A 144,179-nucleotide genomic window follows, 5' to 3' on the forward strand; every position below is an offset into this window, starting at 1 on the left:
AGGGAGAAAACTATAGTTTGGTGATTAAGAGAATGGCATAAGTGACTTAATGAACTTCCTAGTTTCAATTGAATTTAATTTTATTTACAAGACAATAGCAATAGCAATAGCAATTTTGGCTGACACACCTGAAGGCTGTGCTGCCATTCAGCAAGACCTGGACAGGCTGGAGAGCTGGGCAAAAAAAACCTGGATGAGGTTTAACAAAAGCAAGTGTAGAGTCTTGCATCTGGGGAGGAATAATTCCATGCACCTGTACAGGTTGGGGGATGACCTGCTGGAGGGGAGCTCGGCGGAGAGGGACCTGGGTGTCCTGGTGGACGACAGGTTGGCCATGAGCCAGCAGTGTGCCCTTGTGGCCAAGAGGGCCAATGGCATCCTGGGGTGCATTAAAAAGAGCGTGGCCAGCAGGTCGAGGGAGGTGATCCTCCCCCTCTACTCTGCCCTGGTAAGACCTCATCTGGAGCACTGCGTCCAGTTCTGGGCTCCCCAGTACGGAAAAGACAGGGATCTCTTGGAAAGAGTCCAGCGGAGGGCCACAAAGATGGTGAAGGGCCTGGAGCATCTCCCCTATGAGGAAAGGCTGAGTGAACTGGGTCTGTTCAGCCTTGAGAAAAGGAGACTGAGAGGGGACCTGATCCAGGTCTATAAATATCTAAGGTGTGGGGGGCAGAATGGCGAGGACGGACTCTTTTCAGTGGTGAATGGAGACAGGACAAGGGGAAACGGCCAGAAACTGGAGCATAGGAAGTTCCGCACAAACATGCGCAAGAACTTCTTTACAGTGAGGGTGACGGAGCACTGGAACAGGCTGCCCAGGGAGGTGGTGGAGTCTCCTTCTCTGGAGATGTTCAAGACCTGCCTGGATGCCTACCTGTGCGACCTGCTGTAGGGAACCTGCTTTGGCAGGGGGGTTGGACTTGATGATCTCAGGAGGTCCCTTCCAACCCCTACAATTCTGTGATTCTGTGATTCTGTAATACTTTTAGAAAAAGAAATATTTTAATGCATATACAAGGTAATATGCCACTAAGTGTTTGACATTGATGTAATGTCTAATACAAACATATTTGATTGACTCTGTAAGTCATTTGTGCTGTTTAGTAAGTTACAACATGACCCTCTTTGTAACAGCTAGGAAGAAACAAATGATGAGCACTATACAAAGGGATTAATAGGATAATATCAAGAAAATAAACAAAATAGAAGAAAATGCTTTATATAATTTCTTGGTATTTGGAAATAATGGTGGAACAACAGAAAAATTCCTAAGCAGATGGCAAGTTATCTTAATCAAGCAAATTAATGGAATATACATTAAAAAAAATACAGTGACGGCTTATTGGAGACACACTGTAATTACATTGGACATATTGCTTTCAATAAATGCTAAAGAACAAATTAACATTACAGTCATGCCAACTTTGCTTCAAAATCTGTTTTTCAAGTTTATAATTAAAATCATAAATTATTACTGTAGTGAATTAACTCTTTTAATGGGATTTAAATGTTGTGACCAGCTTTTTTTTTTAAATAATAAGACAAAAAAAAACTTTTTTAAAAATGCAAATCTAAATATTATTCTCCTGCAAATATGAAGTGACTAGATGCCATAGAGATGTTTTGTAAGCACACATATTCCAGAGCTGCAACCTTGGAAAAGTAATAAAACACTGTGGTGGAGCTGTTCTTTGTATTAGAGTGAAATAGGAAATTGTGGCCAAAGAAGTAATTTATTTTTGGAGTCTTCAAAAGATTTCTGAGCACAAACAAGGATTTTATCTCAAGATGATCTTGTGTATGCATGAGAGCCAAGTCTAAAAAAATGAAAATAAAGAAATGCTCTATCAAATTCCCGAAGAACTGAGTCAGATTATGTTCATTTATTATTTTCAAATCACTATGCCTTTCTTCATCACCTTTGACTCCTTCTCACATTCTCATTCATTCCTGTGATTGCTGATGTCTGATTCTTATTTTTACCTACATGGTTGAATCTTGAGTCTCCTGTTAACTTCTTTTTCTTTCTTTCTTTCTTTTTTTTTTTTTTTTTTCTTTTTCATGAAAATGAAAGGCTAAAGGAAATTGAAATTGTAGCAATAATAAAGATGCTCACTCAAAGAATAAAATATTTTCCAGAAGAGGCAATTTCAAACATTGTAGTGTCTGACAGTTTTCTCATCCAACTCAACACATTGAATAACTTAAACCAAGATTTAAGAATATTATGACAGAGATAGCTAAACTAAAACAAGTTATCTTTTTCTTTTTCTCATCTTCCTCCTTTCAAGGCAATGGGCAATGATGCAGTAATGTCTAATCTGAATTCTTCAATTCTGTGCTTTAAACACATATTGAGTTTTTGTAATATCTAAATGCTTTTGAGCAAAGCCTAATTTTAAAAACCTACTAAACACAATTTACATTGCAATGAAAAAGCTTTCTCAAATTTTTGTATATGTGCTATGCTAACATACATAATCCCAGAAGTTAGTAGAGATCAATTTAAAGGTACACTTTTGTTACTGCAGAATTATGATCTTACTCCATTCTTTCTAAAAAATCATGCTCTCTAAAAAGAGTAATACAAAATATATATTTTTACAATTGAAATTGATGTTGTCAACTATTTTTCACTATGAGTATCACTGTTCTCTTATTTATGAGGTGGGATAAATTTTTAGTCTTTCCCCAAATTTTTAGCAAGAATGTTATCACCTTTTGAACTTATTTTTCTATCTTCATTTCTAACACATATGTTTCCATTTCCATAGATCAAAATTTTGCATCATGTTGGAATTCTGCTATACTTAAATAGCGATCCTCTTCTATTGCAATAATTATACTCTATAAAAGCAAATACTTCAGAACTTTTACTATGTAGAGCCCATCTTATTTTCGCATACTATTATTGAGATTTTATGGCATTCTTAATGATATATCATAACAGATCATCATACTAAATTTACAGTAATAGTTTATGTCATGAATATTAATGTGACCGTTTTTAATTCTCTATAGTAGATCTTTGTTTTTATATATACGCATTCAACAATTCCAGTGATTGATACATATTTAATTTCTGTGAAAGTATCTCAAAACAACAAATGATTAAACATAAATGCTTAAAGTTTTTGCAATAAATATCAAGCTAGAACATTCTTGCATTCTTGCAGTGAAATCCTTACCCCTCTGTAGGCAAAAAAAAAGTTTTCAACAGATATAAATAAAAGGAAATTTCCATCAAATAAAAACTCTGATGAAATAAATTTGTAGTTCATTGACTTATTTCTTCTACATCAATCTTTACTTCTATTGTTCTTATACTAAGATAATTAACGAACATGCATTTAGCATTTGATATAAAATATAGCACTAGAAATTAAATAGATTTTTTACGTGTAAATATATATGTTTGTGTATCAATGTATGTGGATCATACATATTCATACTCCTTAAACAATATGGATATATTTGAAACCGTGTGTCCATTTTTTATCTCTCACTTTTTATCTCTTTTTTTTTTTTTTTTTTTTGTTGCTCTTGTTGATAAAGTAAAAGGATGAGTCATAATTAAGTTGCAAATCATGAAAAACCTCTTTATGGTGCAGTGTCATACATCTTCAACTAAATTTCAGTATGAAGAAATTAACTGCTTAAGTAACACTGACTTCAAGTTTACTTACAAGTTATTTGCAGGATTCATATACATTACCTGCAGTGTATATTTTCTAATAGGTAATCCAGTATAAACAATGCAAGAAACATTTATCTGATGAGTATCTACAATATTCAGTATCTATTTCAGATTTCTATTCAAACTCAATACTTCATACAGTATTTGCCATAATCAAATAACTTTCTTGATTGGGATTGTCCAATTTCTTCTTAAATATTACAGATACTTTAGCTTATGTCTTCATTGATTATACTGAGAAGTTCTCATCTGAATGCTTCCAGACACTTACAGCTTAAGCTTATGAAATCAGTTCAAAAAATCGCTATTTGAGTTTTTATTTTCTATAGTTTAGGAACTAAAATAATTCAAATTATTATATATGTGGGTTTTTTTGTTTTTAAAGAAGAAAAAAGAATTATTACATCTATGCAAGAATATAAAAATAATTATTTTGTCATAATGTTTTCTCTAATCTTAAAAAGAAATTTTAATATTCACTTCATTATATGTGTTTTATTGGATTTCACCTATTCTTGGAATGACTGTGAGATATAAAAAACAACTAAGGTTTAATTTCATCAGCTATAAATACTCTGCTGCTGTGTTGTGTAAAATGCAAGCAAAGATGCAAAGAAATCAAATTTCCTGCTAACTGCACTTTGATATTTTCAGAAATAAGCTGAATTTCTTCAAGCTTGTCTGAGCCACAGCTGAGTATAACAGAATTGTGTAATGCCTCATTGCTCCTGCAATTGTCATATCTGGAAACCTAACCTTAAAACAAATGTGCTCAATAATTTTCTATGTAAAAATCATTAGAGGAATGAAAACATCCTGTACTGACAAGCATTAACAGCAAATATCAAAGCTAAAAAGGGAAAGTGATTTCAGAAATGCAGCTGTCCAGAACACGCCTTGGTTCAATTTTATTGAACCAGGCTTTATATCAAATTAATTTGATTTTATTTTCTGTCCATATCAGCAGACTGACAAAGGTAGATATTTCACAAAGCTAGAATAAATAAATTTTCTCCAGAAAAAGGCCTATGAATAAAATCTATGTAATTTTCCTTAAGTTGATTGTCTTTTTTTGTGTTCTTATTTTTTGTGTTCTTATTTGTATTTTAGAAAGGGGTGATGCAAATTTAAAATTAATTAATTGACATATTCTGGAAAGATTAATAATGATAAATGCATAATGTAATATTATTTATAATATTGTTTACAATGACTTACTGGAACTATTCACTCTGGTTCACTCTGCTTTAAATAAGAAACAATTGAAAAAAAGCAATAACGCGAACCCCGTCTTCCACCCCTCTAATTGCCAAAAGTTTTAAGTCTTCTGTGGAAAATCTGTTATGTGTTACACTTTTAAAATATGATTGTCCATTTGCCCCAATATCTGCCTTTTAGGTTTGAGGCAGCGAAGTCTTTTTATATTCTTATTCATAAAAAGATATTTATTTGTACTTTCAAATATATTTCTATAATGGCTGCAACTATTTTCCCTGTGGTACCTTGAAAATTCATAACCTTTTACATTAAATCAAATAAGCTAACTTCTACCACATGGGACAGATGGAAAGATTTTGAGATAGGGGCTCAAAATTAATAAACTGTATTTTTGAGCTGTATTTTTCTATTTCCTACCAATATTTTATTAAGAAAAGATAAAGTTCAAATCTTTGCCCATAAAGTGTTAGTGGCACCTCATAGAAATACAGTGATATGAGGTTTTTTAGATATCTGCATAAGGCTATCATTCTTTTAAAAATTAAACATATATTTATTCATTTTTTTCCAGAATAAAAATTACACATGCAGGTAGTAGGTGTGTGTTGCACATATAAATATTGGTGGCACAATTTTAGATAGTGTGAAGGACAAAACATATTCAGGCAAATTGATTTTGAGGTAGTTTTTGTCAGCTATACTTTACAAGAAGAAATATTTCATATTAGACTTTTTTCTGTTTGTATTCTTCTTTGTGTCTAGTCTACAAAAGAACTGTCCAGTGAGACAAACATAATGTAATAAAGTCTGGCCATTAATATACTTTTTTTAACTGCAAATCCACAGTCATAAATTAAGAAAAATAAATAGGCAGTATATACTGAACTTACATAACATTTTGGTCCTTTTTACAAAATTTATTTTTCATCAAAACAACTTCATTTTACACAAATGGAAAGGGTAAATGGTCATTTGAAATATTTCAGGAAGTAATTCTGAATCTGAGAAAAGAGAACTACCTAAATGCTTATTCCCAAACACCTTTTGCATTTAAATATTTCTAGTGGAAGTCAGAAGTATCTAAACAGTACTGGGAAGAGTTCTGAATTACACATTTGGTCTCTATTCTGCACAGATAAGTCTGTATCATCTCTGAATATTGAGTTGTGTGCAGATTCCAGGCTGATCCCTGTAACACAACCAGCCAACCAAATAGCTTAACTAGAAATAATAACTGTAACTGCATATGAATGGACTGAAATAACAACCAGTGTCATTAAGCAGTAACTCACACGCTGCAATTATTTTACATTGAAATTGGTTATTTAAGATACAGCTATGTCTCCAACAAGAAAAGTTGGAGAATAATTCCTAAAACTCACAAAATAAAAATTCTGTATTATATTTCTTTGATTCTAAATGGCAAATATTTCTCCTTTTGCATTTCAAATTACAATAATATTCACCCTGATTCCTTAAAAGATCACTAACTTGGCACAGCTGTTTTCTGATTGTATCCTTAGAAGAGTTTTCTCCCACAACTCTTTTCACAATGTCCCGAACTTCACAAATTCATTGACTACATGAGTGAATTTGTATAGCAATTATGCACTTTCATGAGGTCTTTTATTTACAACATATTAAGGCAGCTAATGCAGACAGCTAATGGAGATGTTTTCTCTTACTTTCTGGAGAAAAGACATATCATTAGAAGGAAAAGATTAGACCACAAGTGGGCTGAGTCATCATCTGGACAAGTACCTCCTTTTCCTTTTCTTTGTTCTGTGGTGAGAAGAACATATCCAGATTTGGTAGGATGAAACTGAACATTCGTGCTACACAATCTTAACAGATCAACAAAACATAAATTTCATTGAAGCTATATTTTGCCATCCTTTTGGATAATCAGATTGATGTCAGTCTTTAGAAGTTCTCAAAGAACTTCAACGCAACAAATGAACTATTTATGTTTCTGAAAATTACTCATCTAAAGGATGGGAAAAGCTGATTTGAGAACTACCTCAGTGCTTCCTTTATTCATCCAGTGTTAGTAATTGTCAAGTACTGAAAGACTTCCCAGTGAAATCTTAAGATATTCTCTTTTTATAATATTCAAATCATTAAGAATTCTGAAGAAGGCTAAAGTGCATTGATGCATATTCTCCATGAAGCTTAGTAGCAAACAAATTGTATTTTGTATTTGTATTTCCTAGAATATATTTGAAATATATTTGAAAATCGTATGTTATGACCATTAAATTAAAAGAAGCAACAAAACGTTCTGAAAATTGTTCTTTCTTCCTTCTTTCCTACTGTCTTCAAATATATCTGTCTTTCTGTCTTCCTTTCTGTCTTTCTGTATTATTTGTTTTCAAATTCCATTCATTTAATGCTTATGAGTTCTATTTTTTTATTTGTTTCTATTTTTTTATTTGTTGTTGTTGCTCATTTGTTTTTTCTTAGTATGCTGTCAGAAAATGAGAGGAAAATCTAGTAGAACAACTTACCGTAGAATACAATGTCCTTCATTTTTCATACATATATTTATTATTTTCTACCCCTTAAAGTATAGTTTCAAGTTAGGAATGATCAGTGAAATCATTAAAACTGCTAATACATGCCGATCAATAGTAGGGAACAGTGGAAATGAAAACTCTATGACACTTGTGAGTACTTCAGGTCTTTAAGAAAAAGCTCAGCGAAAAGCAGAAGCAGATGGATCCTGAAGAACCTGCCTGCTTTCTTCATTGATAGAGATTGTACTGATGTAACAAAGATTAGGTCCGTAAAAGGTAAAAAAGAGTCTTTTTCCTATTGGGATGCCAGATAAATGTAAGCAGTTCAACTTACTATGAACAGAAACTAGGATAAACATTTTTAGATCTTTTTTAATACTGTGTATTCTGCAATAGTACCTGTTTCTCCTGCACATAGTCTACATCTGATAAAAAGTTACAAGAAATATTGAGAGAGACTAAAGAACTGGAAAAGAAAGAACTTTCTTCTAACATACATTCCCACTCCAGAGATCATATCTTGAAACAGTTTAGCTCAAAAATCAGTATTCTCAGGAAAGTTACTAGAGAAAATATTGGATCTAAGCCTCTTGTATGAATTAAAGTTTATAATATCTACATTGATTTACATTCATGCATATTTAACATCAATATTCCAGATAATACAATAGGAAAGATTGAGTGTTGATATTACAGTAAACTACTAATCTCCATGCATCTTGACAAGCTTTACTGAAAGAATCAGATACTTAGTTGCAAATGTTCAGCTGCAAGTCACCGCAGAAGTGTGAATATTAACTCAATTGACAGATCATACTAACTTGGCTGTCATTTGGTCCATTTTCCTCTGAAGACTCTGATCATTATTCAACCTGGAAGCTCTCAGGGTCTGCTGTTTTTCTTTGTATCTCAGTACAGTGGAGATTTCAGAAAGGATTATTCTAACTCAATAATATGAATAGTGATCTAACAGGGGACACTGTGGCATTTGAGTCCCAAGGCTAGTTATTGTCAATTAATATAAATCTGAAACATATTTTCTTCAATCTTGGCTTGACTTGTCCTTAAATAACAGACAACATTCTGCAGGTAGAGTGAGGAAATGAGTCTATGGCAGAGACCAGTTAAATGAACTTAAATTGAAAAATTATAAGGAACCTTCAAGATTAATTAGTGAAAGAGTGAGGATAATTAACCATTTTGATGTGAAGACACTTGATAATAAAAGTAACATTTGGTTATTTAAGGTGCCCTGAGGGAGATTACCGCACAAATGCAAACACACCATGCATTACAGTTTTAACCATAATTATTTCTCTATAATACACTCAAGGTTTTTATTTTCTTATTTATTTTAATAGAAACCATATGCTTCCAGACAGTAAAGACTTAAAAACCATCTGTGGGAAGGTCCGTTTCTTATCTCTTTGGAGGCAGAAGACAAAACAGTAATGAGATGAGAAATTCAATATCCGTTAGCACATTCACCACTTGGGTTATGCTGGTGTGAGAAAAATGGACAGCAACACCATAGTGGCAGTGCTTGTTCTGGAAAACTAACTGTGACTATATGGGAACACAGGGCAAAAGTGATATCTTTGATACACTACTGCAATAGCTAAATATTTTGTTGTTATATCTTGGAGAAAAAAAAAAAAAGTATTATTATGTTTAAATACTCTATGCAGTAATGTGATATTTTATGTATATATATATCAATATCTATATCAATATATATATATACATATATGTATCTATAGACATATATATCATTGCTCATATGGCTTTTTATGCACATTTATGCACATAAAATGCCATAAGAGCAACGATATCATGACATGGATTACATACATAGACTATCAATATATTGACAAATGCAAATAGAGACTGTTCACCTTGCTGTACACTGTTCGAAAGGACTGAAACATAGAAAAAAGAAAAAATTGAGGTTGGCCATATAACATGGAGTCAGAAAAGGCTTAAGTTATTAGTTTTCATTACTTATAAATTATTTATGGTAAAATAGACAACATTTCTTTATAATAAGATGCCTCTAAAGGCTACTTCTAATGGATACAAATTCACTTTTAAATATGCCGATATTTCCTGGGGACAATTACTGAGTATACAGTGTCCTGGAAATAAAATTGGAACTAGAATTGTTAAAAGACTAAGCATTAAGACATGTGAAATAAAAATACTGAGGGGAAAAAATATAATAAAAAATATTAAATCCTTTTTTTTTAAGTGTCCATTTTAGGCTTTTAAAAATAATAATAATAATAATAGAATTTAAAAAAAAAAATCAGTTAAAAAAACCTGATTTTGATCATATTTTATTTTTCACATTCTTGTAGGAATATATTTGAAAATTACTACACATTTCTGGTGTTTTTAGAACTCTAGTTATTTATATAAAAAGGTAGATATTTATATAAAAAGGTAGATATTTTGTTATTAATAAAAGAGTGAGCTGATGAAAGGAAAAGAAACCAGAGGATTTAACTTTTCTGAGAAATGAGGTTTTTTCCTACTTCTCCAGTGGATCCTCTCGTGTTCACCATGACCAGAGTCCTAGCATCCCAGAAACAGACTGGAAGAGTCTTCAGGTAATATCCAGCCCATCTGGAAGAGTTGGCTGTAAGAGATTATCCTTTTACATCATTGTCTCAAAGCTTGCTGGGGACACAGATGAACAAGCCCAAGCAAGTCCTGAGCAAGTGTTGAGAAATCCTTTGTCTGGAGAACATTGTTGGACAAGTTCTGGGCAAGGGTTGTGAAATCCTTTGTCTGAGGGACACAGATGGACAAGGACAGGGGCAACAAGAGAGAGATAAGCTGTAGTTTAATGGCCATGAAGTGGTCATTTGTGTGTGTTTATCTCCAGGAAGATGGCCATCTCAGGGGGCACTCACATGACTCTTACTCAAGCACCTAAGAATGCCACAATGGCAGAAGAAGAAGGATAAAAAAGGGACCTACAGTCATGAGGTTGAGGCTTTTCTGGCAACAGATTCCTCATGAAGAAGAAGAGGTTTCTGACACGAGAAGCCTCACGACCTGCCTCTCTCCCTCCTGGACTTGCTCTGCGCTCTACTAGCATGCTGAAGGTGTCTGCCATACAAAGGTGTCTGCCATCAGATTCCTTACTATGGAATTCCTACATGCTGACTGACTCTCTTGGGCCTGCTACTTGAGTCCTGCTGCTTCTTCCGGGATTGGCTCTGCGACTTTTTCCTGCTACCTGCTTCCTGCCCAAGGCTGATCACACTGCTGCTGCTCTCCCCCCATGCTGCTTTTGCCTCAGACCTTCGAAGCATCATGCAACGGGACTGCTGCTGGATCCTGGTGGTGACAATCCCTGCTTTACGTGATTCTTGCTTCTTTCCTATCTTTTACATTGCCCTCCTTCCCTTATCTGTCTCACTGATTAGGATTTATAATAAACTGGAAGGATCAACATTTGAACAATTGTTTCTTAATCTCACGCCGGGTATGTTATGTTAACCTTCTCTCCCTCCTATAAATTGGAGCAAGACATTGGCTCAACCCAGGATTGGAGGTTTTGAAAACCTCCAGTAGAGGAGGCGTGTTCGGTGCAACTTGTTTCATTGCTTGATTGTCTTCTTAAGGAAAAAATCCTCAAGTGTATACAGACTGACAACTCCTGTTTCAACTTAGACATATTTTCTCTTCCTTTTCACAGCACATTGCTACAAAAAACCCTGTTCCATCTTCTCAGTGACCATAGGCACTGAGGTGGCTATGAGGTGCCCTGAATACCCCTCTGCCCCAATCTCAACAAGATCCACTTCCATGAAGTATTCATAAATTAGTATATCCAATAAAATGTTCCAAGGAGCACTTAGATGTTACAACAGAATGATTACCACATTTGTTATTGCTTCAATTCAGAAGAAAGTGGCCACCAAGTGTCGAACCTGTACTTATGATCTTATAGACAGAACAGAATATTGGCAGAATTCCTTCCTCTGAACTATATAATGAACATCAATTGGTGACTAAGAAGATCTACGCATGTTTTTACAAACTACTTGTGCACATTAACTGTTCTTAAAAATGAAAACAAAGAAAGGCTGCTATGTCTTTTGCTTCTGTTAAATAGAAAGAACAGTATAATTGTTAAATATTTCTTTTAATTCCTTATGCTGTTAGAAGAAGTTACACACAAAAATTATCACTTTACTAAAGGTTCTGAAAACTTTCTGACATTGGATCACTAGGAAAGAATCCAAAAAAATCATCCTTTGAAACTACTGTGAAATGCCATTAGAATCAACTCCTTGAAGTAAAATAAAACTCATCTCTTTTTTTATTATTATTTTATTTTATTTTTCTCAGTATACACATCCATGGGAAATCTGCCAATGAACTACATGCAAGGATTGAGATATATTAAATTGAATTTACTAATCCTAAACTTGTTTCCTTTTCATTTAGATAGTTCTTTTCCTGGATATAGTATTTTTCCTAGCCTTTTAATTTCCATATACTAATTCTTTTTTAAGTCACACTCATGTTTATTCCTCCTCTCATGCTTAGATTTAATTCTTCTCCTTTATTCTATCTTAATCTCTCAGTTCTCAAACATTTGCTTTCCTGGTTTTCATGTCATGTTTCCATTCTCTTGCTTTTCATTTCCTTCTATGCTCTTCCTGCATCCTTTTGCCAGTGTGACTCCAAGCTTTTTTCTTCTTCGTGACTTTGATTCCTTCTTCTCTTTGTTATATTCATCTATCTAAGTTAAACAATCAGGTGATGCCATACACATCTATGACATCCTCACTAAGAAGGAAATGTCTGGATAATGTGAGTGAAGTTGCTTTCTAATCCACACAAATTTGGCTAGACAGGAGTTTGCTTCTAAAATTGAAATACAGGAGATTAACTATTTAAGCCTGATATCTTAATGAAAAACATGCTAAAGTAGGTGGTTAGTATAAAGCTTTGTAAAACTTCAAAGCTGTACAGAGTCCTGCATAACAACTGGAAGATTTCATTCCCACAGAGGTGCTTAATACTGAGTATACAATACATGAATTCATCCTCCAGTATTTTCATATATCAGTTGACATACAACATTTTTATTGTTTCTCCCCTTTTTAACATAAAGAATGTAAGGAACATGTTTCAGAGGGAGAGTTGGACTAAATATTATCCCTTCCAAACCCTGAGATTCTGTGATTCTGTCATAAAAGTATTTCATGACTTATTTTCTACTTTAAATCCAAGATTATTTTAAAATCTCCAAACTAATTTCTTAAATTAGTGAATGTCTTTGAAATGTTTATCATGAACATGACTTTAACTAAGGAATATAGAAAATAATATATAGTGTGTCACATAAAAATAGCATATAGGATATTGTATGTAATAATGTAGATAATAAAATGTCATTTGTAGAAGTGGATAAATGAGTAAAGCTGTAAGCAAGCTGTCACCCAAAATGTTTTAGGTTCTGAACCTGTTCACAAGTGTTAGAGTGAAGTTTCTGTTTTTTCTAACATTAGATAAATCTTATTCTTTTAAAAACTATACATCATGATTTCAGTTATCAGAATACTATTCATTTACATAGCACATAGACCAGGAAAAAAATATGTCAAAAGTTATGTCTAAGTGGTAATGTTAAAATCTGTTTTCACTCAAACTTCAAATAGACTTAAATATCTCATCTTGTATCCTTTCACTCAGTGCGAGAAATGTAATTGGTGCAGGTGCACAAAATTACATTACTTGTCCTTCTGCCTAACCACCATCTAAAACGTAACTGGAGATAAACACATCATTACAAAAATAGCTGGTTTTTTGTCATCTTTTTTCCTTAGTTGAAATTCATTTTCCAGTGCAAGATCTTCAGCTATCAAAAAAGTATTTGGAAAAAAAAAAAAAAGAAGAGAGAGACAATCACAGAATATCTCAAGTTGGAAGAAGTCCACAGCAGTCACTGATTCCCACTCCTAAAGAGAGTTGTGAACTTCCAAAAATCTGAGAGGTTATCAGATCATAAGGAGTGCATCTGCCCAAATGACAATAGAAAAGTATTTGGAAAGGATATGATAGAGGGATAGCAGTTAATATATCTCTTTCAGCACTTCTCATAACTGAAAAAATAAAGTGAGACCAGATAGCCCAGAAAATAGCTACGGTAGAATAGCAATATCCTTACTAATGAAATCATTTTGGCCTCATCTTTGTTTTCAGAAAGATTATGAAACCACTATAAAGGGATTACCTCACAGTCACACTGGACTGAAGTTTTCAAGCAAGGATGACTTTTGAGCTGACAGCAATACACCTTGCTTTGTTTCATATGCATATGTCTGATATCCATTAAATCGTGGCATAAAATACATCTTCTAATTTGGAAAGTAACAACACAATTTCATAGAATTTTTCACCTACTGAGTTTACAAAACATCTTTTATTCCACTTTTATCTTCTTACATGCCTACATCACACATATGGAAAGCATTAAAATACACAGCAATAACCCTGCAACATTTTTACCTCCATTTTATTTTATTAATTTTACTTTCTCTTCAAAATCATTCTCTTGCTGTAAGTTTTTCTCACACCTTATTTCTTTTTTTTTCAATTTTTAAAACAAGTGAACAAAGTTAGGAATTATTATAGTTTATGTATCCTCCATTTTCCTCCTCAATAATCTTTCCAGAGAAGTTTGCTATCTGTAGGAGACATGTGTTAGACATCAATAAGAGGCTACTAGGTCTGATGAAGCAGGATGAATACTGTCTGCTCATTCTCATTCAAGTAGAGTCTTAGGAAGTTGTGACAAGGACATTAGAAATGACTTTGTATCTCTTGGAAAGACACTGAAAGGATCAGCAGTGTTCTCTTCTGTCCTTTCAGTTGGTGTCTGGGAACTGGGAAGGAGGAGGAGAACAGGTCAACTGAATGTTTGGCTGCATGGATGCTCAGTGTTACGATCACTCTGAGCAGCAGCGACCACAGAATCATAGAATAGAATCATACAATCTCTCAGGTTGGAAAAGACTTTAAAGATCACCGAGTCCAATCACGACCTAATCATACTACCCTAACAACCCTCCACTAAATCATGTCCCTGAGCAGACCATGCCTTGGTAGCTTTTGCAATCTAGAGGAGGATGGGCTTTACAAAATGCAAGGGCAAGGACTCTGATCTTCAGGACAGTGAAATTCAGTGTATGTAAGGAATTAACAAATGAAATCTCCTGGGACAAAGGAGTGGAGCAGAGCTGGCAACTCTTTGAGGATGTCTTTCTGAGAGCACAAGAACTCACTGTCGCCCAGCACAGGAAAACAAGCAGAGGAGGCAAGAAATTGGCATGGCTTGGCAAGGACCTGCTGGTCAAAGTGTAGGATAAGAAGAATATGTACAGGCACTGGAAACAGGGACATGTCACCTGGGAAGAATACAGGGATGATGTCCAGACATGCAGGGGTGGAATCAGGAAAGCCAAGGCACAGTTGGAACTAAAATAGATGAAAAATACAAGAGAAAAGAAAGGTATTCTACAGGTACATTTTTCAAGAGGAACAGGCCAAAATGTGTACTCCCTCAGATAAACGAGAAGGAAGCCATAGCTACAACAGAAACCTTTGACATTCAGACTCAGAAAGTGAAAGTTCATCTGCTGGTTCCATACTGATCTTAGTGCACTTTACCTGTTTGTGAAATCAGAAGAATCCTGTAATGCATTAAATATTTTCTAAATTACCAACTCCATTTTATTATACTTCTTCATACTTAAAACATTCCTCAAAATTAGGATAATTAATTAGGACTTAGGATAACGAAAAAAAAGGAAAAGAAAATTCAAAATTTGTAGGCTTCACTGTACAGAAACCTAACCGAGTTATTCAAATATTCTTGCTTTCTGCTCTTAGTTTTTAGGTAATGCTGCTACTCTATTAGGAAACTCTAGAAATGTAATTTACTCTGATTCAATTCAAGTCTATCCACTTGATTTTTTTGTATTGATTAAAGAGGCATTTAATCTAAAATTCAGGAATTATCACATGACACTCAGATTAATTCTGTTATGCTACAATTACAGTGTTTGCTTTTTTTTGCATTGTTGCAAGTTTCCCTTTTATAACTACCTGCAAAGTGGTAGGAGCTAATTTTGGCTTGTCATTATAGTAGCTAAATGGCATTTAAGCCTCCAAACACATGCTTCCAGAGAGGTACTAGTCTCTTTTGCATTGCCATTTACTTACTACTGTGGCAACAAGTATATCTGGGAGAAAAACTGTGTCTGCTATTCCCTTTACTCTATCTGAAGGCATTTAGTTAGAACAGCTAGGAAAATTATACTTTTTTCTAACTCCCTAAGCCAAAATAATTTTACAAGTTACCTTTGGTAAAGACACAATCTTTTTCCAGTTTACTGTAAGAAAGAAGTAACACACAAAGGTGAAAGACCCATGAGTACATGTTGTTAATTTGGTATTTGAAAAAGCCAACAAAGAAACATTTTCTTTTATTCTTCCACCTAAAGAAGATCACAAGTGAGTAAATCATATATTACAGTTTTTAACCTACACTGAAACTGAGATTTCTAGACAAGCTTTCTTTTCAGAAGATGCCAAATAGCATCAGTCCGAATATGAATTTAAGAAAGTATTAATATCAAAGAAAATGCTGTTGATAAAAACATGCTTTCAGACTAGATGATCTAAAGTCAAAATTCTAGACTGTCTTGTCATTAGTTATGCAGAGTTCTGATATGTCCATAAAATAAAAATCTAGAAAAAGCCCTTATTTGATTCAAACAGCAGACTGTTACTTGCTTAGGTGTTACTGAGATGCACAATAACTGCAGTAAAAAATGTATATGAAACTGCCTGATCAGGAACAATAATATACGAACTACACTGAACTTACTATGAAACATTCAATAAAGTAGTGCCTGTACATGTATAGTTCTTGGCACTGTCTTTTTGAAACTTTCTGTCTTTGCAACATTGCGCTGAATATTTCAAAAAGATCCACAGGGGGATTTTGTGCACATGTGAAAAAATGGTTTTGAATTAGGAGCTCGAAATCATGCAACAGAACGCTCTTCTGCATTCTGCATAGACTTTTTCTACTTGTGATACTATTAAAAATTTGCAATACTTTTGCACTTCCTCAATAGCATAGGTATAGATATCATTTATAGAAAAAGTGAAAGTCATCTCAGCAATCAGTTTGCAGAGTATTACTGTAGATCTTAGTACTTTAGAGACTGAGAGTACTGTACAAAAGCAGATGAGAAAAAAAAAAACCACATTTTTCCACTTGAAAAAATGGGAGTATGTAGGTGATAGATAAAATTTTTGATCTTGGAAATTGCTTCAATTCTTGATTGTCTAAAATGTAGGTTTTGTACTACCAAAATTACTGAATTGAGAGCTGAGCAGAGATAATTTTTACGTTATTGAAAAAAATACAGAAAGTGTTCTGATGATATCCTGGTCTCCTGTAGTGAGGAGTCTTCTTGAGGAGTGACATGAGAACAATATTACATACAAGCACATTACTTTATGAAAACTGCATGCATCTGGATAACAACAACTAAACTACTTAAATGAAGCGTGCACAGCATTGTTCTTCAAGTGTACAGATTTTTGTTGGGACAGCACTAATTCTTTTTTTAAAATACATCAAGTAGGATTTCTCCAAAATATCTTTCTTGTGACATTTCTAGTTATTGTATCTTAATAATCCTAAATGCATTTCTTTATATCCTTACTGTGTGCATACATATCTACACACACACATATAGCATGTGGCATGCAGCATCTTATCGCCTAATCTGTGTTCTATCTTTTAACTCCATCTTGTTTTCTGAAATAGAGCTTGCACAGAGAAAGCAAGAGTAGGCCTTATGGATGTCATTAATTCTGAAATTAAGGGAAAAGCTTGGCTGCAAATGGAGAAAGGAATGTAATTCAGAATGCTGTTCTAACATGGTACATAAACTGGGCTGCACTAATTGTATCTGGAGGAAAAAAAATTAAAAATGATAGGGTGTACCTGGTGTCACGGCAAAACATACTATATTGTTTGTTGAATGCATTTATTGGATTTTTCTAACTCACTGAAAATAAGTATAAATGATGTTGCTTTCACAACGTTAATGAAGATTTGATATTTTTGGCAATATGGGAGCAAGCTTCTTTTTCTTCTTCATCTCATAAATCTTGCTGAGGAAGATGTAGTTACTTCAATACATTGTTGATTTTTATACCATCTTTTCAGCTAAGGATAATGAGTTACAAAAATGATATTGATCTCATACAAGCTAGATAAATTTTCCATGACCTTGTATTTTCATTGTTTTCCCCCCTCCCTTCCATAGCAATTCTGCAACTTTAAATTCCCTCCAAGACAGATGGAAATTATGCTATTTCTTTTGAGTAAGTATATTACTGAGGAAAATAATATGTATTATTGACATAGAAACTAAACATAAGTCTTGCTGCATGATTTCCATTGACAGATCTCTTCCTTTTTGTGTGGAGTTATAATAAGGGTTGCAGGCCACCACGGTCATAGAAATAATAATTTTATGAACCCAAATGCAAAAATGAAGCTGAGGTATCAAAATAGGAAATGGAAATAAGTAAAGCACTAAATTTGTACACATTATTATGAAAAACTTGAATTTCTCCTATGTTCATGCAGCTTCTTTCTCCTTTCATCAGCAATAGTTGCTTAAACTCAGTTTTTTAATTATCAGTTAATTAATTGACAATTACATTCATCACTGGATTTTATATATTCCTTATGAAATAGATTATTTCATGTACAGATTTGAGACAAGCAAAATTATAAATGTGAACATGGACATAAAAGACTATATTTTCCAAGTTTGCTTTACTGAACTTAATCAAATTCTTCACTTGTTTATATTGTATTGTTTCTTTCCATGACTCTCTAGTATGCCTAGGACCTTCTGACATTTTCATTCTTTTTTAAATTGCACTGGAAAATATTATATTTGCTCTTTCAGATCATGAGAATATATTCTGCTACCAACAAGTAAGATGAGGGCTCAGAATCCCAACATTTAATTCCAGTTAGCGGATGGTTCCCTGTGCTTATTTATTTAATTTGTTTGTTTGTCCTTCCAAAGGCAATGTCATACATAAAAGTATCGGGGGGAAAAAAAAGAATTATATTAAAATGTAATGTTTCCACGCAATCGCTCATCTTCATTTTTCTTTCTTAAAGCATATTATGAAGAACCTTGATAAAGAACAAGATCGATTTCTTCCAATAGCATTTACCAATTGATTGTTATATATAAGAGGCAGCAATGTGGAATTTAGATGGCTTTCCTTTGATGACATTTTCAATTCCTTCTTTGTAAGTCTTATTTTTTATTGTTCCTGAAAAGGCTTGAAAATAATAGATGTTCTCTGAAATTTCCTGCACTCATATTCTTTCTCTGGTAATAGATGTTTAAAACTTGAGTAATGACATGGGAGTAAAAATTCTTCTGATGTGCACTTAAACTCACCCAGAACAAACAAAGCTCTCAGAGCAATTGTTACTTGAAGAAACAAGGCCACAGGCAGTTTTAAGCAGCTTTATTGGAAACATTTTATTACATTTTAATATATAAACCATTAGAGATAATCAGTATTATTACCACTAAAAGGAAACTCTGTCTTCGAGAATGACAAATAATATTCAGTAAAAAGGCTTTGTTAAAACTAAAGAACAGACAAGCAATTTTAAAATTAATGTATGTGGGCAAAGAGACTTTCAAGCTAGAGTTATATAACATAGAGAAGAGGTAGACCTTGTTGCCGATTTTTCTTTTCTATTAAATAAAAATAGAAACACTGTCACCATCAACTATTGGGTAAATCTAAGTACTTAAAACAGCCACATAAATTTCTTCAATCTAGCAGATTGCAATGTTTTTCCCTAATGTTCCCACATATCTTATTAGTGGTTGGATTCATTCACTGACCGGAACTAAGAAAACTACACAACTTGAAACAGCTATTATATTATTATAGTTTATATTTTCCTTATGCTGACAAGATCAGCAGTATGAGCGACAGAAGGTGGAAAGGGCAAGAAGAGAGATATTTGAAGATAAAGTGCTTCATTGCCATGATATTCACTTAAATGCTTTTACTAATATGTGCTAAATAGTATCTGGATATATCTTTATAGTTTTTAATGACTTTTAAAGATCTTCACATAAACAAAGTGCTTTGCCCAACTCCATTTGAGGATCAGAAGTCAAACTTATCTAAACAGGTCAAACTTAAAAATTTTACTGCATACTTTACATGGAGTTTAACATGTTTTCCTTGTATTTATACCTGTATAATTGTTGTATCTTGATTGATATGCATGTTACAGTAACAAGTATGAAAATAAAAAAGACTTGCATTTTAAGTTCTTGACTTTTGAGGAGAGGTTTAATATATAGTTCAAGCATTTGTACAGATTCTTGGACTATAATGACAAGTCCCATTCACTGTTTGTGATCCATAGATCTTAAAATTGATCAATTCCTATAAATAATGCACAGTATAGATGTATGATGTCAGTTTCAATACAGGTGTCTTTTTTTTCTCTAGATTCTGAATATGTAAGATAGCAATCAATGTTTTCTACTGTATTTTCATAATTCTTGATAATTATTACAAGCTTAGGGCTTAGAGGAATAGAAGTAATAAAATCTATCAACTAGCGTATAGCAATTTTTCTACATTACAAAAAAAATATATTTATTCCAGTCCTTTATTTAAAAAGAATGGCTCAAGGGTAGAATATTTTCATTACTATATAAAAATACATAATGCTTTTTTTACAGACTCTTTAGTCCCTGAGGTAAACCAAAATCTAGTAAAGACATTGAGCCATGACTAAAAAAAAAAAAAAGAATCAATCTTCTCATATGTGACAATGTTGACTCTTGCTTTCAAGTTTAAAACTTATGTAAACCACCTCCTTTGATCTCATAGAGGTTTTTTAATGTACTGCATATAGTCACTTTGTGGGCAAATCAATCCTGCTACAGATACTGGATGTAATAAAGATACATAAAGTATTGCAATTTTAATTTTCTTTGGAAATTTAAATCTGCCTCTAAAAATGTGAAGATTTGTCAGTTAATGTGTTTAGGCTGATGAAAGTAGTTTGTATTCATGGTAAGTATAACAGGTCAGGCCACCCTACAGATTCTCCACTCTATAATAGATATAGAATCATACCTTACATATGAGTAATCTGTAGTTTTAAACACCTGTATCTTAAGTAAAAGATTTTTCTCATAGAAACTTAAGCTTTTCTGCAGTTCTGCTAACATGTAATTCAGTTGTTAGCATGTTCCAGAGATGGCCTAAAATTTGATCTGTCCTGGGATTTTAGTGAGGCTTTTTTGAAAGAAACGAAAAGCTAGAATAAGATGCAGGTAAAACTTCTTATTTTAAATCACATGAGCTGGCAAAAAGCCTTTTTCAGTAGCATTAGTGACAATACTCATCATGAATTTTATAATTGTTAGACTACAGAGAGTAACTAAATTAAGAGAACAATCACAGGACCATCAATATAATTTAAAGTAAATTAATTGGCAACGCTCCCTCTGAAATTGCGAGAGAGATGGAAAGAGAGAGAGAAAGGAATTTAGCCATAGAGAACAACATAGGAAGCAGAAAAACTGCTATTTTACTTCCTTCCCTTTTCTGGTAAAATACTTATATTCTAGGAATTTAATTACTACTGGTATAAAGTATTTTTACAAAGGGCAATTTTTAGGTGCAAAGTAGCATTTAGTAAGCATGCATCAAAACTGCTTCTATCTTAACCTTATGCAAGAGAATATCAGGAAAAATAGAATAAGCATTCTAATCGAAGAAGTCTTATATGTAATGGAAATGACATGCCTCTCATATTTTGAAATTACAGAGCGTCAAATCATTTTCTGGAGTGCATAATAAAACCTCTCCAGGATTACATTTATTAAACTCTTATGCCCGTATTCTAAATTTTGTACCCTGGGGCTGGTGACATTTATTTTGTTTATTTCTGAGGTTTTCCCAAGTCATTGTTTGCTTGTTTGTTCATGTTAAAGTTTCATTTCATTCAACAATAACACATCAGTTTTTTGTCCAAAGAAGGACATATAGGATACAATATAGAAATCAACTAATTAAATGATAGGGCATGAAGATGGTTTGAACACAAAACAGTTGTTAATTTTCAGTTAATATTGGAACAGCTGGTTTCATAACCCTTCTTCACTCAGTTCAGAATTCTTGAGACCTGAATCACAACCTTGAACATTCACAGACTTTCCCTAAGAGCTTATCCAATCCTCATCAAGCTGAATGCAATTTGGGCAGATTCAAAGATGTATTATTGGAGTTGTTTAGATTCAGGACCAACTGATCTTACTTAATATACTCAGACATATCTAATGAAATTCCTTGCCACAAAACACACTCAGAAAGAAAAGGAACTGTACTGGATATGAACTAACACATAATTTAATAATATCCTCCATTTTTTCTCCTATGTACCCAAATGCAAAGCCAGGTAGATTTCTAAAGATAGGATCACCTGCATCTCTGTTTGAAACAGTGACAGACTAGTGAAATACCGAAACTTAGAGATAATTTGAAAGTATATTTCTAGACTTTTAAATGAGATTTTAATTGTATCAACAGATGTTAAAAATAAATGTTGAACATCAATCTTTGATGTAAGTAGGAGACATAATTACATGTGAAATATACATCACTCCACTTAAACCACACGAGTCTTTAGAGGATCTTAAAGCACTGCACAAAGCAATTGATTAAATCTCATGTGATGTAGTAAATAAACATGATGTATTCTTAGAGAAGTTACTGGGTGTCTTCTTTCTCTTGTAACGCAAACAAAATTGTCACTCCAGTAGATAAAATACAGTAACGAGTGATTGATCTGAAGGGCTGGTTGATCTGACAAATTTTTTCAGCAATCTCTTGTGTTTTTTTTGTGTGGTTTTTTTTTGTTTTTTGTTGTTGTTGTTGTTGTTGTTGTTGTTTTTTGCTTTGTTTTTATTTATTTCTTTTTACCAGACTTTCTAGAATTTAAGTGGTAATAAGAAAGTGAAATTTCTCAGTCCAGGGAATTTTTCACTCAGAAAAGAAAGAGGAATCAATCCCATTATCTATGTTAGCAGACAGGTAATTAGAAAAAGTACTGTGAAATAAGAAATCAAACGAAGAGGTGACACAAACAAGATCTAGAATTCAAAAGAGCATATCCACAAAAGAACAAGCATAGCCCAAGATAAATTGCCAATAACTTAAAAGATCAGTAAGGTCAGATAGAATAAGGGGCTTAGGAAGTTGAAAACCAGAAATAAAAAAAAAAAAAAAAAAAAAAAAAAAACTGGAAGAAATGTTGCTTTTACTTTCATCTGACAACTGTCATAATGGGAGTTGTGTTTGGTTTGATGTTTCCAAAAGTAAATTATGGACAACTTTTAATCACGTTTCTGTATGAAGTCCTCTGCAAGTCTTCCCTTGCAGCCATACTACTCTTATTCAACTGTCTCTAGCAGTCTCCACATTAATTTTCATTCTGAAATAGCATTTTATAATTACTTTGCATTGTGTCCACTTTCATTGCACTTTTCAACATTTGGCAGCTTTCCTGAAACTATATTTGTCCACCTGTTACTTGTTCTACTGTTGAAATGTTTTACTTGTACATTTTTCTTGATCTCCTCAGACTCACCTCCTGATTTACATTTCCTGATTCATATTAAGTTATTTGATTTCTTGTCTGCTAAAATATGGTTTATTCTAGTGGGTTGTGAGTGATGTAAGTAAATTTTAAGCTCCCCATGGGATGAATTTTCCTTCAATTCATAGACTATAGTTTAGAAATTCAAAATAAAAACAAATATTTATAGATTGTGCCACCTGCAAAGTATAAAGCTTGTCCAGCAAAAAAAGGCAGCTTTAACATATAATTCTATCCTATGTGCATCCACTTCAGGTATCATTTGAGATCTTGGGCCTGTTTTTTCAAGCTACACCGTACAAAAAACTGGAAAGATTACCTAGTCTGTATTTCAATTCTTTTATTTCTAGTCTATATCTTCATACCTAGTAAATGAAAGTTCTGAGTTGCCATGCACTGTAGTTGCTACCAAACGTCCTCTCTCATAAGAGAGAAACATAAGGAAAATAAATGAAGGAAAACCCAAAACTCAACAAAAATTTCACTAGAGGATAGAATTCGCTGAAAAAAAAATGAAAAGAGAAAAAAAAAACCAAGCATTTTTCCTGTGACTCCTACTTTAACTTTTGTCAATAATGATCAAATATCATAAGAACCATAGATTTGTGTGAACAGTATACTGTGTTCTATTTGTGTAATCAGTTACCTTTTAAGCAGGCAAGCAATTTTAAAAGACAGTTCCAGGTTGATGAAAGAATAAGAATTACTTACCAAAATAAATAACCTGCTGGACTAAGTCCTTCCTTTTATGAATCTATTCTGATTGTGCTGTGTTTATGCATTTGCTTCCTTTTTTTTTTTTTTCTGAAGGGCTATCTTTGCTGGTTATTTCAGTGTCCTCTGTGTTTGACAAAGATCTAAGTAGCATACATGTACATGATCATGTGAAATTCATGCTCAGGCTTTCCTCTTGCACTCCAAGCCAACACTGCCATGCAAAAACAGCAGCTTGTCTTCCATGAGATACCTATACTTTATAACTTACAGTAAAAGAAAGTGGGTGGAGAGACTAGGAACTATCAATACTCAGCTGTGTAAATCTGCTCCAAAATGACCCAGAGCTAAGAGGGGTTTCCACTTCCTGCTTATTTCCAATGGATTACAAAGACAAATTTCTTTCTATTTAGGCAGGCCATCTAAGCCTTCTAGGAAGAAGTATAAAAACAGGAAGACTTCAGGATCTTGCCAGTAAGTAAGTTACAGGACCTGGATGAAAGAGGAAGGAGTCAAATGCAAACAAAGACATTTCCATCAGGACCAAAGGGCTGGAAAGGTGTAGGAGTTCAGGGAGTAAGTAAATCTTTTGAGAAGAGAGCTCCAACAGTTTTTTTGCCCGATTCATCTTCTTTCCCCAGTAGCCTAAAATTGTCCAGAGAAGTGATCCAGTAGAAAGTATTTTCACTATCACTAATTTCTGAAGGCAGGGCATCACTAAACATGTACTGCCATTAGCATAATTATATTCAAATTCTTGAGAGCCTGAGTGGCCCTACAAACCAGGAACTGAATGCTGCAGAAAAATAATATGATTATCAATTTTTGAACATTGTTTGAATGCCCTACTGACATAAACATTACAACTTGTTTCAAATTATGCAATTAATGCAGATACATCAGCCTTGGTGAGCTGGTGTGTCAGAATGTGTTAGACTTCAACTCCCAGTTCAGGTAAAAAAAATACCTTAGCAATTCTCATGCACACTTTGGCCAATATTTCATATTTAAATTTCCCATAGCTTGCTCAAATGCCTCTTTGTTGAAAATAAATAAATAAATAAATGTTTAGAAATCAAAAGTTTCTGTATTTTTAAAAACAGTTAATTAAATTCATTCCTGACTTCTCTGTTAGGATTAGGATTATGAAATCCATAGATTTTTTCTATTAAAATATTTATAGAACGCACTAGTAGCTTTCTTGGAGGAAGTTCCCTACCTACTCTGTTTTGGAATATTAACAAGTGGGCTCGAAGGAACACTTAACCTTTATAGCAAGGAAATTAAAATTCTTTACCACATGCTGCTAAATGCTAAAGCTGAAGTTTCCTGTATTAATTCACATAATAATAATATTGTGCAGAATATTTGTCACAAACCTCAAGGATGTTTTTCTACAATATATATTCACCCACCCTGAACAGACATCTTAAATGATGTCTGCTCAGTTTGCTAATTAAAAAAAAAAATCTAGTACAAAATATTGGAACACTATGAACTGCAGTTCAGACAAAAATTCCTTTTTCCAAAGGAGAAACATTTAGGTGATTTGTCATGCATTTTTACATATTTGTTTATCTCATCAGAATATAACTTCCTTAATGGTGTATATTTGTTTTATTTAGCTAATGTTTGTGCAGTACTTTGAACATATGAAGTACTACATAAGTGCTCAGTGCTATTCAATCTAACCCTCAGCTGATAATCAGATGGAACTCCCTGTAGACTCTGATTCCTGATGTAGTCTACTTTTATGCAAGACAAAAAGAAATAATTTCAAAATGATACTTAATATAATACTTTGATTTAGGTCTATTATTTTTTACCCTCAGTAGAGGTAAGTAGAATAACAGAATAATCTCTTCTTTATACATATATTTAAAAAAAAAAAAAAAAAAAAGGAAATGGAAAACTAGGAGGAGGATTTATTCTAAAGTGCTTTGCTATTATGATTAAGAATCCACAGTATACATATAAGTTGCAAGTTCAAATTCAGTCCAAGTCACTAATGGCTGAAAATCATTACCAGCTGAAAGTTATTTAGTTGTCTATACAAAAATATACTGACGTTTTGAGCTTATAGAAAAAAAGAGAGATCTGTACAGCTAAAACCAATGTCAATTTAGGAAGTATTTACCTTTTGGAAATGGCCTCAGAACCCTAATCTTTTGTACAAAGCACTCCAAACTGACATAAATTAAGGTCTGATTTACAGCTTTCTAGCTAATGTTGGTGTAGAGTTATTTAAAAAATAAACAGACTATAAGATAAGAATTATTAGATATCAAGGTAAAAGAAACATTTGTTCCTAAAAATATTATTCTCCTAACTGGTGAGGGAAATGGATACACTTCCATTCTTGTCATCTGTATGTCCAATATTTAAATCAGTGGTGAACATACCACAGTCAGAAGTGAAGGAACAGCTAAAGATGACTGCTCATGAATAAAAGGTGCAAATAATCAATGAGATTCTTTCAGAAAGTTGTCAGTGCTTCATTTGATCACATCTCATAAATGCTATCTTCTGCAGATCAGCTATTCGGGGTCTGTAGCAACAGTTCTCAGAACCTGTGTTCATTGTAGACAGAGTCTTGGAAGGCTTTTATGCTAGATCTGTGTGTAGAAATTAGTTTAGGAAATTGGGTTAGTGTTAGAGTTAAAGTTTGGGGAAATGGTCCAAGTGAAGAATGCATAAAACAGGTATTAGAACAAAGAAAAAATGACTATCAATAAATCAGCAGTATTATGTGATATTCAGAAATTTCAAATCTACTTTAGGAAACCATGAATATTTCCAGTATTTAGGTAATTTCCTACTTAAATTTAATGTAATTAACTACTGAAGTTTGCTGCCTTGTCAAAGAAAGGAAATATCGTTCAGAGGTTTGTATGGGGACTTTTAATGTTTTTGCAACTAAACCTAGTGAACAGAGTGAGGTGTCAAAATTTGTTGATATTATAGCTATAGAAAAGGTAAATTTATCTCAAAAGAGCTGCACAAGAATTACATAAAGCTAAGAAATTAGTTAATATAATGAAATTTAGTTCTGATTAATATGAAAAAACTCAGTGAAACAAATGCAACTACATAGATAAGAGCAAAGTCTAAAGTATTACAAAAGTTAAGGTGAACAGTTCCTTCAAAATATTATTTATATCAGTATTTAATGCTGATAGGAAAAGAAAACCAGATATACTGGGAAAGTAGAGTTAAAAAAAGAAACAGTGATCTTGGCTACTCTGTAAATCCCAGATTCACAGTATCATATTATGATTGAAGTTCGAAGGGATGTCTAGAGGCCATCTGATCCAACACCTGCTCAAGGAGGGCTACCCGGAGCAGGTTGACCAGGACCTTGTCCTGATGACTTTTGAAGATATCCAAGGAGGGATTTTCAAGAACCTTTCTAGATGACCTCTTGTACAGATAAAAACAGTATTTTGTACTTGAGTGTTTCATATTTTCTGATGGTTGGCAGAGTAGAATAGGGAAAGATACAATAAAAAGAACAAGGATAACGAAAGGTTTCATAAATCGTCCATACACGGACAAGGTCAGTTACACAGGAGTTTAAAATGTGACCTGTGGAAGATATAACATGTATTTATATGATAATTAAATTGATATAGGAAAAAAAATAGAAATACTTCATCATTCTCCCAAACGTTTTCCACCGTATATAAAATAAGGGTCATTAAATGAAATATTCAAGTAAACAGAAGGTAATATATTTTCATGTAATGTAGAATTAAATTGCAGAACTTTCAGCTCAGAATTTCCTGTATGTTAACAGTTGAGATGGGTTAGAAAAATAAGCAATTAAAAAAAAAAAGGAAAATTGTATCAAGAGCTATTAATAACACATGCAATTTTTAATCAGAAAGTCTGTGTTTCACAGTATGAATGACAGAATTTACACAAGAAAATGTGTAAGGAATTTATACATTTTCTTCCAGGCAGAAAATAAGCTTTGGTAATAATATGGTTTATAATATCTATGTATAATATTGTGGTAGCACAAAATGATAAAGAATGGATAAAAAAGAGCCTACTTTAATGCCAGAGGAAGATGATTTTTGTTTCAAGATTACCTAAAATAAGTATATTTTTGAAAATAATAAATATAAAAACCTTGCTGTTGTATTTCAAAATAAATTTTACATCAATCTTATCAACTAGTCTGTGTCTAGTTGATAAGCGATAAGCTTGAAACGGCTGATATTTGCTTATAATGTGCCAAAACACAAATGAAAATCAAATATATCTGGAGCGAGCTCAACGCACAGGTAAGAAGTTTAGCTCAGTGATTTCACAGCACCTGGAGAAGACTATCAGACATCAGTTCCAGGAGTGCGCATAAACACCTCTTGACTTCTCTTGAGATGTACTTTTACTCTATGACTCAAGCACATCAGCAGATATCAGAGAAGAAAAAATGAATTTTGAATAGCCCAACTTTCATTACTGGAAGGTGATGCTCAATCTCTTTTCTTTTCCCAATTTACATCATATACCAATCTAAATGTACTTCTCTCTTTCCCTCAGGCTATTTGTAGATGCCAGCTCTCAAATTGCACTTGGGGCTGTGGTTCAGTGGTTTTAAAAACTGTTACTTTCATCTATTGCCATTTCACATGGCAAGTCCTCAATGGGGGATTATTTTATACTCCATTACCTTCAAGCTGAACTTTGACTGAAGTATAGCTATTATGAAACCCTACTCAAAGTCACAAATTTTCTTATCACTTAAAAAACTGAATGCATTTTTCCCTCCTTGGTTCTCTCTCTGGCCCTGCCAGTTTATATGACCTTAGACTCTCACAGTCCATAATGACATTGCAGTTAAAATGAAAAAGTATTTTTTCTTAAATTGGATTCAATTGAACTACTTCTGCAGTCTCTTCAGATAACAGTATGACCTAACAATTTCAACCTGATTTTAAGAGTTATTTTAGAGTAAGTTTATCTGATTAAAATTGTTTAAAGTTACCTGGGTTTGAGCTCTTAGCCTGGCAATTTGACAAGTCGAAAACGTCCTACTCTCTGGTGGCATGCTGCAGAATTATGCTAACCTTTTTTACAAAGATTTTCTATTGAGTTTGAACTAAAAAACATAGGCAATAGGAAGAAAATGTTGTGTTTTAGAAAGTTCACATACTGACAGGCATTTTAAAGTCATTTACACTTCAAAACTTAAAAAATCTTAGTAAACTAGAATCCTAACAGCTTTAAAGATCAGAGTTAGGATATTTAAATGCTATTTCAGTATAACACTATCTCTTCATGATGACTCATATTAGAAACAGACAGAAAAGCAGCCAGAGAAGATTAGCACTTCTTTGCTTCCATTTCCAGATGGGACTTTTACATTGGGATTACAGTAGGATCATGTGTCTCTTATTCTTCCCAAAGTACAAGGAGGATAGAAGTTTCAGCATTTTTTAATTAAAAGGGGAGAGGCTTTCTCAGCATAAAAATAAAGTATCCATGAAAATCAATTTACAATATCACTAAAATTGCAGGATTCATCCTTTGAACAAATGTGGCAGCCAGTGAATACATTCCTCTTATTTGGGTTTCTTATTTATGTTCTTCTTTTCATTACTGGTGATACACTGGTTGGATGATGTCATTAATGTTTTTCCATATTCCATAATTGTTACAGTGCCAATATACAGATAAGCACCAAATCTAGAAACTCAGACTCTTACTGTGATCATTTTACTCAGTTTTCAAGTGTAGTGTTGTCAGCATTGGAAAAAAGTAGTGTCACTGATTGCTTTCAGAATGGCCTTCTGTCTTTTGAAACAAACGTCAATATTAATCAAATACTTTCTTTTACTTTTAAGAAAAATGAGGAGATTACAGATTTTTTTAATCTAAAAAAAGTGTTTTTGTGATTTTCTTCTGCTGGTTGCAGAATAAGAACCAAAACTAGATTTAAACAAAATATTCAGGCACTACTTAAGACCCACCATTCCCTGGAGCTGTATGAATAAGTGGCACTGTATCTTTGCCCACAGAACCACCATAAATAAATCCACTGGACAGCAGTACATGCGGTTATCACATATTCAGTGCTGTTTTCATTTTCATTTTTCAGTTAAAAATGCCTCAAAATCAACAACAACAACAACAAAAGTGACATTGTCCTTTTTAATCAGAAAATCTTACAGCATAGAATGCTGTTGTTATATGCTAAAAAAGCTGCCTTTTTTTAAAGTTCTTCATTTAAATTTCATACTAGATTTTTTATATTTCTTTAATAGATTTGTGCATAACTTTGGATATAGTCATTTCTACCATTTAATTGTTCTTTTATTCTCATTGTTTTTTCCTGCTTATCATGTTCATTGATCAAATTTCACAATTTCTGTTAAATAGATGTGGTTTCATCTGAATCAAACTGCAGTAGCATTGTATGATGCATCAAGTTATGAAGCATCCAGCATGAGTGGGACTCATTTGTGCATAGGTAAGACATTTTAGCCCCGGATTTGCCTGCACCTCACCCAAGCAGGGCCTCTGAAGGAACTGACAGTCTTTCTGTACATGACTGCAGGTATCTGGGCCTTGTGCTGCTGTACTAATAGCATTATATGCCTCTGGGTAGGCTTGAGGGTTCTGTATGCTCCAAAAAATTCATAAAGACTCTCTGGGATCATAGGTAAGATAACTGAGGTGAGCTCAAAATTACATTACTGTAGCTGTCAGTAGGCTCAAAATAGATTCGGAAGTAAAGAATGAAGAATATAACAGCTTCTTTCCTTTAACTAACATCAAATAACAATGTCTAAAAATAATATAGTAAGATTGCTGTGCATGTTATGAAAACCGAAGAAAACAAACAAACAAACAAAAATAAAACCATGAAAATCTTCAATAACACAGTGAAAATTTGATATTCCATAAGTGACAACTATAAAGATTCAAACAGTCAAGAGAGGTTAATGCAACTAGTGCAACATTTCCTGAAAAGATGAATGCGTGACTTACTGAAGTGGAAGATTAAGGTGCTACTCTTCCTGACACTATTGTTTCAAAAAAGAAAAAAAAAAAAAAAAAAAAAAGTGTTTAGTTACCTGCTGCATTAGAGCTTTTAGATACGTGACACTGAAACACTTAGGGCTAATACAATAACAGCATCCTATTTGCAAATCACATCACACACAGAGAACTTGACTTACATATCGACCTGGCAGCTGCCTTTTCCTCTGCTGTTTAATGAACCAAGCCTTGTTTGTAATTTTTCATCCTAATTTTATTATGTGAGCTTGCAGAGCCTACACAGGACACAATCTGGTTGTGAAATGGTAGATGAGGTATTTAAGAACTACACAGTTATTTTCAAAAGTTCAACTTTAGAGAATATTCAGAATTTTTGTTCATATGGTTCAATTCACCCCAAAGAAAATTGAGAAAGAGGCAGAAATTTTCATCCAGCAAATATTTAATTTGACAATATTCATTGCCCTTTTTAACCAGAAAATCTTACAGCATAGAACGCTGTTGTTATATGCTAAAAACAAAAGCCTATTTTAAAGTTATCCATTTAAATTTTATACTAGATTGTCCTATATTTCTTTAATACGTTTGTGTATAACTTTGGATATAGTCATTTCTACAATTAATTGTTCACTTGCAGGATTCAATATGGGATCAATTTCACACAAAAAAACTATTAAGATGCACAAATAAAAAAGAAATGACAAAAGGAACAACCAGAGACTTTAAAAAAAAAACAATATACGACTCAGTACTCCATAAAACTATCTTACTTTGGTTGCTATTTGATGAGAGGATTCTTGCCCCTAAAAGGAAGACCACCACCAGCAGACATACCATAAATTTTGCCACAATTAATGTTTTGACTTTCTCTACTGATAAACACTATCATGGACAAAACTTGTTGCTTAATTTATTTCACAGTCAATTAACATGTGTTTCTTTTCAATCACTTGAATATTATGAAGAAGAAAAAAAAAAAAAAAGAAGATAATTAAGCCCTTCAGTAAACACCTTTTCCCCCCTTTCTGGTCTTAATTTGTATAACATTCTAGTGTTTGACATGGACTACACAGAGTCAATAATAATTCCTTTGATGAAGCAATGGACAATACATAAGGTTAGGTTACTGTGTGTATTCTGCTATTCTGCTATTCTATATTCCTCATAGAATTCCTCATTCCTTCTAGTCCTCTCCTTTTGTTTTTTTTTCTCCTTTTCCTCTCCTCTGGTGTAATGGTGCCCATACATTGTACCAGTGTGGATTTCTCACAGCTGCAGTCCTTCAGATTTGTCCTTGTTCCAGAACTGATCTGTCATAGCTATTTTCCCCTGGAGATGTCCCTGCCCTTAGTGTGAGTCACATGATTCCAGGTGTGTATCTTCAATGATGTTCAATGATGCAATCAGCTGTCCCCTCATTAGCATCCCTCCTCACATGTATTTCCAAGAATAACTGCCACTAGATTTCTAACAGCATCTAGAACATCTCCAGACCTTCAGAGCTGCTTTTCCTTACATTAGTCAGAGAAGTTGCACTAGAGGATTCTCTGCCAGGCTGTAGTTTTGGAAGATGCTGAGCAGCTAAAACCAGGGACAAGCAGTATTGGGATTGGCTGAGGCCAGCATAGTGTATTTCACAGCCTCCATCACTAAATTCCCCCCTGCAAACCGACACTACCAGCATTCTGCCATTTATGCCCAGTACAGACATATTGACTTCTGAATATTGTTTTGGTTATTAGCAACATTAAAATTACATGTTATAGTACATATCAAGACAGTGCTAATATCCCTTCATCTTTAAAAGTTTACTGTTTTATTTTCAATCCTATAAAACAGAAAAGCAGTATTTTCAAATCTTCCAGTTATATTTTGGTACTTGCTACTCAAATTGTTACTGTACACTCAAATTGCAGCTGCATAAGTAACTAGGATATAAGTTTGGCTTTCCCTTATGCAGTTAGCTGCATCTGTCAGTCAATCAAAGCTAATCACATTAATGAAATTCATTAATAATGTTAAAGCAGAATGAAGAACAAACACGCTCAAAGAAAACCAATAAGTAATGTTTCAAAAGCTATTATAAAAGCACAATCTAAGAAAAATAAAGGTAAATTCCGTTTTTTAAAAATCAGGCTAAGACATGTGAGAAAAATTAATCAGAACTGTTGTCATTTAGTGTGAGATACTCTTGGAAAGCCAAAATGCTTGCAAGAGAAAATTTATGGAAGTGAACAGAAAGGCAAAATGTCCTGAATCAGAAACATAACAGTTGCTTCTGAACACTGACACAAGTTGGGCTCTGTGCTACAGAAAGAGATAGCTGAATTTGAAACCTAAACTGTAATAATACTTAAATATCCTGCAAGTCACAAGGAACACTGCAGAACTTATTGCACTTAGACCACTACAAGGGCTGATATAGACAAAAAGGAAAATGAAACTCTACAAAGTCATCCATGAAGAGAAGTTAGCATAAAATGTGGTGTGTGTGCTCATCTATCTGTTTATTTTAAAGGAAATTTGGGTTTGAGAAGTTCTTCAAAAAAAAAAAAAAAGGGGGGGGGAGGGGAAGAATTTTTTCACTGGATTATGCCTTTTAAAAATAGAATGGAGAAACATTACATTTACAATACAAACCCTTTCTGACAGGTAATTGATGATAGGTTGCTGCTCAAATGCCAAGATAAGTTTATTGTATCTAAATTTATTTGACTCTATTTTCCTATTTCTCTTTTCTACCATCTGAACTTCAAAAGTGGAACTCATACAGAAAGAATCCAAGAAATCAAGATGTTTTCATCACCTTACAGTGTTAATATAGCATGCCAGAATGCTTATGAAAAAAAAAAAACCGCAGTTAAACAATCAAACGAAGGAGCTCTTAAGTGTATGGATTTTTAAAATAAAAATATCCAAGTGAAATTTTAAGCAGGTAGAGGAATTATTATACTCTGTGGGCCAAACCTCAAGAGTTCTGTAGCACTGTATTAGCTGATCTTTGTGTGGTTGACTCAGCCTCCCTGACTGGAATTGCCTTAGAGCAGTAGAAGGGGTAGTGATGACAGCAAGGGAACATTGAAACAGAAGCAGCATGAAAAGTATCAGTCCTTCCTAGTTCAGCAAATATTAGCAATAAATCTTTAAGTGAAATGGACTTCTGCCAAGTGTCCATTTCAGTGTCAGCTGAAACCACTACTTGAATATGTAATTTTAATATTGCATTACTCTTAGGAACCTGAAATGGTGTGCTTGTTTCTCCTTTCAGTGTAACATTACTCTATGACTGCCACACTGTGGCATCTGCAGTAACGTGGTGCTTTTCTGTTCCAAGATGGAAGACTTCTAGAGTCTTCAGTATCAGTCTGGTTAACTGCAACTTTCTGTTAAGCACAAATTACTGCACACCATGCACAGGGTGGAAATGGTCACTGGCTCAATTCTAATCTCACATTTTACAGAGTTAATTAAAGAAAATGTAATAAAAAGAGAGGAAGATTGTACCTGGGTATTAGTGCACTTCTTGACTTCTCTGTGTGAGAAAGCCACTACTCGTTGGAGGTTTAAATGGACTTCAGACTTGGTGCTGTTAAAAGTCTCCTATGAAAAAAATGAAAAGAGCTGTTTTCCCTTGGCCAGTACTAGTTAATATATAGGTGATTAAAATTCTGAAACCATGGGAAAAAATAAGTTTGGATACTTTACTGAAATATGCAAGTTGCTAGTGTTGTGTCTCTGTCTTCACCCTACTTGCCAAGCTGTTGTGGTTTAACCTGACAGACAGCTGAACGCCACCTAGTTGTTCACTCACTCCTGTAGTGAGAAGGGGAGATGAGAAGATAATAGTAAAAAGGTAAAATTCCTGGGTTGAGATAAAGGCAGTTTAATAAGACCCTCCAACAAGTAAGAAAATCTTGATATAATAATAATAATGGAATGTACAAAACAAGTCATGTATAGAGCAATTGCTTACTACCTACTGATCAATGCACAACCAGTCTCCAAGCATTGCATTCCTCACCCTGTCCAATGATCCCATCTTTTATTGTTCAACATGGTAACAGCTCAAAGCTGAATCTTTTTGTGTTTTCTTTAAAAAATTAGTAATTAAGCATTATGTATGTTATGTATTCTATAGAGGAAAAAAAAAAGCACAGAAAAGAGCAAATTTCAAAAAAGTAAATTAATTTTTAGATGTAATCACTGGCTGTGGTTTCATCTACCCTAATGTCACGGTGTTAATTAGATCAACCTATGCCCATGACAGGGGGGCAGTAGGCCTCTGCCCACCCCCCTCCCCAGCCCCACGGAATGAGAAGGAAAAGGGAAAAGGGGAAAGGGACAGGGAGATGGGAGCTGGGCTCAAGGAAGGAAAAAAAGCAGCAGCAAACTTATTTTACTAACTATGATATCAGAATGCAACATAACACAAAACATTACAATCTAATTGAAATTGAGACTAATAAATCAAATAAAATAGAGAGAGTTCCTGAGACCAAGTCGAACCTGAAAAGCTTGATATGGCTAGGAAAGCACCCTCTAACACCCCCTTCAAGGCAGTAAGAGACCGCCCAAACCAGAAGGGCCAGATTCCATGACTTCTGTGATGTACAGGGACAAGTACCCGGAATTGGAGCATTAACACTTTAACTCCCAGTGCACTACGTGATGTTATGATGTAGAATACAGAAAACCAAAAATCACAAAACCATGACACCTAATCAGCCCTGAAGGGGACTGATGATAAATATGAATCAACTGACTGTTCTGTACTTTTTGTTCACCAGAAAGAAATGTGGTTTTAGGTGGGAGCCTTGAATATCAGTAAGATTTGGTAGTCTGTTTGCATATGTAAACTGAAAGTATTCTCTTCTCTGAGGATGAAATCAAAGTAATGCTAATTCCTGTACAAATAGCTTCAGTTAATCTTCAGCCCATGCAGATCTGAAAGACAGAGGATAAAATGAGGAACAGGGATCAAGGGATAGCGTCGCAAAAATGGTTAGGGGCTCGGGGTATCTCTTACGAGAAAAGGCTGAGAGATATGGTACTAGTCAGCCTGGAAAAGGCTGTGAGGGGATCATATCACTGTTTATAAATACAAGTGCAGCAGCCAAGTGAATGCAGCCACGCTCTTTTAGTGGTGCGCAGTGACAGAACAAGGGGCAATTGGAGCAACCTGGAATACATAAGAATACATAAGAATACAAGGAATATCTTCTTTATTGTGAGGGTAACAGGGCACTGGAACAGGTTGCTCAGAGAGGTTGTGGAGTCTCCTTCTCTGGAGACAGTCAAGACCCACCTGGATGATTTCATGTGTGATCTGCTGTGGGGAACCAGCGTTAGTAGGGAAGTTGGACTCAATGCTCTTCAGAGGTCCCTTCCAACCTCTGTAAAAAAAAAAAAAAGAAGAAGAAGAAAAAGGAAATAAACAAAATTTCCTTCCAACCTGCCTTCATTAAGAGTGAGGAAACTAAATTGGAGTCTTTCTGTCATGGAGATGCACAAAACAGCCAGAAGGTCCATGCCAGCACAGTGTTTGACTGAAGCCCAAAGGATGAGTTGCTCTTCACAGACAGCTCCTGATAATCGTTTGAACCTTAATAATTTGTTCTGTGTCACCTCAGTAGCTCCTGTGAGAATCTTGTGAAAATGATTCTGATACATAGACAGAATCAGGATTACTACTACTACTTTTTACTCTAGCCAGCCAAGGTCATCTAGATCATGCAGGACACCTCTTGAATTCTGATAGAGAACAGACAAAGAGCACAGGGGCTTATGAGGAAAGTGAGAAATTGCTGGTGAATGAGAGGAGATTATAGTCCTAGCTGTAAGAAGAGATCACTTGTAGGATAAGAGGAAAATCACAGTGAGGGAAAAGATTTTTGGGATTCAAATTTGTGCGAATGAGAGCAGGTAAGAAAAGAATGAAGTCTTCAGAATTAGAATCATTGAATCATAGAGTGGCCTGGGTTGAAAAGGGCCTTAAAGATCATCTAGTTTCAACCCCCTGCAGTGCACAGGGTTGCCAACCACTAGCTCAGGCTACCTAGAGCCACATCCAGCCAGGCCCTGAATGCCTCCAGGGATGGGCATCCACAACCTCCTTGGGCAACCTGTTCCAGTGTATCAACACCCTCTGAGTAAAAAAATTCCTCATAATATCTAACCTAAACCTCTCCTGTCTTAGTTTAAAACCATTCCCCCTTGTCCTATCACTATCCACTCTCTTAATCAGTAAACACACTGATTACTGCAGAGAAAAAAGTGGCTTCAGATACCACTTTGATTGCTATAAAACTCAGCATTTTCTGTTTTGTTTTTTATTTGTTTTTAAAGATGTGTTGATTTTTTTTTCCTTCAGTGCTACAAAACATGTATACACAATAACGATACTTAGTAATTTAAATTTAATTCAGTTTCAGAGCCGCTATAAATCTTAAGTCTTCTGACATAGTTCTACAGGTCAATCTTAAACAATCTAGAGATGCAATCTCAATAAAAGTGACTGCTGAGCCTATAGACAAGGAGACAGAGAGAAGGCATCCCTGGCAACAATGTTCCAGCAGGAAAAGATTATTAAATGTCTGGCCAGTGGCTTCTACATGCTTATTCTAGAGCATTCTAGGTCTTATGCACTGAAAGAGAAAATGCTGTCATCAGCAGTGACATCTGATTGCATTTTTCTTCTGGCAGCCTCTCCCATCGAAGATATAGTGTCAGAGCTACAAAAGTGACTTGAATTGCAAAACCATTTTTACATATTTTTTAGGAAGATATTGTGTTGCTTGTGTTCCTCGGATATGTCAGAGCCCTTGGAAGATAAAAAAAATTCTCTGTGAGTCCTTTCCAGCATTAAAGACACAGTCATAACACAATTTAAAAAATTAACTAATAAATAAATACATCTTCTTCTGTAACTGATAGTTACAATTGAAAAAAAGTATTTGTAGATAACAAATGTACCAGATAAGTTATTACTTGATGAACTAGTCAAAAAATCTGTGAGAACTGAGAAATTTAAAAATGAAGATACCATATCTATTGATTTAATGTTTTTTTTTTAATAAAGGAGTACATTTGTCTTTTGCCTGTTTTTTCAGTTGAAACACCAACCTGGTATAAGTTCTCGCAATTTCAAAGCTCATAAACAATATAGAAGAAGTTCCGTCTTCTCAGTTTGTCCACATTTCCCCATATTTATCATACATTTCCCCAGTGCTGAGCAGGGTGACTTAATAACTTTCCTTAGCCTGTTTACAATCCTCCTTCTCTTTCAAACCAGCAAGAATTCTGACTTACTCATAGTGACATAACATTGGTGTCTTGTATGTAAAAGCTGGGCATTTCTCAGCACACTGGTTACCCAGTCCAATGTTTACTGGCTGTACTGTATTGATTTGTATGTTCTGTTTTGTTTGTTCTCAGTTACAGAACTTCTTAATTCTCATTAACAAGCTTCTCAAGATTTCTTGTACAAGTAACTGTTTATCATGCTCCAACTGGATTGAATTTCTATCATTTGGCGTAACAATCCATTCTCCTAATTTAGTACCATCTGAAAATCTGTTGAGGTAACAATGCATTTCATTGTCCAGATCACTGATGAGAATTGAGTTATATCAGCCCAGCATTGACTTCTGGGCTATTTATTTAAAACTGGCTTCCAAACAAATATCAAGCCACCAATTGTTAGACTTGCTGGTCCAGTCAATACTTATCCAATAGTGTGCTAATTCAGCCCATATTTTATTAGTTTTCATAGAATCATAGAATCATAGAATCACAAGGTTGGAAATGACCTATAAGATCATCCAGTCCAACTGTCTCCTCATCACCATTGCTACCACAAGCACTAAACCATATCACGCAGCTCCTCATCCAGATGCTTCTTGAACACTGCCAGGGTCAGCGACTCCACCACCTCCCTGGGCAGCCATTCCAGTGCCTGACCACTCTCTGAGAGAAAAAGTTCTTCCCTATGTCCAACCTAAACCTTCTCCAATACAACTTGCGGCCATTACCCCATGTCCTGCTCATTGCCTGGGAGAAGAGGCCAAATCCCTCTTCACCACAACCTCCCTTCAGGAGGTTGTAGAGTGCAATGAGGTCTCCCCTGAGCCTCCTCTTCTCCAGATTGAACAATCCCAGCTCCCTCAGCCGCTCCTCATAAGACTTGTGCTCCAGACCCCTCACCAGTTTTGATGCCCTTCTCTAGACATGCTCCAGGACCTCAACATCTTTCCTGTAGTGAGGAGCCCAAAACTGAACACAGTACTCGAGGTGCGGCCTCACCAGTGCTGAGTAGAGGGGGATGATCACCTCCCTGCTCCTGCTGGCCACAATATTTCTAATGCAGGCCAGGAAGCCATTGGCCCTCTTGGCCACCTGAGCACAATGTCGGCTCACGTTCAGCCGAGCATCAACCAACACCCCCAGGTCCTTCTCTTCTTCACACTCATCCAGTCACTCATCCCCAAGCCTATAACGCTGCATGGGGTTGTTGTGGCCAAAGTGCAGAATCTGGCACTTGGCCTTGTTGAACTTCACACTATTCCCCTCAGCCCAGTGGTCCAGCCTGTCTAAATCCCTCTGAAGGGCCGCCCTACCCTCAGGCAGATCAACACCACCTCCCAGCTTCGTGTCATCTGCAAACTTGCTGTGGGTGCACTCAATCCCCTCATCTAGGTCATCAATAAAGATATTAAACAGGATGGGCCCCAGTACCGACCCCTGGGGGACACCACTTGAAACGGGTCGCCAGCTGGACTTCACTCCATTCACCACGACCCGCTGGACACGGCCCTGTAGCCAGTTCCTTACCCAAAGAAGTGTATATCTGTTCAGACCACGGGCAGCCAGTTTCCCGAGAAGAAGCCTGTGAGGGACCATGTCAAAGGCTTTGCTGAAGTCTAGGAAGACTACATCAACAGCCCTTCTCTCATCTACCAGACTAGTCACCCAGTCATAGAAGGAGATAAGGTTGGTCAAGCACGACCTGCCTTTCATGAACCCGTGCTGGCTGGGCACCATGGTACCCTGGACACTGTACATGCTGTGCAATCTCCTCCAAGATGATTTGCTCCATAACCTTCCCTGGTACTGAGGTCAGGCTGACAGGCCTTTTCAAATGAGAAGTAATGGTGATAGAAGTCTTACTGAAGTCAAAGCATGTTACAGCAAAAGTTTTTCCTTTATCCACATTACATTTCATCACAGAAAGCAACCAGGCTGATCAAGAATTATTTTCCCAAATTCACATTCTGTTTGTTATGTTTGACATTTTTAGAAATTAGTTAGAAGCAGATATTCATCATTACGTTTCCAGGACTAAAGTAAAGCTGACTAGCATTGGGTGTCTTTCTTGCCAGGAAGGACAAAAGAAGTGTTAAACTTTTTCCAGCAGTCAAGGAACTTCCACCAACATTGCAATTTGGTGCAAGTGGCCCAGACAGTTCTTTAAGCACCCTTCAGCATGAACTATCTGGAATCAGGAATTGAAATATATTCCTTTTCCTCAAGCAGTCCTCATCCTGTGTCTTTCATGCTGCTTACTGATGCTCTGCTTCTGACAATATACCTAGATGCATAAAGGTCAGGAAGCAAGTTTCATTGTGAAGGCTGACACTAAAATGATGGCATTCAGCCTCTTCTGTATAGTCTATCAAGGAGGCTGTCTGCCACTCAGTAGTAGACCATACTTTTTCTGAATCTTTTGCTATTGCATCATTCTGCAATCTCTTCTTCTTCTCTTTTACTTACTAGATGTAGTACCAAATAGCTCCTGATTTTGTTTAATGTTTTTTCTTTGTCCAATATGACCAAGAAATGATTATAATTTCAGCCCATGTAGACCTTACTTTTCAATAAAGAACTAAATGTGCTAAAGCACTAGAGTGCTAAGATATTCCAGCAGCCCAGTTCATCACTCCTTTGAATAAATCTTATATTGTTACCCCATGACTTTAAACTACACATATTTTATGCCATCTTCTACTAAGCACAAAAATATCAACATTTAGAATCTAAAATGGTCAAGTCAGTGATAAATCTTTATAAAGGATTGAATTAAAAAATCTAGATCCTAAAGTTGCATCAGAATATCTGTCTTTCAGTCATTCATCAAATTTGCTCCCACTCAATAAAGTATGCAGGACTCATTCTCAGTTTATTTTCTCTCCTTTAGTGGACTATGTTGTTTTATATATCTTTTCTTTGAAGTCTTAAAAAAAAAATAAAAAATCTAGACTAGCTTAATATTTATTTCCCCAAATTTATTTTACTTTCTCCTTAAGTAGGAAGCAGTCTCATCAACCTCTTATTAGGATAATGGTTCTTTCCTTCACATAGATAGTAAATCTGTAAATCTCCCTTTGTTGTAGTATTTGTTATCATTTAGAAATCAATGGAGTAATAAAGAACTCTTTGTTTCAATGAAGTGCTAAAACTCTCACATTCTGCTCTTTAAGTAATTATTTAGTAATTTTCAGGGGGGAGTGAGAAGTTCTCTGAATCACGCATTCTACACATTTTTCCTTTAAATTAAAAACATACATGATGCAAATTGCAGCAGATATACTATACAGCCTTTCATCAGATTTTTATTGAGACTAGACAAACAGAAGTCAAATTGTTTGGTTAAAAAAAACAACATTGGAATTGGTTGACCCCCCAGCATCTTCCTTTGGGACATGTAAAAATGTCTTATATCCTTTCTATAAATGAAAAATTGAGTAATCCAAAATGTGTTCGTAACCAGTCAAATGAGTTTGACCGATTAAATGAAACGTTACAGAATCATGTTGCAAACTGGCAAATCTCTGTTGTGATACAATATGAAAGCTTCAAACTGTCAGAAACAGTGCCAGCAAAAGAAGGGGAAGGTTCTTAGTAAACGGGGGGCTCCACAGTGAGGAGCACTAAGGCACCCATTAGCTGCCTGAATAATCCCTCTGAAGAAATTTGCTGCCTGTCAGGGGCTCATGTTCAGGACATCAGGGAGAGACTAGCATGTATGATAAAGCTGGAAGAATACTGTCCATTCCTGATCTTTCAATGTGGGTCATCAGAGGCTGCAACAAGGAAATTAGAAAATATTAAGAGACTTTACATCCCTTGGGAAGAATTTGAAGAGATCAGGATCACGGGTAGTATTCTCCTCAGTCCTCCCAGATGGAAACTGGGAACCAGTCAGAAGTAGAAAAAAAGCAGTTGAATGAGTATCTGCACAGGTGGTGTCACACTCAAGGATTTGGTTTCAATTATCTAGGATGTATCTTCAGTTGTCAAGGCATGTTGGGATGCAACTGACCAGGAAGGGCAAAAACATATCAGGCAGCAAGCTGGTTGGGCTTATCTCCAGAGCTCTAAACTAGATTTGATGAGGGAAGAGATGTATTACTGAGTGACAGAGAAGAGTCAGGGAGCACTGTCACTTTAGGAAGCAGCAAGGGAAAAACTCAGATTCATTCTGAAGGATGAATACAGCCAATAGCTTGGAGAAGAAAAGAATCCAAGGAGACCTCATTGTGACCTTCCAGAACTTGTAAGGAGCTTACAGGCAGGAGTTTTTACATTGTTTGCTTATAAGACAAGGGGGAATGGCTCTAAGGTGTAAGAGGAAAAAATTAGGTAAGGTGTTAGGAAGAAATTTTTTCTCAGTGAGTGGTAAGGCACTGGAAAATGTTGACCAGGAAAGCTGTGGATGAGCCATTCTTGAAGGCATTCAAGGCTAGGTTGCATGCAGCTCTGTGTAGCCTGATCAAGTGGTTGGAAACACAGTCCATGCCATGTAGACTGGAACTAGATGATCTTTGATGTCTCTTCCAACCCAAGACATTCTTTGATTTTGTGATTTTGTGACTCAAAAAACTTATTTCTGAGTTTGATTCAAATACAGCTTTGTTTTTGGTTAGATCTACTGTACAAGATAGATGTCAGGCATAAATATCAAAAAATACAAAAAATATTTTGGTACACAAAAATAAAGATAAATCAATGCACTTCTTTTTCTTACCATCTGAAACTAGTTACCATCTGAAACTAAAGTTAAAGTTATTATAAGAAATACAGATCTCAAATTAAAAATAGCAGGTCTATTTTTCTCAGAAAAAGAATTTACTATGAACAAAAGCTTCCCTTTTGTAAAACTGCACAGCAGCTTCCTTTCTGGTCCCAAGATCTAAGAATGACAAAACATTTCATAGCAATATATTTTAATAGTTCAGATTCATTAATGGGAATGAGAAAAGTGAAGAGAGAAGAGATGAATAGTCTGAAACTGAAAAAGCACACTTTAAATACTTGAGAAATAGCAAAAGATAAAATGAGTAGAGCTTAAGTAGACATCATAGAAATCATTATTCAACCAGAATGACAAGAAAGAAAATGGATATACAGACATATGATAGATAATACAGATTTTATAGGTAATGTAGATAATACAGACAAAATCCTAAGTGTTTTTTTGTTCCTCTGCTATGTTCAGTGACACAAGGTGGCAAAGTGGATTGAAGCAAAAAGTGCAAGCATAGACAGCATCATCACTGGTAAACATCTGTCTTTGTCTCAGGAAAGCATTCAGCATGAAAATAAACATTATCTGTAAGATCAGTGTAAGTAAAACAATAAAATATAAGTAATCCATGACCTTGCTGTATCTCCATTATTTAAGTCTTCTGTTTAAGAACACACTGTGCATATAGCCTATTCCATAATTTATTTAAGTAGCTGGGATATGGGATATAACTGTAATGAATATAATAAGTCTTTTGGATTATTCCAGAGGAATGCAAATACCGTTAGTTGCCAACAACATGGAGAATGATGAATTCTTATCTGAAAGATGAGAACAGCAGTGTTACTCATTATAGAGAACCATCTAGTAGCAAACTTTGGATCATCTAATTAGAATTAATTCTAAAACTAGACTAGAAGCCATCCTAAGTGGTTTGATCTTTTTTTCCAAAATTTTTTCCTTCATTCTCTGAATGAACAAAAGAGCATAATTGATTAAATTCCCTTAGACTAAAGAAACCTGACAATACTGGAAAAAGCAATGATAGAAAGCTAAATCAATAAAATAATATTTTGGAGAAAGGTGTCTCCACTCTGGGGGGGGGGGGGAAGAGAAAAAAAAGGAAGAAAAAAAACAAAGGAAAAAAAAAAGGAAACTAAGATGAATTGATTGCGACTAAGATGATCAGGGGGCTGGAGCACCTCCCCTATGAGGACAGGCTGAGGGAGTTGGGCTTGTTCAGCCTGGAGAAGAGAAGGCTGCGGGGTGACCTCATTGCAGCCTATGAATACCTGAAGGGAACCTACACCCATGAAGGGAGTGAACTCTTCAAAAGGGCTGACAACAGCAGGACTAGGGGATATGGTTTTAAGTTGAAGGAGGGAAGATTTAGGTTGGATGCTAGGGGGAAGTTCTTTACTAGGAGAGTGGTTAGGCCCTGGAACGGGCTGCCCAGGGAGGTTGTGGATGCCCCGTCCTTGGACGTGTTTAAGGCCAGGTTGGACGGGGTCCTGGGCAACCTGATCTGAATGTGTATGTTTGGTGGCCCTGCTAGGCAGGGGGGTTGGAACTACATGATCCTTGGGGTCCCTTCCAACCCGGGTGATTCTGTGATTCTGTGATTCTGTGAAAAAAGGAAAAAAACCACCCACAATGATATTTGACAAGTGAAAAAAATCTCAAGTAATATTGTCAAAGTGAAAATTAGGAAAATGCCTTCTTTTAAAGCACTTTAGAAAGATAAAGTGAAAAAACAGAAGTATCACAGCTGGAGAAAGGAAGGGTATTATGATAAAATTTGAGATTGGGAATTTAGCGCTTATATTTCTGGTACTGATAGAAAACGAAACGAAAAGATATTAAACAGGACAAGTCAAAGAGAAGACAAAGAAATCAGAGCAGAATCATGTTAGTATCTTAAATCATGAGGAAGTCAGAAGGAATATCACATTAAACGAATGGTACTACTTCTGTTCAGCACTCAATTAACACCCCAGGAAGTTTGTACTGTAAAACATTTCAGCTTCCTTTAACTTTCCTTTTGATTTGAAATTCAAGGTTAAAGAGAGACCAAGTGATCTCTTCTCATTCATAAGGAATGTAATTTACTTTCTATCTACAGCACTTTCCTTAAATGAAAGTAAAGTTCCTCATACAAAAAGGTGCTGAGGTTTTAAAAATGTGAAATATTATAGGACTATAGTAAAGATACGGAAGTTTGCAACTCTGATAAATTAACTCAAGTGTGCAACGCTTTTCTGACTAGGGACCCTGAGAGAGGAAAAATGAAGTTAAAAGTGTTGCAATGGTTTATAGTACAGGCACTGGAGAAGGACTGACCTTGGTAAGTATTTGGGATTAATTAGAATGAAAAGTAGTATACAAGGGGTTGGTCGTTAGCAAAATGTTTCTACTCACTCTCTTTAGGCCAAGATATCAAAGAACTACAACTTCATTAAAGCCATGATGCTGGTGAAACAGTCATGTAACGGCAGTTATTGTGCACATGTATGTACATCAACTTGGATACCATAAAAAATTTTGTCTGTTGCAACTTCAGAACAATTTTAGACAGCTAGATTTAGAAAATTCAGAGTAAATTCTTGGATGTTATTTATATAACTATTGTTCTGCAGAGTGATCATTCAAAAACCAGTTTGTTTTAATTCATTTTCTTTAACAAGATTCACTGAATTTAACATAATTAAACAATGTATTTCATGGACGGTTGTGAACATCAGCTGTTGTAAACAGAAAAAATAAGTTCTTCCTTGTACCAAGAAACACCTGAACAAATGCACATGAAATTAGTTTTCACTTTCACACAAATATGACAGAAAACCAAGCAAATAGAAAAAAAAAAAAAACCTCTATAATATATTACTATGTTTCTTTCCTACAGAACTGAAAGAACAGCTAAAATATTGTGTTATAAAATAAAATAAAATCAGGGTAAACCACTTCAAAAAAAGCCATTGTAGAACCTACATTGAGATGGGAGGGTAGTTTCTTAGCCATCAAAAACTCCTCACTCTGGGAGATTCGAACTTTGAAAATACTACATCAAATCTGCATTTTATTATAATTACTTAGTAGGCTTGTTGTTCATGATGACTGGATAATTTAAGAGATTAGCAGGTCATTTGTAACCATGGAAATCAGGTTGTCTGCATATCTAATAGACTAATTTCCACATGAAACAAGGTAGTATTTCTGTTTATTTACTTGCTTGTTAAATGTTATTCTGAACTACCTTGTTTTCCCCAGAGGAACTGTCACTCAATTTCCTAAAAGAAAAACAAAAAAACAAAAAACAAAAAACAAAAACAAAAAAATCAAGCTGTGTCTTTAGACAGTACAATGAATAGACACTTACTTTCCTGTATTTTCAGTAAACATATACACGACCATATTTCTATATTCACACCTTTGTATGATTATTATCTTTTACATTTTACACAGAGACCTTAACTACTGAAGAGTTACACTCTTTAAAGAAAATCCTTATAAAATCCAAAATTCTAGATATTCGTCTCATACTTAAGGATATAAATTAATGATTGAGTCAGGGCAACTTAATGGAAGTTCCAGTTCAGTAGCCAGCTGATCACATGTGTATGTTTCTTATTCTGTCTTCTGAGACAAAAATATTTAACTCATCTTCATTTCAACATAGTAACTTGCTAGTAAACTTATTATTCTTAGAAAACCATAAGAAAAGTTTGAGGAGATAATAGAGTTTCTGAATTATCTGTTTCTACCAACAGTGAATAGCCATGTGAAGTATTGCCTAACTTCTGCCTCAAAGTTTTCCTGTGAACTCCCTAACAGACTCCCAGCAGTTTAAACTCGTATTATATTTATCCTGTCTCTAATCTACCTAAAATCTGTAAGTTTTCTTTCTTTCTTTCTTTTTCTTTCTTTCCTTCTATACTATTTGCTTAATTTGAAGTTCATGTCACCACCAGTTGACAACTGTCTCCATCTTCACTTATCTCAAAGTTGTCTACACCCTATGATCAATCACTTGTTACAATAATCATACTTTTTCTCACAGAGGGTGGTGACACACTGGAACAGGTTGCCCATGGAGGTTGTGGATGCCCATCCTTGGAGGCATCCAAAGCTAGGCTGGATGTGGCTCTGGGCAGCCTGGTCTAGTGGTTAGCAACCCTGCACATAGCAGAGGGGTTGAATCTAGATAATCTTTGAGGTCGTTTTCAACCCAGGCCATTCTATGATTCTATGATTTCCTCACAGGGAAGACTGGAAATTAAGACATAGAAGATAGATTCATACATGCCTTTATATTTCATACATTCTAGACATATAAGACATAGATAGACCTGCCCAAGGGTCCAAAGGAGGCTCATATAAATGATCAAAATATTGCAACAGTTCTCCTGTGAAGAAAGACTGAGAGAGTTGGGGTTGTACAATTTAAAGAAGAGAAGGCTCTGAAGAGACTGTATAGCAGCCCTCCCATACTTTAAGAGGACCTATAATAAACATACAGAGAGACTATTTGTCGGGGAGCGTAATAACAGGGCAAGGAGCAATGTTTTTAAACTGAAAGATGAAAGATTTTGATTGGATACAAGGAAGAAATTCTATATTATGACAGTGGTGAGAACAGGTTGCCCAGAGAAATGATAGATGCACCATCCCTGAAAGTTTAAGGCTAGATAGGGTGGAGCTTTGAGCCACACAACCCTGTTAAAGTTATCTAGGATGGGAGGGCAAAAGCTAGATAATTTTTAAGATCCTTACCAACACAAATAATTCTATGATTCCAGAAGCCAAATAAACAAAAGCAGTTGTTTCCTCTCATGCTGTTTCACACACTTGATACCATTCTCTTGTTTTGTAAGGTCTTTCTCTTTTCACTATCTTTCTTCACATATGTAACATTGTATGTTATGCTAACATGCAGTGACAGCATTATACAACTTCAAAATTCCATTTTTGTTCTTAATCGTTTGTTAAAAGATATGTATGTTCCTATTAATATTTGGTTTTGATTGATCTAGAACACTAGTTATTAGCTTTCAGCATTTGTTTATATGAGCTATTTAAAACATTTATTTAATTAAAAAATATATAATTTAAATTCTAACATTTTACATATTTGAATTTTATTTTATTTTATTTTTATAATCATGAAATGTAGTTACCCTTCTACTAGGTCATAATTTCTGTAACCTATGCTTTTGTAACCTCTGTAACTTTCCTATGTGATTATCTCTATGATAGAGAAGAGACTGAATGTTATTTCATGTAGAATTCAACACGAAATGACATTTAGGATGGAAAAATAAGTTAACAAGCACAGAAGGGTGAAGAAATATTGGATATTTAAAGAAAAAAAAAAAAAAAAAAGCACTGTTACCTGAAGAATATCTAGGTCTACATTAAAGTTCAGAAGAACAGAAACTTACTAAGAGTCTTCATCATGCATTCTAAACATATATCTCTGAGATTTTACAGAGATAACAAAAATGTGTGTTCTATTACTACATATTATGGAATGTATAAAACTGAAGTCAAACTGATAGTTTGTGATGCCAGAGGAATTATAAAAGAGAATTATTAAGTTATAATGAATGGTTGTAAACTCCATTTAAAAAAAAATAAAAAGGAATATTCTTCTGTTCCTAATATCATAGTGACAAGTTGATCTATTAGTTGTAATGAGGGGTTTTTTAGTTGATTAATTTAATGGTTTTATGTGAACAATAGCAAGTGTTTTAAAGTTAATGGCAAATATAGTGTGCATTAAGCAATTCTACATTTATAACTATATCATGGTTTTCACTTAAGTAATGATTTGAAGGAGATAGAAATTGGCAGTTCATACTAGTTTATATGTTACATCAATTCTTTCTTTGTTATGTGCTCTGGAGTATGGATGAGTATTCTTCTGGGATATCAATATTTCTGAAATGACTTCATATACAGAAAAATTAGACTGAATTTGTGCTTAGTATACATTATTCAAGAAAAAACAACCTTCAAGTAATTGTATTCTGCTTCTTGGAATGAGTTCAAACTTGCTATCAAAGGTATAAAGAAACTACAAAATACAAAGAGGAAACAGGGAAGCTGAAAAAAGTTGAAACACAATGATAATTAGAGATTCCAATTAGTCAGATGTATGCTGGGTAGAGTTCAAATCCAGCTGTAATATGGGAGTGTTGTGGCTCATTCTGGCAGGTGCCTGAGAATCACAGTCATTCACTCATTCTCCTCCTTCCCAGTGGGATGAGGAAGGAAATAAAAAATTAAAAAAAAAGTGAAACTCAAGGGTTGAGATAAAAGTATTCACTAAGATATAGAAAAGGGAAAGGATAATTATGGCAAATATATATGTATATATAAATGTATGTAACAAGTGATGCATAAACAATTGCTTACCAATACCTGAACAATGCTCAGCTATTCTCTTGAGCAGCAGAAAAGGGAGAAATGAACTCTTATCCCCTTCAAAACTCCTTCCACTTGATGTTGTATGGATGGAATATCCCTTTGGCCAGTTTAAGTCAGCTGTCCTAATTCTATTCCCTCCCAATCCTTGGGTCCTTCATTATGAATGGCCTTGGCTCGGTGCAACACCGCTTAGCAGCAACTGTACAACTATAAACATTGATGTGGGAGTTACATTTTTAGAAATTATAAACTACCTGTTGACCAGTGATTACTCACAAAAAAAAAAAAAAAAAAAAAAAAGGTAACTCCTGACCTAATCCTATGTATAAGTACAGTTTTGATTCAAAATATAACTTTTGGTTTTCAAGAGATTTGTGATTCCTTTGAAAGTTGCAACTAGACATCTTAGAGCTAGGATTGCCTAGATGATTCTTCAAATTTTTACCCTGTGAATGCAATGATAATAACATATTCAAATCCAAAACTGTGTTGAAATAAATAGGTTAGCATTTTTAATTGAAAAGGGAGAACTGAAATAAAGTAAGTAAGCTGAATCTGATAAAATTGAAGACAATGTAATTCAAAATAGATTTCAATTTTCATGGAAAAATAACCCTCAAAAATTGACAAACAGAAATAGAATCCAAATACCAAAAAATAAAACACACTAAAGAAAATGAGACCAGCAATTCAAATTTAAAACTACTGTAAGTCAGGTAAAAAAAATTGTTGACAATTTTTGTGCTAAAAGTGTAAGTCTCATAAGAAAATCTTTGTCAAAGAATTCAAAAGCAGAAGGCTTCTAAAAGAATCACAGGGATTGGTGTATGATTAAAGTATATGAAGAGCACTCATACAAGGTAGTTGCATGACAAGATTATGGAAAATAAGTGAAATTCTGGAATAGTGCTCAATTCAAAGGCAATCCATAACATTCCCATATTAGATCTTTATTTTATACTATGAATTTGTGGAAATCTAAATAAATTCACTGCATAGCTCTAAATAATTTTCAACAAATACTTAAGAACTCTGATATGAAACTTGAGAATCTTCACTATCATGTGTAACAATTCTGAAATCAGTATTTGTAGCCAGAGGAATAGAAGACGGCAAATCTGACAAAGCATTTAAAATTGCTATTAATAAGGACTGAGAACCTGACTTGCATGTATCAGCCAAACTGGTAAATCTCATGTAAAAAAGTGAAAGTAATAAACACACAGATAGGTAAAGTATATTGATAATAACTTAGAATGAGTTTTGTAAAGGAAAACCATACTTTACACATCTATCTGGTTTTGCTTGCTGTTTATTTGACCGATTGTTTTAAAAAGTAGAATAAGCATACTCAGTATTTACTCAGAATGAACCTCAGGAAATATTTTCAACTAAAGTTTTCGTAAGTAGAATTTAAAAAATAAAATCTAAATAAATTTTTGAGTCTTCCCCTCTACTCAGCATTGGTGAAATCACATCACAATACCATGTCCAGTTCTGGCCCTCAGCTATACAAAAGAGACATGGACATAATGGAAAGGGTCCAAAGTGGGGACACAGTGTTGATTAAGTGATTGAATCATTTCTTCTAGGAGGAAAAGCTGAGAACTGGCACTTATTAGACCAGAGAAGAGAAAGCTCAGAGGAATCTCAGGAACATCTATAAACATTACCTAAAGAGAAGATGCAAAGAGGAAAGAACCAGTCTCTTTCCAGAGGTGCCCAGTGCCAGGACAAGAGACAGTACATGCAACGTGGCATATACAAGATTGCCTCTGAATGGCAGGGAATGCCTTTTTCAGTATGTTGGGAATGGAGCACTGGCACAGAGAGATTGTGGAGTTTCCTCCCTGTAGAACTCCAAAAGCTGCCCAGATATGGGCCCAGGCAATCTGCTCTGAGTGAGCCTGGCTGAGCAGGGAGTTGGACCAGGTGGGCTACTGATGTCCCTTCCAACTTCATACAGTTTTTAAGCAGATACATAAGTATGGTCTAATTATACTTCTGTTTTTAATAAGCTTTCACCAGGGTCTCACAAGAATTTCATAAGATTGCTCAATATATCTATAAATGTTTGGAAACTATAAGTAGTGAGGCAGTGATGTTTTTAAATAATTATTCTACATAATAAAATTCAAAGCTGTTTATAAAGATCTCAAAGGTGCTTATCCACAGTCAGTTACAAAAAGATAAGAAGAAAGAAATGCAAAACCAGTAAACACAGATCAGTTCATAAATACAGGAAAAACAAATGAAAGCTGCCTTATTTTCACTTACGTAAGCATATTATTTAAACTGCACAAATAGGAAAAAGTTCTGCAGTTATTTTGGACAGGTATATAGTTAAATATACTCAATATGCATATTTAGTAAAAAACAAACAAGACAACAAACAAAACATATTGGAAAATATCCAGCTGAAGCATAGACCAGAAATCTTGAATAAATAACTGTAATTCTGCAGTGTTAAATGCAAAATGCTATCAGTGATTTAAAATCTGAGTGCAGTAGAACTAGGGGAAAAAAAATGTTACAGAGAAGAATAGCATTGTTTATCAGATATATTCAATGGCTTCCATTTAAACTAGAACTGAGTTCAGGAAGAGGTGACAGGAAAAACAGACTCATGTTGTCTCTATTAGTTTAAGTGTGAGAATTACAAGCTGCTCAGAAGAAGTTATCAGAGATACAATAAACAAGCTTTTTTTTTTTTTTTTTTCTCATAGCACTTTATTACATTGTTGAATTCTTTCCATTTTAGAGGTTGAAGATGCAATCATACTCGAAAAAGAAATTCAACAAACCTGCACGACTTGTCAACTCTGACATTTGGATAATAATGTTACTACTTGCACTGGAATTACAAAATTTTACAGTTTGGAACCCCTAAAGATAAACTAGTCTAACATGACCAGTCAAAGTAGATCTGAAATAGAACAGATATACTATAATATGGTTGTGCGTTGGTCTAGGCAAGATTTGTTTACTTGTTAGCACATTTAAAAACAAAATTGTATTCTGAATTTATACTTGAAAACTAAGTATGAACAGGGTGTGGCTTCACAAGTGCAGCACTAGTCACAAATCATTCACACTTTCTTGGTTATCACGTTTCCTATGGTGAATTTGGCTTATTCCAAAAATGAAAGAGGAAAAAAAAAGATTTAAAAAAAAAAAAAGAGGAAAGTCTTTTAGACTTTAACCACAATTCTAGGCAATAAAAGACAATTCATGAGAACAACTACAAATACAACCACAGAAACACATTAAGTATAGGAGATAAAAGATATTAAAGATGAAACTGCTCTCTTTGGAACAGTGATAAAATTTGGCTCTATCGATTTAAATTGTAGTGAGTAATTTACTCTTGGAGCAAGGTAATTTCTTTCCCCTATTGCCAAACATAATATTCTCCTATTTTGTTAAAATACTTTGATGGCTTTTTCCTGACTTAGTGCATTTAGTATGCACTTTGAATAAGACTAGCAGCATTTTCTGTTGTACAAACTATTTTTTGTGTATGTGTATATCTTCAATGTCATTTCCTAAAGATCATGTTTTCCACTTTGTGCTAAAAAATGGTTGTGCTTGTTGATGCTGGTAGGGAAAGAACAAATTTATACCTAGCATTGCCAAGATTCACTGTTTCGTCCTGTAAGCTTTATCCAGACACAATTCTTAGAATAACAGTCACAAAGATATTTGCAATAAATACTAGAGAAACATGAGCCTATTCTATTCATATAATAAAGATTACCCTATTTTTCCAGTGCCAAGAAAAACTTCCCTTCTAGATGCATTCTGTCTATATCAGAATTACATCTACAAAATTGATAAAAATTTTCTTAAGTTATTAGTTGAGATTGTAAACATTCAGAATCAGAAATTAAAATAAACGCTTTACCTTATTTTACATTTGAGCCAGCAAAACTATCCCTAAGAACTTGTTAGATGGTCATGCTTTAGCAAATCAAAGAAAATCCTATTCCCACTAAAGAAAACTAGCAAATCATACTAGTTTCCTAATCCATCTCCCATTCTAAGTATTCTCCTATTTTTCAAATTGAAATACTGCCCATTTGTTAGAAATAAGATTCAGGAGTGATTATACAAGAAATGACTATAAAAATACCTGGATATCACCTGTCTCCAGCAAAAGAGATTTAAAACTAATGTTTAACTTGCTTTTCTGAACAGTAATACGTAAGTTGCTCTGAAAGTCATGCCTCCTACATATTTCCATGGAAACTAGAACAAACAAAAAGAGCACAATAACATTTTTTTAAGAAAGCCTCAGCTACAAAACATTATTTTTCAACACTATCACCATAGTTAGCTATGAGTTTTCACCAGTGATGAACAACAGCCTGCATGCCATGCTTGGAAAAATCTGCACCATTAGCAGTGACTCAGTGTCACTATCGCCACTGCTGATACACACTACCCACAACCTCACATCCACTCTTTGGTCTCCAAAAACGTTCAACAAGTGTCAGGGAATGTCAATGGATGCTATTTTATCTGTATGGAGGAATTCAATTCTACACTTCTCTTCATACTCACTTCCACGTCAGACGATGTTTGTCAGACTGCCTCTCTGCTGCCATCTCTGGCACGAAAACAAAATGTAATCAAACACTGTTGAGAATGTTCAGCCTCCACTGCTATAGCACCACCATCTTTTTCTGACACTGAAGACCAACAGAAGCAAATAGGAGATATTTCTTTTGGAGCAACCTTTTTACCTTCCCTCGTCAAACTCAGTAGGCAAAGTAAATATTCATTTAGACCAGATGTGCACACTGACTTGGGAAGAAAGAAAGATAAAATTTCACATTCATATAAAAATGTATTCTCAACATTAGCAGAATGAAATAAAGACATCAGATAAGTGAAAACAGATGTTAAAATGTCAAGTGCAACAGATTTGTGGATAAAAGACAAGCTTTGAAAAGGTTAATCTTAGATCCAGGTTAGGCTCTAAGAATTTGCATTAATTAAGAAGAAATCCTAATTTACATTGATCCAGTTTGTGTTACATTTACTGTAATATACTATTATGTATTGGTCTCAGTGGAACTACCTCTGAAACATTAACCAGTTGAACACAAGTGGTGGAAGTATCTCATGCTTTATTGTGCATTTTCATAACTCTACTCTCATAAACAGCTAGTGTTTAAATTCTTCCCTGTCAACATGCCTGCATTTTCATCTAGTGGAAAGAAGTAGTAACATAGGAGACAGCAGACAAGCATCTGGCAAGACAGTTTTGATATGGCTTTTCAGATCTTCCATTTAAAAAGCAAATGCTCCTCCCTTTCAGTCTATACAAAGCCTTCCTTGGGTAGAAAAGTATGTTTTCACTTCAAATTATGACCAGAGATTTCCACTTATCCTCATTGAGCTCTGTTTTGTCAAGTAATATTTTTGTGATTAGTGTGTGCTTTTAACCTACCAGGGCTGCATTGTGTCACAACCTTGTCACACTGTCACAACCATTTGTGCTACCAAATGACTGGTATATATCTGCAGCAACTGAAGAAAACACTGCACTTCAGAGACAGAGACAATCTATGGTGCTTTCTTTGCAAGAGAGCAAAAAAATCCAAACCTCTCAGGTGATTATATTGGTCCTAAATGCCTATGTATTTTGATTTATAGCTTTTTTATACAGAATTGAACAGTTAAAACTTTTACTGTGTCAGCAAGGTCATTTGAGCACTGATTTGAAGACTGATAACTAGGTAACTTTCTAATAAGTTGTCTTATAAATCTTATATTAATCTCTACTATGGTCATATGCTTTTTATTTTGTAATACAACAGAATTGCATCTAAATACTTGTCATTGATACCTTGGTGAATATGAGTTTCTTTTATACCTCTGCAAATTATCCAGTCACTGTAGCAATGAAGATAGTGGGAACATCTTTAATTTGAAGCCACTTATTTGAACTATTCGCTGATATTTGAATAAGTTTAAACTCTCTGTTCTACTCATCATAAGAAGTAAAATCACAACAAATTAGGTTCCAAACACTTCTTTCAGAGGCCTGGCTAGAGAAAAATTGCAATAATTATTACCAAACTATAAGTGAAAATATTTGCATAATTTATCAAATGCAAACAAGAAACTATAGTAGATGTTCAGCAAATCTATCTAGGTACTTTAGAAAACTATAGCAATCAAATAGAAAGAAATTTTGAGGGGGAGAGAGGGAAACTGTTCTTTACAGCTTTAAGCTCTTGAATGTTATGTATCTAATTTTTAGTCACTGGAACTCTTTCTACAGTCAGAAAAGGTAATTTCAACAGAGAAATTGAATGGGTTAGTAAAATATCCTTTCCAAGGTGATTTGCTCTCTATTTCCACAGAAGTAGCTGGATCACGAGTTTAGATAAGGCTGTTACTTTGCTGATAACTGAATGGCTCCAAAGCACACTTTTTTCAAAAGTTGATAGATCATCAGCCTTAACTACATGCAAATGATGACAAGTCCAACTGACAATTCAGTTTTAAATGTCAATGCATTTCACTAATTCTTATGTGTTCCTCTCAGTGATAATTTTCTCTAAAATAATGTCTAGGCCAGTGCCACAGAACAGCTATTTGTGACTACAGTTTAGCAAGGTAAAAGACTAATCCAAATATTTACAAGGTCATATAACTCATTAGTTGTACTGATGCAAACAAATTAAAAATAAACATCTACTAAGAAATTAAGTCCATATGAATATGATCTGATTACAAGCTATCAAAAATATATAGCTTTATCAAATATTATCCTTTAGTGTATAGGTTAGAAATCTGTATTATGATTTATTTGATGAAGCAAACTGTAAGTATGTTTTGGGAGCAGTTACCCATTTATCATAAACACAGCATATACAATGAGCATGTTGCCAATAGAAAGTGTACTGATCTGTAGACAAAGAAAAGAAGGCAAATATTTTCTTTTCCCTTTCTTGTGGACCATATCATCTTTACAATAGGATTCTAGGAGTTAAATAAGCAGCTAGTTAAGTCACCTCATTCTTTGCACATTTTTTTTTATTATTTCTGGTGTTATTGCATGTCATTAACAGAACAGCACTAATGCAATGTAATTGAACAATAGAATCATAGAATCCTTTGAGTTGGAAGGGACCTATAAAAATATTCTAGTCTAACTCCCCTGCTGGGACAGGAACATCCACAGGTAGGACAGATTTCTTAGACCCAGTCCAACCTGGCTTTGAATGCTACAAGGACAGGCTTCCACTACATCTCTGGGCAACTTGTTCCTGTGCCTCACCATCATCACTGTAAAAGACTTTTTCCTTATATCCATTCAAAATCTCCCCTCCTTAAGTTTCAAATCATTTCCACTTGTGCTATCACACACACAGACCTTGCTAAAGAGTCTGTCCCCTTCTTTGCTACAGCTCCATTTTAGTTACTGAAAGACCTCTATCAGGTTACCTCAGAGCCTTCTCTTCTTCAGGCTGAACAGCCCCAGCTCTTTTTGCCCGTACTTGAAGGAGAGGTGAGGTGTTCCATCCCTTGGATCATATTTGTGGCCTTCCTCTGAACACATTCCAATAGGTCCATGTCTTGCTCTCCTGTAATGAGAACTCCACACTCCACATCTGGCTGCAGTTCTTCAGGTGAAGCTGCACCAGCACAGAGTAGAGGAGCAGGATTACCTCAGTAGAGGCTCATTGTTCTGACTGACATTAGATGTCTGTTACCCACTACTGCTTTTGTTTTCAATTTATACAGTAGTACATTGTTTCTGTTTAAAACATTAGTGATGGAAGGAATATCATTGGATAGTTCATATTTTAATCTATGACCACACTGCTCAATGCAGTATGAAGCAAAGAAAAAAAAACAAACAAAAAAAAATAGATTTGAAAAAATTCTACATAGGTACCAGAATCTATAATGAAGTGAACACTCCACCCAAGCTAGGGTAATGTCACTCTGAAAAGCCTAGAGAAGTCCTTGTTATCACATGTGTAGATAGCTTAAGTCATAAAGAACTCAAATGGTGTTATAAGTGTTATACATGCATATATGTGGTACTCCAATTGTACAATAGCTTGACTTTCCTCTCCTCAAATGTCTCTTCATTAGGATGGGACTTGCCTAAAACATTGAATATGCTTCAGCTGAGAACAGAAACAGACATGAATGCTATCCAGTGTATCAAAGAAATTTAGCAAGGACAGTGATGGTAATATCTATTATTCCTCAGCACTAGCTTTCTATTAAACCTGTATATACTGTTAAAAGTATAGAATTAAGTTAAATTTTAAGTCACACTTAGAGATGTTAAAAGGATCATTTCTGACACAAGAGCTAATGACTACAAAGTGCGAAGTTGTTATGTTACTGCACAGATCATTTCAATGCATTAAAGTCTTTCTCTGAGTCTCAAGGAATATGTAAGACATCATCGTTCATTTTTTTTCTCTTGCTTCACTGTCATTCCTGTATTTTTAGGTCCTCAGGTTTTCAGAAACATTCAGGGAGGTGTTTACTGTAGCAATCTTCAACGTAAACAGGGAAGATTGGCAAAGCAGATGTAATAGACACAGCTTTGCACATCAAAGAGTATCAGGCAAGGCTAAAAATAGAGTGCTACTAGTTCTGCCTAGAATAACATGCCTGAGAGGAGAATATATATTTACACAGCTGGCTTTACATTAGTCTTATTATTACAATAAAATAAAAGGAAATTACCTCTTCTGTGGCTCTTTCTTTCTCTTTTCTTTTTTTTTTTTTTAATCAGGCACTGATTAACCAAGAATTGGTTCAAAGTGTAAATGTGCATCAAGAGTCACGTCTACATAGACATACTTATCCTTTTTGAAAGAGCAATTGTCTCCCTGAATCAATGTAGAATATCAGCAAGCTCTGCACTGTCTTAACAAGTTAAAGTTTAGTAGACCCAGTTTTGATGGTTGCATGCCCTTTTTTGCAGTGTTAAATCAATATAAGAATAATGGGTCCTTTCTGTCTGGAGTTGATCAGAAGCTAAATTTGATCAGAAGTTGTTAGATGAACTGTTAAGTTTTATTAGGTAAATGAAAAATTTGCCCTTGCTTTCATAGAAGGATGTCATTATTTCTAAAAGCTTTCTAACTCATTTTTATTCCCCCTCCTGTCCTAAAAAAGTCATGAATTAGTATACCTGTGGATGTCTCCTTGTTCCAAAACTTCTATGAACAGAAAGTATCCAGAGGAAGGCTCATAGTGTATTTCACTTAGGTCTTCTCTAGCTCTTCCTCAAAATGGAATTTAATTATGTTTCTCTTACCTATAACTTCTCTACTTCCTCAAGTAGTTTTCTCCTTCCCTCAAGAAATTAGAATAATCCCTACTATTCTGATGACGGCAATCTCATTTATAGTCCTCTTCTTTCTCAATTATTTTGTACCAGCAGAAAAAAAATGAGAGATCCTTGTGCCAAGAGAACTACACAAACATACATTTTTTAAAAACATCAGAGAAACAGCAGTCAATCAAACATTGTTTTCATGAGAATTCTTTCTTCATTTTTCTATAATCCTTTATAGCTTTATGAAAAATAAAAATAATACTATTTGTAAAGGCTGTAATTTAAAGAAATAATAAGAACCCACATGCAGTCTGAAACATCAGACTGCCTAATAATTATTTTTATATAGGAAATTCACATTTTCTTGGAGGATAACATGTAAAAAACTTATTACTATGGGAAATCATTAAACTGAAAAAAGTTTCTATGCATCTTTTTCTCTGACTTAAAAAGAACTGAAATAATGACAGTTCACTAGTGGCTTCAGATATGGTGGCTTATATGCTTTTTCTTGTCCAGCATATTTTTGTAGATTCATCTCCTCATTTACTTCATCTTAAACAATAAATTAAAAAGAAAACAAAAATCTGTATGTGTGAGATGTTTTCAGCCAGTGCGTCAGATTGGCAAAATATCCTCTTTGAAGGCATAGCAGAACTGACACAAATTGTTGCCCTCACTTTTGTTGCTACTGACACTACAGACTGAACCCTCCTCTGAGACTTAAAAACAATTTTGACGTGACAATCTGAGAAGCTAGCAATGGTATTTTTCAGAAACTGCAAGGCCAGAGATTTTGACCTATATAGAGACCAGTAAACCTCTGGAGGCTGTTATGTTTTACAGGAAAAAAATGTTTTAATTGATTTTCTAATTACAGATTTTACTGCAATATACCACAGCCATGAAAAAAAAAAATCAAATTACAGTAGGATGAAAACCTAAGGCATGTTTCTCTCATTCAAGTGTTTAACACACTATTTTTCAGAGTAACATCTGGAACAAAACAAAGATAAATAATTGAAAGGGACAAGAATTTATTATTTTTAATTATTTTATAAAAACATTAAAACTTATATATGCAGTTTCACATATTTATCTCTGAAAACAAATGAGAATATGTTTGTATACCATATTCCTAAGTAAATGTCTTTTATTACAGTTCAAAATATCTGATAGTTCTAACACTGGTACTTTAGAATAAATTCCATTTTAGACTTTAATATCAGAATTATGCATGTATTACTTCTTAATCTTTTATTTACTATCCTCTAACAGAAAACAATTATCTTACTCATGAAGAAAAAAATGTATGTATGTATTATATATATGTTTTCAAAATCTATTAATTCATTGCTGTAATTTGTTCCTTCAGGAAGAACCAAGGAACTAAAAGAATTCATACATTTTCAAGATTAACTATTAAAATATTAAGCCTAATGTATATGGGATAGTTTTACATAGTATCATGATGGCAGTTTTGCAGGTCAACAGCAAAAAGAAGGGAAGATACAATAATTTCTTCAAAGTATTTATAAAACAAGGGAAAGAGTTAAGGAACTTAGGAATCCTGGTCCATAGCCCACTGTAGGCCACAAAATAAGTACTGCACTTAATATACCCACTCTAATCAAAGTGTTTTAGTCTACACAACAAGGCTACTAACAACTGACAGGATATTAATTCTAAAATTGATCCCTATTAGTCTTTCAGACAGGGTTGTATTAATTCTCCTCCAAGTCATGATACACAATTTTCATCTTATATTATATTTATCACATTTTTTTTCCCCTTATAAATATATACATACAGTACTTTTTGATACAAAATTTCAAAATTCGGTGGAGTTCCTTAGTTTGGCATCACAGCAGGCAGCAAGGCTCCTTTAAATTATCAGTTTGCCTTAAGCTCTTCAAGCAAGGAGAAGGGGGAAAGTGCTGGGCAATGCTGAGAAGGCAGCAGGAAGCCAGAGGCTGCCCTTGCTACGAGTGGCTCACTCTCAGCACCCTCCATTCAGAAAGCAAAGCCAACATACTCCCAGGGCTCTGTCAGCTTCCTATGGCTGCTTACCAGCCCTTAGCTGAAAGGCCACCCTCACCATGGAAAATTGTTAATAATAAAATTGTGATGCTGAAATGAATTTGGCTCATTCATAACCCTTGATAATAAAATCAGAGGTATGCCTAGTGTTCTGCGTATTGCAAGACTATTGCTCATGTGTTTACTTTAAAAAAAAAAAGAAAAATATTGAAGTGAGAGGAGAAATGAAATCCAAATTAATTAAGCTTCACATAAGACTGGCATTGGTAGATACAGTTAATTTTCTTCTTCTACCAAAGAGATTAGAGCTCATATCTCAAAGGTAATTGAAAGCCTATATTTGAAGGAAATAATTCCCTTCAGTTCTGAAGTAGGATTTACTTAACCTACAGTGAATGAAGGAATAGCAGTGAGTTTAGCTAATATAACAGCTTTATGATTTTCATATATTTTTCCACTGAAATTTCCCTCCTGCTTCCTGTGTTTGACATTTTAAGGGGTACATTTAGTTGAGTTTTTCAAATCTCTATGGTAACAACATCACTACCCAATCAAAAGACTACCTCCTCTGCTTTTTCGCCTGTGCACTCAGCAGAAGCTGTACAGCAGAGAAGTGAGAAAAACTGACACTGATTCTTCTAAGTGTAATAGGAGTGTGTTAAAAAATAGGTAGACATTATCTGTAGATGTCAAAGCTAGTAATGATTACACTAGTTAGAGAAAGAATTAATCATTTGTTGAGGAACAGCTTTGGCATCAGATAATTAGCATTTCAAAATTCAATATTTTGTTTTATATTAAAATGAAGAATTGGCATTTCCTTTTATTAATTGGTCTTTCCTATTAAACTGAAGAATCATTCTTTCAGTTTTTCAGCCAACACTGATCCATACTGGAGTACAGCAGTAGGTATAATACGTTTATAAAATTATTTTATCATAAGCACTCCACTAAGTACAATTTTTCCAGTAATGTATTTGGTAATAAGCAGCAGCTCCATCTTCGCAGCTGCAAATTGAAGAAATTTGTTAATAAATTGCCTGAAGTCAATCAAGAATAGAGAAAGTCATGAAAGATACACAGGATTGAACACTATTTTTAGGAAACCATACTAGCCCAAAGGAGAAACTTCAGTGAACGTTTTTGTAACAGGACTAGCTTTTCTATATGTTAGTACATATTTCAGGTGATATCAGAGACTCAGCACAGATTCTCTAAAATGTATATGATTCAGAATATCAGCATTTCCCACTGAAACTATTTAGGTGTATAACATATTTTAGAAAGCTATTCAAAATGCCTTGGGATCCTCCATTGTCAGATTAAAGGAGCAAGACTGGAATCTGCCAGCCTGCCTACCAAGAAAACTCTCAAGCAGTGTGTCTTTTCTAGCCCATTATGGCACATTGAGAGCTGTGCCCACACTACAGGGTTTGGCATGACCATGTTTTATGCACCTGGTTACGTCATTTTGTTCCACACAGAGTCAGACACCAAAGAATCTGTTTTACTATTCTAATCAACTTAGTGCAAGCATGATGATGATTTTCATGGCTTAACCTTTTGAAGGTCATCCATCAGTAATGAAGAGTCGTATGTATAGGAAAAGACACTCATAATTAATAGTCTTGTCAGCAATGCAGAAACAAGCTGCAACTTTTTAGTATGATTAAGAAAAATTTCACTGGCTTTCAGTACTCAGTGGATAGCTTCTCAAAAACTTATCAGTTTGTTTTTAATTAACCTTGCCTATTATCTTTAAATCAGTTGAGAATATATGGCCAGAGATGACTGCAGCTTTTTGGAAGCTTTGTAGAAGTTAAGCAGATAAATGAGAAATTTCTTCAGGACAAGTAACAGATTCATAAATATTAACATAAATAACTGGAAAAAAAATTAACTTTATGAACCTTTTCCAAGTAATATATCAAAAGCTATTAACAAAATAAATCAGGATCAGAAAATTATTTATTTCTAAATTCCAGATAACTATACAAATGGTTTGAGCATAAGTGGTCAGACATTATTCTACTGAATTTTTGACAGAAAACATTGTTGCAAGCTCAGGATCTAAACAATGACTGGTAAATATAAATCAAGCCATAATGGAGTGTGAAGTAGTAATGAAGAAGATTATCAAAGCCATGGTTGTAATAAAGAAATACAAAGAAATCATGACTCTCTCATTAGCTTCCAGAAGTAAATTAACATACAAATCATTATTAATGATTTCCAGTGAAACAATGACTGTTTTCGTACTTTCTCACTTTATTTACCTCATGAAGGGCAGTATAACGAACTTTCAAATTCATTACAGTAACTTCATTATATAAACATTACATCATACCTTAGCTTTTCAGATACAGGAAAGGTCTTTACCCACCTATTTCCATTCTTCCAGTTTGCACTATTTCTGTATATCAACCCCAGCAGGCAGCTGAGACACACACAGCCAGTTGCTCTCTGCCCCACACAGTGGGATAGAAAAGAGGATCAAAAGGTGAAAGCTAAAGAACTCATGGGTTAAGATAAAGACAGGTTAATATGTAAAGCAAAATTTGAACAGATAAGTAAAATAAGATAAGGAATTTATTCACTGCTTCCCATCAGCACATAAGTGCTGCTTCCTTCGGTAAGGCTTCAGTTTCCTCTGGTAAGGCAACTTCCATCATGTGTAATGATTTCTTAGGAAGACAAATAACATCAGTCCAGACATCCAGTTTTATTGTTCATCTTGATGTCAAATGGTACAGAATATCCCTTTGGACAGGTGTTCTTGTTCCATCCCCTCCCATCTTTTTGTGCATCCATCCTTCTCACTAATAGGGTAGCATGAAAAAGAGAAAAGCCCTTGTCTCAATGTAAGGACTGCTCAGCAACAGCTAAAATGTCAGCATATTAGCAACACTATTTTCATTAAAAAAAAAAAAAAAAAGAAAAGCAGAACAAAACATAGCATAATATAAGCCCCTGTGAAGAGCAATCTCTATCCCTTATTCTATACCATTTTCATCATGTTCAGGTACCACACTATCCAAGGATAAAACTGTTCTATGTACCTGCTCATATTCTTCCATGGACCCTGCCAGTCATGACCACAGTGCTGCAGGGAATATCTCTTTAAGATATTCCTAAGTAGCTCATTAAGCTCAGAAAGTGTCTGAAACAGATATGAACATTCTGATGCAGGCATCCTGGCCTGCAATTAGAAATAGCGTGGCCAGCAGGAGCAGGGAGGTGGTCATCCCCCCTCTACTCAGCACTGGTGAGGCCGCACCTCGAGTACTGTGTTCACTTTTGGGCTCCTCACTACAGGAAAGATGTTGAGGTCCTGGAGCGTGTCGAGAGAAGGGCAACGAAACTGGTGAGGGGTCTGGAGCACAAGTCTTATGAGGAGCTGCTGAGGGAGCTGGGATTGTTTAGTCTGGAGAAGAGGAGGCTCAGGGGAGACCTCATTGCACTCTACAACCTCCTGAAGGGAGGTTGTGGTGAAGAGGGATTTGGCCTCTTCTCCCAGGCAATGAGCAGGACACGTGGTAATGGCCGCAAGTTGTATTGGAGAAGGTTTAGGTTGGACACAGGGAAGAAGTTTTTCTCTCAGAGAGTGGACAGGCACTGGAATGGCTGCCCAGGGAGGTGGTGGAGTCGCTGACCCTGGCAGTGTTCAAGAAGCGTCTGGATGAGGAGCTGCGTGATATGGTTTAGTGCTTGTGGTAGCAATGGTGATGAGGAGACAGTTGGACTGGATGATCTTATAGGTCGTTTCCAACCTTGTGATTCCATGATTCTATGATTACCTGAGATTGTTCAGGGTACTGGAATTATTGTAGCAGGGCAAAAAAAAAAAATCTGCCCCACAGGAAAAGATAAGAAAGCTGGCATTTTTTGTTCCTCCATAAAATTTGCTCTCTGAAGAGAAGGAGAATTATAATTATTAATTTTCTCCATTAGCTGGTTCCTGAAGTACTGAAGCAATACAGGGATCAAATACCAGGTATGATAAAGCACTTCTCATGAATGTTTTACAATGTTCTTCCCATCTAAACTAAGGAAATACACACAGCTATTAATGGCTACCTACTTTTAAACAACAAGAAAAAAAAGTCTAACCTTAAGCCCTCTACTCCTGAACATACTTCTGCAACTACTCTGTCTCATAACAGATGTTTCTTACTAAGATCAAGGCATCAGTCTGGTTTGTATAATACTTGTCTTAATACTTACAATACCTATCTGAGATTCAATGCCATATTATTTAAAATAATTCTTTAGCAGCACCCCAACAGTTATCTGTCAGATATGTAACATTCTTTAAGAACTTCCCTAAGAAACAGAATACATTTGCTGTTGAAAATGAAGATTAAAAGTAACCATCTCCTATATGACCAGGTTAGAAAATCAATGTTAGATATACTTTGCAGTACAAGGCAACTAGTCACCCTGTATTTCATATTGGTAGAATACTGCTCTGATTGTCCTAAAATAGGAAAAATTGTACACAGACTTACTTTGATTGTTTTTGATAAAAATACAGTATTGGAAAGTTCACTGTTTCATTGCTATTGCTTGTGTCAATGCTCACAGCCATCCCAGTTCAATCTGCCTCAAAAGTCCTCAGTTTGCAGCATAGGCAGAGTCAAATAGCGAGTAGAAGCATTTGTCATCTTCTAGATTAAACGACCACCTCTACAAGAGTTCCTGCTCCTTTAACAGCATGCAGTTAATGGATTACTGGAGCATTACTGACAAGCAAAGTCTAGGTGTCAACTCCAACAGCAGAATCATACGGAAATATCTGTTTCAGCAGTAAGCAGCATGGGTCACAAACCATGTAAGTAAATCCAAAAAATTCTTTCAAAGAAGGTGTTTCCTTCAGCACTTTCCTACAGATTCTGAAGCTGAGATTAGTGAAATGGTGCATTTTATTGAATCACTAGAGTCCCACCATTTAACAGTATTTCACAACTACAGTATATCATCACATTACATTATACTCTCATTGTCTCCATGCAAACTACAATACCATGAAGTGATAACATAATTTAATGAGTCATACCATCCAGTGTGATGTGATATACAAGAAAGTCAATGCAGCATATCCCAAATATTAACCTCTTCTAAAGGGAAACCAATTGGGTATTTCATATAAATGTACAGATCATTCATTTTCTCTGTGTGAGTTTTTTTGTTTGCTTGTTGTTGTTATCTGAAGAGACCTTAAATGTTATATTCAGAAACAATATATTTTTCTAAGAAATCATAAAATGAAAACCATTCCATATGCAACTTTCTGAAAAGCTTTTGAAGATCTTTTAAAAAAATGTTTTTACAAATAATTAATTAAAGAAATCATATAGGAGATTCACATCTTTTAGAGACTGTTTTTGTACCAATTAATTGTACTGTATCTATATAACTGAAAATCAGCTTGGTCAGTTTACTTTATTTGCTGTCCGACCCTAGCTTTGAGTTGTGTCCCCTCTACAATGATGATATAGAATGTATTTTGCAATCCAAGGAGCACAGGCAATGCAGTTCACTGCATTGTGATGCACAGCAACTATACTAAGTCACTGTCATCTATGAAGACATTTTAAATCAAGTTAAGACAGATTTAAACTGAAGAAATCTTCTTGTTTCCTCCACACACATGCACATATTAATATATTTTAGTTATCCCATGAATATAAAAATCAATCATAGAAACATAAAATGGCTTAGACTAGAAGAGACCTTCAAGATCATAGAAGTCCAGCATGCATGCCATGGACAGGGTTGCCAACCATTAGATCAGACTGACAGAGCCCCACTCAAACCAATATTGAACGGCTATAGGAATGAGGCATCCACAACTTCTCTGGAAAATGTATTATAATGCCTCACCACCCTCTAAGCAAATAAATCTACCCACTTGATTAAAGGCATTCTCCCTTGTCCTATCACTATTAGATCATGTAAGAATTAATCACAGAATCACAGAATCACAGAATTGTAGGGGTTGGAAGGGACCTCCAGAGATCATCGAGTCCAACCCCCCTGCCAAAGCAGGTTCCCTACAGCAGGTCGCACAGGTAGGCATCCAGGCAGGTCTTGAACATCTCCAGAGAAGGAGACTCCACCACCTCCCTGGGCAGCCTGTTCCAGTGCTCCGTCACCTCACTGTAAAGAAGTTCTTGCGCACATTTGTGCATAACTTCCTATGCTGCAGTTTCCGGCTGTTTCCCCTTGTCCTGTCTCCACTCACCACTGAAAAGAGTCCGGCCTCGCCATTCTGCCCCCTACACCTTAGATACTTATAGACCTGGATCAGGTCCCCTCTCAGTCTTCTTTTCTCAAGGCTGAACAGACCCAGTTTACTCAGCCTTTCTTCCTAGGAGAGATGCTCCAGGCCCTTCACCATCTTTGTGGCCCTCCGCTGGACTCTTTCCAAGAGATCCCTGTCTTTTCTGTACTGGGGAGCCCAGAACTGGACGCAGTACTCCAGATGAGGCCTTACCAGGGCAGAGTAGAGGGGGAGGATCACTTCCCTCGACCTGCTTGCCATGCTCTTTTTAATGCACCCCAGTAAGCCATTGGCCTTTTTGGCCACAAGGGCACACTGCTGGCTCATGGCCAACCTGTCGTCCACCAGGACACCCAGGTCCCTCTCCGCCGAGCTCCTCTCCAGCAGCTCATTCCCCAACCTGTACTGGTGCATGCAATTATTCCTCCCCAGATGCAAGACTCTACACTTGCTTTTGTTAAACCTCATCCAGTTTTTTTCTGCCCTGCTCCAGCCTGTCCAGATCTTGCTGAATGGCAGCACAGCCTTCAGGCATTTCAGCCAAATTCAATCCCCCCTCTTGAAAGTATGATGATATCTCCCCAAAGCCTTCATTTCTCCAAAACAAACAAGGCAAGCTTGCTAAGCCTTTCCTCATAAGACTGTTTCTCCAGACCTCTGAACATCTTCATGGTTCTTCTCTGGACCCACTCCAGCAATTGCATGTCCTTCTTGCTTTCAGGGCCCCAGATATGGATACAGTTCTCCAGATGAGGTTTCACGAGGGCAGAATAGAGGGGAACAGTCACCTCCCTCACTCTACTGGCCACCCCCCTTTTGATGCAGCACAGGAGACAGTTGGCTTTCCAGGCTGCAAGTGCATACTGCTGGTTTATGTCAAGCATGTCATCCAGTGGGACCCTTAAGTCCTTCACCACAGGTCTGCTCTCAATGAGTTCTTTTCCCAGTCTGTACTCTATCTCACATTGCCCCAACCCAAGTGCAACACCTTGTACTTAGCCTTGTTGAACCTCATTAGGTTGACAAGGGCCCTCTTCTCAAGCTTGTCAAGGTCATTCTAGATGCAACCCTTCCTTTTATTGTGTCAATTGCACCACCAACTTGATATCATCTGCAAACCTGCTGAGGGTACATTTGATCCCACTATGTCATTGATAAAGATGCGGAAGAGCACCAGTCCCAAGATGGACACCTGGGGGACACCATTCATCAACTGCCTCCAGCTGGACATAGTGCTATTTGACCATATTTCTCTAGGTGTGACCACCCAACCAACTCTTTATCCACTAAATAGTTTACCCTTCAAACCCATTTATTTCCAATTTAGAGGTAAGAATGTGGGCTGGGTCAATGCCAAAGGCCTTGCACAAATTCAGGCAGATGACATCACTTGCCTTCCCTTTGACCACTAATGCCATCACTCCAGCATAGAAGGTCACCAGACTGGTTAGATACTTTAGGACCCTTGTATGCATTTCATTCAGCCCTATATCTTTGTACACATTCAGTCTCATGAGATCGTCTGGGAATACTCTTCTACAGTGAGAGCAATTTTGCTCACCTGACTCCCACTTAGAGGTTCAGGGACATCAGAGGCATGAGAATCCTGACTGCTAGTGAAGACCAGGTCTTACTGAGTACCTCAGCCTTCTCCATGTCTGTTGAAGCCAGTTCTCCCTTCTTATTCATCATTCTCATTCATCAGAGGGGTACACTTTCCTTTGCATGTCTCTGAATGTATGTGAAGAAAGTGGTGTTCTTTTGTTGTTTGTTTGGTTGGTTTTTTTTCACATCCCTCACCAAGTTCAGTTTCATCTGTGCCTACGCTAGTTTAGGTATAGATTATCTGATTTTTCCTAGCTGTTGCTGTATCTGTAATAAGGTAATTTTTGCCTTATTAGAGGCAAGAGATAGTGACAAAAAGTAATAAAAGATTTTTGAAAAGTTTATAAACAGAAACTTAATTTCAGATGGGTTAAAAAAATAAAAAAATAATAAAAAAATACTAGACAAAAATTTTACTAACAGTAAATTTTCATGGGAGTATTAAGGAGGAAAGAGATGAGATCAGGCCCATATACTAATCAGATCTCAACAAACAAGTAAGATAGATTATTTTTTACCAAAAATAATAATTTGTATTATCACTTCTTAAAATCTATACTGACTGTCTGCTTAGCTAAATTAAAAAAAAAAAAAAAAAAAAAAAAGCTGGTTTTCTCTCACATCTTTACTCATTTCTCTTCAGGAATGTGTGAATCTGCAGCACATCTTCTTCCAGCTTGCACAACTGGGTGTTTGCCATCTTCTGTCAGTTGAGAAAGGAAGATAAAATAATGACAAGGAAAGAAAACTGTGTCTTCATCCACCCTACCTCACCCTCCCACATGTACACCTTCTTTTGGAAAATGCTATTTCAGTGAACAATAGAGGGTCAGCTGGTGAGACAGCAAGAAATGGAATCCAGCTTTGGGAGACATGTTCTGTGCCTCCTAAGAACTAATTTAACACTAATATTAGAATACAGATTAAGTTGGAACATATTTCAGGAAAAAAAAATCAAACACGAACAATCTCTCTCTGCAAAGTAAATATTCAGTATCATTGAATACACAAAGTATCATTGTCATAGTATTTTCACCTTTTAACACAGTCGTTTAACAGTTTCTATATATGTATTTTCATAATTTGAAATCATAGCACGATTTGTTAATTCTTATTCTTCTGCTAAATCTGTATAAAGAGTACTAAATTAGATATAGATTTTATGAAAAAAATGACCATTTAATGGAACTTAAATCTGCCTGTTCTTAATCAGAAAAACCCCAGAATACTTGAAAAACATTCCTTGTGCCCCACTCCAACAAATGAGAGGCAATGGCCTTAAGCTGTGCTGGAGGAGTTTAAGGTTGGATATCAGGAGAAAATATTCTTCTCAGAAAGAGTGGCAAGGCATTGGCACAGGCTACCCAAGGAGGTTTTGGAGGCACATCCCTGGAGGTATTCGGGAAACATGTAGATGTGGCACTGACTGACATTTTTAGTAGTGGGGGGATGGGTCAGTGGTTAGACCAGATGACCTTAGAAGTCTTTTCCAAACTTTATGATTCTATGATTCTATGAAATTCAGAGTGATTACGAACAAAATTCTATTATTAGCCATTTTTCTAAAATATGTCAGAAAGAGTGTGTTATTTCAAAAAAATCAATTTGCCACAAAGTTTCAAATTTATTTACAGGTATTAGTGGGGTTGGTAGTTTCGCTAATTTTAATTTTTCTTTCCTAGAATTAATAGTCTAAATAAATGGAATTATTGCATAGTCTGGAGGTCAGATTAAAATATGTTGAAATAGAGAATTTCAGGAAACAAAATTCAGCTGAAGTCAGTGCTATTCCAAGATTCACTCATTGATGGAGAGTTCGTAATTCAACATCAGTTTTGGAAAAAGAAAAAAAAATGCAAATATAGCATTATTTAAACTAAAACCTATCAACTTTTGCTGCTGGTTTAAAAAAGAATATATATATTTTTAAATCTGAGTGTTGAAAGATAATCCTACAGTGGACAGATTATTTCAACTTCCATTTGGGGGTTATTCACAAACAACCACTGTCCTAGAATTTATATAGCTTCATTGACACTTCTGTTCTCAGGACATTTCCTTTTGTTACAGATGGTTGAACTGCGGAAGTGAAACTGAGATGGAGAGCCTATGGTCACTGTTCCTTGGAATTTTTTTTCCACTGGCAGTGAATCAGTAGACAAGTTATTTCCATCAAAATATAGTGTCTGAATATCCATAAATCAAAAGTGAGTAGTTTGTTAAAACAAAACAAAACAAAAAATTAATGAAATTAACACTACTAAGGGAATTGGTGCAGACAAACATAGCATTGTTGACAAAAACTTAAATTTTGAGCCACTAATGTGCCCCTGTGATGAAGAAGACTAATGGCATCCTGAGGTGCACTTAAAAAAATCGTGGCCAGCAGGTCAAGGGAGGCTATCCTCTCCCTCTGCTCTGCCCTGGTGTGGCCACGTGTGCGATACTGTGTGCAGTCCTGGGCTCCTGAGTTCAAGAAGCGCAGGATTCTACTGGAGAATGTCCAGCAGGGGGCCACAAGGATGATAGGATCCTGGAGCATCTCCAATACGAGGACTGGCTGAGAGGCCTGGGATTGTTCAGCACGGAGAAGACTGACAGGGAGTCTTATCAATGTTTATGAATATCTGATGGGTGGGAGACAAGTGGATGGAGCCAGGCTCTTCCTGGTGGTGCCCAGCAGTAGGACAAGAAGCAGCAGTCACAAACTGGAACAAAGGAAGTTTCAAGCAAACATGAGAAAGAACTGCTTTATTTTGAGGGTTGCAGGTAACAAGTTGTCCAGAGAGGCTTCAAAACCTACCTGAATGCTTTCCTGTGCAACCTACTGTAGGGAACCTGCTTTAGCAGTGGAGTTGATCAAAATGATCTCCCCGGTTCCCTTCCAACTCCTGCAGTTCTGTAATTCTGTGACTCTGTATACACAAATATGCAAATATACAATTAATTGATTAACTGAGCTGGAAATGTGATGATAGTGATCAATATGGTTACAGTGGTCTAAAAGAGGTTCCCTTTGAATTTTAAATATATTAACTAAGTCATGTTATCTATCTCATATGGCATCACTGCACATTTTTCCCTGTTCTGGCAAGACCTCTAACACAGTGAAATAGAATAAGCTTTCTTTAGCTTTAACAGTCCTTTATATGTCCCATGGGATTAATCTTCAGAGTTGAACATGGCCCTTCAGAGTTGAACAAAGGCACTGGATAGAAAGCACAGTTACTACTTTGTCAGTCTATTAAACTCTTTGTTTGGAATCTTGCAAATCTTTGGAAATTGTTGTTGATACAGGTAGAACTGTTCATTATTGCTGTAGCATTTCTTCTATTCTAGTTTTCTGGCAGCTAGCTGTTTTGTAAGGACTTCAGAGGCTATCATCTGAGGCTGTTTTATGTTTGCAATATGATTGCTCTGCCTAGAGTCATACTAAGAAGAGATATGATGCATGCTGCAAAATTCTGACAATGCTAAGGGATTTTTTTCTTCTCAGTATCCATGTAGTTGGTGGGACTTTCCTCTGCATTTCTGTTTCCTCACAAAGGCAACCTAGGAGGCTTAATAGTTATACAGTAAGGCAAACACACTAACGTAGGAAGAGAAAGGATGAGATTGGGAAGAAATATAATTAAATGACTGAAAACAGATCCTCTTCTATAGTAGCAGAAGTACCACAAAAGATTTTAAGAACTGATTTTTTTTTCAATTTGTTTCTTTCTAATTAAAATATTTGCTTACTGTGTTCTAGAGATTCAGTATTTGTTCCACACCATACTAACAGAGACTAAATAATGATGAAAACGTTTTATCTGTAAGCATTTACATAACATACTCAACTGTGAATGATCACATACTAGAAGGTAATTGTAAGTCTACATGAACAGAGAAAAAGCAATCTACTGAATTACTCCTTAGTTATCACAGGGAGAGCAGGACCGCACTTCTTAACCATTCAGTGCAGAATGTCTTGGTGTCTACTTGTTAAACTAATACAGTTTCATTATTTTCCCTTTACTGTACTCCCTTTCTTGCATGTGCTAGAAGTCTTTTGACAAAGTAGAAACAAAAACCTTAATATATAAACCATTATTTATTTCCAGCACTCATATGAAAAACAAAGATGTACCTTTTCACTCTACAGAGACTTTTATTAGGATGAATGACAGCAAAATGTGAAAAGAGCAGGACCTACATTTGTCTGCCTGTCCATAGCTGAAGTAATGGCATAAAACATTAAACCAATGCCTCTTAAAAAATGAAAAATGTTTTCTTTCACGAAAAATGGTTCATTGCTATTGTGAAAATTAAAACTAAAAGCAGAGAGTAAAGTGAGTCTGGAGCAGCTCCGCTTTTCATTTCTATGGAACTTGTTAGTGAACAAGAGCCAAAAAGTCAAGCATTTGGGTAAACAACTCAACATGAAATTACTTAGTGAATGCTATCTGATGTTATGGTCAAATACATCTGCTGCACTGTAAGGCAATAGATAGAGTGATTTAGCACTGCATACAAATCATTAGGATCCGGTGTGTTTGTATCACGTGACAGGCTGGCAGCTGTAAGAAGAATGCCAATCACCAAATGTCATTTCTTCATTTGCATCACATTGGTATTCAGACAGTGTCAAGCAACTCCAAAAGTGAATTTGTTGCTACAAGAAACTCAATATTTTCCAAAAATGGTAGGAATTCTGAAACAGTAATTTAAAAGCCTATTTTTTTTGCAAACTATTTACTACTTTAGATACACTTATATTGCTATTCATTACCATGGATACTTACAACCAGAGTAATTCTTTGAAATTTCTTCATTTTAAATGCTTGGTCTTTTACAAAGTAAACTCACAAGGTTTAGTATGATCAGTAAAACTGAGTTATTAGAGATCTTGACTTTCCTAAAACAAGTATTTATTGTATACGATTCATTTCTCTCTCTCTTTTTAATTTTCTTGGAACAACATTTCATTAGGGTATTTTTTTTTTTTCCTGAAACATGCCATTAAGGAGTCCAATCAAACGACCCTATTTCCTGTGGAAGTATCAGTCTTGCAAAGTACTACCCTTCTGAAAATAGCAAATTACACCAACAGAATGAAAGGAAAAAATGCTCTATTCTCTTACATTTTCTTTTTTATGTAAAAATAAATAAATCCCTGAACATAAATTTCAGTATCTTTCTGTACTTTCTAATTATCAGAACTAAGAAATATCCCAGTAAACACAAACACACAAACATATACATACTCTCCCTTTCATTACCAGTGCTTTTTCTTTGGGAGAACCAAATTTCTTAAAATTCATAAATATGTTGATGATACTTGATGTTATTATCATTTGAACTTTACCAGATCAACAATTGTGACACTTAATTAAATCATGATGAGTTGTTCTTCTGTCATACTATGAATGGACTGAGTTTTCTAACAGCTTTTTACATACATATCAATCAGATTTATTTAACTGAGTCTTTTTAATTTTGTGAGAATGTTCAAGGTTCAAGAACATATTTTTTTTTATACTTTGGGAACAAAATTCATCATCAAAGGCATAAATCCATCCAGTGATATTAGATTAAAAAAAAAAAAATGTCCTATCTGACATTTGTTTTTGTCTTTAGTTTTTCTGAAAGTACATTTCAATGGGTATTTCTATAGCTGCATTACAACATCAGAAAAAGGCAGCAACAATCCTTTCTTTTATTAGAACAACGTTTGCAATTTCTAAGAGGTTATATTAATTTTGGACAGAGAAGGGAGAATTTTACAGCAACAAATAATGGTAGCTCAAAAGTCTGATTATGTCAGCGCTGGCTCCTAGAAAAGACCAACCAATATAATTGATCTTGTAATGTTTAAAGGCTCTTCACTTTAAGCATATTTTATTGCTGCCTGGCTACAATTATGCTGACCAAAAGTGAGGCCAGCATTGGGGTTTAGAACTCTGAGGAAAATCAGTTCAGCATGTAACCACTTCACTCCTAATGGTAGAAGTTGCATGGGAAATTAATTTTCAGGATCACATTAAGTCAGATTGCAGAAACTATTGTGGGATTCACTTGGATAAAATTGCTCTATCTGCTGAAAAGATGAGTGTCAGTAATGATATTTATTAAACAAAATGAATAACGTTTGGAAGCCATGGAAACCAGAGGACTAAAATTGAGTATATGCACTAAGTGCAAGAGGGCAACAAGAGCTTTTAAGACAATCAAAGGATTTAAAGTACAAGGACAGACAAGATAAATTCTTAAGCATTTTTATCCATCTTCCTCATAAGATAGAAAAGTGAAATTAAAATAGAAAATACCAGTCTGAATAATCAAGGAAATAAACCTTCAATAGTACTTTAGGGTACTTTTACAATTTTTCTTCAGACTTCTCATTCTTTTATGTGATTGAAAAAATAATTTATAAAATATAAATGACCTAATGAAGAAAATAAATGAATGTAGGGGGGCACGGAGGCTTAGGAGTACAAAAATGTTCTGGATAGAGTTAGAATTTTTGGAAAAATGCAAAGCAATGGAACAAATAGTCAGAAATATTTCATAGAGGTTTGAAGCATCACAGTAAAAAAAAAAAAAAAAAAAAAAAGTCATTTGATTGAAATGAAGTTAGAAAAGATAAGAGTCTGTTTAGATTTACAAAGACATCTGACTTTGAATGACAGAGTGTTTTTCTTTTTTCATTTTTCATCAGAAGACTACTTTAAGTCTTCCAAAAACTCACATTCATGTTTACCTTCATAGCATGTTATTAGTTAGATTGATGAGTGGAACTGTTTACAAAATGGAAAGTTAAAGCTTTTAAAAACATGAAGGAAAGAGGTAGAAGAGGGAAGAAATAAAAAAGCCCAGAATTTTTTTAAGAAGGTCAATCAAGGCCTTCTTTTTTTGAGAAGGCCACTGCTTTTGAAATGCAGCAGAATATTAACAACTGTAATTCTGATCAAATAATTCTCTAACGAGAAAAAAAGTACTGTATCAGAATTTTAAATAAATAAATTTATAATGCATTTAATATATTTTAAACAATCCAAAAAAAGTGACAAATAAATTCACATTGCTTTTCTTAGAGCTACGGTACAATTTTTCATCATGTTTAAACTTGGAAATTACTTATTTACTTTTTTTTCACAATTTTGTGGGCTATACAGTACTTACTGCACTCAGTCTACTGTATTATTAGTTACACAATCTATAGGGATAAAGTTTACATAGATCACTCTGAAAGCAATTCCTCCTATTTCTTCCCACGGAAACTACAACAAAGACAAAGAATACAATAACACTATTTGATAAAGCAAATTCACAACTATAGAACAGTCTTTTTCAACATTGTCATGACCACCAGCTATGAATTTCTGCCTGTGATGAATATGCATACTGCGCTCATATAAACCTTGCTGAGTAGAGTTGACACATTGTTGCTTTCACCACTGCTGAAATGCACCATGCACCACCTCACTATACTCACATCCACTTTTGTTCTCCATAAATATGCAGCAAACATCACTGAATGTCAATAGGTGCATTTTTTCTATATCTTTGCTTCATTTATTTATTTATATATTATTTATATATATATTTATATATATATTTATATAATATATGAATATATATTATTTATATATTCATTTGCTTCATATACACTTCCACGTCAGAAACCATTTTGTCAGACTGTTCCTCTTTTTGCATCTGTCATATGGCAAAAAAATGTAACAGAATATTGGTGGGAAGGTTCACAGCACTATCGTCCACATCTGACATTGTGGGCCAATATATTAAAACAGGAAGCATTACTTTTGGAGCTGCCTTTGTACTTTGCCTTCCAGATGTGTTTAAGTTCCATATTCTGAATTAATATGGCTAAATCACAGAACCACGGAATGGTCTGAGTTAGAAGGGAACTCAAGGACGACGAATCTCCAACCCCCTTCCCATCACAAGCAGAACCACCAACCTCCAAATTTAATACCAAGCCAGACTGTCCAGGGCCCCATCCAATCTGACCCTGAAGACTTCCAGGGATGGGGCATCCACAGCTTATCTGGGCAGCCTGTTCTAGCACCTCACTGTTTTCTCTGTAAAGAACTTCCCCCTGACATCCAACCTAAATCTTCCCTCCCTCAACATAAAACCATTTCCCCTTGTCCTGCCATCATCTACACTTTCAAACAGTTGATTCCACTCCTGTTTGTAGGCTCCCTTTAGGTACTGAAAGGCTGCAATGATGTCACCCCACAGCCTTCTTTTCTCCAGGCTGAACAAGCCCAGCTCCCTCAGCCTGTCTTCATAAGGGAGGTGCCCCAGCCCTCTGATCATCTTTGTGGCCCTCCTCTTGACCCTCTCCAACAGCTCCCTGTCTTTTTTGTATTGGGAGCTCCAGACCTGGACACAGTCCTCCAGATAGGGCCTCACAAGGGCAGAGTAGAGAGGGGCAATCACCTCCCTGTTCCTGCTGGCCACTCCTTGTCTGATGGAGCCCAGGATACCATTTGCTTTCTGAGCTGCAAGAGAACACTACTGGTTCATGTTAAGTTTTTCATTCATCAGAACTCCCAGGTTCTTCTCTGCAGGGCTGCTCTCAAGGACCACTCTTTCCAGTCTGTATGGATGCCTGGGATTCCTTTGGCCCAAGTGCAAAACCTTGCACTTTGCTGTTTTGGACCTCACTACATTCACCTGGGCCCACCCTGTGATTTTATGATTCTATGATTTTATGATTCTACCACAAGCACTAAACCATATCTCATAACTCCTCATCCAGACGCCTCCTGAACACTGCCAGGGACGGCGACTCCACCACCTCCCTGGGCAGCCATTCCTGTGCCTGACCACTCTCTGAGAGAAAAAGTTTTTCCTCATGTCTAACCTAAACCTCCTTTGGTACAACTTGCAACCATTTCCTCGGGTCCTGTTCATTGCCTGGGAGAAGAGGCCAAACCCCTCCTCATCACAACCCCACTTCAGGAAGCTGTGGAGTGCAGTGAGGTCTCCTCTTGAGCCACCTCTTCTCCAGACTAAACAGTCCCGGCTCCTTAAGCTGCTCCTCATAGGACTTGTGTGCCAGACCATGTGTCATGTTACTTTAAAGTTGCAAATACAGGGAGACTTGATCAAGCATACCTAGCATCTTAGGCAGCTGACAGCTGTCTAAGATAACAAAAGTGTTTTATTTTACACATTAACGGGAATATCCTAAGGACAAAAATGTCCTTTAATACTCAATTTCCATCAATAGGTAAGTCATCTGTTTTCTATTAGATCAATTTGAATAAGTACTGGAATAAAGCTGCACACTTTTTCATTCATCATCAGAAACACCCTTTACTATCCCCAGAATTAGTTAGCTAGCTTACCTTCAAAAACTCAGAACACCCAATTTTACGTGACATATAGTTTTTCCTTGAACACATTTATTGTGAAGCATTTTCACATGCTATTGGACTATTCTAAACAATAAAAACGAATGTGCAAGCAGGTAGGGAAGAAAGGTGCCTTCAGATGATATAGCCAATACCAAAGAAAAAGAGAAAAAAAGAGTACATTCTAAATGACACAAACACTCTTCTCTCAACTACTTGCCTCCAGTATTTTTTACAAGCTCCAAAAGACTTTAAATTATTTGGATGCACAAGACTTAGTCAATATTTTCTTCGGTATCTTTCACCATTAAGATGACGTTATGATGACGCTTGATGACACATCAAGAGACACTCCTTCCATGACCATTTATAACATGAAAGGATCTTGCAGTTAGCCAACTGTACTTTCACTTTATAAGGATGACTGTTCTTATAATGCCACGCATTTGTAACATTGTTTCTCCTTATTTAATTCCAGAGATATCTTATTTAAGATTGTTCATTTATTCATAATATTATCCATACTACTGAATGCTTATATTATCTGTGCATGTCTTCTCACTTTGAAAACATGAACAGGTTTGATTAAGAACAATTTTTGTAAGCACATCTAAAAAATATAGAATATAAAATTGATTATGTTTTTTAAATCTTTACTTGAAATAATATTTTTAAAAACTTTCTGCTTTGTTAGTTGGTATGGGATGAGAACAAGTGTTTTTTCACTAAAAAAGAAGAAATTTCTAATTCAAATTGATGTGCTACTTTTCACTATTAGTTGAGTAAGTGCCTGATTTTTCTATCATGGTTCTGATATGGAAAGAAATAAAATAATAGGGCAAAACAGAATAGGATAAGATAGGTCTCAGCAGCAACCTACAAATATACCTATCAAATATAACAGACTGCTTTGAGGCTGACCCAATGTTAAAAGATATCATTAAGAGCATCATTTAAATGGCTCTTAAACAAGAGCAACCATGTGGGATCAACCACCTACCTAGGAAGACTGTTCCAGTGTCTAACTACTCTCTCAGGAATTAGTTTTTTTCCTAATGTCAAATCTGAACCTCCTCTTATTCAGCTTTGAGCATTTCCCATGAGCCCTGTCACTAGACACTGAGGAGAAAAGAACAGCACATCGCTCTCCACTTTTCCCCCTCAGGAAGCTGGACAAAGGAATGAGGTCACCCCTCAGTCTCCTTTTCTCCAAGTTCAGCAAACGCAGAGTCCTTAGGCAATTCTCAAAGGACATTCCTTCCACACCTTTAGCCGGTTTTGTTGCCCTCCTTTGGAGGCACTCAAATATCTTAACATCCTTTTTAAATTGTAGAGCCCAGAATGACACAGAAGTGACAATCACTTCTTTCAATCAGCTGGATAATTCTGTCTTTAATTCACTCAAAAATGCAGTTTGTTGTCTTGGTTGCAAGTGGATGCTTCTAGCTTATACTGAAGCTACTGCCATCAAGCACATCCAGATCCGCTTCTGCAGGGTTGCTCTTTAAGCCACTTATTTCCGTTTGTACTTCTGTCTGAAATTGTCTCATCCCAAGCAATGCTCTCATTAACATTTATGCCACTGCTGATGGTCTAATTCTCTAATCTATCTAGATCCTTCTACAAAACCTTAACTCCTGAGGAGAGCAAACAACCTCTTCCCAATAAACCATTACACCTTATGAACCCTGCTTTCCTGGGAGTGGCTGTATACCTCACCTTCTATAGGGAATAGTGAATGAATTTTCATTTTGCTTGGCTGTTTTACCCAGTTTTACTCTTTCTATTAAAATGTCTCTATCTCAACCTACAAGTTTTTCCTATTATCTTTCCAATTCTCTTCCCGACCCACCGTTTGGAAAGTGAGTGAGCAGTTGTGTGAAGCTCATCAGCTTGCTGGGATTAACCCCAGCAAGACATATTGAGGAACATAGTCCCTTTTCCCATAAGAAATAATGGAAGAAGTAACCAGTTTTGTCATTTATGTATCCACATCCAGTAATGTGACTTCCAATATCCTATACCATTCGCCAAAATGTGATTCAGATGGCATCCAATTCATTCTGCTTTCCAGATTCACATTTGCACTTGTGACAAGGAAGCCTGTCTACTGCCACTCTCTGCTCTCAAGCTTGCATCTTATTCAGTGCTATAACGTGACCATTAAGTTTTTTAGGCAAACCTGATGCTAACACTAGCACCCGTTGCTCTTACTATTTGTCTGAAGATTAATTGACTTTTGTTAATATAAATACTGTGTAGTGCACCACTCTGTACAACTCATGCTGCTCATAGTAAGGAGGAGTTTGTCTTCCTTTTTTTCTCTATAGTAGATACATTCTACCTTTTTCTTACTTGTCTCCCCTCCCCACTCTGGCTTCCTTCTTGAACACTTCTGGATGAAGTAGTCCTTAAATACAGCACAGCAAGCAGCTTTAAACATTGTCTGATAGAAAGCAGCTGAAGTCATTGCTGAACATGCTTTCCAATTTATTTTTTAATATGGAGCTGATAAACTTTGTGGGACAGCTCTTTAGCTGGTATGTCACCACAGATAGCATCTTTAGCTTGAATGAAACTTTCTAGTTTTGCAGTAGTTAGCTTCTCTGCTGTTTACCCTATTTAGTACTGCTATTTAGCAACTCAGTACTGCTTTTGAAGCTCTGACTGAAATTACTGCTCATTGCAGTTTCTGCCATTTTGAAAAAATACAATAATCTACATGAAATGCACAAACATTTTATCTCTTTCAATATTACTGCATTTTAATTTCTTTTTCCCTAGTCAGACTGCATACAAACTGGTTCATTTCATTCCATACGTTTTGTCTACTTGCTCACCCATTTCTTCTCACTATCTTCCATTACACAGTGCAGATTTCCCCTTCTTTTGAGGAACTTTCACCTTCTTCTCATTCCTGTCATTTTTAACCTCAGGAAGTTCAATTCAGAAATATTGAATTATGCCATCTTACTTTTAAGCTAAAACCAATATTTTATCTAGATTGTTGTCACTTAGTGTGAGAGCCATCTCCTAACTTTGCCAGCTGAAGTTTAGATGTCCACTCTAATTAAGTCATCCAGCTCCTTCAGTCAACTAGGAAGGAGCTAAATTGTCAAAAATCAACTTTCAGGGCCATCTTCCTAATCCCTTTCCCAGAACAAAGAGATGTAGGCAAAGACACCATTTTAGAAAACAGCAAAGGTATGGAATAAATTTCTCTACCGTTGCCCAGCAGCACACTGGTTAGTGCATTTAATGAGAAGGACTTTGTTCTCACCTTTTGAAAGCCACTCAGCTTTCAAAAGTACTCTATTTTACATAGAAGACTTCAATATAGATTGGTGAAGGTGGTACACGCTGCCTCATTTAACAGTCCTAATCACCCAGTCACTGAGGCTCTCTCATTTTCATTATCACAGCCTTAGGAGAGTTACTTAAATGCGCTGAGTAAAATGAGAAGAACACCTGATCAAATTTTAACCCTTATCACAGTAATCTGCAGGTTCTAGTCCTCTCAGGGAGCAAACACAGAAAGCTGTGTCATCTCTTATGACTGCTACATTCACTGGGACAGTGAATGTACATTCACTGGGAAAAATCCTACATGGCTTTTTTTTCAAAGTAGTACTTAAATCAAGTACTTTTCTAAACTGAGATTTCTTAACAAGCTACAAAGTAACCTAAAATATTATCATTATAAATATATATGTATGTATAAATGCCTAAAACAAAAAATTTACTTCTAATGTCATTCTATCATAGAGGAAAATACTTCCCTTGTCTCACCAGAAGTGAAATTCATCCCCTCTCAAAGGACAGGCACAATATCCACTCCACTTGAGTCATTATATTGCAACCACATGAAGGCCATCAGTTCCAACAGCGTTCTCACTAGCAGAAAAAGCAAGGATCAGTCCTCAGTAATTCAAACCCTGGAGTCTCACCATGTCAGTGAGCAAAACCAACCGGAAATTTCTGACTTGGATTTTGGGAGCTAAAAGTCTACTGACATGAAATCATTTAGATTCATGAGGGCTAGTAGCTCTTAGCCATTGCATTCTGCATCAGACAGGAACAGTTTGGACTGAACTCTCCCTATATATGTATTTTAGCAGTAGAACTCACAGTGCATTGTACACAAAAGCAAAGTTCCCCTGATTGTTTCATTTTCCTCCTAAGTTACATTACCAACTCTGTATGCAACAAGACCTGAAAGCAAAGTTAAACCAAACAACATTAATTGCAAATAAAATCTGAAGAAAATGAAGCCAGTGACTTATCAGAAAGTTGACCCTGTGACTTGTAGCATCATTTTTCTAATTTTTCTTTTAGTATGTTTTCAGATTATTTTCATTCTCTGTAAAATACTTCTGCCAAAGAAGTACGGATTTTGATAACACTGGAAACTTAGACATTGTGATTTTAATAAACTAGGCCTTTGCAAAGCAAGACAAATAGCCAAGTTCTTTTGACAACCAAAAAAAAATGTCTGATGTGAGAAGAACCTCTAGCTTCAGAGCACACTTACTATTTTTCTCAGTCAAAAAACCTCACCATTACCACAGAACAAGCTCATAACTATCAATTTAATTAATTCTCTCTCTCTTTTCTAAAGCAGTATATTTACCAAGCAGTAGGAAGAAATTACTATTAAATAAAGGTAATACAGTTCTTGGCCTAGGTTTTTAATCTATTATTCAATTCTAGTCATATATATTCTTACATTTTAATATATTTAAATAATTTGATATAAAATATTCTATACTCCTCATGTCATATAAAGATGGGAAATAAAAAACCGGAAAATTTTAAATTAAATTCTGAAAATACAATTAGTCTGATAATGATACCAGATAACTCGCATTTGTATCATATCTCTTCTTAAGTAACCAGCACACATTTAATATCCCACAGCTATACACATACCTTCAAGACAACAAAAATTAAAGGCTCTGTCTGCTCTACATGTAATTAAGTAACTAAACCCCTGTACTTATCAAACAGAACAGAAACTCCTCAGCCTGAAAGGACATTTATCCTACTTACTGTGGGTGCTACTTACCTTGTCATGGTATGATAGGAATTACTGTTATCCTTGAAATAAGCAGAATTTGCCATGGCAAGATAGAAAGTTTGTATCAATTATACAACCAATTTCATAGGGTGTGTTACAGGATCAAGGCTTCTGCATTTGAGTATGTAGGATAGATATGCATTAATCTTTTTAAACATGCAGTGCAAACATTTCTGGCCTTAGGAATTTATTTCATCCAACCACAGATAGCAAGCTAAGACAGCAGCGATGCAAAGAGGAAAGCTTTGCCTTCTGTCTGTCATACATTCCAGCTTTGTATAGCAAATGATGAGAGGGTAGATACCCAAATTCTAAATGCAAAGATTCTTTTTCTATTAAGATGCCTTTTAGATACTTCTTTTTTTTTACTTGCATCTCACAAGCTACTTGTTTGGCCCCATCCAAGACAGGGCCTCTGATATTTCAGTTTTAATATCATTTTTATCTTCTTCAAGACATAGCAAAACAAGCTCATGAGTTTTTCTCAAAAATTAATCTGTATCTCCTGTCCACTTACAATCATACTCTCATTATTTTAGTACTTAGATTTGTATCTGAGAACAGCATTGGCATCATCATGGTCATGGTCATGCACTGGAAGGCTCAGAGACCCACAGCTGTTCTTTGTCTAATATTCCTTACCACATAGTCTGTTCCAAAAGTAATGCCTCTTATTTTATTATTCTGGCCCACAGTCTCAGAGGTGAGTGTTGGGGGTATGGCTGGAGAGGCTGAACTTTCCCACCAATATTCCATTACATTTCATTGCCATTCAACAGATAGCAACAGAAGGAAAGTCTGACAAAATAGTGTAGTGTGTATTAAGGAAAGGGGTACAACTGAATTCATTCATGTGGGAAAATTGCACTCATTAACATGCACTGGATCTCGCTGGATATTTATAGAGACCAAACAGTGGAAGTGAGCACACTAAGGCAATGGATGGTGTGTTTCAGAAGTGGCAACATCAGTGAGTCACCTTTGCTGGTGCAGATTTTTATAAGCATGGTATTGAGGTTCTTGTTCATTGTTGGTGAAAATGTACACCTAATGGTAGTGACTATGTTGAAAAATAACTAGCTGAGAATATGCTCTATGAAAAAATGTTATTGTGCTCTTTCTATCCATTGTAGTTTCCATGGAAATAAATAGGAGGCATTACTTACAGGGCAACCTGCATATCACCACTTTTCTCTAGAGATCATGAAATCAATTATTTTGTGCTTTCTGTGCCTGAAGCAAATAATTCAGTACAAACATGAAGGAAAGAGTGCCACCTACTGTGTAACAAATAATATTCTCTCCATATTCTCTCCACTACTCGAGTTAGGGAGAGATTCAGATGCCGTAATAGAGACAAGATGAATAGTTGTTAGCAGCAACTAGATCAAGGCAGAAATTATCACTTGCAAATCTCACTGATAAGAAGATACTTTTTGATCAAGTTAAGGGGTTGTTTTTTGGGCGGTTGAGTATTTTTTTTAAATACATTTTCACTGAGATACTAGACTTATTCCTGTTCTCCATCATATTTTAGTGTACACACCTTCATTCTACTACCCTTTTGCTTTGGCAACCACTGAAACTAAATTATTTTTTATATGTCATATATATAGTGCAGTATATAATATGCATGTCCAGGTGCTTTAGTTGCCCTTCAGCTCTTCTGCTGTCATAGAGCTATTTAGAGATTTTCTTCTACTTTGCAAGTTCTGTCTCGACAGACTTGATTTTTGTCATCCTGATACATGAAATAGAAGAAACCTCTTGCTTCATTGCACAAGAGTTTACAGTACTACCATCCACAGCTTCAGATCATGGCTTTCACGATAGCAACATTAGAATAATCATAAGAAGTCTGAAGAAGTTTAATTAACTAGTTTCCTACAGAAAAATAGGCATCAACTTTTTGCTGCATTTACCATACACTGTCCAAACTAAAAATTCTTTTTAATCTTTGTAAATAATACTCAGAAACACATCCCATTACAAATAGAATCCCATCATATACAACTTGAGGTGAGATGGAAACCCATGTTTACTTCTACATTCACTTTTTCCAAAAATACTTGGAATTGCAATGAAAAATGACATCTTGTATGATGAGTTTTTAGCCTAAATTTGCAGAGATAAATGTTCTGGTCATGATCTATGATCCATTACTTTATGGAAGATAAATAGTGACTTACACAAGAGTATGTTGCAGGAAAGAAATCTGCGTCATATATCTACAACTAGATCTACAGTTTTACTAAGCTGTCTCTTGGAAACTAATCTGAGACCAAATTCCATAAGTGTCGAACTCTTGCTCCTTTTAAGTGGACACACGAGTCAGATATTTAAGACAAATGTACATTGTGCTGAATTGTGATACACAACCTGGATGCCCCGTGCTACATTTTGCACTGTTGCTAGGCACTTTAACTCACTTAAACTCTCATGGTAAGTATATTGCTGTGCAGAGAGAAACTTGCATGGGTCACTGTTTTTGTCACTGCTGTCCTGGAACTGAACGTACATGAAAAACTTTGTTCCTAATATTAAGTAATGAATGCTATAATGTCAAAACTTGCACTTATTTTTTCAAGTACAGATTCTGTGCAGCAAGCCAGAAAGAAAAAGAAAGCAATACTGTAGGCCCCAAGTTCTGAGGCAGATAAACATTTTATGTTGTTCCTGTAACATAGAGATGAGATAAAATTCATTTCAGCATCCACTACAAATCAAAAGACAGACTCAACATCAGCATTAGTACTACATCTTCTACTCTCAAGGGAAACAAGGAAACAGAAAAATGTTTTTTTCTTGTACCATGGCCTTGAGATTTTCTAGATAATCAACCAGACAAGAACTCCAAAATCTGAAAATCCTCTTTCTAACCAAGAATTAGAACCCATCCTATAAAATAACTTATAATCCCTCTGATTTTATGAGGGAAGAATGAGTACCTTTTAAAAAAGTTAATAATGTGCACTTTATAGGACAATACTATCAGATTTGTGGAATTTTATGCAATACTATTAGAATTACAATATTGATTTGACTAGGAGGCTTGTTTTTTTTCCCTTTCAGGAATCAAATTTTCATTTATTTCACAAAAAAAATGTCAATTCTCGTACATATATACACTTTCCTCATTCCTCAGAATTTCAAGTCAATGTGGAATTCATTGATACTTTTAACATCTTATAACATTTACATGATATACAAAATAATCTAGAATATATAAAGCAGTGAAGAAAAAAAATGTTGATTCATCTAATGCGTGCAGTTTCACAGTATTTGTCCTTGCTTTGGAGAAGGAAGAAAAAAAAAAAGGAAACCAGTATACTGGTTCTTTGCTTGAAGCTGATACCTAAAGATAGTGAAATTCTGAAAAACAAACAAACCAAAAAAAACAGTTTTCACAGTTGTGTCCAGGTGGAACCTTACCTATCTTCGAGGAACTCCACTCCAAGTAAGTAACTGCAGAGTCATATACATTGAATTCTGTTTAGATGCACATACAGATACACACTAAAATAAACCCTTACAACATTTTACATTAGCATTCAAAATAGTTTTGGGTTGATAAAAAATAACTCAATCTGGCAAGCTACTAACAAGGTTATTTTTTTGAAGTTAGCTCTATTTGCAGCTATTCTCCAAGATATCAAAGCAGTATAGGAGATTAAACACATTTACATAGCTCTTTTATATTTTCAATCATTTTAATGTTTACCCATGGAGCAATGTTAGAACTGACTATAATATCTAGCTCTGTAAGTGGAAGATGAAACCCATTTTCATCTTGTAAAATGTATCCAAATAGGATTTGCCTTTCTTTAAATCTTTAAAGAGCACAAATCTTGTCCCACATGTTCCTTTATGACAAACATGTATGGAATTTCAGTTTGAAGTTATTTATGGAATATTTTGGGTTGGAAGGGACCTCTGAGATCATCTAGTTACAAACCCACTGCTATAGTCAAGGACACCTCCCTCTAGATCAGGTTGCTCAAAGCCTCACCCAGCCTGGTCTTCAGTGCATCCAGTGAGTAGGCATTCACAGCCTCTCTAGGCAACCTGTTCCAATGTCTCACCACCCTAACAGTAAAGAATTTCTTCCTAATATCTAGTCTAAATCTACACTCATTCAGTTTAAAAACCTTTTCCCCTCGTCCTCTTGCTACATGCCCTTATAAAAGACCCTCTCCAGCTTTTTGTAATGCTCTCTTCAGGTGCTGGAAGCCTGCTATAAGATCTCACAGCCTTCTCTTCTTCAAGCTGAAAAGCCCCAGCTCTATCAGTTCACCCGCACAGGGGAGCTGCTCCAGCCCTCTAATCATCTTCATGGCCCTTTTCTGGACCTGCTCCAACAACTCCATGTCCTTCTTCTATTGAGGACTCCAGAACTGGACTCAGTACTCCAGGTGGGGTCTCATGAGAACAGACTAGAGAGGAAGAATCACCTCCCTCGACCTGCTGGTCACATTTCTCTTGAGGCAACCCAAGATACATTTGGCCTTCTGGGCTGCAAGCACACACTGCTGGCTCATGTTGAATCTCTCATCATCCCACACTCCCAAATCCTTCTCCTCAGGGCAGCTGTCAAGACATTCTTCACCTAACCTGTACCTGAGCTTGTGATTGCCCCAACCCAGATGCAGAACCTTGCACTTGGCCTTGTCAAATTTCATGAGATTGGCAGGTGGCCACCTCTCAAGCCTGTCTAGGTTCCTCTGGATAGCATCCCTTCCCCCTAGCATGTCAACTACAAATCAGCAGTTATACATTTAAACTGTACTGCATATCCATACAGGCAGAATTACCGTGTGTACATTGATTCAGAGTTCTGATGAAGATTTATTGGTCAAAATATTTCCTACACAGTTTTAGACAAGTATTGCACATCTGTATATATATTACACTGTCCTGCTTTTAGCTGGGATAGTTACTTTTCTTCCAAGTAACTATTAGAATGCTGTTTTGTTTTTAGGTTGAGGCAATGTTGATAGCACACTGATTTTTTTTGTTGCAGTGCCTACAAGGATTTTCCAGCTTCTCATGCTGCCCTGACAGTAAGAAGGCTGTGGTTGCATCTGCCTGTAGAAATTTACACATCTCCATCTGATCTACATGGTGCAGTCTCCCTTCATAATCAACGGAAAAAAATCAAACACACTTTAGGGCATGACTAACTTCTAACTTAGACAATTGCTTAAAAAATCTCCTTTTTTTCCTACTTAGTGTATGTCTGCTTCATATGTAGATAGCTGTCATTTAGGTGTCTATATCAAATCAGACTAGTCTGACCAGAACAAAAATTAATGTTTGATCCTTAGGTATTTCACTTTCTGGTGTATTGTGTAACTGCTAGGAACACTGCTGGAACATCTTTCAATAAGGCAAAAAGAACATTCCTAATTAATTGCAGGTGCTAAGTCTCTTGTCTAAAGAGGAGAATAGTCTAGCAGCAGTTGGAGAGAAGAGTAGAGAAACAAAGTAATGCAAAAAGTTTGGTGATACTGGGGAGGTATGCAACTTATCTGGGCTTAAAGTCAAACAGCAACAAAAACAGATTTAGTCACTTGGCCTGGATGATCAACATCGCAATAACAAGGCATGCTCTTTCTGAACTGATCTGGAAAACCATCACTGCCTTCTCAGGCATAGTGGTCTTACAGCTGCACCTCAAGCATGATATATGTCAGATGTCACCAGGTAGGATTCTTGTAGATTTAAAAGGGAAAAGAATATTGGCAGGACATTCTTAGTAAAGTCTCCTTAATCAGAAATAGCCCAAATCTAACTCCCTTGAGGAGGCATAATAGGACATATCTTTTTCAGTGAGCTGCTGAAGCAGCTAAATTGAGCTAGGGGAGATAGATAGTGAAAAAGGAGAAACTTAATTTTCTTTATTTGTGTGCTAAATAATGATTGAATATTATGAAATTTTGTAGATCGCCAATAATTTCAACACTGATTGTTGTTTTTTTTTTTCTTTTAAATAATATGTTTAGTGGAAGTCTTTTGTCATTTTATAATTCTAAATCAGTGATAAATAAGGATGCTCAAGGAGATTTCAGCTAAACTGTTGGTACAGGAAAAGAAATTATATACCTGTAACACAAAAATAAAGAGTTACTATCACATTATAAAATGTAATGTGGCAAGAGAACAGATAATTTTATTTTCCATTTCATTTTCTGTCCTTTATCTATCTGCAAATAACTTATTTGTGTACTTACCTACTTAAAGAATCTGCCTGCTTTTCCAAAGCTATGCTTATTATACTAGCTTACCAAATTGAGAAATATTACCAAGTTCCCTTGTGAGAGGGTATAATTTATCCCTCCTCAAAATCTGTACAGTGAGAAGAAGACGGTGTCCTGCTTTCTGCAGCGATAGAGTTAATTTTTTTCCTGCTATCTGGTATGGTGCTGCATTTTGTATTTAGGATTACAATAATATTGACAGCACACCGATGATTTAGTTGTTGCATAGCAGTGCTTGCACAGCACTGAGGATTTTTCCGCTTCTTGTATTGCTCTGCCAGTGAGGAGCTGAGGGTGCACAAGAAGCTGGGGGGAGGGACAGAATCAGGACAACAGACCCAAACTAGCCAAAGAGATATCCCATGCCATCTGGCATTACATGGAACAATAGAACTGGGGGAGTTGGCCAGAAAGGGATGGGGAGAGGGGAAATAGCAGCTGCTCAGGCCATAATTAATATTTTCTCCTTTCCTATTTTATAAAACTGCAATTATTCCAACCCATGAGTTTCACCTTTTTTCCAGTTCTCTCATTCATCCCACTGTGAGGAAGATTGTAACAGAAACATAATGAGATGAGAGACTGTGCTGTGCTGAGCTGCCTGTCAGGTTAAACCAACAACAGGCAGTAGGATGAGGAGGAACATATACACAGAGTGGCTTCCATAGTAAAAAACAAAAACAAAAACAAAAACACTTGGATACGTCACGGTTAATTTTCCTGTGTTGAGGATACAAGGGTATTAAACAGATGAGGGTGGACTTAACCTGGAAGTATTTGAATGACAGAGTTAAGCATGTTATTAGAACTAGAATTTAAGTTTGTGAATTTTGGGCTTATTACAGTCTGTGAAGCCATTAGAATTTTTTCCCTCTTTTAATCAAAGGCAAATATTTCAGGGGAATCACAAATTTCTTTCTTTCTTTTGGTAGTCAGATAGTGTACAATACTGTGAGTTACCATAAAGAAAGAATAGCAAATGCTCATAAATATTTTCTCTTAAAAGTTCTCTTTTACATTGGTTTGGAAGAGCACTTTTGTGAAGGGGAAAATTAAAAAAATTATTCAGAGAAGATATCAGGATAGTATAGTATGTTTAAGATGTTGCTGTCAAAAAGCAGAGTGTAAACATAGGTAGATTCTACCCCTGATTCTCTGTTTTATTCTGTGAATGATCTTGGGAAAGATTTGTATCTTAAAAAAAAATTTCTACTGTCGAAATGCCATTTTAAGTACTATTCAATCAATTAGCTATATTTATTCTAAAGTAACATCTGTCAAAGACTTTTACTTGATCATAGAATTTGATCCCCAATAAACTGAATAGCTAGGAGGAGAGATTGATTGTTTGTTTTGCTTTTACTTACAAAGATTTTATCAGAAGTTTCATTTTGACTCATTTCTACAGGACATGAATACAACATAAACAGATTCATTAGGAAATAACAAAAATATTCAAGTTAACTGCTTCAACATAATATATTATTTGGGGAAAAGAAAGAAAAAAGAAAAAAAAAAACAAACATTTTTATCAATACTTCAAAACTACTGAGCCATTTTAATGGAATTTTCCAAACTGATTCATCCCAGCATAGACATATGGCATGGGGCACAACAGCATGAACAGTTTAAATATGGCAATTACAGGGAATTTAAAAGCTGGTCTCAAAGGGGAAAATTTTGGTCAACCTTAACTAAAAGCATTTAGTGGAACTAAAATAATAAAAATCTGTAAAATTAAAATCTGTATAGCATATAGTTGAAGAGACCTGTATGATTTCTTTAAAGTCTATTCATGTGTACATAATTCAAGTACTTGGTTAGAAAACTCTTTGAAAAAAATCTTTAAGCAAAAGTCTTAAAAAGAAGAAAAAACTTGGAATGCTCTCACTTTCTACAACCCAGCATATTTGTTCCTTCTAAATTTATTTTCAGAGTTCAAAAGACAATCATTGCTAATTATCTGACAAATGCAGCACGTTGTTTGAATCTCGGGCATCTTTACTCAGTTGAAAAACACATTTTTTCCTTAATGGCTTCTCTAAACTTCATTATTTTGTGACATTTTATGATACACTACATAAAAGCTCCTGGATACAATTAGAAAAAATAATTTTCCATTTATCTTCAGAGTCAAAAGCATTTTAAACTCTTGCACAGGAGCGTGTATATAGGCAAATTTAAAAATGGAAGGAGTTCCTCTCTGAATTTTTATTAATTTTAAAAACTGAGAGTAAGAGTGTGGAACCACAGGCAATCTGAATTTCCTTCACTGAGCCATTTAAAAAATCTCTCCATCAGGATACAGAGATACCTTCTGAAAATTTGGATCATGCCTACAGAAACTCCCTAGTAGATGAGGGAAAAGCTATGGATGTAGTCCAGCTAGACATGAATAAAGCCTTTGACACTGTGTCCCACAGCATTCTCCTGGAAAAGAATACAGTCTATAGCTTGAACAGGTACAGTCTTCACTGGGTAGAGAATTAGCTGGAGGGCTAGACCCAGAGAAGTGGTGAGTGGAGTTAAATCCAGCTGGTGACCAGTCACAAATCGTGTTCTCCAGGGGTCAGTAATAGTACTGGCCCTGTTTAATATCTTTACTGATGATCCAGTCAAGATGATTAAGTGCACCACCAGTAAATCTTCAGATGAAACCATGTCTGAGAGTAGAAAAGTTCTACATTGGTATCTGGACAGTCTAGATCAACTGCATGATCTTCACAAGACCAAGTATCAAATCCTGCACTTTGGTCACAATAACAGCATGCAACACTATAGGCTTGGGGCAGAGTGGCTGGAATGCTGCATGGTGGAAAATGATCTGGGATTCTTGGTCAGTGCTCAGCTGAACATGCTTCAACACATGTGCTCAGGTAGCCAAGAACACTAGCATTCTGGCTCGTTATCAGAAGGAGCGTAGTTAGCAGGACTAGGCAGGAGACCATTACACTGTACACAGCACTGGTGAAGCCATACCTCAAATACTGTGTTCAGTTTTGAACCTCTCACTAGAAGAAAGACACTGAGGCCCTGAAGCATATCTACGAAGGGCAAAGAACCTGCTGAAGGGTCTGGGTCCCTCATAAACAGCCGTTCCCTGTCCTGTTTATATGCTTCCTTCAAGTGCTGGAAGGCCACAATGAGGTCTCCCTGGAGTCTTCTCCAAGCTAAACAAGCCCAGTTCCCTCAATCTTTCCTCGTAGCAGAGGTGCTCCAGCCCTCTGATGATCTTAGTGGCCCTCCTCTGGACCCACTCCAAGAGCTCCATGTCCTTCCTGTACTGAGAGCTCCAGACCTGGATTCCGTACTCCAGATAGGGTCTCACAAGAGCCAAGTAGAGGGGCAAAATCACCTCTCTCCCCCTGCTGGACACCCCTTTTTTAATGCAGCCTGGAACACAGTTGGCCTTCCAGGGTACAAGTGCACACTGCTGGCTCATGTCCAGCTTCGCATGCACCAGGACCCCCAAGTCCTTCTCCGCAGGGCTGCTCTCAAGGTGATCTTCCCCCAGTTTGTATAAACACTGGGATTGCCCTGACCCAAGTGCAGCACCCTGCACTAGGCCTTGTTGAACTTCATTATGTTCTCATGGACCCATTTCTGCAGTCTGTCTAGGTCCCTCTGGATGGGTTCCCTTCCTTCCAATGTATCTCCTGTTCCACTCAGCTTGGTGACATCTGCAAACTTGATGAGAGTGCATTTGATGCCATCATCTGTCATCGATGAAAATGTTGAAGAGCACTGGTCCCAAAACCAACCCCTGAGGGACACCGCTTGTGACCGACCTCCACTCTGACATAGAACCATTGATCACAACCCTTTAGCAGTGTCCAGCCAGCCAATTCTTAATCCATCAAACAGTCCATCCTTCAAATCCACACCTCTCCAATTTAGAGAGAAGTATGTGGTGTGGGATCACGTCAAAGGCCTTGCAGAAGTCCAGGTAGATGACATCCATCGTCCTTCCACCATCCACCAAAGACATCACTCCATCATAGAAGGCCACCAGATTGGTCAGGCACAACCTGCCCATGCTGAAGCCACGCTGGCTGTCTCGAATCATCTCTATCACATATGTGCCTTAATATAGCTTCTAGAAGGAGCTGCTACATGAACTTCCCAGGCACAGAGGTGAGGCCCACCAGCTTCTAGTTGCCCAGGTCTTCCTTTCTCCCTTTCTTAAAAATGGGAGTAACATTTCCCTTTTTCCAGTCACCGGGGACTTCACCAGACAGCCACGATTTTTCAAATATGATGGAGAGCGGCTCAGCAACCACATCAGCCATCTCTTTCAGAACCCTAGGATGGATATCATCTGGCCCCATGGGCTTATACACATTCAGTTTCATGAGGAGGACTTGGACTCTTCATGTAACAAGATGGAGATTGGTTTCTTCTCACATGCAACAGTGGTTAGAATAAGAGGGCCTTGAGTTGAACTGGGGGACAGTTGAACAGGTTGGATATCAGGAAAAAGTTCTTAGAGTGATGAAGAATTGGAATAGGCTGCCTAGGGAGGTGGAATTACTGTTCCCAGAAGTTTCTAAGGGAGACATGGCACTTATGGACATGATTTATTGAGCATGGTGGTGATGAGTTAATGGATGAATTAAATGGTCTTGGTGGTCTTTTCCAACCTTAATGATTCTATAGTTAATATGGCAAGGAACATTAATATTTGCATACTTTATGAACATTATTGTTATTTCCATTAAAGTTATGAAAATTACTATTGCTTTTACAAACCTGAAAGATTTGCAGTTACAAGCATTTTTCAATTACTTTGTGTCTCCTGTCACAATAATCACATATATAGAAAATATATATAAATATATATATATAAAATCCTATCTATTCTAAAATATTAGCTACTGTAGACAACAAATGCCACATTTTACCTCCTTTAGATTCTTTATAAGATTTTTTTTTTTAATAACTGATTTTTCAACACTTGTTTCTGTCTGATCCAGAAGACTTGTTTGGTGTGGAACAGATAATTTGTCAATTTGCAATATACTGCTCTGCAGCAGAAGTGGGTTATTTCTAGTATAAAAGATAATGTCTTTTTCACAATATATTGGAACAGTATTCAAAGACAGACTAAAAAGCTCTAGTGGTATTAGATGAACATGATGATGAACATGATTAGATGAACATGAAGAACACTACTAAAAATAATGACTAACTTGTCTACTTTTAAAGTCTCATAACAACAACAAAAAAAGGGTTTTTTTTTTTTTTTACCGTGGAATAGGAAGAAAAACTAGGAAAAATGAGGCTCGTTGGTTCGGTTTTATTTGGTTTTACCTTGTATATATTTAAAAAATACTGACACTGAAATAATATGACTTAAGTGTGTCTCCCATATCCTCAGCACTCTTGCTCAGCTGGTATTAAAGCTCTTAAACTGATAGAAACAGGATTACTACTTCTCCTATTTTAACAAATGGGAAATATCAACAGAAAAAGGTGCTATACTAAACAGGTGCTATACTGAACCAGTACACTATAGTGTGTGGAAAATGGAATTTAATTTTCACAGAATTGCTTAGTAGGTTGATTTCCTCAGCCAGTTCTCTCAGTTAATAGCTTTATGGGAGTTTCGGATATATTGAAATTCATAACCTGTGATAAAAATACAAGTACTTTTTAATTCAGGACTCGGTTAAAGAAATTTGGTTTGGATGTCAATTGCAGTATTTTTTTCCTCAGCAATTAAACTGTTAGGAAGATCCCCTAAGATTTAAAATGAATCCAAAATATTCAATACCTGATTCCACAAGAAAAGCCATTAGGTATTTTCCATCTCAATCCATTGATGTTTAAATATTTCATGGCAGCCTCCACAATTCACATTAGTACATTAGATTTTCAAAGCACTCTTAAATCATTTGTGAAACCTCGTTATTGAAGGCTTTGCAGAATATTAACTATGGAAAACAAGAAAATAATTGTTTTGGCAAACCTACAATTTTAAATGAATACAACAAAAAGATAATTATTTATTCGTAGACATCAAGATATCAAAAAAACAAAACAAAAAAGCTTCTGAATTTTTGAAGTCTAGTTCCCCAAATCATTCTTAATACCATTAAGCATTGGTGAATTCCTCTCCCGGGTTCACAACACAGTCTTTTACTTCCACATGCAAATGCTCTTTTCCATTCAGATTCAGATTTCTTTTCATCTCTTCTATGGTGGGCCAGGTAAAGGTCCTATGTGCCTAAGGCCATTAGCTCAGATGCAGACTTACATGTTGTAAGTGTTTAAAATTAGATGAGATGAATACTTCTCTGAAGCAAACTTTTCAGTTTCTCATATACTATTAAAGATAAAGCATTTTTCTTTGTGATTTGCTGCCACGTAAACAATAACAGAATTAATTGTTCTCAGCTTTTAACTCCCAGTGCTCTACATGATGTTGTGTGGAATAACAGTAAAAAAATCATAAAACACTGACAGTGTTATAATGTGATATATATGCCATATATAATGAGCATGATATCATATGCTAGTTTTTCACAGTAAAATTAAAGCATCCAAGATGTTTTCACTTCATGTGTAAATTCAGAGCCCTGCATATATTATATTTTTTTAGCCATATTTCGCTAGCAGTGACGTCAATAGTATTTTGCAGCATGAGGTTTGTTGAAGAATGAGGTGATAACCTGCATTTCATAGGAACTCTACTATACAAAATCTGTCCCTCTAGCCTATAAAAAGTGCACAAACTGGCAAAAATTCCCTTGTTTTTGCTAGAACATTTCAATATGCCTTCATTTTTCCCAGCTCATTATCCCCTCCTGTGCATTTATGATTAACTACAAACCATTCAGTAATTACAAATGGCTTTGAAGTCAAGTGTTCTCTGTTCATATATTTCTTCATAAATTTGCTGATCTGTGCACGTGCAGGTTATTAATGCCTGTTTTCTCTCTATGTACATGAAATGAGTGCTTTTTTTTCCTATCAACTTCTTTAACACTGCTTTCTTCAAAAGACTGAGCTTAGCTTTCCTTATTTTTTAATACTGTCCTGATTTATAACATATTTCTTCATATGCTGTCATTTTCACTTGTAAAAAAGTCTCTAACAATATTTCATTGTTTTCCCTTTACACAAACGCAGTAAAACTTCAGTCAATCTGTTTGCATTAATTACTGCTTACCAAGGGGACAGAAAATCAGTCACTTACTAACTCCTGAAATACTCAGGATATGTAATACAATTTTATTATAACTGAGAGACACAGTGTTTATGTTTAAGACATAGATGTCCTACCAAAAGAGTCCTCAAACTTTTTCAAGGTTTTGTAATTTCCCTAGTGATCACTGCCACAACCTTTTCTGACTTCAGCTAATGCACTTCAAATCAGGTTTCAATATTCCATCAGTGTAATAACAAAAACGTCTCCCTTCCCTTGCATTGTAGGAGTTACATGTTGAAAGTCATCCAAGAAACAATAAGAGCACCAATTAATTATCAAAAGTAGCAGTACTCCTCCCCACAGATTGATGTAAAATATCAAAATATGATTTTTCCGCAAATAAAATAATTGCTCAGAAATTTTAATTTGAAGATTTCAAAATGTTCCAGTCTGGCAATAAGTTTTCTCCACTGAAACTGCTATACACCTCCTTGGAACTATTATCCAGATATCTTCCCTATTTAATGATCATAGAATCATAAAGGGGGAAAAAGACCACTAAAACTATCCAACCACCAATTCATCACTGCTATGCCCATAAACCATGTCCCTAATTGTTGTATCTACCCTTTCCTCCAAGGATGGTGAATCTACCACTTCCCTGGGCAGACACTATTTCTGATACATTCTTCTCGGACATCTGGGCTTACTGCTGGCTCATGTTCAGCTGGCTAACTAACATCCCCAGATCTTTCTCCAGCATGGAGCTTTCCAGCCACTTTGCCCTTTGCTTGTTGTGTTACAAGGAGCTGTTGTGACTGTATCACATGCTTTTCCCTGATATGGAATGGCTTTTGCTTATGCTCCTATAAAATCCATGGCTATTACAGCACTGGCAAGGAAGAGCATGAATATGAGTAGAGAGAATGCAAAGACTCTTGACATCTATTTGAATTCTCCGATAGATTTGAAGCTTCCAGACAGAGAACATCTGAGAGGTTTCAGCCTGACAGTGGCACCTGTGACTTCAGGGCTCCAGGACGAGGCACAGGAATATACAGACTAACTCTATGGATTTGCTGTGGCAATGACATCTGGTGCTGTTTTTGTAAACTCAGTGATGAATGACATAATTGTAACTTTTTCATATTTTCAATGTCTGTCTGTTCATTTTAGCATTTCACAAAATCTAAGTTTTGACAATTATGCACATCTGCGTAACAAAGTAGATACAAAACTCGATGTAGCAATAATAAATGCTATCGACATCTAAAATATCTAGTTAGAGGGTCTTCTCTATGTGGGACAGCTGACACAAATCAGCTCTTTGATTATCACTGTGTTAGTAATCCATCCTGAAAAACGCAACTCTCTCACAAATCTCAGCAAGATTACCAAGAAACTATGAACTGATTGCAATATAGAGGACTACTTTTTCTTCCTTTTGTTCAAGTGATCTCTCATACGGCAAGAAATGTTTCCAGATAAAATCCACAGAACTGAATTCAAATAAACTATTATGAAAACAAAGACTTTCTACTCATATTAACCAAAGTTTATAAGCATTGAAGTTGTTTGATACGTAGCAAGGCATTAACTTAAAAAGCTGGTAGCAGGGAGTCAATGAAAATAAAAGTTGAATAAGTATAAGCGCAATTGCATGGCTGCATTAAATGTAATTGCTACTAATAATTTTCAATCTTTTTATAATAAATGTCACAAAGTTAATTACCAACAGGAACCATAAAACTTGCAACAAAACTATTAGACTGTTCATTAGATTGCCAATTTCACTGACCTCAGTAGGCATCTCTCTTAAATGGGTTCACTGATCCCTTAGTGGCTTATGCATACACAGTCTTTTGCTCTCTCTGATGATATCAATTGGCAAAAAAGTAAAAACCATTCACCCCCCTGAAAGAAAACCACCAAAGAATGTCTTCCTGCGCACAGAAGAAAAGAACAATTTTAAGGCAGAAATTCAGAACATTGCCAAATGATCACATATCTATGTCTTTGATGGGACTGATGTCCCTTGTTGGTTAAAAAAAATAGGCAGGAAGGCAAGGGTAATTTTCTGTAGCATATCTTCCAGCTTCAGTTCAAAGATGTTTAGAAAGTAGTTCATGCTATAAACAATGAACATCAAAGTTATCAAACTATTTTACAGTAGGCCATTTTTTTATTCCCCTGAGAGACTAATGTTCATTTCTGATTTATGACACACATCAAATAAGTTTGGAAGTTTATTCCCCTATCTGTATACGTCCAGATCCCCAAACCACTTAGTAATTTTGTGTGATTGGCAAGCTTTGCTCAGGAGAAATTCTGGACAGGAAAAGTGTACTGTGGTCACTACTGGCCTGAACTGGCAGGACTTAAAAGAGAAAGCCCAGTGTTTGCCTGTACTTAGCATAAGACTAAGAAACATTTGTGACTTACCATAATTTTCTATTCTATATAGAATTTTTGACCATAACATTATATTTTCCCTATTATATTATTTATATTTTTTTAAAATATTCAGGCATTCCAATTGATTTCAGTAATATGCTAGCAAAATAAAAGAAAATCCCATAAAGAAAATTGACATACACTTTTTTTAAAAAGTATTTTATTTTTGAAACAGGCACAAAGTGAATTATGCTATTCCAAGAAAATAAATGTCACATAATGCTATAGTGTGGTTATTTTGTTATTTTTTTCTTGAAAGGTATATGCAGATCTCTCTGATGTATCCATAATCTTCCAAGGTCTATTTCATTTTCCAGTTCTGGGAAAGTACGTTCTGTGGTTTTGCAAGTTTCCTCTTACAGGCTTGTGACAGAAATCACTCAAGAGATCAGTTCACTAGCTACCCTGTCTGACACAAGAGACACTGAAATAGTTTCTCTTGATTTGAAACTGGAAGTACGTTTAAGATTAAATATTAACTATTTACTGGTTTGTAAAGTTTATGCAATCATTGCAAACAGATTTTTTTTTTTTTTAAACTAACTAAGTGATGCTGGCAGAAATCAGGAACTTGGGCTACCTACAGTCTAAAAACCTTGTGCCAGCTCAAGTGTTCTATATTTCTTGCTCGTCTTTCTGAAAATATTTCTCCCTTTTAGGTATTTGGCAATGTGAAAGATGAAAATATTCACTTGACTTGCAGAGCTTTTCTGGCTTTCAAGTAGATCTCTTAATCTTATTACACAGGTGAATAAGCCATTGCCAGACAACTGGTAGTTTAAGGAAATCCATGTTTGAACAGTATTTTTAAAGCAGTTGCCAAGTATGGAGCCTTTCTCATTGCAAAGTGGTTGTTGACAGACAACTTGTACAGTTGAATTTCTTTAATTATATAGCCATCTTCAACTTTTGTTGTTGACTGTGCTTTATCCATAAAAAATATTGCACTGCTCCATAAAAAGTATTACAAAATGCACTTAGTCTTACAGCCAATTTATGACACAGAAAATATTTCTTTTCTTGTCTTAAAAAGGGTAGATACAGTCACTCATTTAGGCAACATCATTACTTGTTTGTGGATATGAGAAATACAGCTCTAAGAAAGCCCCAGTCCAGATTCTTCTTTAGGTCTAAAAATGTCTAAAAGATGTGCCTGCACCCTCTGCTTCCCTAAAGTGCCCATATGCCAATGTACACTGCATGGGAAATGCACAGGAAGAACTAGATATCTGTATGTGATCACAGGGCCATGATTTCATTGCAGCCACAGAGACATGGTGGGACACCTCACATGACCGAAATGCTGTTATGGATGGCTACGTCCTCTTAAGGAAAGATCAGCTCGTAAGAAGAAGTGGTGGAGTTGCTGTTTATCTGAGAAAGCAAGGAATGTATTGAGCTTCATTTGAAGGGAATGACGAACAAGTATAGAACTTATGGGTAAGAATTAAGGGGAGGGCTAACATAGGTGACACTGTTGTGGTTTTGTACTACAGGTCACCTTATCAGGAGGAGGAAGTGGATGAGGCCTTCTAGAAACAGCTGGAAGAAGCATTGCAATCCCCAGCACTGGTTCTTATCAGGGACTTCAACCATTCTGATATTTGTTAAGAAACATGGCCAGGCACACAAGGTCCAGGCAGTTCCTGCAGTGCTTTGATGACAGCTTTCTGACACAGGTAGTGGATGAGACAGCTAGGAGGGGTGTGCTACTTGACCTTGTTTATCCTAACAAGGAAGGGCTGGTCAGGGATGTAGTGTTTGGGAGAAGCTTGGGATGCAGCAATCACAAGATGGTGGAGTTCAAGATCTTGTGTGGAAGAAGCAAAGCAAAAGTAGAATTGCTAGTCTGGACTTCAGGAGAGATAAATTTGACTTCTTGAAAGATCTACTTGGAGGTATTCCATGGGCTAGAGTGTTGGAAGGTAAAGAGGCCCATGAGAGCTGGTTGGCGCTTAAACATGATTTCTTCCAAGCTCAAAACTGGCCAATTCCTCAGAGTAAGAAATCGGGAAAAGGTGGCAAGAGGTCTGAGTAAGGAATGTTTTCAGGGATTGTAGGAAGGCTAAGGCCCTCTTGGAATTAAACTCTGTAAAGAAGGAAAAGAAGAAAGGTTTTAAGTATGTCAGCAGTAAAAGGAAGACTAGGGAAAATGTGGGTTCCCTACCAAATGAGATGGGAGCCTTGGTAACAGGGGATGCTGAGAAGGCAGAGATCCTGAATGCCTTCTGTGTTTCAATCTTTAATTCTAAGACTGGCCCTCTGGAATTCCAGACCCTGGAGGTAAGAGAGAAAGTCTGGGCAAAGGAAGAGTTTCCATTGATCAAGGTGGATCTGGTCAAAATCAATGCACACAAATCCACAGGCCCAAGTGGGATGTACGCAGATGTGCTGAGAGAACTGCAAGAGGTTACTGCTAAACTGCTATCTGTCTAATCTTTGAAAGGTCTTAGCAAATGGGAGAGGTGCCTGAAGACTGGAAGATAGAGAACGTTACTCCAGTCTTCAAAAAGGGCAAGAAGGAGGATCTGGGATACTACAGGCCAGTCAGCTTCACCTCCATCCCTAGAAAGATAATGGGACAACTTGCTCTTTATGCCATCTCCAAGCAATTGCAAGAGAAGAAAGTTATCAAGAGTAGACAACATGTATTCACTAGGGGGAAATCATGCTTGACCAAACCGGTATCCTTCTACGATGTCATCACTGGCTACCATATCATCACTGGTACATGGGAGAAGAGCAGTGGATGTTGTGTACTGTGAATTCAGTAAGGAGTTTGACACCATCTCCCACAGCATCCTTACTATGAAACAGCAAGAATGTGGGACAGATGAGTGGAATCATAGAACGGCCTGGGTAGAAAAGGACCACAACTATCATTTAGTTTCAACCACCCTGCCACGGGCAGAGTCACCAACCACCAGACCAGGCTGCCCAAAGCCACATCCAGACTGGATGTAATGCTCTGCCTAAGTGCTTTTGGACATCATCACAATAAAAGGCACTGGAGGAAAACAAGTGCAACAGCTGAGCTGCTTGAGAGGTGAATTTGAGGCAACACAAATCCCTATGACAGGGTTACATCAGTGAATCCCAGCCATCCCAACATTTGGACTCTGGAGGTATCACAGCAAGTCACCCACTCAAACTGCAAAGCTTCTAAGTGAAAAGTAAAAATCTGTTCTATTGTACAGAAGAACCAGAGGACTACTGTCTCCTTCTCTTTCAGTTCTAGGAAATTCTGTTTTGAATGGTGTATGTGCGTTTTGCTAGGGCAGCGTCAGAAAGAAGAGATACTGCTCCATTCTTTGTGTTACAACACTCTCACTTCCTAAAGCAACATTGCTGTTATAGTGGTTCCCCAGCAGCAACTCTCAGTCTGCCAACTGCACATCCCAGACTCCTCATGGACAGATGCTGCTGACCAAAGCAATCATAGAATCATAGAATCACAAGGTTGGAAATAACCTACAAGATCATCTAGTCCAATTGTCTCCTCATCACCATTGCCACCACTAGCATTAAAATGGTTACACAATGGTTAGGTGCAACTTCCAGTATTCTACAGTTGAGGTTGTCACCTCTTTCTCCTCTACTCACTGAAAGATCAGCTGCCTTTACGAGCCTCTAACAGCCTCCATAAGGGATCTATAAACCAGGTTGCATGCCAAAGTTCTGCCCGAGGAGAGCCTCTTGCGGAGCCCAGGCTGGAGAACTGTCTGACTGGCAGAGCTCAGGGGATTGTCATCAGCAGCTCAGAGTCTGCAGGCCTGTAATCACTGGTGCTTCCCAAGAGTCAGTGCTGGGTCTGATCTTGTTCAACATCATCAACAACCCGGATGAAGGGACAGAGTCCAACTCCAGCCATGAAGGCTGTGCTACCGTTCCACAAGACCTGGACAAACTGGAGAATTGAAAGGAACCTGATGAGGTTTAACAAGAGCAAGTATAGAGTCTTGCGCCTGTGGAGGAATAACCCCATGCATCAGTACAGGTTAGGGTATGACCTGCTGGAGAGGAGAAGGACTTGGGGGTCCTGGTGGATGACAAATTGGTCATGAACCAGCAGTGTGCACTTGTGGCTGAGACAATCAGTGGTATCCCAGGGTGCATTTAAAAAAAATGTGATCAGCAGGTTGAGGGAGATCATCTTCACAGAATCACAGATTCACAGAATTGTAGGGGTTGGAAGGGACCTCCAGAGATCATCGAGTCCAACCCCCAATCTTCCCCCTCTACTCTGCCGTGGTGAGGCCACATTTAGTCTACTGTGTCTATTTCTGAGCTCCCCATTTAAAAAAGACAGGGATCTCCTAGAAGGAGTCCAGAAGGGCAACAAAGATGATCAAGGGCCTGGAGCACCTCCCGTATAAGGAAAGGCTGAGTAACCTTGGTCTGTTGAGCCTGGGGAAAAGAAGACTGAGAGGGTATCTGATAAAACTTTATCTGGAGTGAGGTGGGATGCAAAAAGATGAAGCCAGGCTCTTCTCAGTGATGTGTAGTGATAGGACAAGGAGTAATTGCTTAAAACTTAAAAACAGGAAGAGCAGAAGAACTTCTTAACAGTAGGGGTGATGGAGCACTGGAACAGGTTGCCCAAAGAAATTGTGGAATCTCCTTCTATGGAGCTACTCAAGACCCATCTGGAAGCTTACCTGTGTGATCTATTGTAGGATGCCAGATATAGTGGTGGGGGGGGGGTTGGACTTGATGATCTCTTGAGGTCCCTTTCAATTCCTGCAATTCAGTGATTTTGTGAATCTGTGATATACTGGAAGAAAAATAAACAAGAGCTTGTACCTGTATGAAGGTTGTATTAGATACTTCATTTTTAATAGCACAAGTCTCTCATGTTTCAGTACAGCAATGCAATACAAATATATAAGCAAACCAATCTGTGAATACATGAATGAATAATATGCTAGACAGATCTGCTGCTCTTCTGAAGAGAAAATCTTATTCTTCGCAATGAAACTCTATCACTTCTAATTGATTAATCTTTTGTTCCACTTCCTCCCTTCTCACTGACTGAATATTTTCTGGAGCACCTGAAAAACTGCATACTGTACATACTGAGAAATTTTTAAGTCGAGGCTTTTTTCTTTTTGAGTAACGTAAAAAAAGAATCCTTGTTAGTCAGCATATTTTTCCAGCTATGTTAAGAATACTTTTATGAATACAAATCAAACATAAGTAAAAGAATGAAGGCTTCAAATAGACTGAATTACCTTAAGTCTTCAAAATGCATTTTACTTAATATAGATTAAGTAAAACAAACAACAACAACAAACTGTTTAATAAGAAATTATTTTTCATAGCCGTAAGTCTAAAAGAAATTGTTATACCAATTTCTGAATTTTCTTAAGTGCAACTGGACAGCCTAAGGAGGAAGAATAACGTGTTCCTATGGATCAAGCTCTAAAATATTATGTGGCAGATGTAGTTTTCTTCTCTAACACATCTAGAGTGCAGATTATATTTTTTTTTAATTTAAATGTATTGTGTGGGTGTTGTTTTTTGGTGGGTTTTTTTTTTCTTTTTTTAATGCTTCCTTATTAAAAAAGTATGTGAATAAGATTTTAATGGAATGTTAAAATGAACAATGTAATATCACTTATTACAGGCAAAGAATATAGCAATTTCTAGAGTTAAAACTGCTCAATAACTTCTATTTTAAGACATCTTTCTCCATTCTATCTCATAGATCTTGCCAAAAATACAATCTTGGGCTGAAAACTTTGTTGTTATCACAATTTTTGTCAATATTATTGTCAATATTATGGAAAAGGGAATTTCAGGAGTTCTGACACTTTTTGGAAGGTTGGGCAAATATTGCTAAGATCTTTCAGTGCCTGCATTCTGTAAAGGCGAGATCATCTTGTTCAACTTCCACAAAACTTCACTTCCTAAAAAATGTTTTAATAATTTTTTTTTTCTCCATACTAAGTATATAACGTATCATGAAGTGACAGCTACGATATTGGTTTGCACATTTGTAGAGTTTTGAGTCAGTGACATTTCCTGGAAATGCTTAAATACTTAACAGTTATTAAATGTACTTTCTTGTATATATTTCTGTAAAATAGTTCATATAAAATAAGATAAAGATAAAATAAATAAAGAAGGCAAAAAAAAAAAAAAAAAAAAAGATATCTAATGAGCATGAAAGGCATAATATTAAGCATGTTAAGATGTAATTTACAAATGTAAGGTTTTGGACCAGTGAAGAAAAAAAAAACTTAAAAATGTGTTAGCAAACGTAAAAATAATAAAGCAGAACTTAAAGAGATGACAAGGAAAATGCTAATAAGATTATCATATTTCTCCCACAAAAGACCTCCAGATGTTTACAAATCCCTGTGACACCTCCCACCTCACCGGAGTGAAACCACGTTAAGATCTATGGAAGCATAGGAAGGATGAGCATAGTACTAGTAAAAGGGGAAGAAATTAACTGTGTGTACAATACATCTAGCTCCATCATCACTGTTTCTTCTTTGGTAACAAATATATCTGGAGTAATGATGATTAGACTCTTGAGATTTCAGTTCTGCTAACATCGAATTATTGTTATATTTGTGTATGAAGTGACCGATATTCTTAGCATAGCACTAGAGCCTATTGCCTGTAATGATAGATACACAAAAAATAGTCTGATTTCTCTCATTCAGATCATAGAATCATCGAATCACCAGGGTTGGAAAAGACCTACAATTCATCCAGCCTAAACATCCACCTATCAACAGTATTTCCCACTAAACCACATCCCTCAGTACATCTAAGCGTTTCTTGAACTCCTCCAGGATCAGTGACTCCATCACCTCCCTAGGCAACCTGTTCCAGTGTCTGACCAATCTTTCAGAGTTTTTCCTAACGTCCAACCTGAATCTCCCTGGTACAATCTGTGGCCATTTCCTCTAGTCCTATAGCTTGTTACATGGGTGAAGGTGTCAACCCCCACTTCACCACATCCTCCCTTCAGGTAGCTGTAGAGAACGATTTGCTCTCCCCCGAGCCTCCTCTTATCCAAACTAAATAATTTGAGTTCCCTCAGCCATTTGTGCTCCAGTCCCCTCACCAACTTTGTTATCTTTCTCTGAACACACTCCAGGGCCTCAATGACTTTGCTGTAGTGAGGAGCCCAAAACTGAACATGGTACTCACTAGGGCTGAATACAGAAGGATGACCACTTCCATGCTCCTGCTGGCAACACTATTTCTTGTACAAGCCAGGATGTCACTGAGCTTCTTGGCCACCTGGGCACACTGGACACATTGCTGGCTCATACTCAGTCAAGCATTGACCAGCACCCCCAGCTGTGTTTTCACTATGCAGACTTCCAGCCACTCTGCCCCAAGCCTTTAGTGTTGCCTGTGGTTGCTGTGACCAAACTGCAGGATCCAGCACTTGGTTTTGCTGTCCAATGACTGCTCCTGAAACTTTGAATTACCTCTGCATTTCTCTAACTTGCAGACATATAGTTGGTTTTTTCCTCCAAAATGAAATGTTTACATTCTTGCCTTTCATATATTTACGAAAAAGGAAAGGCTGAACAACAGCTCATATGTCAACATAACCACATTTCAAACTAGCCACAAATATGAGAAAAATATTTTGGAATGACATTGAAATTAACATTTTCTTGTTTACTGTTTCTTAGTTAGAGTGAAAATCTAAGTTCAAGTGAAGTCCTCCAAGTCAATGATCCTTCTCAAGGATAAAATTCATTACAGTTACTTAATGACCAGGCAATTATGCTCGAAAAATCATAGAATGAATTTCAACTCCTAGCTCAGTAGTAAGTCCCAAAGCAACACTACAGCCTCTGTGCTGTCACAAACTAAATCTATAACCTGAGGAGCTGTTGTAGTCTCTTCCAGGGTGCTTAAGGAGCTTTCCTTTTTCTTGCCCTTCCTGTGAAGCTACAAAATTGGCAATTCTTTCTTTTTCTCCTTTTAAGCCCAACGCAGGCTTTGAAGGAGAATGATAAAATGGGTACTAAAATTGGTGTTCAAATGCAAATTGTCTGAATAAATACAGCACAGTGGGGATAATGTTCCAATAAAACAGAATCTGAAATGTTCTAGATAGTATTTGTTAAATTAAACTGGAAAGAAAGAGGGTTGGTTCTTGAAGTAAGATTGTTCTTTTTCTAATTAAAGCTCTGCCATACTGGGGAGCATTTTAACCATTTTAAGCTATCTAACTTATTTCCTGTGACCAGTCCTCTTGATTGTCAATAACAGAACCTGAAATCTGTCAAAACTAGATAGAGGGCAGTCTGAAGCAATCACCCTTCTCCTAAACTTTTGTCAGTAGCAAATTAGGCATAAACAACAACTAATCTGAATATAAGCCAAAGCGACTACTTTCCCAATTTCTGCAAATAACAACGACAAATGAATGCCTGTAAGTTTAAAAACATTAAAGGGTACTGTGTGCTGGAAACTGTGCTAAAATATATGCTTCTGTTGCACTGTTGTGTCAATAACTTTACAGAACACAGCTCTTTATTCTGTCTTTCTTACAAGTCATCTAGAATAACTGCCCCTAACTAACTTATCAAAGAATAATAATTATTTTCTCACTGGTGCCATATGTTACACTTCTAAGTATCCACAATGCAGCAGGCTGAAAATAGACAGTTATAAATATCCTGCAGAGTATCTCATTCCACTGTTGTCTCTCTAAATGAAGGACAGAGCACTTATAATTGGGAAAAGTAACCTTTAGAAAAAGAAGTAAAACACATCTCCTCAGGTAACTCTGACCCCTTTATTCAATCACTGAAATGAGGCAATATAACTTTCTAAGCACCTTTACATCTGGCAACCACATCACAGCTTCTATCTGGGAAAAAGTAAGCTTTAAAATGTAGTGCTGTGTATGTGGACAAGTTAACATGAAATGAAGCCTATTAAAGAAATGATACTAGCCTGAAATGCATGGTCATTTTTAGTATAAATTTATCACACTAGCTCTATAGCACCAGATCATTTGAAATGTCATTTTTCTGTAAGATTGTAACAGAAAAATGCAAACTAATTCCTTTTTCAGAGAAAAAAACTTTACCTCTGAACTGGAAAAGCATCCATATTGTACCGCTGAGGTAAGGAGAAATCAAGGACAGAAGTATTTTGTTATAAATAAAACCAAAAAGAGAATATCTCAAAAAATGTAATTGCTATCTGTATCTATGCCTTGATATTGTCAGTGAAAGTCAGCTTTGTATTTACTTATTCAGGTTTGTCTCAGTGCTCTGAGGTTAAAACTAGCTCTACTTTGTGCCTGTTAGGATTTTACATGGAGGTAACGATCTCAGTGTAGCTTTCTTGTGGTAAAAATGTCCTCATGTTTTCAGTAAACACTGTGAAGTAGCATTTTTCTTTTATAAGAGATGGCCTTAAATTTTTAATAGCCATACAGAAAAGTGGCACCTCTAACTGCTAGTTTTGTTTAATGGCTATAAATTAGATCACATTAATCACATTAAATCACTCAGCATTTCCTATCTGAATGTGATATGAAGACCGAATTGCAAACCAAGAATCATGCTTAGTGTCAGATGACTGAAGAATGCAAACATATGGGGATCAATAGGGACATATTATTTCCCTTAAATCCTTCTCTAGACAAGCAATACTAGCCATTGGTTGAAACTTAAAGCGTAAACTACTGTAGCCATTCTTACTTTCTTCATAAAAGAAGAAAATACACAGTTAGGGATGGACTTCATCTAATCTAAATTTAGTCATTTGAAAGTTAGAAATTTGGCTTATAGCTGGTTATCTATATAGGTAGTTCCAGAAGTAATGCCTCCTATTTATTTCCATGGAAAGTATCACAGATAGAAAGAGTATGATAACACTGATTGATAGAGGAAATCCTTAGCTACAGGATACTATTACGTACATTTTCATCACCATTAGCTGGGCTCTTTCACCAGTGACGAACAAATGCCTGCATTAAATGCTCATGAAAATCTTCATGGCCATCTGGAATATGGCTTGTCTTTCACATCACTGTTGCTACTGATGAAACACCACACATCACCTCACTGTGTTCACATCCAATATTTTGTTTCTGTAAACATTCAGTAAGTGTTGATGAACATCAGTGGGTGCAATTTTTCCCTCATGGAGGAATTCACTTCCACACTATCAACATTCACCTCTGATGTTGTGGGCCAACAGAATAAAATAGCAGACATTACTTTTGAGAAGCCCTCATAGATTTCCTTTATAGCCAGTGAGCAGAGAATCAACTGCAGAAGACCCTGATTATGGATATTTAGGATCTATAGGCCCAGACATGTGAATTAGCATCCTTTTTTTTCTCTTTCTCTCTTTCCACTAGCTTCTGCTAGAAGATTAGTTGTTATATGAATTTTAATAGTTGGTTCCAGCTAGACCTAACAATTGGTTCACTAGACCTAATTCACCAAAAAGTTTGTGTGTGTATAGCCATCTATGAGTTTCATCTCTATTTCACTAAGCTCTTTTTCAATGCAAATATCACTACATAAAGGTTTACAACCTGTGTGTCAGCTCTTCCATATTAGTGGTGTTTTGGTGGAAGATTTGCACTGTTTTTCACAAAATAGAATAAAAGTAATAGTTAGCTGGATACTCAGTACTTTATTTATTGGAAAAGTGATGTACAGCGGTGTAACACTTTTTTGTTCAGAACTTCAGACTCAGTAGGTTTGTTAACTCTAGTATACTTACCATTCCATTGCTATTTACTGTGATCATCAAATTAAAATTATTTCTTTGGAAATCTAAGTTGAGAACATATAATTAATAACTTTATTTTGTTACGCCTTTCTCTATTTGGGGGATACTGTTGAGAATCTGTCTCTACAGTCCAAACAGACAAACTTGTCACAGTTAGCTCATGAGTCATCAAAACTTCTGTAGATCAGGTAAAACAAGTCCGTCTTCCACTGGAATTCAGAAGAGCTAGTAAAAGATTTTAAAGATATTTCCTGATTGCTGTGAACTGAACATTTCAATTTGAGGTTTACCACATATAAAAAGAATTTCCAAACATTTGGCAGCTATTAAATGGATACCTGTGTGCTATTGAAGTGGTAATTAGAGCTGAATTCAGATGGAGATGAGTCCAGGCCTAGAAAACATATACTTAGAATGATCTTGCAAGACTTCCGGGTTAGCAAGTGCCTAGTGGATTGAAGTTATTTAATAGATTTAAATAGTCCAAACTAAATCATGTATGCTCCCCAGTAAGAATGTCCCTAAGTGTGAAATATTTCTCAGATGTGACTCTGTTTACACAGTGCCTGTCTGAGCAGGATTAATTTAAGCTGCATCCAAGCTGTTTGCAGATGTCACATGCCATCTTTAAGGCTTCTTAGAATGGCTTTCCAACCATCTTCTCTGTCTTACAGTGGTCATTGTAAGAGACTATTCTTTTTCACCTTTGTCTTAAAGCTTGCTCAGAAACACTGATGGACAAGTTCAGCCAAGCCCTGGTCAAAGTTGGTGAAATCTTTTGTCTGAAGGTTTGCAGGTCAGGGGCAAGGAGGAAGAGATGAAGAGGAACTTAATGGCTGGGAGAGCAGTCTTTTGTGTGGGCTATCTTAAGGGAGATAGCCATCTCAGGGGGTACTGCACATGACTCTTACCCAAGCGCCAGGAATGCCATATTGACAGAAGGGTAAAAAAAGGGGACAATAACCAAGAGGGTAGGTGTCTGACATCAGATGCCTCATGACATAATGCTTGCCTGCTGATGGACTCTCCTTGGTCTGCTACCTGAGACCTGCCTCTTCCTCCTGGACTTGCTCTGTCGCTGTACCTGCTTTCCGCCTAAGGCCAGCCACTCTGCTGCTCCTCTCCCCTTGTGCTTTTGCCTTGGTTAACAGAACAGTGTGCAACGGAACCACTGCTGGATCTTGGTGGTGACTATCCCCTCTTTACATAATTCTTGCTTCTTTCCTAGCTTTTCTATTGCCTGCCTTCCCTTCCCCTAAACCCTAATTCATAATAGTCGCCAGCCTCCCCTTCACCACATTTCTGATTGATTAAGATTTGTAATAAACTGGTTGGACCAACATTTGAAACATTGTCTCTTAATCTCGTGCCAGGTAAACATATATCAAAGAACCTCCTCTCCCTCCTATAAATTGGAGCTAGACAGAGAGTTGGTACATGACAGCACTGAAAAGGAAAATGGGATATGCAGAGGAAGCAGGCAAAACACAAAACTGGGACACCCTTACTGTATCTGAAGCCACTCAGCTGTGTCTTAATGTCACCTTCCCAAAGAATGCAAACAGTGCTGGACTCCACAGCAAGTAAGCAGCCACTACCCACCTCATACAGACAGGTAGTGAAAATCACAAAAATTAGGCAACATTTTGATGGTGAAACAGGTTTTAATAGTTTACCAACAGTCACGAAAATATCATGCTTGAAAAACATAGAACAGCTCTTCATAAACAGGTGTTTTTCCAGCTTTAATTCTACCTACTTCTCTTTTGTTCTGAATAAGGAAGTGTCCCTGTGGAAAAAGTGACACTAGCTGGTAAATTAAACATCTTACCAAAAGCACATTTGCTGAAAACCCAAGAAGTTATGATACAAAAAACTTTCCAACTGAAGTAAATGGTTTTAAATATATATATATATATTATATATTAAACATCTACAACACTTTCATCTAAGATTCTATAAACAATTTCCATTTTGATGTTCTCATGCTCTCAAGAACACTGTTTTAACCAGTTTGAATAAGGTCCTAGGAACTATCTTTCTGTATTAAAAAAAAAAAAAAAAATCAGAATTATAACTGTAAAATTGGTCTACCATCAAGATTTTAAACTTGAACACTTAAAAATGTTTAGACATAGGACTAAATATGTTAGCTAAGATGAAGTGAAGACTTGGCTGAGAGAGAAATCTCAGAAATCTCAGATATCACATATACTTAAGGGGAACAGTGAAAGCTAATCTGCATCTTTTACACCTTCAGAAAGTACCAAAAGTCATCAATGAGTCAAAAGCTCTTGAGGAGGAGGCTGGAAAAGCAAGATTGGAATGAGGAAGACACAGCAAGGACCCAAGTGGAGTAAGTCTTCCATTGTCAGGTGCCCTAGGAGCAAACTTGCTGCAGCAGGAATAGGGACACAGCCAACACTTGCATAGTGCACAGCTGTGATATGAGAAAAATGAGCATCCCTTACAGTTTATATCTCTGTGGAAAAGCCTAACTTATACTTTGTGGGACAGAGAAAGGGCCCTAACATAACAAAGTTCCCCCTGATGATTATAAGATGGCCTGTAGATTGCAACAGAGGATCCTCAGCTCCTCAAACTAGCAAACGCAAATGCTTTAAAATGAAGAATTTTACGGAGTCTGAATATGTGGCTCAAGGTTTAACTGGTTTTAATTTGTATTACTTTACAAGTAAGTGTCAGCATTTCATGGGAATAGAGCAAATTACTGTTAACTGTCAGTAAAAGATGTCAATAGTGATTCTATGGAGTATACACACAGGACTGTGGGAGAAGATGAGCAAGTCATCAAAGAGCTTATCACACTCCTTGATAGACCCTATCTCTGTGAAACCTTGGGAGCCTGGAGTGCAAGACAGGGAGCAAACAGTATCTGTGTCTAAGGGTAAACAGGAGGTTCTTTCTGTGCGCATTGTTAATCTTGTCACACTTAAGAAACCTTTCATCCTTTATCACTGTTGTTTGGGAGAAGCTAGGCCCAATTAACTGGTTAGAGGGACAGGAATTTCTTGCTTGTAAGTGAACTGTGTATAAGATGTATGTTGAACACAACAAAGGAGAACTATTCTGCTACAAGAAACAGAGCTCTTTAACTCGACTGAGCACCAACATAGGACTGACCATTTTCTTTTCCAATTCTAACTAACATATGCTCCCATAACATACAAATTTATTTTATTTATGGAATGATGATGTATTATCTACAGTTAACAGTGATACAATAGCTTCATCACTACATTTAGAAATATCAAAACAACACTTTTATAGTATAACATACTAACTTATTCAATCCCAACTTTCCTGCACATATGGATGGCTTAGTTCTTTGAGACACAAGACAACTGCAGCCCAGAAGTTCTCTGAAGTAAATTAATTTAATTTTGCATAACGTTAGATATATACAGTCTTAAATAGAAATAACAAGGATGATGTTATGTTTATTTGGGTTTTAAATCCTGTAAGGCAACACTGTAATCACAAAGATCTCCTATTCTCCTATTCTCTCCTCTGACCACATAGGTAAGGTCATAGCAGGCTTGTTTCTCCATCAACCAGCAGCAACAACGAATTTTGTTAATGTAAGCCTCTCCCAGTACAACAGGGAGAATTAAAACAAACACTGTGCTTTCTTTTTGAGTGCTGTGAAAAATGAACACGCTGTTGCAAGTTCTCTATGGTATGATCTGTTTTCAAAACATGTTGCAATCTAGTACTGAAGTAAGATTCTCAATCAAGTCTTGAAAAGGACATAAGGCTGGTCTTTTTTCTCTTACATCTTCTTCAGCTAGTTTCTTGTTTTTGTTTTGGGTTGGTTTTGAGTTGGTTTCTTTTGTTTCTAGTGGTGGTTGGTTGGTTGATTTGTTTGTTTATAATGCTTTTCTTGTTATTGCTTTATTTGTTGATTTTTTTTTTTTAAATTTGTAAGGTGACTGTGCACACTTTTCTCACCTCCCAAGATCATATTAGTATTTATTTGAATCAGCAAACTATCAGTGCTCTGTACTACAGAGTGAGCAAGCTAATGCTTCAGTAAATTGTTGCTGCCTCCTGTTACATCTGTTCTGCTCTGTTCACTAATTGCCTGTCACAACCACTGAGCCATGGTGCCAGCCATGCTGCCACTTCCTCTTTGGTCAGCTTGTCATCTCCTATTAATCTGAGCCCTGTTGCTTTTTCCACAGCCAGTGTTTTTGCACTCTGGATAATGAAAATCTATTACCTTGCTGTTATATGAAAGTGCCAAAATTATAATTCAAAAGAGAAAAAATTTTATGACTGCTTGTGTGAAAGTTGACAGTCTCCTACCATTGCAGTGAATTATTTTCCTTGACACTGTTTCACTTCCAGGAATTTTTCTATCCCCCAATCTGTTCACTATTATTATTGTTATTATCATATTTTATGGAATGAAGATCCTAGTATCAAAATTTATGAATGTGATAAACAAAATTTAAAGTAGTGATACCTAGAATATTGCAATTTAAAGGCAAGTCAGTAGTGGACTATTGATTTGATGCTGAAATTTGGTGTCTAATTTTAATTGATCTGAAACTTATTTAGATTAGTTAGAGTTGATAATAATCCAAAAGCAAATTTATTTTTCACATTCTGATTCAGTAGTTCAGAGCACAGAAGCATGCAGGAGCATGCTGCCACATATGTATTGTCTGCATAATGTATATTTGTATATATGTATATAGATTTCCACATATATCAAATACAGTAAGAACCAACCTGGGTTTATCTTCAAGATAAGCCATAGCTTCCAGAAGACCATGGGCTGAGGACACCCCTTTGCAATCCAAGTTTTGGAGAATCAGGCCAATAAAACTGCTTTAAAGAGAATTTCCTGAACTCTTTGCTTTAGTGTGCTGAAGAATATATAATCTGCACCAGGCAAAATTCAAAACTACGTAGAGTCATAGAATCATAGAATATGGTGGGTTGGAAGGGATTATCAAGTCCAACTACCGGTTCTACACAGGACTACTTAAAATTCAAACCCTATGTCTGAAAGCATTGTCCAAATGCTTCTTGAATTTTGGCAGGATTGGTGCCACAATCACTTCCCTGTGTCTTTTTTCTAATGCCCAAGGCAGATGTAGACAGATGCCTTGGACTCTGCAGAATCTTGAAAGCAGCAGAGAACTTGCTTAGTTTTTTAAAATTGTTTCTTTTTGGGGTGCATGTTTTTCTGAAAGCAAGCATTTCTTTGCATGCTGTCTGACATCAAAATTACCACAGAACTCCGTGTTTTTCATGCACATATGGAAACAAAAGAAGTAATGGCAAAGTCATATTTCTATTGTTTCACATTCTGTATGAACACAGAACAAAAATACTGCCCCATTCAGTAATATTCATATTCTAGTTTGACACACATGGCTAGATAACTATATTCTAGCTAATCAGTAGGGGAGGTACAAGGAAAATATAAGACATTATGACACATAAATAATCTCAGTACAATATGATCCTTGGCTGATGTAGTTTTTCATGGATACCATAGCAAATAACTCTCCTAAAAAACATTTTTATTTTTACTATTGAAGAAAAAAGAACCAATATTTATAGATAGCTCCTTAAAAATAAATAAGAAAGTGATTATTTCATTACAGCAAGACAATTAGACACATAAATTGACAACAGTGTCAGGTAGTTGATAGATAGGATTGAGATGGCTATGGAGAAGAGGAGAAGTATTTGTACATTAGAGAAAGAGACAAGAAAAAAAAAAAAAGTCACAGGAGACTCTGGTCAAGACCACATAGAAGAATACGGAGAGTTAATTTCACAGGTATCAAATATATGAATAAAATTGCCACAAGCAGACGCGAAGAAGTCACTGAATATCAGTTTTTCCATCATACTGTCTGTATGCATTTTCTTCCCTACAAAGCTCCACAATAAATATGATCCATTTACTTGTGTTTTGGGAAGAATACACTCACCTGAATAAGCTCTGATTCCCAACAGGGTTCCCCATGGTAGGGCATGCACATGGACCATTGCCTTAAAGCAGCTCAAGTGTAGCAGTGTGTTCCCCTGCAAATGTTTATCATGTGTTAAGCTTTTAACAAAATGCAGACATAATCTGTCCCTTATGGAAATGTGAGATGAAGGTGACACAAAAGTTAAAAGACTAAATTAGAGACATAGTGATGATATTCTCACTAGTAACGGAGTGACTATATCAGATTTTTAGAATTAAGCACACTTTAATTTTGTAAATTATGCACAGGGGCAAAATAATAGAAACATAACTTCAGAATAATCAAAATCATTTTGCTTCCAGATTTCTAAGTGTGACTCCATATGGGAGCTAAAGTGCTAAAGTTTCAGGGCAACCATGTACTCCTATATTATACAAAGCCAGAGAACCTTTCCCCAGGCAGTGGATCTTGGCTGCCTTTACTATCAGCCCTAGCCTTGTTCTAGTCTGGATGAATTAGCGTGTTCTCAAATGATTCCTGGGCACAGTTCAGGGTTTGGATGGGTAAAAGAACTTCACCAAATCTGCTCGCAGAGCAGGAGCTGAATGCTATGCTTACAGACAGCTTTATGCCTGTTTTGACCTTGCTGCTGGAGAATGGACTGGAGGCTGGCTCTGGGCAGCCTGCTCTAGTGATTGGCAACACTGCACTTTGCAGGGGCATTGAAACTAGGTGATCTTTAAGGTCCTTTTTAACCCAGGCCATTCCATGATTCTATGATACGATCTTTAATTAATAGCATCTTATAGGGACCTTGACATACTGATGGACAGTCAGATGAATATGAGCCAGCAGTGTGCCCAGGTGGCCAAGAAAGCCAATGGCGTCCTGGCTTGTATCAGGATTGGTGTGGTGAGCAGGACTAGGGAAGTCATCCTGCCCCTGTACTCAGCACTGATGAGGCCCCACCTCGAGTACTGTGTTCAGTTTTGGGCACCTCAGGACAGAAAGGACACTGAGGTTCTGGAGAAGGTCCAAAGAAGGGCAACAAGGCTTATGAAGGGCTTGGAGAATATGTCCTATGAGGAAAAACTGAAAGAACTGGGGCTGTTCGGTCTGGGGAAAAGGAGGCTGAGGTGAGACCCTATTGCTTTCTTCAAATATCTGAAAGGTGCTTACAGCGAGAGCGGGGTTGGCCTCTTCTCACTGGTGACAGGTGACAGGGCAAGGGGAAATGGCATCAAGTTTTTTCTGGATATCAGGAAAAACTTCTTTAAAGAAAGGGTTGTTAAGCACTGGAATAGGCTCCCCAGGGAGGTGGTTGAGTCACCATTCCTGGATGTTTGGATGTGGTGCTCAGGGACATGATTTAGTGGAGGGTTGTTAGAGTTAAGGTAGTATGGTTAGGTTGTGGTTGGACTTGATGATCTTGAAGGTCTTTTCTAACCTGAGTGATTTTGTGATTCCATGATTTTATTTTCAGAGACCAATAGAATATTGAGCTGGAAAAGCAATCACTCTGCTCACCTCACTGATTCTGAGCTATGCTCACAGGACGGGATCTTCAGTGTTGGAGTTTCCAGACACTCTCGTTGGTGGCAAACTGCACAGAGCCTCTGAGAAACCCTCACTCCATATTCAGGTCCACTGCAATATGCCTGACAGCTTGATTTTTAAGATCCTTTATCAACCTGACTTAGCAACACAAACCTGGAGAGAAAATTTGGCTCTGGGAATTTGGTAGACAGGGTTATTTTCAGTTTCTGTGTTCTAGTGATCACAATAATTTATTGCTTCTTGTTTCAGGAAAGGAATGACCTTGTGATCCCTCTTTATTTGCTCAATAAGAACAGCAACAACAGAAAAAAAAAAACGAATATGTGAAAATTCTATTCTTAGGTGCCACAGACAAAAAAAAAAAAAGTATTTTGCAGAAATACAGCTTTCAACTGTTTAGGGAAACAGGTGTCCAGTGGATAAACATTATTGACAAGGTCAGCATGGATTTCCATACACAGCAGCAAGGGGATAAAAAAAAAAGAAAAAGAAAAATAAAGAAAAAAAAAAAAAAGAAACAAATTAAAACCTCGCAGCATTTATATAAATCAAGCACAGAAATCTTTCCATCTGCATAATTATTGTGTCAGATAAACTGTTTAAACTTCTGATACGAAGCACATCCACTTACAGAAAAAGCAAGCTGTGAAAAATGAGCATTTTTCAGAGACTTAGAATGAAGTAAAGCTCATCATGTAAGTAATACATTTTCAAGAAAAGAAGCCCATATGAATGAAAATATGATGGAATAGCAAAGAAGAACAAGTTGAAAGACATGACACTTCATTTCTGAAGAACTTGAGAGATCAATACCTTAGTCTGTGTAATATTATCCACATCTATTCAGAAAGTACATCCTGAAGAATGAGTTGATGTGCATGACATTTTCTTTCAAGTAACTGGAACATAATGCAAAGTCTGTAGACAAAATTATTGATTTTTTTTCCTCCTTTTAAAAAATATAATATTATGGTCAAATTTATCTGAAATGCAACCTCGATGACAGTATGGTTGACATGAATTCATGTCTGTGGACTTATTTGCTTAAACTGATGTGTATATTCTTTTAAATCTTTTCTTCATTCTACTTTCAAATTTGAAAAAGGATTAAATTATTCAGGAGCAATTTGATTATTTCGGTTACACTGCCCGTGTGCATTTTGAAAGGTAGAATCTCTAAATATTGTCTTTCCTGTTTTGCTGGTTAAGCACTTAGATTGCCACAGGGTTGGATTGAAATTGTTCAAGACATGATGAGACTCTGGATTTCCAAGAGCCTTATCAACCAGCCGGAATTCAGGCAAGGCAGCCAATATATTAGAATGAAATGTCAATTACAGCGCCCTTCACTGTTACAAGTATTCGAGGATGACTGGGAAGTAAATGTATGATGGTTGGAGAAATTACTTTCTTTGTAGTTTAGCTGTAATACTGGCAACCAGCAAAGGGAGAAATCTTATTTTCTGTTCAATTTATTTATGACTCTGCACATCTGTGCAAATCTCAGAGAACATGACATGCTTCCTTAACCAGGCCAAGGTATCTAGCCATTTCCTGCAGTAACATGTCAGGCTACTATTTTCAATAGGCTGTCTTTCCATGTAAGAATTACTTCTTTTATTGAAAAGAGAGTAATATCTTTAACATTCATTTCTCTTGCACAAATTGCTTCCACAATATTTATTCTCTCATCAAATTAGCATTATCTTGGCTAGGAATTATAATTTCTCTCTATTTTAATGAGATCTTTGCAAAGACAAGGTGTTAATCTACAATGACCTTACTACGACATCTCTTAATTGTTGATGGCAGCAAATGAAATGTGAGTAGACACAGAACAAATTGCTTCATTAGTGATATAGTCTGTAATGCCTAAGAAAATGTAACCCACATTTCCAAGATCATGAGCTATTTCATCTCATCATTTAACTCCCACAATGAGATTGCAATGTCCATGTTACCTAACAGTATAGTTGCTTATCACATTAACAGGATGTGCTATTTAGCAGCTTACAGTATATATGATTGTGTAAAATACTGTCTTCACCTCCAAACACATAAAAAAAATCAACATATCCTAAAAGTATGACTGAGCACATTTTAAAAACATGATGTGACTGAAAATGTATGAGAAGAACACATCAACAACTGGATCTGAACTGAGACATCTCCACGATTGCCATGTGTCCTAACCAGAAATCTAATTTTTCACACTGTAAGTAGGGCATTGCAGATCTTATTGGGAAAAAAATTGACAAAAATATTTAGCTACATGCCTTATCTAATCCTTTGAAAAAAAAAAAAAAAAAAAAAAAAAAAAAAGCATTTGATTTCAGAGTTGGCTATTTACGTAACTGCTGTTGAAGTGTGCAAAATTGTATTACTAAAACTCTTCCAGGGAGATATATTGTTCAGCAAATTTGACAACTAAATGTATTTATGTGGATGTGGCACAGAGCAGCTTTGTATAATTAACTTTCTTTTAAACATAATTATTAAATTGAATACTTCATGGCTCACCACAACCGCAAAAGCAAGCACAAAAGAAGTAGGGAATGGCAGAACAAGTCTTTACAACTTCAGTTCAGCATGGTTGCATTTATAATAAACTCTCAAATAAAAACTATGTAGAAAACTATGACAAATTCAGAAAGGCTATTTAATTTTCATCTCAACTATATACCATACTTACTTTTATTATTGTTCTGCTTTTCCTTCAGCTATGCACTGAATAAAGGAGATATAAAAATGTAATTAGAAAAATTAATAGATTATCAACATGTGCTTATACAAAGGCTGAAATAGGAGGTGGCAAAATATATCTTAAAATAAAGGAAGAGAAAGGAAAAGGAACCCTAAAAGAAAAACAAAATGAAACATTTCCTGCAAATAAACCAATATTTCAGCATTACACTGGAATTAAATAGATTTTAGTTCAGGTCTTTAAAACCAGCAGGCTAGACCAAGAGCTTTGAATGAAAAGTATAGCTGATGAAGATAATTTATTTTTGTGGGAATCAGCCACACAGGAATAGGGAAGAAGGAGAGTAAATAACAGTGAAACACCTTAACTGTCCCATCTGAGAAGGTGTATCAGGTCTTGCAGTGACGCTTCCAGAAACACTTCTCTCCGTGTCCAGCTTGGTTGTCCCAGTGCCAATGGTATGGTTTCAGCTCCAGAGCTTCAACTATAGATCTGTGGTCTGTGAGGCTAGGGAACATGCTCTGCACCTCAGGGTGCAGAAAATTCAAAAGCAGACCGCTAACAAGTTTTCAGTGTGTTATAATTTTCTCCAAACTGTTTTTTCATTACTATAGAAGAAAAGCACCTTGACAAATGTAGAGCTTTTGCTTCTAAGCCCAAAGGCACTGCAGCACTTCAAAGAAGCAAGTTCCAATATTATTTTATAAAGATTTTTTTTCTCCTAAATTAATTTTCATTTTAAATTACTCAGATATTTTTACTGAAGCACTAAAATAAAAATCAACTCAAGATGTAGAAAAACTTTAACAAAAAAAAAAATTCAGTATTTGGGAAATTGTAGGCTTATAATAATAAAACATATACGTAATTCCAAAAGTAATACCTTTTATTTACTTCCATGGAAACAACGATAGATACAAAAAGCACAATAATAAGATTTGATAGAGCACATTCTCAGCTATTTTTCAACACAGTTGCTGTCATTCGCTGTGCATTCTTGAGCCTGCATGCCATGCTCATTATATCTACACCACTGAGGGTGATCCACTGCCACTATCACCCCGATTGAAACAAACCAACAACAATCTTACTGTGCTCACATCCACTGTTTGGTCTCCATAAGCATTCAGCAAGCACTGATGAATGTCAGTGGGTGCCATTTTTTCCACATGAAGGAATTCAGTGACACACACCTTTTCTTCATCTGCTCTTCCATGTCAGACACCATTGTATCAGCCTGCCCTTCTTCTGCCATCTATCACACAGCAACAAAATGTAATGGAATATTGGTGAGGAGATTCAACCTCTACTGTAGTAGGCGACTGAGAGACACCCCCTCGGGATGTGACGCGGCAGGACCTCCCCAGCTCTACGATTGATGTATGGCACATGCTTTAGGGGTGTAGATGAAGCACATAGGGTATATAAGCTAGGGTTCACATGTAATAAACGCCGTTTTGCTTTTCATCATATTGGCGTATACATGCGGTTATTTGGTCCTGACCTGGTTAGGGTTAGGTAGCGTAGGAGGCAATGCAACACTCTACTTCTTTATCACCTATATCCACCTCTGATGCTGTAGGTCAACATAATAAAATAGGAGGCATTACTTTTGGAGCAGCCTCCATTTGTACAGCAAACTTTACCCATAACAATCAGTGTTGTTTCTGCTATCCAGGATCATGATAGGAAGCAGTTTATGATCTGTTAGTTCCTTACAAGAGTACACCTTTTTTAAGACACTATAATGTGGAATTAATAATAGAGTTCTCTCAGATTGATTGCTTAGCACTCAAGCTCACTTCTAACTGCTAAAGTAGCTAATTTGAGAAGAAATCAGTTGTAGTTCAGGGATAGTTTACCCTTGACTGCTTAGTATGGAGATGGCTGAAAGTTTGTCTCATTCTATACCTTCATCAGTCCTCCAGGACTATCCCAATCCCAATCATCTTTCTATTCACAAACACAGCTATTATATATTGAGAGATGATGCACATTCCCTTGCTAACTTTACATAAAAATCTTAAGAGCAGATTATGACATTTGTGTCACGAGGTATTTCACAATTAAATGTCACTTAAGTCTTCTATGTTGAGGAGTCATAGAGCCACAGAGGAGAACTGGACCAGCTTTGTCCATCCCACTGGGAAAAATTGCACTGGGAGGTATAGCTGTGAACCATTCTGCCTTACCTGTTCTGGTAGCAAGGAAATCAACTCCTGAGCAGGGACTTTAGTAACAATGTCATGGCTGTACTGAGCTCCCATTGATTTAGAGGACGTAAGAAGAGTTAAAATACTCATTTTTCATTTTATCAGCTCTACACACATTGATTCTGAAAGCAATTATTTTAAAATGGCTTTTGCCCTTTAATACAATACTGTTAATAAGATAAAAGCAGGAAAAGTAATAAAGGTTAGCAGGAAAAATGTAAATGAGTAATTACACTAAAATCTATACACCTCCTTGCAATTTCATTTGAAAACACAGTGGACAATTTCTTGCAATGGACATCCCTCTCTCTCTCTACTAAAGGCAATAAACCTTGGAGATTAAATGAAGGAAGACGAGAAATGAGCCATTTAGCTCAGTTAACTACTCTAACTTGACACATATGGAATTATACAATAATTACTATTGAAAGGTTTAACTTCTTGCTTGGACAGTATAAAAATGTTCAGATAATATAAAGATACTTTCTGTTAATTTCAAATCTGACTACAATCTATTAGCCCTGCCAATTTTTAGAATCTAAGTCACTGTGAAAGCTGAATCAACAAAAATGAGTTTTTGATTGATTAAGAGTATGTCATGGTATTCCATTCTTTCAAACACAGAGATATAGAGGTTATTTAAAGGTTATTAAATATCTTCTTCTGTGTGCATTTAAGTGTCACCTTAATCTCATTGACTCTAATCAAGACAAAGTTTTCTACTACAGCTCATGATGATTTTAAAATACAGAGTGTATTTAAGTGACTTATATTTTGAAGGTCAAAAACCAAGGAAGACAAATTCAAATTATCATGATTTGCAGTAGACTACTGCAGGCTCCTTTCTACCACTGCTACTCAGACTGTTAGTAAACACTTTAATATCTAGATCTGCTATGTAAAGCAAGAAACCTACAATTTTAAAATTTAGAAACATCCTTCTGTGTGTCTCAACTAACTCAAAAAAAAAGGAGGGACAATTCACTGCAGGATGTCAGAATTAGACACTGTGTAGTCCATAGGCTGATTAAGTCAGTTTCAAATAAAAACTATATCTCAGTGTAAGGTTATAAAAATCTTATTAAATATCTGCCTGGTCCTCAGGTACAATAGGAAATTAACAAAAATAAATCAGAATTGAGATTGTAGATGAGAAAATATCCCATAAATGAAAAATGCCCCGGAAGTTATGGGCTTTGAATAATTACTCTAGCAGCTGTAAAAAATGTCAACAGCAGTAAAACATAAAAAGGCAGTAGTGATTTCATTAATAGTACTCTGCTACACTGCAGAGGAGATCATGCTAGCATACACTCAAGACAGACATTCCCTTTAAAATTCAAGTATGTGAACTGGAACTTTTTCTCAGTTTCAGCTTACCTGCTGTTACCAACACAAGTGAAACTGGCCAACTGGAGATCATTAATCCACAGTCTTTTCAAATCTTTCATTTTCTCAATGAGTGGAACACAGCATGTTGAAGCACATTCTGCTCACAGCAAGAGCATCAAAGAGTCCAGAGACTCTGGAGTAATGACTGCTGATTATGCTAATTCCACAGTTCCAATATCAGTCGAGAAACATCCCCCACACCACTGCAGGTTTAGAGCTACTGTATGTATGTCCTTGAGTTTTTTGTTTTCCAAATGTTAGTGCCTCTGGTTAATAATTTAGCCTGCCTTTAAAGCAGACTCTGAAAAATGGAAAGCAAATAGGCTGGCTGTGAAAGGAAAAAAAATAGCTTTGTGGGTAAGAAGCTAAACAAGGACTCAGCAAATCTGGGTTCAATATTTAACACTTCTCACAGAAGCCCTGACTGACCTTGAGCAAACCAATAGTAGTAGCCTGAGAAAAGCACTTAAACAAAGCGTGAGGAAACTGTCTTGTCTAGTTAATAGCAAATTGCTTGTGAAAAGAGATTGTCTTTTTTTACCTGCAGTTATGGCACTCTCATACAACAGGGCATCAGCAGGGACTTCTAGACACTATTGTAATACAGACATTGCACTATAACAAAGGTCAAATGATATTTTGGGATGCAGTAAATTTAGCATCATTATGTCGACTTTCTGAAATCAGTAGAAATCTCAAAGCTGTTTCTATTTATATAATGAAGAAGTAGCTGTTGAGATCTGAGAGTGATGATGGTGCTTTGGCTACAATCTTCCCTTGTCCAAAAGCTCTCTCATGTAACACCAAAAGTCCAATATGCTGATAGAAGGTAAAGTAATAAAAGATGTTGAATGCCTGAAGAACTGAAATTCTGGCAAAATCTGGAGGGTTTTCTAATAGTTAAGATCTTATTAAAAGATAGCGTTTGCGTGTAAAGCCAGACAATAGTGAGATAGATCTTATAGATTAAGTGATTGACAGTGCACCTACACTCTCCATCCACTAGGGACCTACAAGCTTATGGCTCAGTAGCCAAGGACATGACGCTACTTAATTTTAAACCATAGAAATGCAGCACAAGTACTACGTTTTCATTTTCTTGTTTTTCTTACAGCACAGGTGACCTTATTCCATCAGGATACTGACAGTGAATACAACTGCTTCAGATACTGTTACTGAAGTTAATTTCTGGAGAAAATCTACCTGCATCCTTCTAGTCCTTCTATGCAGCAACAGCTGTTGAAAATCAGCCTAGCTTTGTAATAAATATTGTGAAATTCAATAGAGTGTTAGTGACAGTTTGACAAGCATAAGGCACATTTCATTATTCTGTCTTTTGTGTAATGTGTCAAAAGAGGATAATGACATCATTAAAAAAAAAAAGAATCCAGATTACCTACTACATTTGCTTAATTTAGACAGAGAAGTATATATTTTCTGTGTAGGAAGTGAGTCTGGAAGTTCTAAATAGTGGATGGTTTGAAATTTTCATTTTTGATCTTAGACCTCACAATATTTTGGAAAATCATCTTAACACCTGCTGGAAGTTATCTGATTAAAATTCAAACTTAAGAGTTTTGTTTTCAAGGTGCTCAGAAATAGTATAATGCAAGTCTTCGAATAAATTCAAGTCAGTGTTATTACTGCTAAAGCATTCTCTATGTCTGATCAACAAAACTTCAAAATGTTTCAGAATTTTTCAAGGAAAGACACAAAAAACACAAGAGATGCCAGGAAGGGTATTACATGTTCTGCCTATGTGGTAGTTGTATCTACTATCATATCTTTCTTGTATGGACACATGCTTATTTTTGTTTTCATTCCCCTCCCCAGGTGTACTGAGGAGACTTCAAAATAGAGCAAATAAATCATTAAGTAGCTGAATTACAGGAAAGAACACAGGTTTTCATACACCCAATTTTCGAATTTGAAAATTTTGATTTCTATTAGATTCCATAGACAAGAAATCCAGGATTTACATGCCTACCTTTTTCTGAATTTTCTCAGCCACTAGTAACAATTATTTTCTGAAAAACATGATGTTGTAACAGCAAAGAATAGAATAGCTCAATAGGAAGGGACCTTCAAAGATCAGCTAGTCCAAATGTCTGATTTCTTTATGTCTAACCAAATGCTAAAGAACTTTATCCAGGGCGTTATCTGACTGCCTCTTAAACACTGACAGGTACGATGCATTAACTACCATTTCCAGAAAGTTTGTTCAGCATTCAACTACCCCCACAGTAAAGTAATTTTTCATACTATACAGTTTCCAAACTGTAGTCTGAACCTCCCCTGGAGCGGCACTGTGGCATTCCCTAATGTCCTATAGTTAGTTACCAGAAAGAAGAGTCCATAACCTTCCTCTCCCTTTCTGCTTTTCAAGGAATTCTAGAGATCAATGAAGTTCCCACTTAATCATACGTTCTCAAAGCAACATAACAGCCTCACAGACTGTCCTCAGCTTTTCTTCAAAATGATGTGTTTTTCATTTTTAATTATTTTTCCAACATTGTTTATGAACTGTTATGGACTTCATTTTGAAGTGAGTTTTCTTTTATTTCTGTCTATAGAACAACGAAATCCATGACATTAACTTTGAGAATGTCAGAAACACACTCTTCAAATACCAAGATATTCAGTTACAAAAGAAGTTGAAGATTGCAATAGTAAACAGGATCATCGAGAAGACACTTGCGTACTCTTTCTCTAACCCTTCCATGATTGACATGCAGATGATGAATGAGATACAGGCTGACTAACTTAGTCACTTTTCTTTGCACTTATGCTGTCGTCTCTAGAGTGTCTCATTTTCTGCTACAGTCAGCAGAGAAGAATTGTGGGAGACCTTGTCTACCAAATGTACATGTTAAGAGCACTACTTCTCTATTAAGTTGCATGCCTTGCTCAAAAGCATTTGGAATAATTCTAAAGCTATGAAAAGAATCTGGTAATGGAGTATACACACATGCCACACAAATGCAAAATGTAAGAGGAAAGTGTTTAATTAGCATCCCCTTTACTGACAAAGTCAAAGCTTGTCTATTCCATTTCATCACTTTTACCTGGCAGGAAACAGTTCAGTTCAGACACTGAATCATCACCAAAAATCAGTTATTTCTAAGAAAACAGACAAACAGGAAACAAAATTAACATGCAATTCTACCCCACCCACTCCAAAAAAGGCTCATCTGATATGTACTGAATTTGGAGTTGAAGGGGTATCCCAATCAATATCTTGATGTTTAATTAGTCACTGCTTTTTCTCTATATAATGACAATGTTAATTTGAAAAGAGATAAATGTATACATATGTACACATATAAATGCATGCATAGATATGACTACCTTGCATAGCATACCAGTGTCAGTACATCATTTGTGACAACTTTCAGAGACATCACATCTAAGCATAAAAACTCTGAAATCCTTTCTTCCCATGCAACAAATGAAGCAAAGAAAAATAATAAAAAATGTAATAAAACATCATTCATTAGCCACTAGTTGATTGCAATGCAGGTTAGCAAGCTACAGGACTAGATGGTCCTAATATAAATAAGAATTCTATCTAAAACCTTTGGCTATATTCAAGACTTCTTATTTGTCTTTTGCAATTTCAAATAATTCCCACAAACTGCACAAAGTGCTTGACAGCAAGTGACCTTTAAAGATATTAAGTGTCTGAGACATAATAATTTCCTTGCTATTTTCTTTTCCAGACTCTAAGATGGAAAAAAATCATTTTTTTTAAATCTGTTTCAAAAAGACAGTAAGTCTGCAATACCTGGCATTCTCTAAATATTCACTTTTGCCAAAGGAAGGAAGTAATGCAAAGGTTTTATTTGGTGATGATTCTAATACCCTTCCATTCCAGACATCATTGAAAGCCCTTGAAATCATAACTGCAAGGGGATCAGTGCATCTGGAATAAAATTATTCAGTCATCTTCTAAGCCACAAGGGATGTTCGCTTTCTCACTGATGGAAAAGCTATACCAACATGCATCCTTCCTGTAGGTATCCCAAGAAAGTGTTGTTTCTCATTTGCAGAATCTTGAAAATTTGCTGTTCTTTTAAAAACAAGAATTATTTATTCCTATAAGAGTTCTCCTGAGCTACGTGCATTGTAGTGTGCAGCAAGGCACACACACGCCTGCACCCCAACTTTGACAGCATAGCCCTACTATGTCCCTCTTCACTCTCCTTGCTTTCTATTCCACAAATAAAAAAAAAAAGAAACAAGAAAAATAGGAAGATGTCCAGCCTTATCACCAAAGGTTTTTCGAGTTTAATCTTATCCATCATTTACTTTGAATGCCACATGTTCCATATTTCTCAGTCAACCATGGAAGTTACTCAAACAAAAATCCATCCGTGTTTCCCAAAAGGAATGTGGAAAGGTCTCCAGGTTCTGATAAGACTGTCTCCACCATTCAACTTGGAAAACAATGGAATCTAATCTACTTTTTCCTCCACAAAATAAAATTTTCTCCCAACTGGAATCGTAAAACAAACTATTCAAGGGGCTACTAGTAACCCAGTCAGAAATCAATAGCTCTATATGCTTGCATTAGAGTGAGAAGAGTTCAAAAAGGATATACGTACACTGGGGAATTTTTCCATCTTTGCCCAATTTTCCACTAAAAAGTTCAAGGCTTTTACTGCTTGACTAGAATACCCCCAAAATGCTTTATCACATTTTGCAAGCAGGTAGTAGGAAGAAGTCACAGAGCCAATCCGGGAGGAAGCAGCAAGACTCAGGTAGCAGGCCCAGGAGAATCAATCAGCATGCAGGAATTCCGTAGTGAGGATTCTGATGGCAGACACCTTTGCTCTTCTTCAGCATGCTGGTAGAGCGCAGAGCAAGTCCAGGAGGGAGAGAGGCAAGTCGTGAGGCTTCTCATGTAGAAACCTCTTCTTCTTCACTAGGAATCTGTTGCCAGAAAATCTCAACCTCGCGGTTGTATGTGAATAATCTTTCTGATTGCCAATCTTTTGTTTTGGAACCTTTTCTCATTTTGATAACAGTACTGATCACAGTATTCCAACAGGTGATAGTTTTGAAAATATGTTTGATGAGCAAGAGTTGTTTCGTAATTTATAACATTAGTTCATGAAAATTTTGTTAAAACAAAAGCATAGAATAGATGAAGACATTCACAGTGGCTTCTTAGCATGTCTCCCTTAAACACAAAAACCTCAGGCATATGGAGTAATCAGTGTGAAAGAAGAAGGATTACCCAAAAGATGTTTTCTAGCAGACATGCCCGCAAACTGAGAAATCTGCAATGGGGAGAGGTATTTAAATTGTGATATATTTTTCCAACTTAAATCCAATATTCTCCTTTTTTCTGGACAATTCAAGCACTCTACGCAAACTTAATATCATTATTAAAATATGAAAAGCTCATATAATTCTTTACTAACCAGAAGCATTACTTGTCTGAGCAACTGAATTTTTATGTTAGACAGCAGCTCAGGACATCTTACCACAAAGTCTCGAGTATGCTCATATTGAGTAGCTCTGTTACTCTATATGAGGCGGAATCCTGTGAGTGGAAAATGAACTGTCCTTAATAGTCAAGCCCTAATAAAGACCTATCACTTCCACTTTTTTTCAATGCTTACGCTTGTCAAACACAAAATGTGCATTCCTTCACCCTTAAGAATTCATATCTTAAGGATGCTGTATAATAAAGTCCATGTAAATCATGCTGTACTCAGCAATAGGAGGATGGGGAACTATGTATTTTTTTAAAATAAATGTGAAATATCAACATTAAAAAAGGGGACAGAAAAATAATATGGAAATGTATTTGTATAATTGATCTAAAAAACGTTCAGAAGTAGTTTTTAAATCCCCTGGAACTTTATACCTTGCAAGAGAAACAAAGATTTGACTAAGAGGCTGCAAAGTTAACAAATTCAGTAAATAGACAGTGAATTTCTCATTTCATTCTAAAGGAAAAATGTTACAGGCTTAATAGAAAACTATAATATAGAATCAGATACTATGCTCTAGATTAAGAACCACTTAGTACTTCTACAAGTATTCACAGATAATCTGTTTTATTGTAAGAAGCAAAATATACAGTGGAATTTTTGTTGGATAGCAGATGAATTGTAGGTTTTGCACAAGCTGGAGAAAATCTCTTCAACAAGACAAGGACTACACATATATGTCTGCTGTGGTATTGTTAGAAAACATTTGCACTGTGAGAGGTCCTGACAGAAGCTTCAATCCTCATTGTCCGTGTTCATCTCTATGAAGACATATTATTGGCATCAAACTTCAGGTTATTCTGTTCTGATATAATTGCTCTTCTGTTTTGTTTTTTTTTTCTCTACACTAGAACTGGAGTTTCTTTTTGTATTATTGAATAAAAAGAAATTGGTTATAGCATTTGAAAGATTATTTTTCTGGGACATTCATTTCTTCTAGAGTTGATTCCTATAACAAGTAGTTGACTGACATGATGAATAGAATGCTTTCATAGTCAAACATCTTGCTGAGGTGGAGGAAAGCTTTCATATTATTCCACTTTTTAGGAACAATAAATTCAGGTATTTGATTGTTAAATTTGCTTTTATGTTTCTCGTGTACCTCAGTTTAACAGAATACTATTGTATTCCTTTCCTTTCTCAATAACCATGATAATTTTACAAGAAGAAATACCTTTAAAGTTGTATTTCCTGAACAAGAATACCTCTTTATCATGCTCAGAAGCTTCTTTTGGCAGGTACTCCAAAATAACAGCTGCTGCAATAAAAACTTACTGTTTTCAAGACTACATGAATTTTCACTGTTGGTGGCTTCACCATATTTTCTCAGCTCATCAAAAGATGGCTTCCACACTTACCTTTGCTCAGAAATCAGATTTCCATTCTCTTTTCTTCCTCCTGTCTCTCTTTCACTTCATTATTGAGCAGGCCCATAACAGCAGGCAAAACAGTCGAAAGCAGCATAGGATACAGTCTACTGTAGATGCTTCCTAGTTTCAGCACACATGCTTGAAATAATCCTGAAAGAAAAAGAACTCAACTCATGCCTCATTCCTCACTGTACAAAATCACATTGAACTGGTGGGTTTGGAAGGTACATCAAAACCAAACCCCTTACTCAAAAAGGATTGCCCTGTGCAGGACCCTGCACATGTTTATTTATACAAACTGATAACATCCATCTGAGCCTTCTTCAAGCTGAATAGTCCCAGCCTGTTCTTTCCTGACAGATACTCCAGTCCCTTCATCATCTTCACAGTTCTTCACTAAACTTGAACCTGTATGCCTGCTTCTCTCTTGCACTGAGAATGTGAGAACTAGAATCAAATCTTCAAACATGAATTACCAGTCACGAGTAGAGGGGAAAGCTCACCTTCCTTGTCTTGCTGGCAAAACTCTGTCTAATGAAGCTCAGGATGCTATTGTCCCTTGTCTTGCTGGCAAAACTCTGTCTAATGAAGCTCAGGATGCTATTGTCTTTGTTTATTTATTTATTTATTTTATAAAAACAGGTACCCATATCTTGTTCTTGTTCAAATTGCTGATGATCAGGGTCCTCAAGTCTTTCTTTGTTGAACTGCTTTTGAGTCAACCCTCAATGAGCACTGGTACCTTGCGTTATTCTTCACGAGATGTGGGACTTGACATTTGCCTTCAGTGAATTTTATGATGCTCTGGTCAACTTTTTTCTCCAGCCTATTGAGAAGTAGACTGTTGAGTTCCCTCTGAATGGCAGCACAACCACCTGGTGTACCAACCATTTCTTTCACTTCTGTTTTATTTGCAGACTTACTTAGAGTGTTCTCAATCCCATTGTCCAGATCAGTAAATACAATATTTACACCAGTATCGACTTTCAGGGTACACCACAAGTGACTGGCCTTTTGATGAACTGCATACCACTGATGATAATCTTTTGAGCTCAGTAATTCAGCGCATTTTTAAATCAACTTCACTGTCTAATTATCTAACCTGTACTTCATTAACTTTTCTGTGAAGTTATATGACATGGTGTCAAAAGCTAGTCTTGCTGAAGTCAAGACATACATCTACTTCTCTTGCCTCATCCACCAAGACAGTCATCACACTGCAAAAGGCTATCAGCTCAATAGGCATGATTTTCTCTCATAAATCTATGTGGATCAATTGTGTTTACTTTCTTATCCTTCGTATGTTTGGATTTCTTCTTCCAGATTAGCTGTTGCAGCAGTTTCACAAACTGAGATTGACCAGCCTCTAGTTCCCCAAGTCCCCCTTCTTGGCCTTACAGAGTATACAATACCATTTCCTTTCTTCCAGTCCTCGGGAACCTCCTCTGAATGCCATGAGCTTTCAAAGATAATTGAAGGTGAACTCTCAGTGATATTGTCTGGCTCCTTTGGTGTTTGTGGATGATCTAACTGCATCCTATGAATTTGAGTATGTACGGTTTAATTAAGTGGTTCCTAAACCTGCTCCAAGGATATGCTTTCATTGCTTTAGATTTGGCTACTGGTCTCAGGGATCTTCGTTTGCTGACAATCTTATACTGCAGTGACGGAAACAAAGGCATTGAGTACTTTTGACTTTCCATGTTCTTTGTCACCATGTACCTTTCCCTATTCAGCAGCAGGTCTGCATTTGTTTTTTTTTTTCTTCACTGCGCCTGTAGAAGTCCTTTTTGTTGACATTTACATACTTTGCCAGATTCATCTCCAAGTTACCTTTAATCTGCTTCTGAAAATGTCTTCTCAATAAAACTGAGAATATGTCAATTTCAACTAAATACTTTTAGCGGTAAATACTCCATCAAACAACTTGACTGTAAATATGTTTGTTCTTGTATATTGTCAGCATTCCCTGGCTCTGAGACTACTCAGTATGGTTTGGCTTCAACCATACCATCAAGCTCTCCTAATCATCAGAAAAAGGTGACCATATGTAAATAGTCTATTCCAAGTGATCCACTGGAATAACTCCAAAAACATGCCTGGAAATTGTTATTGATGGCAATAGTAATACAAAGAAAAATGTGATAGAGAATATTCTAATAATGAAACAGCATGTGTGAAAGTTTCATACTGTCTGGGAATATTTCCTACCATTGCTTAATCTGTAGTTTAACCATAGATATTTGTGACTTAATGTGACAAAGTACATACCTAACAATATGACGTATCACGGAGATGATATCATGGGGTTATACTAAGTTGTGTCACAACAGACACAAGGTTATTCGACATTTCATTAAAGATGAGACGATGTGTGTATATGTTCATTTGGCCACAGTTGCCAATTAGGACACTTTTTAATTTATGGAATCTAATTCAAATCTTCTTGAATCCTTGCAGACACTATGAAATATGCTAACCTTAGAGGATAAAGATTTATGATTACAGGATGTTTATCAACATTATACACTTATTCTAAGGCTGAGGATGTTACTTCAGAATACACATTATCATAGTGATCATTTCAAGTGTTTACTTGAGTTACATCTGGTTTTGTCCTTGCAATCCTGTACTGCTCTGAGGTTTGCTCTAATTTGTGTGAGATTATTAATTTTTCTACAGAATGCAAAAGGCAAATCAGATACAGTTTTTACTACTAGGTTAACTGTTGAAATAAGAAATGTTCTTGCTTTCTACTCTATACTTGGGTCTTCTAATAGCAACAGTGAGCTCTTGATAAAACATATCACTGACAGAATATTTTAATACGTTCATATAAACTCATGCCATTCAGTGCTATGGCACAGACAAGTATGAAAGCAAAAACAACAGCAACAACAACAACAATAATAATAATAATAATAAATATATCCTGTGTCCTCCTGAGTTAAGAATCTTTCAAATAAAACCAACAAGATTTGAGCTAAATGTTCTTGCACACCCTGCATGACCTCACTGAAAACTGAACGTTGCACAGAGTGAGTATCATTGCCAAGATGGACCTGGCACATTAAAGAGGTACACATTACTTCTGAACATAGGTCAACAACAGATCTGCTGTAATTTCAGCTCTGTCTCAGCTGCATCTCCTCTGCTTCACAAACAGTAACAACAGTGAAACTAATTATGTCTTCATCCCCTGCGAGGTTCTTACTGTGCATCAGAGCATTTGGAAGACAATCTTCAGTATGTATCCAGACTGCTTCAGCTAGTAACAGCATGCATTTTTGAATTATAAAGCACAGACAGGCCTCCATTTCTGTGAAACATGATGGCACACCGCTGACATTTGTTCATAGCCAACACCTATGTGTATTTTGATAGATGGTAACATTTTCTTAAATGAACCTACTCAGGTATATAAAGAGTAAATTTTAATTCCTTATGATTTTCATTCAAATGGACTTAAAAGCATTTTTAAACTTAGTGCATTTTTAATATATCTTAATATTGTACATTTTTACAATAAAATAGTTGTACAAAAAAATTTCTTCCTAGCTAAGAGTTAAGATTGGTTAAGTTGGAATTAGTGAAGTAGGCATTAGGAATTTTGTTGCTATATTCTCCGTTACACAGAGCCTACAGAGTTTTTATTGCTTTAGGTCACACACTTACTATTTCCAAAGTCTTTCAAGACAAAGTACTAAAGGTCATTATGGATATAAATTTATGAGCAAGGATAGAAGAGAAAGGAGTTGTATTATTTTCAATTGATGAACAGACCTGGTTTAGGAAAAAAAAAAAAAAAAAGATTAAAAAAAGAATGATGGAGAATAATATCTTTGTCAGTTCTCCTTGTATGCAAGATGATTCAAACTATCCTGTAGTCAAATGCTGTACTGTAATGCTTTCTAGCTGCAATTCTGTGGCTCAGCAGTGACATCAATCCTTCTTCATTTACAGATGTTTAATACAAACGTATTCCTTTCTTTAAAGTTGTGGAAATAATATAGAACAGCTGTTGTCCTTTAGAAATTGTATTGATATAAAAAGAACTTACATCAAGCTAGATATAGGTACTGCAGGGATTTTGTTTATCATGACTGATGCAAAAGAATGTTTTTAGTTTTAAACTAAGTGAGAGCTAATATAGCCCATTCTGCTTCCAGGAAAAGCCAAGAACTACTCTTTCCATATTTTCCTGAGAGAATAGGGATGGAAGTTCAAGGTAGCCTTCTCTCCCAGAAGTAGCAGTTTGAGGAAAAAATCTATTTTGAAACATTAAGCAGCCAGAAATCCCACTTAGCTTTCACCACTTGTCTGTGTAGAGATCTGGAAGATATAATCACTCCTTCAGGCTCTCCTGAGACTTAGCATTTCCTCTTTTTCCTTGGTTGGACAAATATGTTACCACTAAGCTATGGAAGTATGTCTGCGTTTCTTGATGTCAGGGTAAGAATCAGCCACATCTGAACCTCACAAAAGGACCCCTAAGCTACGGCAGCCACACAACATTTTCATTTAAAAAGACAAAAACAAACAAACAAAACCTGGGATACAAAAAGTGCAATCAATCCTAGTATGCTGCAACAGTTAAGGGCAGGTACAATTAGGCTAATGCCATGGGATGTATTTCTGTAGGGAAGTTCAGCACATTAAGAAATTTTACTTGTTTTCCACTTGCTCTTACTTGATGTCTCTATCATAAAAAAATACAGCAAATTATAATTGTCTTGACTGGTTAAATGAATTAGCTACACTCAGATGCACTGTGACTGAGTAGTCAGCATGAAGACAAAGAGGTTAATCAGTTCTGCCTTCACTCTTACAAAAATGCTGTCTTTCTAAAATGTCTTCCTTTGAAGGATCACAACACAACATTGTTGGGAATTTAAAAAACAACAACAAAACACAAGGTAGAACAATGTGTTTAGAGGAAAAATAACAGTTGGGAGTACCTGATAGATCTACATCCATACCCATTACACACAGAATCTGCTTTGTTCAGTAGTTCTTCTCTATGAAAAGTGAAAAATTGAATGTTGAGGCCAATCAAGAAGGAAAATTATTAAAAAATCTTTAAACAAACAAAAAAAAATTACTTGTAGACTTTTTACAATTTTAATTATCAGTTTTCTAAAGAGTCCTGCACTCAGAGTCACAAAGCTATATAAAATAATTAGCAAAGAGACATTTCTCTGTTGGTGTTTTTTTTTTGTTTGTTTGTTTTTTTTTTTGGTTTTGTTTTTACTACAATATGAAGAAACTACTTTTTTCATTGGGGGGATTTGATATGATTTTTCAAAATATCCTTTCTGAAGTCAATCTTCTGAACTTTAATGACTTCTACTTGAAAATAATTCACAGCACTTTAACAGGATGCTAATAACAGATATTCACCACTTCCTAACCAGCTGCTCCTGCAGTTTACATGGGTGCATGAGTATTCCAGTATCAGGAAATGTTCAGCTACAGTATAGATAAAAGATGTTCTGCTCTTTTATAGACTTTTTCCTACAAAGCATATATGTTAGATTAAGGGGAACAAAGACCACCACTGATGTGCCTTCCTGTCCCAGCCCATCTGCTGTGATCCCTTTGTAAAATGAAAGAATTTGGTAGGATTGTCTGTTTACTGTGACAGGATAATAGGGAAGAAAAAATGGAGAAGACTCTATTGAGATGCATACACAGCCCTGAGTCACTCTAACTTTTTTAAGAGTAATAGTTAATATTCACACATGCTATTCTGCCATCGGTGGTGGTGTTTTTATGCAACCTATTACTGGAGAACAAAAGCATCTCTATCAGCCTATGGAGATGTTACACACAGCACAAGTTTTTATAGTTTTAATATTTCCATTTTACTATTTTGTCTAGCAAACAACAAAAATCACTTTCAAGTCCATCTTCCTTGATATATTAAAAAAAACATTGTCATACATAAAAACTATTTGTCATTGAAAATTCTAACTTAGTAGAATCATTTCTACAATTTCCCACATCTCTGTGGCTTGCTCTTGTGAAGACTCTCATTAAGCACAGGCCTTGAGAATCTGCTGGATGAACTGTCATAATTTCACTTTACAAATTAGCATACGTCTGGAAACTTTCGTAGAGATCTTCCTAGAGGCTATTAACATATTTATCCTTCAAATGACTTGATAGATGTAAAAAGCTAACAGTTCTGGATTTATGGATTATTGCGTTTTTTATTTTTTTCATTTTCACAACAAAAATTTTCAGTTTTTGTTTTTTACAATCCCAGATTCACAACTAGCCCTCTGTAAATGTTTACAAACTTCATAAAAGTTCTTGTTTTCCATCATTATCTCCTTTGCTGTGTTCTTCATATAGATCCAGCTTTACACACAGACAGCTCAGTCAAATTAAATAACTAAGGAGAAGCCGACTTACCTGGCATGAATTTGATTTAAACCAGATGAGATACTGTCGCTAAAATCCGCTCTGAATTGTCTCAAGGAAGTAATTAATGTAGTTCAGTTTTCTCTCCATGATATGGTTGACCTTTCCCTAGAAAAAGGGTATCTTCACTTTGTTTCTGAACAGAATTACCCCCCTGCTAAGAAAAGGTTCATTCAAAATGCCTCTTGCCATCAAAAGGGCTACTTCTTCACTTCATTTTAATTCACATGCAACTATTTGAGACCCCATAGCAAACTGTACTGTGTGTATATTCATTTTAACATTTTATCAGCTTGAACTATATATTCAATTCTTCCTTCAGTATACTGGAAAGATTAAATATTGATTTTCCCATACTACTTCAAATAATCCAGGTGGGGGGAGGAGGGGAGCTGGAGGAATATTGCATTCTTTTGAAATTATAGCTTTCTATATACCACAGTACATTTTATTCAGATTTATTTTGTTACCTTTTTTTGCAGTATGAAACACTGTTAACATTGAACAGCATAACCTTTGCATTATGTTATTGACAGCATATGAAAAAACAGCCAGAAATAATCTGCTAATCAAATTGCATGACTTTCAATCATTATATTTTGTAGTTTTATCTTTCACTGCTAAAAAATGCTGCAGTTAAAGGCATGGAGTCTGAATGCCTTTACTTGCTAATTGAATTAGGGTACAGATAACATAGATTATTACTCAATGTAATCCCACAATAGTCCTTATATCGTAGCATGCCTTAGTTTTATTCAAAGAGTATGCCTTCAAATAAAGGCTGGTCTCCTTTGCAGGCCACCTCCTCAATTAGCCAGCCTCAGTTGTCAGATGCTGACAACAAGGATGCCCGTAAATGTCATTTATCATGGAAAATTTATAATGCAGTCAGCCCTGCTTTGTAATGTTACTATCAAGAAATGAACAACCATATCAGATGGTAACAATTTTCAGTTATTTTTTGCCTGGGGTTAGATTGGAAAGGGTGACCTTAAGGTGAAAAGCTCCTGATCCTATTACCAAGCTCTCTGCAACGTAGTCTTGAGTCCTTCTCTCTAGGACAAACTATTGCTTATACCGCACTGAGTATTTGTATCTCCTAGGATATGTTTTCTTAACATTTTGTAGCCAATTAATTCATCACAAGAATAAAACAAAACAAAACAAAATACCCTTTCTTTTGCTCTATAAAATAAACTACAGAAGATATGTAGAAACGCACATACTAAATCATGAGAGCCTCAAATAACACAACTTCTCCCTCCTACCCCCACAAAATAAAAATTTATATTCATTTCATAAGACTCAAATTTTCCTTTAAGTAGTTATAATGCAGTAAAAGCACCAAAAAGGTAAGTAATTGCCATAAGCAAGATGTATATTCTATAAATTGATTCAGGTTACTCACTATAAGATGTATATATTGCCTTTGTTTAATGATTTTTTCATCCTCTTTCTTTCAATATTTTATAGATGTTCTAAATTGCACTACAAAAAAGTAAGGGTGAGGTAATGGCATGTGCGTAAAGTGCCACAAAGAGGGGAAAGGTTGTTAATTTGTAAGATACAGCCATTCCCAAGACCTCAATCTTTGAGGAAAAAGTAATGGCCATAGTGGAACTCTTGAGTTTCCTAGTTCATTTTGTGTCCAAAGGCACAACACATGTATTTAACACAGAGTATTTTGAACATAGACTCTTGAGGCCTTGCTGCTATACTTCTCCACTTGTACAAGACACATAAATATTTACATAAATATTTAGAAAATTTGAGGAAGCCTCTATCACAGAATCACAGTGTACTTAGCCTTTCTGCACAGGGGAGATGCACCAGGCCTTTCACCATCTTTGTGGCCCTCCACTGGACTCTTTCCAAGAGATCCCTGTCTTTTTTATACTGGGGAGCCCAGAACTGGACACAGTGCTCCAGATGAGGCCTTACCAGGGCAGAGTAGAGGGGGAGGATCACCTCCCTTGACGTGCTGGCCACGCTCTTTTTAATGCACCCCAGGATGCCATTGGCCCTCTTGGCCACAAGGGCACACTGCTGGCTCATCACCAACCTGTCATCCACCAGGACACCCAGGTCCCTCTCTGCAGAGCTCCTCTCCAGTGGATCATCCCCCAGCCTGTATTGGTGCATGCAAGTATTCCTCCCTAGATGCAAGACTCTCCACTTGCTTTTGTTAAACCTCTAAATGTTAAATCTATGTGTAGTCATTGAACAGTTCCCTCATGGAAGGTAAAATGTTTTCCAAGCTTTATTTAGAAACACATACCGTAATGCTTGAAGAATTCCAAACTTGCCCTGAAGAGCTTCAAAAATACATTTAAATATGTTTTTATTATGTTGAAACAGAATTCTGTGAAAAATGCTCACCTAGTTAAATATCTTTTAAACATTCAGAACGCAGAACAATTGTATGTCTTCCATTTCTTCTATAAGATATTGTACTTCATTCAATAGCATTACCCACTGAACATTTTCACATACACAAATATATTTGCATGCATTTTGTTTCTGGTGTTTTAATTTTGCAGATAAGTGCATGGTTTGTCAGGAAGGCTTTGTTGTTTGCTTCCTATTTCTTTCGTTTTTTAATTAAATTCACAGTGAACAAATTTGCAACAAATATGTTTTTTATCCACTCGCTCCCAGATTCTTCCACCATACTTTACATGCTAAAATATTTAAACAAGAAAAATAGTGACTCTACAGTCATGCCATACTCGCTGCAGCAAAATATTCAGCATTCAGAGAAAGTACCTCTTTGTTTCCATTATATATATGGAAAATTTGGGTCATTGTGCTTGTCAGATCTTGATTCTTAAAACTGCAGTTTGATGTCGAGAGTGAAGAAAGGTCTCTATCTTGAGAGCTAAGAGGCTTTGAGAGTTAATTTTTAGTAGCATTCACACTGAACTCTGAAGATATAGGAAAATGAGACCTATGTTACTGATTACTCAAGAATCTCTGTGATCATTTCTGAAGTGGTGCTGGTCGGTGTTACATAGCAATTTTGTCAGTCAAAAACAAGAATTCCTACTGAACAGGAAATGTCCTGGACTTCTGATCTCCTGAAAAGGGCTTTAAAAAAAAAAATCTTCAAGATCAAGGCAGGAAAGGGTACCATGGTGATGAAAGAGAAAACCCCTAGCACTGTTGGGACTCCCAGATACTGAGAAGAGCAAATGACTTGGATGAGACCACTCTGAAACCCCTTTCTTCAAAAGCACTGCATGCACTATTATTCTGTATATGCAGTATAGTTCACATGGTCAAATGCAATGGTTAAATACATTCATTAACTTAAATTGTTAGTAAAAGTTAAGGAAAGAAAGAAATTTTCTCCAAAACAAAACGATCTACTGATACAAACTTTTGAGTTTTTTACAAGTGCCATTGATCCAGGAAAAATTATATTTTAGCAGACAGAAGGGCAAAAAGACTTGCGTTGTCATGGTTAACCTGGGAAGCATAGGTCATTTATTTCTCCTGCAGTCTTTTTGAAAAGAGCCTAGGTTCTCCAACTAAGGTAGCAAATTCTGCAGCAACACTAACAGCAGTACGTGTATATTCTGCTATTGGTGAAAGTCTGTCAGGTCTCATCGGATCTTATAAATTCATATGTGCCCAGGATTCAATTTGCAAGTGATGTCAGATTCAGCAATGGCATTTTTAATCTTGATTTTTCTTTTCTTTTTCTTCTCAAATGTCATCCTTCTTTCATCTTCAAGCACCTGTATTCAGACTTGACTTCTGTTTCATGGAAATATGTCTAAAAATTCCAGTATTCACCCCTTTTAGTTATTGACTTGTCTTTATAAAGGAAAAATCTTGTTTAAAAAAAAGAAGAAGAAGAAGAAGAAAAGCCTCATAAAATATATCCAAAATGACATACATCAATGTCAGCATTCAGAGATTGGTATTCACAGGTGAACCTTGGGCTTTCCATGGAAAGTAAGTTTCAGACAAAGTGAAAACAAGGTATTACAAGAAGCTGCTGAGCAAACAACTCATCAACCCAAAAGAGACAGAAATGTATAGCAGCTTAGAAGGGGCAGAAGGGCAAAGGAAAGAAGAAAAAAATATGCCTGCAGGAGGCTTAAAGACTCACCATTGCAATAAGCTTCAGGGCTGAACCAACATGGGAAAAGCCTACATGTGAGTAGCTTAAGCCTGGCCAGAGTAAGCATTTGAATTCCAGACAACAAGGCTGCCTGGAGTACCCTGAGTGCAGTAATTGACATGACTTTCAGTGAAAGCAAGTCCACAGGAACACCCAATAAATGAGTGCCGAGAGAATGTTAAAATAGAAACTTCTATATAGTTTTAACTCTAGGGAGGTACGGTTGGTAGGAAGAAGTAATATCTTTTATTAAACCAGCTGATACGGTTGAAATAGCAGGCGAACTTTCAGTCTCAGAGTCCCTTCATCAAGTCCCTATTGGTCCCTCTGTAATTCACATATTTTTATCAGCCACTCACAAGAAAACTGTTGAAAGGAACCTTCTCGAATGTCAATGCAGCATTGTTTTTCCTTTTCATCACATTTATTTTGATCCTTGAATGAAAGGAAATGACAAAGTAGACTAGCACAAAGGATGTAATAAAAATATGCTATAAGTGAATTGAAACTTTGAAAAGTAAAATATTTCAGTTTTGCTTTTGGACTGTATTTCAATTATATTTAAAACGCACTGAACCAAAGCACTGAGATTAATAACTTTAAGAAAAAGTCAGCACATTGATTTGAAAAATTTTCACAAACGTGGGAATGCGTAAATGAATGGGAGAGTGAAAGTAGGGCAAAAATAACCTCATAATTTTAATAGATTTTTCCTAGGATTTATTGTAAGTCTTGGCAGCTTTTGCTGACAAAAGCTTGGATTACCTGTATGTAAATATATTCACACATTTATCTCTACTCCAATCAGTATTCAGTACTGCCAGCGAAATGGCTTTCTTTAGGTCATGTTATAATCTTCTTTTGAAAACAAAAATCCCAGCTCTATGTCAATCCAGAAATTATCCTTCTGTCAGAAAAGATCTTTTCAACAGGAATTGAATACAGAAACATCATTTGACAAAATTAGCAAGAGTTAACTTCTTTTTCATAGTCCATGAATTTTATAGAAAGTGAACAGAAAATCAGTGTGGGATCTTGTATTATTATTGTCTTTAAAATATGTATATTAAAGGCTAATAGAGGCAAATTTAATGTTGGCTGTTTTTTTGTTCGTTTGTTGTTTTTTGTTTGTTTTTGTTTTTAAGACAAGTCATGAAACTGCAAAGAAAAACTATTCTAAGAGTAGAATGAGGAAACACCAAGATCAGTATGTGGATTGTTGTTAACAGACCTCAGTTCAGACAGACTTGGACAGGTAGCATAGATGAATTTCTAGAGGTATAAATATCAATGCCATTAAGCAAAAGTCAGGAGATGCATTATACACTATTCAGTTCACAGAAACATTCCCTGGTTCCTATGTGAAGGGGTGAATAAGATGTGCATCACCCATGCGATGGTGCAAGAAGATAGTAGGAGAAAGGTACTCTATGATTCAATGCAGAGCCAGGTAAACAAAGATCAGGTAGTTTAGTACACATATATGCATGACACAGCTTACGTGTCTGTATGACAAGATCCAGTGGCATGCAGAACTAAATACCTAAACTTGAAGAAACAGTGATGTGCTTCATATCAGTGTCTTCTCCTACCTGATTAGCCATTTTCTTAACAGTAACACCATGGTTTTACTGGTTTCCTATCCAAATACAGGTTAAGAAAGTCTATATTCCTTTCTATGAGACCTACCACAACATAAGCAACAGAATGTTTAAACCAAAGTGTATTACAAAAATGTCAGTAATATGACAAGTCTGTTTTTCAGGGCATGGTTTATATATAAGTGAATATAAAAATTAGCCTGATCTAGTGCTGGCCACTCTGTCCACAGCAGGGAAGGTGGAACTAGACAATCTTCAAGGTTCCTTGCAATATAAGTCATTTTATGATTCCATGACATGTTGTAATTTCCATGGAAAAAAAATAGGAGGCATTACTTTCATTACAACTACATATATGTGAAAAAGACAGAGAATTTGGAGTCATCTTCATCTATATGGCCAGAAATCACTGTAACCATCCCAGGGGCAATTTTGCCTTACATTCATGTCACAGAAGAGACAAAAATAGCTTTCTTAAAACATGGTATGAAAGTCATTCAGAAATTTAGAAAAAACTAGAAAACTTCATCTGCACTTACAGAGATTTTTCTCTTTAGCCTACTGATAAATGTCACATATCTTTCACACTTGTGTCAGAAAAGAGAAAGAACCTTTGCAGCAGACTTTACATTCTTTCATCCCTTAAAAATGATAGATATCCACAGCAGGAGTTTACCGTATTAATGACAGTCACTTTAATCCAATTAACTTTGCAAAAAATCTTCCCTTAACAACTGAACAAACTCTTCTGACAAAGACCACGGCCAGGCCTAGATTAACTTTATTATGCAGTGAAAACTGTGTTGCTACCGTCCATGGAGTTTTCAGTATTTCTTTGATTATACAGGTAATACAGTTTAGCAGCTGTCACTTAGACACAGAGAAACGAGTCACCAATGATTCAAATTCTGAATACTATTTTAGAAAAGAATTTAAAAGAACAGTAGATTTTATTTATTTGTTGTTTCAGTCTGTTAAACTCCAGTGCTAACACAGAAGAAACACTGACTCACCAGGGACAGGGCAAAGAGACATCAACAGAAATAACGTGGTCCTCTGCCCTGTTCCAACGTGGATGTACTCCCTCAAAAGTATTAATTATGAATAGAATCATTTAGGTTTAATAATGTTTAATAAGACATCGAGATCACCAAGTCCAACCAGTAACAGAGCGCTGCCAAAGTCCACCATTAACCTGTGCCCCTAAGGACCACATCCATACATCTAAATACCTCTATCACCTCACCATATCACTGGAGGAAGTGCAGCGAGTGTTTGTCTCAACTTGAAGCGTGTTCTGATCCTATCTCTCATAGTATCTACAGTAATGTACTGTACGTAATGTACCAATTTAGACATGGAAAGACTGAAATTTCTACGAAAACCATCTGAAAAACATCTGAACAGAAGAGTCTGAGTGTAGTGATCTGTAAGTTACTGGCCACTAGAACATAGAAAACTACTTCTGAAATGTCCACTTGAATGAAATCTTTTCACACTAATGAACCATTCTCACATAATCTAAAACAAGATGACATTATAAGTTTCTTGTGTGAAATGAGAGGCTAGTGAAAGTTTTCAGTGATACTCCTGCTGTCTGAATAGTCAAAAGCCTGTGTAGTTGAAATTCTTTACTAGCAATTTG

This window comes from Lagopus muta, chromosome 1, assembly GCF_023343835.1.
Source record: "Lagopus muta isolate bLagMut1 chromosome 1, bLagMut1 primary, whole genome shotgun sequence".
In the NCBI taxonomy this organism is placed as follows: domain Eukaryota; kingdom Metazoa; phylum Chordata; class Aves; order Galliformes; family Phasianidae; genus Lagopus; species Lagopus muta.